The following is a 144,179-nucleotide window of genomic DNA, read 5'->3' as shown; positions in this document are numbered from 1 at the left end:
AAAGGTGGCATTTTAGGAATTTTCAAGGTGTAATCAAGCCTTGAAAATGAAATTTAAAATTTTACTCATTCCTAAGGTGATTAGGATGTGCCAACCACACTTGAGGAATTTTCTAGGGTCAATCTAATTGGCACATAGTGATCTAAAAATCTTTAGTATATGATTTTAGATCTATTACACTTAGGAATATAGAATTTATGGCAAAATGATCAAAATTATCAAAAATGACAACTAAAGCTAGAATTAGGTATTTTCTATACCTTTATATGTTATTTGCTATATATTGTTTGCCATATGTCATGTCATGACATCATATCTAATTTACTATCATTTGAAATGTCATGATAATGCTTAGGTTAGTTATATGTCATGCCTTATTTAAGTTTCATACTTTATGTTATGATATCATGACATTGGCACATATTTCTACTTATGATATTATTTTATGTCATGTCATCATCTCTTGCATTTATGATCAATTAAATTGATTTAAGGATAAAAACTCAATTTGATATGGAAATCAAATTGTTGTCTAGAAAATGCATGAGAACTTAGCTTAAAATAACCTAAACCCATATCTCACATCAAAATTGACTTGGATGTGTTTGATACACCTTAGATGTGTGTGAGATATTAGGATTATGAGTTAGGATCAAGGTGCATAGCTCTTGTACCTAGATGAGCCTAATTCTAAATTGAGGATCATAGGGAAAGCTTGTGTACAAGTCATGTACATTTAGCCCTAAGATTGTGATCCTAAATTGAATGGTTTAAAATCATTTCAAAATTGATTTGAAAAATCTTGATGAAGCTTTTCTAGTGATAGCATTCATCATTGAGCAAGTTGATACAAAGATGGATTAACCTTGAACTATTTCAAAGTCTTTCGAACTTTGTATCAAGATTTAAAAATGGAAGTTATTTTCATAGAAAACTATTTTTTCATGATAATATATGTTATGAGGAATGTATCCTCAAAGTTTTACAATTTTTGGAATTTTTTGTGATTTTTTAAGGGTTTCTGAATTTCGGGAGAAAAATCAGAAATTCCTATCAGAGCTTTGTGGACCGATCAGAGGGGATGCTGATCGGTCCAGGGAGGTCTGGATCGGTCACTGGACCGATCCAGGGAAGTGTGGATCGGTCTGGTGACCGATCCAGTAAAGGGATGAGCATGCCAAAATGCTGATTTTCGACTGATTGTCTGAAATTTCAGCTGGAAGTTGGTATTTTAGATTTCTAAAGGATTGAAACTCTCTAAGACATTGTTGGTGCAATGGTCAAGGGGGAGTTGACCTTTAGGGGGAGTTTTACCTATTGGTCAAGCGGGAGTTGACTTTTAGGGGGAGTTTTTACTCGTTAAGATTAGTGATATGGGGATTATCACTATGTTGATTGTTGTATTTAGTATCAAGGGGGAAATTAAGGGTTTCAATGAAAGGTATGTGACTTTCATTAGGAAGAAACTCTTGACCTTGATTCACTCTTTTTGATGTGTGTCAAAAAGGGGGAGAATGTCTAGAGAATGTTCAAGGAAGAACATTGGAATTTGGGGAAAATGCTCAAGGAAGAGCATTGGAGAACTATTGGAAAACCTAAGTTAGGTTATTGGGTTAACCTAACTTGATTATGGTTTTTGTCAAACATCAAAAAGGGGGAAATTGTTGGTGCAATCTTAGGTCAAGGTTGACCTGGTTGACCCGACTCGAGTTGACCTGACTCGAGTTGTATTTTGATGTTTGACGAGAATAGAAAAGTTGTATCTTGATGTTTGACAAGAATACAAACTTGGGAGATTGTGAGTGCAACCTTCGGTCAAGGTTGACCTGGTTGACCCGACTTGAGTTGACTTGATACGGGAAAAGTCCAAGTATGGAGACTTAGCACGGAAAAGTTCAAGCAGGGAGCTTGGCACGGGAAAAGTCCAAGTATGGAGACTTGGCATGGAAAAGTCCAAGCAGAGAGCTTGGCACGGGAAAAGTCCAAGTATGGAGACTTGGCACGGAAAAGTCCAAGCAGGGAGCTTGGCATGGGAGAAGTCCAAGTATGGAAGCTTGACATGGGGAGTCAGAGAGGGCTCGGCAGCTCGTTCTCTGGACTAGGTCAGAGAGGGCTCGGGAGCTCGTTCTCTGGACCGGATGAAGTCGGAGAGGGCTCGGTAGCTTGTTCTCCGGACTAGGTCAGAGAGGGCTCGGTAGCTCGTTCTCTGGACCGGATGAAGTCGGAGAGGGCTCGGTAGCTCGCTCTCCGGACTAGGTCAGAGAGGGCTCGGTAGCTCGTTCTCTGGAGCAGATGAAGTCGGAGAGGGCTCGGTAGCTCGTTCTCCAGACTAGGTCAAAGATGGCTCGGTAGCTCGTTCTCTAGACCGGACGTGGAAGTCGGAGAGGGCTCGGTAGCTCGTTCTCTGGACTATGTCAGAGAGGGCTCGGTAGCTCGTTCTCTGGACCGGACATGGAAGTCGGAGAGGGCTCGGTAGCTCATTTCTCCGGACTAGGTCAGAGAGGGCTCGGTAGCTCGTTCTCTAGACCGGGAAGGCTTTAGGATTTAGGGCTGGGAAGCTCTAAGGCATTGGATCGGTCTGGTGACCGATCCAGTGATACTCAGGTTTATCTGATCGGTCTGGTGACCGATCAGTAACCAAACAGTGGTTCGCTGTAGGTTATCTGATCGGTCCACAAACCGATCAGAAAATGATCAGGAAGCTACTGATCGTTGCCTGATCGGTCCACAGATCGATCAGGCATTTAAAGCCAACTCTCACAGAGATGGCTGACTGGTCTGGGGACCGATCAGATGGCTCCCAGACCGATCAGGGTGGAGCCTGATCGGTCCAGGCCTAGCCGTTGCGACACAACGGCTAGATTTCTGTGTTGTTCTTTGTCTTCTTCACAGGTGCAGCAGGTGCAAGATATATATCGAGGTCGAGGGCCTCTATAGTAACAGTTCTTGCTCTTCCTCCTTACTACGATTTGAGCTTTGCTGAGCTCCTCTTTGCTGAAGCTTCGTGTGAGCTTCCCTCGACTGGTTGATCAGCTGCTGTTGGCATCATCCGTGAAGTTGCTGCTTCATCAACGGACTCCAGCCGACGAGAAGAAGGCAAGCAAACTTGGTAGAGTGTATTTACATTCATATTATCCATTGTTTCTTGCTTTATTTCTTGTACTCCTTTATTGCTGTTGCAAAAGAGATTGTGGCGAGGTTTCTCCACCCAGAAGGAGTTCATATTAGCCGGTTATCCGGGGTCTCATCCACCGACGGATTGATAGGCTTTGTCCACCTTACGGACACGCCGAGGAGTAGGAGTATCATCTCCGAACCTCGTTACATCATCGTGTTTGAGGTTTGATCCTCTCCACTTTCGTTTCTACATTGTATTTCCGCTGCGCTAACCTAAATTGTAAGAAGAAACGATAATTAGAGGTCGGCTATTCACACCCCCCCTCTCTAGCCGCATCCGAAGATCTTAACAATTTCGCCAGCAGCTGGCGCTTCCAGAAGACGAGCATCAGCCTCTTTGTCCTAAAGCAAGGACCCAAGGAAGCGTTCCGAGCGTATATCCAGCAGTTCAACCAAGTCGCCATGGACATCCCCTTGGTCTCATCCGAGACCATGATGGACGCCTTCACCCAAGGGCTCGTCGAGGGAGATTTGTTCCGATCGTTCATCAGGAAGCCGCCCAGGGACTTCGACCATATGCTCAAGAAAGCCAACGAGTATATAAACGTGGAAGAAGCCCAAGCGGCCAGAAGGAAAGAGGCACCGACCAAATACTCGGCGCTGATTGAGCACCGACTATTGAGCAGCCATCAGCCGCCCAAGGGGCCAAGGGCCGAAGGAGCGCTGCCGCACCAGGAGATCAAGACACATGCTGTGTAGCATGTGGCTTCCGGTTGACCGAAGGCGTTAAAGGGTAAGGTATGGATGTCGATTTTTTATTCTTTCCACCAGTCGATGACGCATAATACGCGAGATTGCCGCGGCTTGACACCAATCATTAATCGACTGACTCCAAGAGGATATTGTTGCTGATCTCCTTCTCCCGATCGACGACAGAGACATCGATCGACCGAACGGCGAGAGGGAGAAAGAAGGGTGCCCGAGCAGCACCACCAACATCAGCGGAGGGATGCCACTAATCCCTCCCGAGTCCCCGCCGAGAGAAATAGGTCATCCGCTCAGGAAAAAGAAAATAGGAACAACACTTCCCGAGGAGAGATAAGCATGATCGCCGGAGGGCCGACCGTCGACAACCCCAATCGAGCTAGGAAGTTGTACGCTCGACGGTTGAAGATCAACGTCGTGGGATACAACAAAGAGAAGGTCGAAGGACCTTAGATCAGCTTCGGCCCCAGGGACTTGGAGGGAGTGGAGATCTCTCATGATAACGCGTTGATCATCCGAGCGGTAATCACTAACTACACAATTCACTGAACTTTTGTTGATACAAGGAGTTCGGTGAACATTATTTTCAAGAAGGCATTCGATCAGTTGCAAATTGATCAAAGTGAGCTGCCGCCCATGACGACCCCACTGTACGACTTTAAGTGGAACGAAGTACTACCACTCGGACAAGCTCACCTGACCATCTCGCTCGGAGAAGAGCCACTGAGGAGAACCAGGACCACCAACTTCATCATGGTGGACGCGCCGTCGGCCTACAATGTCATATTGGGCTAACCAGATCTCAACGAGTTCCGGGCGATAGTATCTACTTACTGCTAGAAAATCAAGTTCCCGGTGGACGACTGGACGGGAGAAGTCAAGGGTGATCAGCTGGCCACTCGGCAATACGTGGAGATGGTCAAGTCCGAGACTAGGAGCGCTCGGAAGACCCCGCAATTGGAGGTAAACATGATCACTAAAAAACCCCTACCTTAGTATACGAACAAATGGAGGTGGTCCAAATCCACCCCAACCGAGCGGAGGCAACAACCTTCATCACCGCCGACCTAGAGGAGGAGAAGAAGGCAGAATTGGTCTCCCGCCTTAAACAGAATCACGATGTGTTTGCTTGGTCAACACACGAGCTTCCCGACATCTCCCCGAGCGTGGCTCAGCACGAGCTTCATGTCCGACCGGACGCTCGATCGACCGGACGCTCGATCGACCGATGAAGCAGAGAAAAAGGGACTTCAGCGCGGAGCAGAATGTGATCATCTGGGCGGAGATAGAGAACCTACTGGAGGCCGACCATATCAGGGAAGTCCAATTCCCGAGCTGACTAGTCAATGTTGTGTTAGTCTCCAAGCCGGGCAACAAATGACAGGTCTGCATCGACTTTCACGATCTGAACAAGGCATGCCCAAAGAACTTCTATCTGCTGCCTAGGGTAGACCAAATGGTGGACTCGACGGTGGGTCGCGAGCTGATCTGCATGCTCGACGCGTACCAAGGATACCACCAAGTGCCGCTCACCCGAGAAGACCAGGAGAAGGCTAGCTTCATTACGGCCGACAGAACCTACTGCTACAATGTCATGCCATTCGGACTCAAGAATGCCAGAGCCACTTACTATAGGCTGATGAACAAGGTGTTTCGAAGGCAGATCGACCGTAATATGGAGGTATACGTCGACGACATATTAATTAAATCCCTCCGAGCTGCTGATCTATGCACAAATATCAATGAGACTTGCCAGACGCTGAGGACTTATGGGATAAAACTGAACTCCGACAAGTATCTGTTCAGCGCGAAGAGTGGCCGCTTCCTGGGCTACATAGTCACCGAGCAGGGCATTAAAGCCAATCCGAGCAAGGTCAAAGTTTTGCAAGACATGTCTCCGCCTCGAAACTTGAAGGAAGCGCAAAGGCTGATTGGTCGGATCATAGCGCTGTTTAGATTCATATCTAAGTCATCCGACTAGAGCCTGTCGTTCTTTAAGGTGCTACATCGAGCCATAAAATTTCAATGAGACGCCGAGTGTGATCGGGCGCTGGAAGAGCTAAAGGAATATCTGAACTCACTGCTTGTATTAGCCATCAATTATTGGTGAGCCACTTTGGATTTACCTATCATCCAATGAACATGCCGTTGGATTGACTCTGGTTAAGCAGAACGACCAAGAGTAGCAGCCTGTATATTTTTTGAGTCATATATTGAAGGATGTTGAGTCTCACTACACCTGTCTCGAAAAACTAGCGTATGTTTTGATTCTTGTCGTTCGGAGGCTTTGTCCGTACTTCCTAGCATACACAATCATCGTGCTAGCTAATAGTGCCCTGGGACAAGTCCTTCTCAACCTGGAAGCGTCAGTAAAGCTAATTAAATGGATGACTGAGCTAAGTGAATTTGACATTCAATATCAACCCCGAGCGACAATCAAGGCTCAAGTCTTGGCGGATTTCATTATAGAAGTCCAGAGTGACGAGCCAGCGGCAACATGGAAGATATATGTGGACGGCTCATCCACTCGGTAAGGCAACAGGATCGAAATATTGCTTATTTCACCTCGTGAGGACCGGATGAAGCTGTCCGTTCGGCTGGACTACCGAGCCACTAAAAACGAAGTTGAGTATGAAGCATTGATAGTCGGCCTGCAAGCGACTCAGCATGTAGGAGCAGTTAAAGTCATCATCCACTCGAACTCCCAACTTGCAACCCAGTAGCTATCTGGGACATTCGAGATATGCAATGCTCGACTAAGGCTCTATGCGGAGGCTTTCGAGAAGTTGAAGGCCAACTTCAAGGAGGTTATTATACAGAAGATCTCCCGATTGGAGAATCAGGTGGCGGATGAGTTAGCGAAACTAGCCAGTTCGTTGACGCCGATCGTCATAGGTTAGTTGATCGAACAAGTCTCGTTGGTGGCGCATATCGACCGAATGGAAGGAATAACCTTACCGAACGACTGGAGGACAACTCTGGCAGAGTTTCTTCGTTCGAGAGCTACACCTGCCGATCCGAAAGAAGCCCACTTGTTGAAGAAGATGGTCGGGCGGTTCACCTTGATCGGGGACTAGCATTACAAGAGAGCCTTCTCTAGGCCCCTCCTCAAGTGCGTCGGATCGAAAGACGTCGAGTACATTCTGAAGGAGGTGCACGAAGGCTCTTGCGGAGGTCATCCGGGCGGTCGTGCATTAACCCGAAAGATACTCCTGGTCGGATATTTTTGGCCGACCCTCTAGGAGGATGCTGCTCGGACAGTAACCACCTACTTGTCCTACCAGAAGTATCACAGCATGCCACACCGACCGACCGAGGAAATGAAAGTGTATACGGTATCATGCCTGTTCAACCAATAGGGCATAGATATCATTGGGCATTTCCCCATAACGACTGATCAACGAAAATTTTTGCTCGTTGTGGTCAACTACTTCTCTAAGTGGGTGGAAGTTGAGCCGCTGGCAAGAATCACTGAGCAGACGGTCATTAAATTCATTTGGCAGAATATCATTTGCCGGTTCGGCATCCCATATCTGACAATGGAAGACAGTTTGTCGATCAAAGGCTCAGAGAGTGGTGCAAGGGCTATGACATCCAACAAGCTTTCACCTCTGTAGCCTACCCACAGGGCAACGGGAAGCCAAAGTCTCCAATCGGGAGATCCTCAGAGTCTTACGCTCTCGGCTTGACCACGTTGGAGGCAGTTGGGTCGATAAGCTCCCTAGCATGTTATGGGTCCTCCGCACGACCCCGAAGGAGGCGACCAGCGTGACCCCCTTCCATTTAGTATACGGTGGCGAGGCAATCGTCCTCATGGAGGTCGAAGTAGAATCTGATCGGGTGTAGCACTATGATGAGGGAAACGCCGAACGGAGGCTTATAGAACTTGACTTGGTCGACAAAACACGGGCGAAAATAGCGGTTCGACTAACAACGTACCGGCAGCGGATGAAACATAACTACAACCGAAGGGTGATCCCGAGATCCTTCCATGTCGGTGATCTCATCTGGAAGAAAGTGAAGTCGGTCGGCAACGCCATCAAGCTCGAGGCCCCATGGGCAGGGTCTTTCAAGGTCGTGCAGAAGCTCTGTTCGGACGCTTACTATCTGGAGGATGAAGAGGGAAGGTAGCTCGAGAGACCGTGGAGCGCGAATCATCTTCAACCCTACAGGGCTGGATGAGAGGTGCGTGAGTGAATGCTGTATTTTTTGTATTTCTTGTATGTCTCCCGAACGCAGGGTAAAATATGAATAAAAAGCAAATGCCTCTTGAAGTGCATCTCCCTCAACGGTCGAGTGGCGACCTTAAATCTAAGTTTACTCAACGATCGAGTGGCGACCTTAAACGCTTGTCTTTATCAGCGGTCGAGTGACGACCTTAAACGCGTATCTCCACTAATAGTCGAGCGGCGACCTTAAATGCATGTCTCCATCGACGGTCGAGCGACGACCTTAAACCCTTGTCTCCATCGACGGTCGAGCTATGACTTTAAACCCTTGTCTCCATCGACGGTCGAGCGGCGACCTTAAACCCTTGTCTCCATCGACGGTCGAGCGACGACCTTAAACTCGAGTCTTCACATGTGCTTCATCAACTGTCGGGCGACGACCTAAAACCCGGGTCTTCATCAACAGTCGAGCGGCAACTATAAACTCTTGAGTTAGAGACTCTCGGCCTGATCAACCAGATTTTGAGTTATATCATAGCCATGAGCTCTAGAAGTCGAGCGAGCTTCACTGGTCTTGGGCCAACACATCGGATTTCAATCTCCCCCATTTAGGGTCGAATGAGCTTCATTGGTCTTGGACCAACATATCGGATTTCAAATCTCCCCCGTTCGGGGTCGAGCAGTCTTCAAAAGCTCAGTAAGCGGGCAAGCGTCGATGAATAGCTGACCATAAACCTGAGTTACTCAAAAGCTCAAAGTCTTCAGAATATAGTAACCGTTCGACACTATTCTTCAAAATACTCCGAGGGTCGAGCGGGGGATCGCGGAATCATGAACTCTGAATACGAGAGGGATCAGTCGACTAATAGAATAATCATGGGCGATGCCACACGCTCTTGCAATACTCAAAAGGAGTTGAAAAACATATGAAGAGGTAAAGCTTGTCCAAACGGACGAGCATGCATTTAAACTTCAAAAATTTTACACGAATTTTACAGGGACTCTCGACCTCACTCGAGATAGTGTTGGAGTGTATACTAAAAGTCTAGCTTTTGTAAACATTTATTTTTGAAATAAAAGAATCACATTGGTCAATATCTACATTTATTTGTTAAATGTAATTGTTCAATTAATTTATATAAGTAGATAACATGGTGTGTGGTGTCACACTCAGAAGATTATGTTGTCGGTTCTTTATAAATTATAAACAGTTGCTCATGACTAAGATGGAAAGGAACAAACCATCGAAATAGTCGTAGTGTAATTAAGTATTAGTTTATCTTGATTAATAAATTATACTGGTACACTCTAAGTGTATTGAGTAGGACCATTTAGGTAAGTTCTTTTTGTACTGACTTAATAAAAGAACTAGACCTTAGTTATTATGGAAGTGTGTGCTCTTAATCCTAATATAATAACTGTTAGAGTGTATACTGAAAACCTAAGCTTTTGTAGACATTTATTTTGGATAAAGAATCACATTTGGTCAAATTATCTACATTTGTTTGTAGTTGTTCAATTAATTTATATTGTAGATAACATAATATGTGGTGTCACATACAAACGATAATGTTATTAGTACCTTATAAATTATAAACAGTAGCTCACGACCAAGATGGAAAGGAACAAACCATTGGAAGGTCGTAGTGTAATTAGGAATTAGTTTATCTTAACTATATAATTACACTAGTACACTAAAAGTGTATTGAGTAGGATCATTAGAGGTTATTTTTTTTATACTGACTTTATAAAGGAACAAAGACCTCAGTTATTATGGAAGTGTGTGCTCTTAATCCTAATATAATAACAAGCACATATATTTGATATTTATTTCTTTAATTTATCAATGGGTGAGATTTAGTTCGATGAATCAATAAGCCCGATAAGTTGGGAAATGATATCACTTATAGTGTGTTTTGTTGATTATAGAAGGAAACTGTGTCCTAGTGATCTAGGTTGATAATGTCCCCAAGAGGAGCTCATAAGGATTGTCATGTTAAACCCTGCAGGTGGACTTAGTCCGACATGATGAAAAGGTTGAGTGGTACTACTCTTGGACTAAGATATTAATTAAATGAGTTGTCAATAACTCACTTAATTAGTGGACATTCGACATCTTAAACACAGGGAGACTAACACACTCATAATAAGAAGGAGCCCAAAAAATGTAATTTGGGATTAGTGTGGTAGTTCAATAATAGTTCTCTAGTGGAATGAATTATTATTGATAAAATTAAGTTGTGTGTTCGGGGCGAACACGGGATGCTTAATTTTATCGAGAGACCAAAACTAATTCCTCCTCTCGGTCCCTATCGTAGCCTCTTATTTATAGAGTACTATACTCACCTATACCCACCTTCATACCCATGTTATTGGGGTCGACCAAGCTAGCTTGGGGACCAAGCTAGAGCCGACCAAGCCTTGGTCCATGGGTGGCCGGCCTTAGCTTGAACCCAAGTCTAGGTGGCCGACCATTATAAATACAAAAGGAATTTTAATTTTAAATTTTTTCTTATGTGGAATACATGATTTAAAAGAGAGTTTAAAAATTAAAATATTTCCTTTTATAAGATTCTACAAAAGATTAAGAGAAGAGTTAAAACTCTTTCCTTATTTGTAGATTAAAAGGTTGATTTTAATTTTGGTAAAAACTTTACTTATTTATCATCCACATGTTGAAAAGTTAAATTTTAAAATTATAGAAATTTCCTTTTATAGCATCAATCATGAAGGGATTATTAAAGAGAAATTTTATTTTAAAATTTCTCCGGAAGCAAATTAGGAAGCTTTAATTTTTCTAGCGAAAAATTTCCTTGTTTGCTTATTTGTTGTGGTCGGTCATATAAACTAAGAAAAGGAATTTAATTTTAATTTATTAAATTTTCCTTTTCAATGGCAATAGAGTTAAGGAAGTTTTTATTAAATTTTCCTTATTTGCCAAAGCTAAAGGATTATAAAAGAGGGGGTTTGGGTGCCTTTGTAACAACAACCTCTATTATTTTTCTCCCTCTTTTCTTCCTTGGTGTGGCCAACCCCTTCAAGTTCTCTCCTCTCCTTGGTGTGGCCGAACCTCTCATCCTCCTTGGAGATCAAGTGGTGGCCGGATTTTAGCTTGGAGAAGAAGGAGAGAAAACTTGCATCCCTTGGAGCTTGGTTGGTGGAAAAAGATCTTCATCCTTTGGAAGCTTTGTGCTTGGCCGAATTGAAGGAAGGAGAAGAAGGTCCTAGGTGGTCCTCGTCTCGGAAGATCGTTGCCCACACAACGTCCGAGATTAGAAGAAGAATACGGTAGAAGATCAAGAGGTCATTATCTACTAAGAAAGGTATAACTAATATTGTTTTCCGCATCATGTTAGTTTTATCTCCATGTAAGAATACCAAATACAAGAGGCATGCGATTCTAGTTTTTTTTTTCAAATTAGTTTTTGAAATTGTGTTCTTTTGTTTTTTCTTTTCCTTGTGATTTGATTGTTCTTAGAGGTTAACCTAGGGTTACTATGGGAAGGTTAAATATTTAATTTCCTTAAAAGGCTTTGTCTAGTCGGTGGTGGTTGCTCCCATATCCAAGAAGGTCATGTACCTCGCCATGCAGTACTGGAAGCTGATTTTGGAAATAGATATTTAATTGTCTTCATGACCTAGGTGATTTGGATCGAACGTGTTAAGTTCCGCAGGAGATCCAAGTCTAAACCTAAAAGAATAAATAAATTAAACTTAGGATCAAACGTGTTAAGTTCCGCAGGCGATCGAAGTTTAATTTAAAAGAACAAATAGTAGCTAGGAAAAGGTTTAGACCTTTGTACAAAATTTTTGTACAGTGGAACCATTAGGTTTTCCGAGTAGCAACCAACAATAACAAGCACATATATTTAATATTTATTTCTTTGACTTATCAAAGGGTGAGGTTTAGCTCGATAAATCAATATGCACGATAAGTTGAGAAATGATATTACTTATAGTGTGTGTTGTTGATTATAGAAGGAATATGTGTCCTAGTTATCTAGGTTGAGAATGCCCCCAAGAGGAGCTCATAAGGATTGTCATGTTAAGCCCTGCAGGTGGACTTAGTCCGACATGACAATGAGGTTGAGTGGTACTACTCTTGGAGCTAGATATTAATTAAGTGAGTTGTCAATAACTTACTTAATTAGTGGACATTCGTTATCTTAAACACAGGAAGACTAACACACTCATGATATGAAGGAGCCCATAATGTAATTTGGGATTGGTGCGGTAGTGCAATAATAACTCTCTAGTGGAATGAGTTATTATCGATGAACTTGAGTTGTGTGTTCGGGGCGAACACGGGATACTCAAGCTCATCGGAAGGTCAAAACCAATTTCTCCTCTAGGTCCCTATCGTAGCCTCATTATAACCTCAAGTCCATCCAAATATAAGCCCATCTTGGTATCCAATAAGGGGGCCGGTCCAATGCTCGATGACCAAGCAAGAGCCGGCCACATCCTCTTCTATAGGGGCCGACCCTTTGCTTGGTACCCAAGGATGTAGGGGCTGACCACAATAATTCAAACAAGGAGGGGTGTTTTAAATTTTTAAAATCTTCTCTTTGTAGAAAACTATAAGTTTTGAAAGAGAGATTTTAAATTTTTAAAACTTTCCTTATTTGAATTAGACCATATGTTTTAAAAGAAAGTTTAAAAGGGTTTAAAACTTTCCATTTTTAACCATCCTCATGGTTTAATAAAAAAGGAAAAATAAGTTTTAAAATTTAAATTTTCTATCACCATGTTAAAAAAGAAAATTTTATAAAAGAAGTTTTAAATTTTAAAACATGGTTTTAATTTTTAGAACTTTCCTTTTTTAACTCCTACTTTAGGAAATTAGAAGAGAGCTTGTAAAATTTTATAAGAGGATTTCTTCTTGTAAAATTTTATAAAAAATTATATTTCTTTCCTCTTATGAGGGCCGGCCAACCTTGCTTGGTGCCCAAGCAAGGTGGCCGGCCAAAAAGAAAATAAAAATAAAATCATCATCCAAATTGATTTGGTGATTGATTCAATCAAAAGGAAAGAAAAGGAAAATAAAAAGGGAAAAGGAAAAACTAGAGGAAGATTTTAATTTTTGTAAAAATTCTTCCCTTATTTGCCTTGGGCAAGTATTATAAAAGAAGGGGTGAAGAGGCTTCATGTGACACAATTCTTATTCTCTTGCTTGGAGATCTTGGCGTGGCCAACCCCTTCTCCTTCTCCCTTTCCCTTTGCTCTCTTCTCCTTGGTGGTGGTGGTTACCGGATTTTAGAGGAAGAGGAAGAAAGCTTTTGGGTGGTGTAATCTTGGAGGATCGTCACCCACACGACTGTTGGTGCGGGAAGCATCCGACGATCGAACCCGAGTTTTGATAATGACAAAGGATTCAAAGTTAAGGTGCGTTGTGATCTGACAGCTTTTGCTGAGTGTTTCAGGAAAGTCCTAGATGCGGTTAGGCAAGGGAAAACCCTAGGAGGCGGTAATCCTAGGTCATAGGGGGTGGTAACCCTATGCGGAAAATCGTGGCAGGTCGATGGCTTCAGGCAAAAGTCTTAGGGGGTGATAACCCTAGGTGGAAAGTCCTGGTGTCGCGAACCAGGTGAAAGACTGGACTAGCCGGGAAGCGGATGTCCAGCAGGAAGTCCGGAAGCGTCGAGTGCTGAGCAAAAGTCCAGTCAATCTGGAGGATCGACTGGCAAAAGGTAAATCTCCTGAGTGGAGTAGGTGAGGACGCGTTCCCCGTAGAGGGAACAATAGGCGTCGGGTCGACCTAGGGTTTCCGGTTGGAAATCCGAAGTCAGACTCGGACAGTTCGAAGACTGTCAGTTAGAATATCAGTTTCTAACGTTGTCTTGCAGGGTATGCAATTGCTCGGACTAACCTTGTTTTGCAGGAGAAGGAACTGCTGGAAAAAGGTGGTCCGGGCGCCCGGAACAGGTCCGGGCGCCTGGGACCAAACTTTATCCCTGCCGCGACTTCGCCACGTGGAGCATCCTGGTTGGTTGGCCACGTCACACTCCAGGCGCCCGGAAGGGATCCAGGCGCCCAAAATATCATATATAAAGAGGGTCAAGGGAGCAGCTAAAATACAACGAATACAACAATCTTCTAAGCAATCTCCCTTCGACAAGCTGCTAACGACTCGATCCAGAAAGTGTTGCAACGACACCCCGACAACCCGGAGCCTTAGATTTAGTCTTTTGTTGTCGGTATAATCTGTTCACTACTTTGAATTGTACTTAGTCTGTAATATCTTTATCGTGCTTATAGTTGTTGCCCACGGAAAGCGATCAAGGATCGCGGGCCTTCGAGTAGGAGTCGCCTTAGGCTCCGAACGAAGTAAATCTCCTTGTCTCTCTGTGTTTATTATTTCTTTATTCCGCTGCGTTTTTACTCGTGTGTTTTACGAATCGAAAGAAATAGCCACGCACGCTATTCACCCCCCTCTAGCGTGATCTCGATCCAACAATTGGTATCAGAGCGGGGTTGTTTTGAATTGGTGCAACCACCTTTCAAAACAAATTTTTCTTTCGATTTTATATTTTTCGGAGTCAATTAGAATCTAGCTTTATTCTAATTATTTTATCGAATCGGCTTTTGCCCGAAGTTGGTGCAACACCACTCGAGCTCGTAATTATTACTATTCTTTATTCCCGCACTACTAATCCAAGACTTAGTCTTGGAACATATATTTTTGTTGTTTTTGTTGCATATTACAAATGACTCAACAAGAGGGGTTCAGTACTGTTCGTCCTCCACTATTCTCCGGAGATGATTTCGGCTACTGGAAGGGAAGAATGGAGACGTATCTGAAGATCCAGTTCGAAACATGGATGATCATTAAGACGGGACTTCAGCTACCTTCCGATGACGACGGCAAACCAACCCCCTGCGAGAAGTGGGACGCCTCTCTAATCAAAAAGGTGGAAGCCGACGCCAAAGCTACCTGCACCCTCCAGTGCGGCCTTACCAAAGAAGAACTCAACAGGGTCGGCCCGTTCTCTTCCGCAAAGGAGCTCTGGGAAAAGCTAGTCGAACTCCACGAAGGCACTAACGACACCAAGGTAAGTAAAAGAGATCTTTTACTTAATAAATTATATAATCTAAAGATGCAGGAAGGCAAGACGGTGAGTTCTCTACATGCGAGAATCCAAGACATCCTCAATTCTCTTCACGGAATCGGACAGAAGATAGAGAATCGGGACGTCATAAGGTATGTTTTAAACTCGTTTCCAAGGAACACATTGTGGGCATCAATGGTAGATGCCTACAAAGTTTCCAAGGACTTGTCTTCAATAAAATTAGACGAATTATTTTGTGAGTTTGAACTTCATGAGCAGACTAATGCACAGCCAACCGAGAAAGGTATTGCGTTGGTTGCAGGTACAAGTCGAACACGGAGAAGATCGCGAGGTGCAGGTCAAGTCGAACCGGAACCAGACTCAGACGATGAAGACATTGAAATTACAACCGAGCTGGTAAACCTCGTAAAGAAGCTCTACAAGATGAAGGGCTTCAACAAAAGAGATCTAAAAAAGGCAGTGAAAACGAAGGAAGGTTCATAGAACTCAAAAATGAAGTTTGAAGTGACATGCTACGGGTGCAACCAAAAAGGGCACATCAAATCCAACTGCCCTAACCTGAAGGAGGTTAAAAAGCAAAGAAGGAAAAAGGTCCTTAAGGCAACATGGGACGAATCTTCATCGGAGGACGACGACGACGAGCTCGAACAGATGAGTCTACTCGCATTAATGGCCCGGGACCAAATCGTCGAATCCGGAAGCGAGAGCGAGTCTGAGGCGGAGTCCGAGCAAAGCCACGGATCCGTATCCGTTTCCGAAGGACCAGACCCCGCTGTAAGTATCTCCCGGTTAAACATTTTAGTTAGTTACTTATTGCGCAAATTAGCTAAGTCAAACCTGAAAGTTAAGTCACTTCTAAAGGAAGTAACTGTCCTTAAAGAAGGGGCTGACACTAAACCCTTACCTGACCAGAGTCAGACTGAATTTCCAACTCAAGTTCAAAAACTTGAGGAAGAAAATTCAAGTCTAAAAAATCAGGTTAAAGATTTAAAAACTACCTTAGAACGGTTTTCTTTGGGCTCCAAGAACTTGGACTTAATTCTTGGGACACAAAGGGACATTTACAATAAAACTGGGCTGAGATATAAAAGTAAATATAAATCTTACTTATCCTTAATAAACAAACAAAGTAGTAACTCAGTCCAAGCATGGGTCCCCAAGTCCAAATTGATCAATCAAGTTGGACTTGGTCAATACTAGGTCCCGAAGGATCAAATACACTACCTCGATAGACCATATCGAGGCCGTGATCCAGGGGGAGCAAAAAGAAAAACGATATTAAAAATATAAATAAAAAATTCAAAATTAACCTATAAATTCAAAATTCGAAATTAAATTATAAAATTAAATTCAAAATTCGAAATTAAATTATAAATTCAAATTCAAAATTCGAAATTAAATTATAAATTCGAAAATTAAATTCAAAATTCGAAATTAAATTATAAATTCAAAAATTAAATTCAAAATTCGAAATTAAATTATAAAATTAAATTCAAAATTCGAAATTAAATTATAAATTCAAATTCAAAATTCGAAATTAAATTATAAATTCAAAAATTAAATTCAAAATTCGAAATTAAATTATAAATTCAAAAATTAAATTCAAAATTCGAAATTAAATTATAAATTCAAAATTCGAAATTAAATTATAAATTCAAAAATGAAATTCAAAATTTGAAATTAAAATATCGAAATTAAAGTTAAATTCGAATTTAATTAAATCAAATTAAAATCCAAAGGGAGACTCCAGATTATCTGGCACCTCCAAACTTAATCAACCCGATAAGGGTAACCAAGAGTAGACTACCCGGCAGGGTAATTAAGGTTAGATAAAATAGGGCTAGGTTTAACTTGACCCAAGGTACTGGTGAAGTTTTTTGGATGATAGTACGTTAGAGAAGCTTGGGCATCGCATGTCTAGGAAGATATGACTTCGACCTGGTGCATTTGGCCAAGTAGAACTGACCGAAGCTACCCTTAAATGGATCCTAACTAGTTAGACCAAGGTTTAGTATTAAGCTCAATGGGTAGGACTATTTGGAAAACCTCGAAGGCATGGTTACTTTAATGAGTTCCTTGTGACTCACCATAGCCCAGAAGTTTATCCAAAGAATGCTTACTTGTTAAACCCAAAGCTAAACCTGAATCTAACACAAAGTTAAACCAATTCCTTAAACTGAACCTCAATTCATCTCACAACAATTATAGGGTTCCCTGATTGAAAATTTAGATCGGGTGAGATGACTAAATTAAAATTGACTTAAATCAAGTTAATTCAACAAAATTATTTCAAAATTATTTTAAACCCAATTTCAAAATTATTTTAAACCCAATTTCAAAATTATTTTAAAACTCATCTTTCAAAAATCTTTTAAATTAAACTTTAAAACACTTTTCAAAACAATTATAACAATATTATTGTTAACTTAGCCTGGGTAAGATAAAATTCTAAGGAGTCTACTTCAGTCAAACTATCTTTCATCCATTAACAAGAAACCAATTCATTCACTTTATGTGTAGGAGTTGGATCAATGGATGTTGGATAGTGGATGTTCCAGACATATGACTGGAGATAAATTGAAGTTTTCAAAGCTCAAACTAAAAAATTTAGGATCAGTTGCATTCGGCAACAATGGTCAACTTAAGGTAATCGGAAGAGGTAATATCGAACTCAACTCCGATTTTATTATTAGAAAAGTTTTGTTAGTTGAAAATTTCAATTTCAACTTACTAAGTATAAGCCAATTGTGTGATAGCGGATACTTAGTCACTTTTGACAAAGCTAGGTGTTTAGTCAAAAATATTGAAAATCCTGAAATCACACTTAAGGGACTTAGGAAAAACAATATGTACTCAATTAATCTACCCACATCCTCAATAAAGTGTTTTATAACACAGGAAGAGGAAACTGACTTGTGAAGACTGGGTCACACTCACACTAGACTCATTTCAAAAATGAGTCATAATGGTCTAGTTAGAGGTTTGCCCAAACTAAAATTCATTGAAAACTCAATCTGTAATGCTTGTCAACAAGGAAAACAAACTAAGTCAACACACAAATCAACAAATCTAGAAAGAACCAACTCGTTACTTGAGCTCCTTCACCTTGACCTATTTGATTCACATGGAGCCAAGTCACTAAGCAAGAACCAGTATTGCTTAGTAATAATTGATGACTACTCTAGGTTTACATGGGTAAGATTCCTAAAAACAAAAGATGAAACCTATGAAATATTTAGTAATTTTTGCAAATTAATAGAAAATGAAAAAGATACTAAAATTAAAAGAATAAGAAGTGATCACGGGGGAGAATTTGAAAATCATAGATTTACTCAATTTTGTAAAATAAATGGATACCTACATGAATTTTCATGTCCTAGAACCCCTCAGCAAAATGGTCTAGTGGAACGTAAAACTAGAACACTACAAGAAGCCGCTAGAACTATGTTAAATGAATATAATTTAAATCACCAATTTTGGGCTGAAGCAATAAATACTACAAATCATATTCAAAACAGAATTTTAATCAACAAATTTCACAAGAAAACCCCTTATGAACTATATTATCATAAAATTCCTAACTTAAATTATTTAAAAATATTTGGGTGTAAAGTTCACATTTTAAACACTAAAGATTATTTAGGAAAATTCACACCCAAATCTAACCCAGGAATATTTTTAGGATACTCCCCAATTAGTAGAGCCTATAGAGTCTACAATCAAAACAGTCTAAAAGTTGAAGAAACAACTAATATAATATTTGATGAAGAAAATAATCTACCAAATATAAATGAGAATCTTGATCCAAGAAATATAGAAGATGATGAAATTCAACCAAATCTTAATAAACAAGAGGAACCAGCCCCTGACCCGATTATAAGACCAACTAGGGCCAGTACTTCTCACCCACTTGACCAAATTTTGGGTGATCCAAACCTAGGAGTCAGAACTAGATCTTCCTATAGAATTCATAGTCAGATTGCCCTAATTTCTAAAATCGAACCTAAAACAATAGAAGAAGCACTACCTGACCCGGACTGGATCATGCAGGAGGAATTAGCCCAATTTGAGAGAAACCAAGTCTGGGACCTTGTACCTAAACCCATAGATAAATCAATAATAGACACCAAATGGGTTTTTAGAAATAAGTTGGATGATCAGGGTGATATCATAAGAAACAAAGCCAGACTAGCAGCCAAAGGGTTTAGTCAAGTTGAAGGATTAGACTATGATGAAACCTATGCACCAGTAGCTAGACTCGAATCCATTCGAATGTTATTAGCTTATGCAGCAAATAAAGGGTTTAAATTATACCAAATGGATGTTAAGTCAGCCTTTTTAAATGGTTTCATCAAAGAAGAGGTCTATGTAAGCCAACCCCCAGGATTTGAAGACTTAAACAATCCTAATCATGTATTTAAGTTAAAAAAGGCCTTGTATGGACTTAAACAAGCCCCTAGGGCATGGTATGAACGGTTATCCAATCACTTAATATCCAAAGGCTTCAACCAAGGTCAAATAGATCCAACTCTATTTGTAAAAACTGTAGAAAAAGACATCTTCATAGCCCAAATCTATGTTGATGATATAATTTTTGGATCCACTAACTCTAAATTTCTAAAAGAATTTGTTAGATTAATGGAAAATGAATTTGAAATGAGTATGGTTGGTGAACTTAATTTTTTCTTAGGCTTACAAATAAAACAAACTAAAGATGGAATTTACATTTATCAAACTAAATATGCTAAGGAATTAATTAAAAAATTCTGCATGGAAAATTCAAAAATAATAAATACTCTAATGGCAACCAACATCAATATTGACTCTGACCCAGTAGGAAAACCAGTAGACCCAAAATATTATAGAAGTGTAATAGGTAGTTTACTGTACCTAACTGCAAGCCGACCTGATATATTGTTTGCTGTAGGTATGTGCGCAAGATACCAATCCTGTGCAAAAGAGTCACACTTAACCCATGTTAAAAGAATACTTAGGTACATTAAAGGTACTCTAAATATAGGACTCTGGTACCCTAGAACTTGTACCCTTGACCTTCTTGGCTATTCTGACTCAAATTACGCTCGATGCAAGTTAGATAGAAAAAGCACAAGTGGCAGTTGTCAATTTCTAGGGCAATGTCTTGTAAGTTGGTCAAGTAGAAAGCAACATTGTGTTGCTTTATCTACCACTGAAGCTGAATATATAGCCTTAGGTGAATGCGCATCTCAATTGCTATGGATGATGCACACTCTTAAAGACTATCAACTAGAATATAATAAAACAAAAATTTCAATTGATAATATAAGTTCAATAAATCTAACAAAAAACCCAATTCATCACTCAAGGACTAAACATATAGAGGTGAAGCATCATTTTGTAAGGGATCATGTAGCTAAGGGTGATATTATACTCAACTATGTTGAGTCAAAATCAAACCTAGCTGACATTTTCACAAAACCCTTACCTGAACTTGAGTTCAGCTCACTAAGAAGACAAATAGGTATGTGTTGGGTAGAATAGATACTATAACTTTATATTCTTACTTATTTTTTTATAACTTCAAGGAAAAACTGATTTTCCAAAATCCCCACTTTGCTAGACTTTCGAAAGATGGATGTAGCCTAGGATTTCCCCCTAGAAATCATGTTCCCCCATGACTCAGCCAGAGCATCTCACAAACACCTAGGTTTTACCTTGATTGTATTTGTAAAACATAGAACGGTGTGAGATGCATAGGGTACAGCCTGGACTCAAGAATGCTTATTTCTGTGCATCAATATGAGTCTGGGCGTTAAATACATGATTAACAGTAATCAAATCAAGTCTTCCAGCCTAAATACAATCTAACTGGATCAATTGACTTGACTTGACTAACCAAGTGAACACTGTTGCCCTCTAGGCAATCAGCAAGTAGCTAAACGGTTAGACAGTTGATGGAGGAAATAATAAGTTTAAGCATGTCTGTACTTAAGGGATCTGATACCTGATCAAAACAAATCTTTACTCATGCTTGGACTGTAGGGCTCTGATACATTATTTAAGCTGAAACCTCTTCGAAATTTGAAAATTTCGAAATTTGGAAATTTGAGCTTAAAAACCTGAATATCTTCTTTCAAGAATTTTTTTTTAAATTGAAAATTCTGCTTGAAAATCTTTAAAGTTGAAAATTTTATTAGAAAATTTTTGAAGTTAAAATTTTTAAAAAATTTCTGAAGTTGAAAATCTTGTTAGCAAACATTTGACGTTGAAAAGTTTTAAAATTTCTGAAGTTAAAAAAAATTTCTTTTTACAAATTTCTAAAAACTCTGTTAACAAATTTCTAAAGTTGAAAATTAGGTTTTTCAAAACTGGCTCATTTTTGATGTATGACAAAGGGGGAGAGTAGAGAAATTCAAAGAAAGAAATAAATTCAAAGAAAATATTTTAAAGGGAGCTATGTTTATGCCTATTTTTGCTATCATGCTTATCTTGTTTCTTGTGCTGCATAATTTTAACTTAACTTTGAATTACGTGTTGCCATAATCAAAAAGGGGGAGATTGTTGGTGCGGGAAGCATCCGACGATCGAACCCGAGTTTTGATAATGACAAAGGATTCAAAGTTAAGGTGCGTTGTGATCTGACAGCTTTTGCTGAGTGTTTCAGGAAAGTCCTAGCTGCGGTTAGGCAAGGGAAAACCCTAGGGGGCGGTAATCCTAGGTCATAGGGGGTGGTAACCCTATGCGGAAAGTCTTGGCAGGTCGATGGCTTCAGGCAAAAGTCCTAGGGGGTGATAACCCTAGGTGGAAAGTCCTGGTGTCGCGAACCAGGTGAAAGACTGGACTAGCCGGGAAGCGGATGTCCAGCAGGAAGTCCGGAAGCGTCGAGTGCTGAGCAAAAGTCCAGTCAATCTGGAGGATCGACTGGCAAAAGGTAAATCTCCTGAGTAGAGTAGGTGAGGACGCGTTCCCCGTAGAGGGAACAGTAGGCGTCGGGTCGGCCTAGGGTTTCCGGTTGGAAATCCGAAGTCAGACTCGGACAGTTCGAAGACTGTCAGCTTTTTTTAGTATGGAATATCAGTTTATAACGTTGTCTTGCAGGGTATGCAATTGCTCGGACTAACCTTGTTTTGCAGGAGAAGGAACTGCTGGAAAAAGGTGGTCCGGGCGCCCGAGATGGATCCGGGCGCCCGGAACAGGTCCGGGCCCCCGGAGGTCCGGGCGCCCGGGACCAAACTTTATCCCTGCCGCGACTTCGCCACGTGGAGCATCCTGGTTGGTTGGCCACGTCACACTCCAGGCGCCCGGAATATCATATATAAAGAGGGCCAAGGGAGCAGCTAAAATACAACGAATACAACAATCTTCTAAGCAATCTCCCTGCGACAAGCTGCTAACGACTCGATCCAGAAAGTGCTGCAACGACACCCCGACAACCCGGAGCCTTAGATTTAGTCTTTTGTTGTCGGTATAATCTGTTCACTACTTTGAATTGTACTTAGTCTGTAATATCTTTATCGTGCTTATAGTTGTTGCCCACGGAAAGCGATCAAGGATCGCGGGCCTTCGAGTAGGAGTCGCCTTAGCCTCTGAACGAAGTAAATCTCCTTGTCTCTCTGTGTTTATTATTTCTTTATTCCGCTGCGTTTTTACTCGTGTGTTTTACGAATCGAAAGAAATAGCCACGCACGCTATTCACCCCCCCCTCTAGCGTGATCTCGATCCAACAATGACGTCCAAGGCGAGGCGAGGAATACGGCAGAAGATCTCGAGGTCATTAGTTTACAAAGAGAATGTATAATTAGCAATTGTTTTCCGCATCATGCTAGTTATTTCTTTTTGTAAGAATTCCAAACACAAGAAGCATTAGATCTAGTATTTTGAATTAGTTTTTTGAATTTGTGTTTTCTTTGTTTTCGAATTTGTGATTTGATTGTTCTTTTTGGTTAACCTAAAGTTATTTAAGGAAATTAAATATTAGCTTTCCTTAAAAGGCTTTGTCTAGGCGATGGTGGTTGCTCCCATATCCAAGAAGGTCATGTGCCTCGTCATGCAGTCCTGGAAGCCAATTTTGAAAATTAATATTTAATGAAATTAATAACATAGGTGGATTTGAATCAATAGTGTTAAGTTCCGCTTGCGATTCAAATCTAAACCATTAAGAACAGATAAGTTAAATTTGGAATCAATGATGTTAAGTTCCATCTGCGGTTCCTAATTTAACTTCTAAAGAACACAATAGGTTATTTAAGGAAAGGTTCGACACTTGTACAAAATTTTTGTACAGTGGAATCGGTACATTTTCCTAGGACTAACCAATAGATAGTCCAAGACATCATCAGGCAGCGCGACAGTGAGCTTATCCTGTCTGATGACGTTGCTAGTCAGAGCAGCCGCCAGGTGGCCTCCCTCGCGAAGCTGGTCGATCACCCCATCGATGGCCAGATCGAAGAGGCGTAGAGCCCGATCGGCGACCTTCTCATTAAAAGCATCTGAGCGGAGGTAATTTTTCTTCATGGCCTCAAAACGGCTGTACTCAACATCTTGGTAGGTCTTCAAGGCCGCTCGGGAGGCCTCCAGCTCATCTTGGCAGTGGCCAACGCAGTGTCCTTGGAGGCGAGCTGGCCGCGCAAGGCCATTTCTTCGGTCGACCAGCTTATCCGCTCGGCGACTAGGAAATCCTCAGCTTCCTTGAGTTTTTGGGCGAAGGCCCGGGCTTATTTATTCTTCTCCTTAAGGTCTGTGATGGCTCGGTTCTTCTACACGTTGGCCGACTTGATCTTATTGTCAAAAGTGGCGACTTGCTTATTTAACCACTCCAGCATCATGGTCTGCCCGGTGCTCTTTGCCCATTCGACCTCGAGCAGTTTGTTGCTCTTATCCAGAGCGGCTCAAAGTTTGGTCACCTCGGTGTCTCTTTGTTCTTGAGCGGCAGAGGATTGGCCGCTCGACACCCTCAGTTGCTTTACTTCCTCCTCCAAAAAAGCGAGCCTTTAGCACATGGCCAGACTCTCCACCCAGTACTGCAAACAAAGCAGAGATGAGCACCGATCGGAAGTGAACTATGCAAATGAAGGTAAAACTTACCCCAGTGGACATCTGGGTGTGGCTATCTGCGAGTGCCCCAGGAGGTATCACTGCCGCACGGGCTCGAGCATCCTCCCATATCTTGGCGAGCGACTCTTGTATGATGATCTAGTGCTCCGGAGCTCGGGACTCGACGCTAGTTTCGCGCCACTCCTCGGTCGAGAGATGCAAAATCACCGTAATATGGCATTGACCGCTCGGGGGCTAACTATGCAGAAGTCGCCTGCCCGGACGACCGAGATGAAGAAGCCAGCCGGATGCCTGACTTCTTGGTCTTCGATTTGGGTGGCAGGAAGACCATCGGTGGTGCGCAGACCGTCCCCTGAGGTAGATCGGATAGGGAGGGCGTCCGATCTCACGATTCAAAGGCAATGGGCTCCTGGACAGAAGCGGGGGTCGACGTTTCCACCTGTTCGACGGAACATACCCCGTAAGTGGCGGAGCGCGATGAAGGTTTGACCCGACGCCTCTTGTGAGCTGACCGATTGTAGACCTCGGCTCCCCAGTTCTTCGATTGCGGCCGAGTTGATTGCGACGTCTGCGAGCTTCGCCTTGTTGGCCAGACGTACGCGCAACATGACTTTGGTTGCAAAAGAGGAAGAGAAATCAGTTAGAACTAAAAGAAAGGATTAAAAGAAGTGATATACTTTGGCTGGTTGGCAGCCGGGTGCGGATCAGACTCAGGCCGAAGATATACAGGACACCCTCCAGCAGCAGCTTGTAGATGTCGTATTTCTGACCGACCTACATTGTGGTTGCATTGAGGTAGTCCGATCGGCTCTTATACTTTTTCAGAGGAAACTGAGGTGCCACTTCGAGCTGTCAGTGAGTCGGGAAGTCTGGCCGCTCGGGAAGGCGTATAAAAAATAAATATTCTCTCCAATGCTTATTGAAGGATGACATTTTGTCAAAGAAAACCAAGGCCACTCGGGCTTGGAAAAGGAAAGTCTCCGGCTCGGACAACTTTGGATAGTAAAAATAGTGGAAGACCCAAAGAGTAAGGGGAATGCCGTGCAAGCGAAAGAGAACCACCACCCCGCACAACAACCAAAAGGAGTTTGACACTAGTTGGTGGAGGGAGATGCGGAAATATTTACAAACAACAGGGAAGAAGGGATGGAAAGGGAATCCTAGACCGACTGTAAAGTGATATCGAAAGAAGATGATATAGCCGGGCGACGGAGAATTCGATCGATCAAAAGGAGAAGGAAGGATGATTTCATATTCGGGAGGAAGCTCAAAAGCGGCTTTTACACTCTCTGTTTCGCCGGCGTCAAACCGGGACACAGTAGAGGTGTACCAAGGACCCGAGATGCCAGTAAGAGACTGCAAAGAACTTGCCATTACAAAACATAGGTGGATATTTGAAGAAAACCTACTGGCGGGGCTATCGTCGGAACACAAACGCTTAGAGAATGGGAAGGAACAAGGCTGGAAGACGAAAAAGCTCGGAGGTCAGTGCGATAGGGAAGAAGCTTACGAGCAAAGGTTGACGGAGAAAGACTGCTGGGGGGAGGTCGCCAGAGAAGCAGTATGGGGATGTCACCGGAGCACGAAGCAGGTAGCACCAAAGAGCACGGAGGCGAAATGAGCAAAGGCGGTGACATGCACAGGCTTATAAGCCTGGGGGCCTGCCAATTCGAGCCGTCCGATCTAGGTCACAAATGTTGGTGCAACATCCCTCAGGTCAAGGTTGACCTGGGTGACCAAGCTGAGTCTTGGTTTGAGTTTAGATGTTTGACAATAAGAAATTGATTGAAGCTAGGTGAAAGTCCTGGTGAGTGAAGCCAGGCAGAAGGAAAATCCTAGTGAGTGAAGCTAGGTGAAAGTCCTGGTGAGTGAAGCCAGGCAGAAGGAAAACCCTAGTGAGTGAAGCTAGGTGAAAGTCCTGGTGAGTGAAGCCAGGTGAAAGCCCTAGTGAGTGAAGCTAGGCAGATGGAAAACCCTAGTGAGTGAAGCTAGGTGAAAGTCCTGGTGAGTGAAGCCAGGCAAGGGAAAATCCAGATGGATCAAGGATGATCGGACATCTGGTGTTGGGAAGTCCAAGTAGGTCAAAGGATTGACTGGATACTTGGCACGAGGAAATCTGATGGAAGTCCAAGTAGGTCAAGAGAGTGACCAGATACTTGGCATGAATAGAAAAGTCTAAGTGGGTCAAAGGGATTGACCAGACACTTGGTGGGAAGTCCTAGCAGGTCAAAGGAGTGACCAGATGCTAGGCATGATGTACCAACAGGTCAAGGTTGACCGGATGTTGGTTTGAGAGGCTTGGAACTTGGTTTTGGGCAAAAACCAAGTGTTGGATCGATTAGTGGATCGATCCAGGAGCTGGATCGATCAGTAGATCGATCCAGGCTTCTCCTAAGCGAACAGAGAGCCTCTGGATCGATCCGTGGATCGATCCAGGCGCTTTTCCAGAGCACAGAGGCTCTCTGGATCGATCCGTGGATCGATCCAAAGCCTCCCGATCGATTGGGAACATTCGAATCGATCGGGATCCGACCGTTGGCGTCGATAAAGGCCGCATGCGTTCATTTCCTTCGGCAGACCTCTTCTCCGATTCACTCCAGATTTCTCGCCAGCTCCTCCACAGCACTCACAAAGCTCAGATCGCCAGTTCTTGAAGGATCTTGGAAGTTTTCCAAGTCAAGAGGCGGATCAAAGCCAAGAAGAGAAGCTAGGGTTAGGGTTTATACTCATTGTAAGCTTGTAAGCTTGTATTTCTTGTATCCTTTCCCTCTCTTCTTGTATTGAGTCTTGTAGGGCTTCTCCGCCCTTGGTAGTTACCATAAAGGAGAGTTTTATTTAGTGGAGGGTGTGTGTGTTGGTGTGGATCATTGGATTAGTCACCTCTTGTGAGGTGGATACCAAGTAAACCAACCGTGTTAGCGTTGTGTGATTGTTTCTGTATTTTCCGCTGCACATCTTTGAAGGAACAAGCAACGCCGAGCAACGAGCGAACGCGACGAGCAATTCACCCCCCCTCTAGCTACTTTTGGTCCTACAATTGGTATCAGAGCCCGGATTGCCAGAAGGTTTAACCGCCGACTGTGCACAAGAGCTATGGTCTGATTGAACTATGTGAGTACAATATTGACCTCGAACAAAGAAATTGGGGGCTCCTATGTTTGGATCAAGAGGACCAGACACCAGGCAGGAAGTCCTAGTAGGTCGGGTGGACCGAGGGGCAGGAAGTCCTAGTTGCGGCTAGGCAAGGAAGTCCTAGTAGGTCGGGTGGACCGAGGGGCAGGAAGTCCTAGTTGCGGCTTGGCAAGGAAGTCCTAGTAGGTCCGGTAGACCGAGGGGCAGGAAGTCCTAGTAGGTCGGGTAGACCGAGGGGCAGGAAGACCTGGTGGGTCAAGGATCGGACGTGGGAAGCCCATGGTCCTTTGTTTGAGGGGGGATTGTTGGGGTTGCAAGGTTGCAAACATAGTCCCATATTGAAAACACATGGAAAAGATCATGGGTTTATAAGAGAAAGATATCTCCATTGGCATGAGGCCTTTTGGGGAGAGCCCAAGAGCAAAGCCATGAGGGTCTAGGCCCAAAGTGGACAATATCATGCTATTGTGGAGATATCTAAATTCTTTTCGATCCTACAAGTGGTATCAGAGCGAGGCCGCTCTTCACCGGAATCATCGCCGGAAGGGTCAAACATAACAAGAAAAGCTAGAGGGGTGAAGAAGTTGGAGCAAATTCTTCAAGTTCAAGATTTAATCAAGCTCAACTTCAAGATGCAATTCCAAGATGGACTTGGATTTGACACAAGGGTGGCTCCACCATATTCATCTACAAGCTTCGATTCTTGGAAATTAAGAATCGAAAATTTTCTTATGATGGAGATAGAGCAATGGTTTGCTCTCATGGAAGGTTTTGAAGCTCCCACTAATTCCAAGGGCAAAGCACTCAAAAGGAGCAAGTGGAGCAAAGACCAAATCCAAAGATGTGAGGCCAATGACAAAGTGACCAAGCTTTTGGTCAATTTATTGCCAAGCAACATCTTGGAACAAATTGGAGAGTTTGAAGATGCCAAGGAGCTTTGGAGCAAATTGGCAAGAATTCATGAGATCCCCTCCACTGTACCAAATCAAGGAAAATCCAAAGAGGGCGACTCATTGGATCAAGACCAAGAGGAGGACTCCGAGGTTGAGAGATTCTCAACCTCCGAAGAAGAAGTTCAAGAAGAAGCTTCATCTTCAAGGGAATGCAACGAAGGGAACAAGGAGGGAGCATACTCCTTGTTTCATATTCAAGATGATGAAGCCTCCACCTCTAGGATTGAGGGGGAGCAATCCTTGGTGACACCGGATCAAGAAGAAGGAGAAGCTTCTACATCCGGGTCAAGAGATGAAGAGATTGAAGAAGCTTCTACCTCCACGAGTCAAGAAAAATCAAATGGAGGAGAATCAAGATCGGATCAAGAGGAAGCTTCTACCTCCGGATCCAAAGGGAAAGATGCCACCCCTACAAGCAAAGGTATAAATATTTCAATTAAAAATAAAAATCATATTATATGCTTTGAGTGTAGGGAACATGGGCACTACAAGAGCAAGTGCCCTAAATTGGCCAAGAAGAAGGGCCAAGTGGCACAAAAGGGCAAGGCGAAGCCCAAGGAGATCATCCCCAACACAAAGAAGAGCAAGGAGCATATTATATGCTTCTCTTGCAATCAAAAGGGGTATTACCGAAGTCAATGCCCCAAGGGGAAGAAGATGGTCAAGGCTCAAGGAGGCATTCGTCAAGGGGGAGCCTCCAAGGTAAAGAAGAAGGTAACATTTATTGAGCCTACCCCTTTACATTATGGTAAAAAGCATGATAGTTCTAACTTATATTATTTTAATGCAATTTACCATAAGAATAGAAAGCATGAGGGCTTTAAGGAAAAACATGTGGCCCTACATGCCAAAACTACCCAACCTAAGGTTAGGAAGGTAGATAGACACTTAGGCAATAACTCTAAAGATTTTAGATACAAGCCCAAAAACAAATATGCTCATGAATCAAATGAAAAATCTAAAACTAAGGACTTAGTGATAGAAAATCAAGTCTTGAGGTCAAGACTTGATAAAATGGAAAAGACCCTAAAAAGGATGGAAAATATCCTATTAGGGCAAAATGAGCATAACCTAGGTCTAGGAGCACAAAGGTCATCCAATGGCCATAGAGGTTTGGGATACAAACCAAAGGCTAAGAAGGATGTGCCCTCTTACCATAGAGTTCCATATAGTTATGGAACAAACCCTAGGTCTAGTGGTCAAGCCAAGAATACTAGGGAAGTCATCCCTAAGAGTATTTTTGCAATAAATGTGACTAAGACTTCTAAAAAGTCTAAGAAAGTCACAAAGAAGGTCACAAGGGAGGCTATCCCTAGAGTTGACCTAGAAAGTGTGACCAAGGCTTCTAAGAAGCCCAACAAGGTCACTAGGAAGGTATCTAGGGAAGTTATCCCTAGTGAGTACCTAGAGCATCCAAGGAGCACCAATAGGTGTTGGGTTCCTAGGAGCATCTTCTCTACCCCATAGATGGGTTAGAGAGTGTCAACTCCGATTAGAAGGGTAGTTAACCTGACTTTGAGGAAATTGACACTCAAGGAGCATTTTCAAGGTTTTTGTTAACCTTTGAAAATGAAGTGGATCTTTGATTACTCCTTAAAAGAGTAAAATGTGTCTAATGGTGAAAAATTGATTTTATCTTAAAATGGCACAAATTGGGAAAACCTTGAGAAATACCAAGTTGGGATTTTGGTATTCTCTTGGAAATTTAAGGCAATCCGGGCCTTGATTTATGTAATCACTCTTGAGGAAAAATGGAATATGCCAACATTTGAGGACATGTTTATTTTCAATTGGCATACATTAAATCAAGGAAATTAGAAATGCCAATTTAGGCTTTGGCATTCTCTTGTAGCACTTTAGGGCAATCTAGGTTTAAGGTGTAAGTTTAGCTAAGACTTTAAGGATACTTAGATAGTTAATCTAGGTATATTTTATTTATGCTAAATCTTGCCATGATTGTTTGCCCATCATATGCCATGACATCATGTCTAGTTTTGCATTCATGTTTTATTATGAAAAATCCAAAAATACCATGTCATGACATTCATACATCATGTAGTAATAGGATATTTTCTTTTGAAAATTATTTTCTTTTGATGTATGCCATAACATAATCATGCATTAAGTTTAATTCCTTGTAATTAAGGACAAATGGCATTTAACAACACTTATTGACAAGTGACATCCTAGGTGGATGTCTAATATTTCTAAAATGCCTAGATAGATATGCATGATCCCTAGATTAGGGCAAAAACCAAAATCTACATCTCACAAAGACTATAAGGTGACTTGTATGTGATTAGTGCACATTAGATACAAGTGAGATGTTAGGATGATGAACAAAGCTCAAGATGTTGATTTAGTGCATTCTTTTGAGTTTTAAGTTCATCAAAACACATAGTTATGTGTTTTCCCATCATTGGGAAAGCTAATGTACAAGTCATGTGCATTATGCCCAAGGAACATGATGGGATATTGGTTTTAAAAATGTTTTAAAATGTTTTTGGAAAACCTTGGTGAAGGCTATCTTTTGATAGTAATCACCATTGAATAGTTAGACACAAACTTGAAGAAAAACACTAAAGTTTTTGCAAGTTTTCAAGTTTGTGTCAATCTTTGAAAATATGATGTATTTTCATAGAAAGCTATTTTTCCATGATTAAGTATGCCCTAAATAATGTCTACACGAAATTTCATGATTTTTGGATTTTTGTAGAATTTTCTAGGGTTTCGTTGATCGAAATGGAATTTCAGCAACTATCGAGCTCGATCGATCCATGGATCGATTGAGGTGCCGAATCGATCCGTGGATCGATTCGGAGGTCTCCCGGAGAGAAGCTCTGGATCGATCAGCCGATCGATCCAGGTAGTCTGAATCGATCGGGATCGATTCGTAAAGGTTCAATCGATTGGAACCCAACTCCAATCGATCCAAGTTGATTTTGGTGGGAAGGCTTGATTTCAGCATCTCTGAACCTCTTTGAGTCTAGGTAACCATTCCAAACCCCTAAAATACATTTGTATACATACAAAGGGTGTTTTCATGTGAAAACAAGGATGGATTGGTTAAGGAAGGCTTCATTGAAGTTTAGGTTGAGGTTTGTTTCAAATTTTGAGTATTTGAACCTCAAAACTTCTAAATTTGGATTTCCTAAAGGTTTAGGGATTCCAAGTCATTGTTGGTGCAATGACAGAAGTCACCACCATGTCTTTAGGGGGAGGGACTCTTTAAAGACATGAAAAATTACTTTTCATGAACCTTGGAAGGTGGTTAACCTTCTGTAAAGAAAATGCTCATGTATGAGCTTTTGAACTTGAAATGGGGAGTGGATATTCTCATTATTTCAAGTGGGAACTTAAGTGGTTAGATAATGCTCAAGGTTGGGTATTTGTCTACATTGAGGGAGAAGTTAAGGATAAATGAAGGGTATGGGACCTTCATTATCGTGTTGATCACAACGAGTGATGTTGTGAACAATGATGAGTAACTCTTCAGGGGGAGAGTCGTCAACAAATGGATTTGTTGATGTGTACCCGAAATTGGGGCATGGGTTGATGTATGCCCAAAGATGGGTTGATGTGTGCCAATAGGGGGAGAATGAAAGAACCTATGAATGGGTGTAAGTTAGGCTTTCATTACCTAGAGGGAGTGTGCCCTCGTAGGGGGAGAATGAAGAGCTTAATTTATATGTTCATTACCTAGTGGCATGAAGATTGAGGCTATAGGATTAGCCTAACTTACATGTGGTATTGTAAGTGTTATTGTGGTATTGTCAAACATCAAAAAGGGGGAGATTGTTGGTGCAACATCCCTCAGGTCAAGGTTGACCTGGGTGACCAAGCTGAGTCTTGGTTTGAGTTTAGATGTTTGACAATAAGAAATTGATTGAAGCTAGGTGAAAGTCCTGGTGAGTGAAGTCAGACAGAAGGAAAACCCTAGTGAGTGAAGCTAGGTGAAAGTCCTGGTGAGTGAAGCCAGGTGAAAGCCCTAGTGAGTGAAGCTAGGCAGATGGAAAACCCTAGTGAGTGAAGCTAGGTGAAAGTCCTGGTGAGTGAAGCCAGGCAAGGGAAAATCCAGATGGATCAAGGATGATCGGACATCTGGTGTTGGGAAGTCCAAGTAGGTCAAAGGATTGACTGGATACTTGGCACGAGGAAATCTGATGGAAGTCCAAGTAGGTCAAGGGAGTGACCAGATACTTGGCATGAATAGAAAAGTCTAAGTGGGTCAAAGGAATTGACCAGACACTTGGTGGGAAGTCCTAGCAGGTCAAAGGAGTGACCAGATGCTAGGCATGATGTACCAACAGGTCAAGGTTGACCGGATGTTGGTTTGAGAGGCTTGGAACTTGGTTTTGGGCAAAAATCAAGTGTTGGATCGATCAGTGGATCGATCCAGGAGCTGGATCGATCAGTGGATCGATCCAGGCTTCTCCTAAGCGAACAGAGAGCCTCTGGATCGATCCGTGGATCGATCCAGATGTTCCAATCGATCAGTGGATCGATTGGGACGCGGCTGCTTCGCGCGATAAGCGCTGGATCGATCCGTGGATCGATCCAGAGCACAGAGGCGCTCTGGATCGATCCGTGGATCGATCCAAAGCCTCCCCGATCGATTGGGAACATTCGAATCGATCGGGATCCGACCGTTGGCGTCGATAAAGGCCGCAGGCGTTCATTTCCTTCGGCATCTCTTCTCCGATTCACTCCAGATCTTCGCCAGCTCCTCCACAGCACTCACAAAGCTCAGATCGCCAGTTCTTGAAGGATCTTGGAAGTTTTCCAAGTCAAGAGGCGGATCAAAGCCAAGAAGAGAAGCTAGGGTTAGGGTTTATACTCATTGTAAGCTTGCAAGCTTGTATTTCTTGTATCCTTTCCCTCTCTTCTTGTATTGAGTCTTGTAGGGCTTCTCCGCCCTTGGTAGTTACCATAAAGGAGAGTTTTATTTAGTGGAGGGTGTGTGTGTTGGTGTGGATCCTTGGATTAGTCACCTCTTGTGAGGTGGATACCAAGTAAACCAACCGTGTTAGCGTTGTGTGATTATTTCTGTATTTTCCGCTGCACATCTTTGAAGGAACAAGCAACGCCGAGCAACGAGCGAACGCGACGAGCTATTCACCCCCCCTCTACCTACTTTTGGTCCTAACAACAAAAACCCAGGCAAATATTGGACCGTTGAATTCAAATCTTCAAACATCACATCAACACCCTGTCACGTCAAGCGTGCGACGACAGTGAGTGTAACACGTGACGCATCGCCATGGGTCGACATTTAATGAGGGTATGAGAGCATGCTCAGCCTTAATGCGCGGAGATTTGCACGATTTCCCAGAAATCCAGGCAACGTCAGCCTGGCTCGTGCTCACCCAAAAAAACCCAAGGAAAGATTTCACAAGTGCAAACCTTCGTCGTGCCGATCGGATCGAGGGAGCATACCTACACTCGAACGATAAGCTTCAACAGGCCGATCGGCGAGGATCGGTCTTATCCCGATCAGAAATCACACAGTGTCGGAGGCTGATCGGGAGGAAACCTACTCAGAACATTGTCCAATCAGTTAGACTTACAACCTCCTTAATCTAGACTTGAGGGGTAGGCTTGTGATGCGGTGATGATGAAGGGCCCCACCCCCTGCCACGGTGGAGGTCAAAGTTAAGGCAGAGAGGACATCGGCTGGTCAGGCAAAGTATGCCCCGACCGGGGAAGAAGGCTCCGACCTGCCGTCGCCTTCAGCATGGGAAGCAATCAAACAACCAATGCTCAAGGCAAGATGTAGAAGCTCGGTCGAGCGGCTACCCCGCTCGGCCTGGTAGCAGGTTTCGACCGAGCGGCTACCCTGCTCGGTCAAACAACAGAGATTGATGTGCAGAATTCAACTTTGGCCGAGCGGCTATCCCACTCGGCTTGGCAACAAACTTCGGTTGAGCAGCTACGTCGCTCGGCCTGGCATCAGGCTTCGGCAGTAGCAAAGTGTACCTTCGGTCGAGCAAACACACACTAAGGAACAACAAGGTTTCGACCGACCAGACGGGGCACCAGGGCGACGGAGTTCAGGTCGAGCGCCCATCCTGCTCAGCCAAGTAGTACACTCCTGACGATATACAGTGATATCCTTTTGAGAGTTGGTGTCGCCGACACCGGGCATGGGCTGCTAGAAGATCGTACGACGGAAGCTTCCACTGTCACTTCAGAGATATGTTCGACCTGTTAAGGTACTGTGTCAGGGACACTTTACTGACAAATCTTTTCAGGGAAAGCTTTGAGAAGCGTGCTTACCTTAGGAAGCGTGCACATGTGTTGTCATAGCTCTATATAAGGGGGGAGGGTCCAAGTATCAGCGGAGGTATACGATATTCATTGTTTGTGCTACAGTTCTTGTTGCCCCGCTTCATTCCTCATCACCGGTGACTGATTTGAGCGTCGGAGGATCAATGCTGGGACCTCTACCCTGGCTCGGCACTAACGTAGTCTATGTTGCAAGTCCGTATGGAGTCCACAGGAGATCAACGTGAATATCATATTTTCAACTTTTTATTTTTTCGATTTTCGGAGAGGATCATGTATGTATAGTAAAATCTATTCTTTAGTGAAAATCTACCCGGATTTTTTCAATCAATCCAATATCAGTAATAAACAATTAATTTTTTAATTTATTTTCAATATACCAACAAATCTGTATGTTTATGGGTCATTAGAAAAAAAAAATGATAGAATTAAAAGATATGTTTTCCTTTCTAAAAATGAAAAAATATGCTAATGAAAAAAATATATATAAAATTAAAGTTATTTTTAAATTTAACATTAAAATATATAAAATGAATGGGAAAAAGCAAATAAGTCTACCATTAGACCATACTAAAAAAAAAATTATAAAATAAACTTCTTTTCTTCACAAACCATTATTCACTGTATATATATATTTCCTTATTCTATCCAATCCCTATTAATAACTTTCCAAAATTTTCCTAATATTTATTTATAAAACTTGACGAAATTAAAAGATCGTCATCTAAATAAAAATATGGTGTTTAAGTTTCCCATAATAAAAGGATTGCTAAATAAAAACATTTATTTATTATTTTAACTGCATTTATTTTATTAATTACAATTACAATACCACAAGAGTGTAAAAGGTAATATAGATATACAATCTAAAACAGACGCAGTCTATATCTACCCGAGAATTTACCAGTCATTAGAGTGCAGGGTCCCACTGGAACTCGCCTATACCGCGTCTCTTCTCCCTCTTCCCTTCCGCTAACGGCTGATTTCCTTCGCCCAGCGACTTCCATTAATCGCCCCTTCCGCTTCGATCCGTTCCTCGTCTTCGGCTACAAATTACTCATTAATCGCCGGTTGATTTGCTTCCAATAACCTCCATTTCGTTTCTCCCCTTCGTCGCCCTCTAAAACTGCCTCCAAAAAGGAATCTCTTTCAAGTATAATCTCTACTGCTTACCTCTTCCCAATCACTGGCCGGTCCTTTCATCCTTCGCAAGCTGATCACATCCTTTATTAATCCATTGTTTGCAGATCTTGGCACTGTTTTGGCACTCTTCTGTTAGCATCCAGTTTTGTATTTTAGTACTTCTGGAGTTCGTGGGCGGCTGCTGATCTTAGAAATCTGGTAGTTTTGGGGATTCGGCGTAGAGGAAAAATCGTTTTTTTTATCAGGATGATCGGGAAAAAGAGCGTGGGCAAGACGTCTCTATTGTTCTTGCTGCTGCTAGGGTTCGGGGTTTTCATCGCTACCTATAACCTCGTCACGATGGTGCTTCACAACCAGCGGCGGGAGTCGAGGCTCGGGGTTCCTGGTGCGGATCCGGTCACTGGGATGCCAACTGATAGGAGGAGATTGGGCCGGCAGACGCGGCCGTTTCACGTGGCGGTCACTGCGACCTCCGCAGCGTACAGTAGGTGGCAGTGTCGTGTGATGTACTACTGGTACAAGAAGATGAAGGACGTTGAGGGGTCAGAGATGGGAGGGTTCACGAGGGTGCTGCACTCCGGGGAGCCGGACAATCTAATGGATGAGATCCCGACCTTTGTTGTGGATCCCCTCCCTGCCGGTGCGGATCGGGTGAGAGTTCTTCTCTGAGGTCCTTTTTCACATGCATCAATCTAGAATGAGGATTATAATTTGGTTTGCCTCCATAACCTGAATACGTTGAAAATTTGTTGAAAGTGAATGAAGTTATAATTTGGTCTGTCTCCATAACCTGCTTTTCTTTTTCTTTGACGAATCTGCAATTTAGTGGTTTTTCCAGTGAAGCAAAAGTTACATCTGGTCTTATGCAAAATTTGTCACTCATTAAATTATCATATTCAAGGTATAAATGATCTACCGATTTTCTCACAAATTCACTTACTATTTATCTTAAAGAGATGCGTTTTAAGGAATGAAATTCTTAATAAATGCTGCAAACATGTGGTTGTTGCGAGTTATAAATAATTTGGATTTTCCTTATGGATTGTATACCCTAAATATAGGTTATTTTGGGATCACCTTAACTTATCCAGTTGGTGATCATGTACGTAGTTATTTTATTCACCATAAGAATGCTTCTGTTCTAATAATATCAGATGAATTCCTGCAACTTCTTCTCTGCATAACTCATTTATTGCTCTGTGGTTGTTATGATGACTGAGTGCTTGCTTGATGATGTAACAAATCCTTAATCAGTGACAAGAATATCATTTCTATTTAATAGATGAGGAAAATAATTTTTTTGAACTGCTTCCTTGATGTGGTTTCAGGGGTACATTGTCCTAAACAGACCTTGGGCCTTTGTTCAATGGCTGGAGAAAGCAACTATTCCAGAGGAGTAAGCTTAGTTCCATTTGACTTTACTTCAATTGCTATTTGCGAAAAAACAGTATTTGTTGAATGGGAAAAACTGCAGGTATATATTAATGGCCGAACCCGATCATGTTTTTATCAAACCATTGCCAAACTTGGCTAGTGACAATCATCCTGCAGGCTTCCATTTCTTCTATATTAAACCAACAGAACATGTACAGATAGTAAGGAAGTTTTTTCCAGAAAAGAAGGGTCCTTTGACTAATATTGATCCCACTGGCAATTCCCCTGTGATAATTAAAAAGGTACATATTTATTATTTGTTTAATAAAATTTTGCAACATGTGTTTACATTCAACAATGCCACATATGCTTTTTTTGAATGCAATACGCTCGGAAGATTTTCTAAACTTGTATCCTTGGCACACTCTTTCTACACAATGCTCTCGGTACTATATGGCCAATGCTCTATTTTCACTTGTCTCACTGAAGTCTGAGCTTGAGAAGATTGCTCCCACTTGGATGAATGTTTCTTTGAGTATGAAAGAGGATCCAGAGACTGACAAAGCTTTTGGATGGGTGTTGGAAATGTGAGATCTGATTTGTTCTACTTCACATTTTGAATTGATGAAGATACTAATGCTTTTTAAGTTGTGATATAGGTATGCTTACGCTATTGCAAGTGCCTTACATGGTGTGCAACATATTCTTCGTAAAGATTTCATGATACAAGTATTCTTTCAATTCTTTTTGTGTCTGTGGGTGTTTCACTACTGCACTATATCTTAATTACACTCTCTAAATTTTTTTATTACAGCCCCCTTGGGACTTGAAGTTAGGAAACGCTCACATTATTCATTTCACATATGGATGTGACTATTCCTTGAAGGTAACTTCCCTGGCCAATTTATATCTACATTTTGCACAGCAATAATTTTTAGCTAACCTTTTCTTATCACAGACACAAACACTAAGATCAGCCTTTGCCATTGTTTTTTTTGTCTACATACTCTGTGTTTACCTCTGAATATTGTTTCATCTCAGGGCGAACTAACTTATGGTAAAATTGGAGAATGGCGCTTTGACAAAAGAACCTATCTTCGTGGTCCACCACCAAGGAACCTAAGTTTACCCCCTCCAGGAGTACCTGAAAGTGTGGTATGTAACTACTCAATACCTTGAATGTTCTTAAACATAATCAAGCCATTTTTTTTTGTCTTATGTCCTATCTCTTCACTGTTTCCGTTTGGTAAATGCAAGTGTTGCTTGACTTGATGTTTCTTTACTTTAAAATTTTAAAACTTTATGTTCAGTATGTATAATTTAGAAGAAAGATTTTCAACTGTAAACTTTGCCAGGTTTATAGTTTAAATGTCACATTCCTTATCTGAGGTTTTCATTATATCATCAAACGAAGCTACTATTACTTCAAGTTATGATTGTAGTTGGGACACTTAAGATACTAACTCAATCATCTCGTTTGCTTACTATTAATGTATTGAAGCTTTAATGAGTTGTGAAATGTATTTGGGGTAAAAAACAGGCAATCATTCTGCAGACCTCACAAGCATCCTGTCACTGCTGTTTTGAATGAAAGTGAATCTTTTAGTTTGCAAATTATTATCAAAGTTTCTAGTGGTCATATGATCCGAAGAAGGTAGGAGGATATACTTTGGGGGAATTCTTGTTGAAGATTGAAGGTACTAGTTAGCTAATAAAAGCCTTGGATATTGTTATCCAAGATATTGGGACTGAACATTTTCATTAGTTGGCTTTGTGGGAAAAAAATAAAAATTTAAAAAGCAATTCATGTAACATGTTGCAATGCGAGAGATAGAAGGTTAATGCATCAGATATGTTTTCTTGGCAATTTGAGATATTAGTGGATGATATTTGGATCTTAGGAGGAACTGAATGCTGCAACCATATCCATTCTTAGCAGTATAAGTTTCTCAATCATATCAATCCATGGATTAGTATTTCTATGTTACTTGGGTTTATCCTGGTGAACACAGTTTTCTTCACGGTTTGAAATGTCGTTTCGTGCCGCCCGGCACGGATGGTTTTTACCGTTCCGCCGGGCGGTCGAAACCAGCACGGGAGGCGTCCCCGTCTCGACGGTGCCGGAGGAGACGCGGGACGCCTCCGTCGGCACCGGAGGAGACGCGGGACGCCTCCGGCGGCATCCCGCGACGCCTTCGGCACAGAAGGCGTCGTGTGCGACGCCTTCTGCAACGCCTAAGGCGTCGAGCGTGACGCCTTCTGCGGCGCCGAAAGCGTCCGACAGGGTTGCCGGACGCTTCCGGTGACCCTTCCGACGCCGCTGGAGGCGTCCGGCGACGCTTCCAGCGCCGCCAGACGCCCCCCGTGGGATCGCCCGCGATCGTCGCAGGCGCGATCTCGCTTACGCGTACGCGATTTTTTTTTCGGTTTTTAATAATTATTTATTTTATTTAATTAATTTAAACAATTCCCAAGGATATGTGAAAGATGTGTGTATTTCGAAGAGGTTTTTATAAACCCTAATTAAATTATCCTAATAAAATATATAAAAAATATATTTAAAATTAAAATAAATTAAATAAATTTTATTAATTAATATTCTGAAAAAATAATATTTTAAATTTCATTTAAAAATTTTAAAAAATATATAATAATTCTTATTTATATTCTAATATATTTTTTATTATTTTAAATTTCATTTAATTTTTTTAAAAATTTTAAAAATATTTTAAAAAAATTATAATAAATTATATTTATATTCTGATAATTTTTTTACTTTTAAAAATTTTTTTACTTGATATTTTTTACTATTTAAAATATATATCATTTAATTAATAATTAATTAAATAAATAAATAGTTAATTTATATAATTATTATTAATATAAAGTAATATCTTGTATTAATTTATATACTTATTATTATTATTATTATAGATACTTCCATTTTAATTTGAATTATTGATATATCAATTCTATTTAAATAAAATTATTTTTAATTATTTTTTCTAACAATATTAAATTATTCAATAATTGAGTACTTATAATAAATCAATATATAACTTATTTTTATATACACAATAAATATATTGATCTTATAATTACTATAGATAAATAAAAAATACCGAAACTGTATCGGCACTGCACGATACGATACCGAAACCGTATTGTTCCGATCTGAGACCGAAAGCTCGGCACGGGTCGAAATTTTAAACCTTGGTTTTCTTTGTTTCTTTTGGAGTTATATACATATATATAACTGGAAATATTGGAGTTGAAACCTTGGATTTTAGTAGGAAATGCCTTGTGCTCAAAAGTGCCCAGATCAATATTCAGTTTTTTTTTGGATTATATTGCTCTGTAAAAATACCCATTGGTCTCAGGAAAATTTAGCTGAGGCAGTTGGACAGCTGATAAGAATAGGTTTCCATATGCTTTACTGCATAGAAATGAAGAGCTATGGTTTCCCTAGTGTTACTCTCCTGGAACCTGTTGGATATGAGTGTGAACTGCAGACAATAGAGCGGATAATGGTATCGCAATAAGAACTTTGAAATTTAGCTAGATAGTCTGATGCAGCTAATAACAATTGGAGAGACATTTGTGAGTCTACTGGGATCATGGATATGCTCAGGGAAAGGCGCTTCTGACATGGAGCTTTTGTTTTCTTTATTTTTTGAACCTTTGAGTGTTAACAAGTGTGCATTTGTGAATATGCGCACGATAATATGATACCCCTCAATAGTTTTGAGCTACTCAAAGGAGAATTTAGAAGATCATAATGACATGCGCTATGCAACTAAAAACAATATGGTAGAAGGTGAAATCTTGTCTCACCTAGGAACAGGACACATATCTTCTCATCTTTGATAGCGGTTAGGTGTACTATCACGATCCTCTTAGATGAGATAATTGACTTATCAACCACTTAGTCAAAATGCTCAAGGCCAAGCTAATAGTAGCTCACTTAGTTAAGCTTGTAGAACTTCTTTATTAGCCAACAACTAAATTGGGGTACCGCATTTTTTCCTGCTCAAGATTGAGTTGTACAACAGGTAAATAAGCTCAATAGCGTAAGTTGGGGGATAGTATTCCTTTCATTAAGAGAGTAGGCATCATGCATATAAGATGTACTATGCTAAAGGTACTAAGATGATGGTTGATATTCTGATTTAGAGTGAAAAAATAAGATGAGACTCTACTTTCTTTCAGATGTATACTACAAGAAGCAAATAATCTCTTTGCCTCGTTAGATTTTTTTATTTTATTTTATTGCTCTGTTGTTCATATTTGTGCCACCTTAAGCAACAACAGGAATAAAGATTAACAATATCCAAGGGATTGGTTGGATTGGTAAACATATTTACCTGTATGACCCAATATTTCTTGAGCTAAAAGAGGATATTTGAGAAACAAAATCCTCATTCGGGTTGTCTAAGTTTAAAATATTCACTCTCCAGAAAAATTGTCTGGAAAACATGCCAAATTTCAAGCAGTCTGCTGCTTTACCTGGACTCTTGCATGTGAATTTAGAATGCTAAAACTCTTCGTATATTAATCAAACAATGATCTGTCTCATCAACTTTCCAGCTACATAATACTATTGGGTTCTTGATGATGCAGGTAACACTAGTAAAGATGGTCAACGAAGCCTCAGCTAACATCCCTGGGTGGGATGATGGAAGGTAGCTGAATTTTGAAAGCCTCACAGCTGAAGGAAATTAGTTCTAGTTTTGACGAGTACAGAAAGGAAAGCATAAACACGTAGGACTCACAAGAGATGAAACTTTGAAGGCAGAAGCATGATAGATCAATACCTCGAGGGTTCCAAACAATGTATTCTTACAATGATGTTGATCCCGCAGCTGATTGTTGGTGCATTCTTTTTCTTCCTCGAAGACACTTGATTATTTCCCAAAAACTATAAATGTAATGACTGGAATATCTCCTGCGCTAGATAAGTCATAAACCATTTTGATACATTGTACCTGTTTGAATTACACCCAATTTGAGGAGATACATAAAAGAGAACTTTTGATGACTTTGTTGATGCATTCTATGCAAGAGATGGCATTGAGAGATGTCGAATGAAGTGGAAATATGCAAGAGGTTGATAATTGTTTGAGAAGGTGTCCTTGTTTGCTGTTTTCATTGTTGGATTACTTGGGTTGCAGAAGTGGAAGCTCAAGTTGTGGCTCACATGTTTGCAGTGGAAGGTTAAACTTCACAGCTGATGCAGATTGTCTGCTCCACACCAAACCATTCCATTTGTCCAAAACTCATAACCATCCACCAACCTCTTCATCTCTTTTTAGCCTATAAATTGCCTCGAGGCTCCCTTCCTTGATCTCCATCACAGCACATTGAATCACTCGCCAATGGCTAACTCCATAGCTCTCTTGTTTCTCTCCCTCGCTCTTTGCTTTCTCCTCCCTAGCCCCTCTCTCGCCCAATTCAGCTTTGGCCAGCAGGGCTTCGGCCAGCCGTTGTTGAGCCAACGTCGTCTTGGCTACCGGAGCCAATGCCAGCTCGAGCGCCTCGCCGCCCTCGAACCCACGCGTCGCGTGCCGTCGGAGGCTGGCTTCACCGAGTACTTTGACCAATTGAATGAGCAGTTGCAGTGTGCCGGCGTAGTCGCCTACCGCCGCACCATTCAGCCGAGAGGCCTCGTCTTGCCTTACTACTCCAATGCCCCTAAACTCGTCTACATAGTCCAAGGTATTCTAGCTTCTTAATTATTTACATTCAGTATTATTATGACATTCAATTGTCGTCCAAAATGTGCAGGTAGGGGTATCTCTGGAACCGTGATTCCTGGTTGCCCAGAGTCATTCCAATCTCTACGACAAGGTTTTGAGCAACAATGGGAAGAGGAATCGGAAAGCCAGAGCCAGCGTTTCAGGGACGAGCACCAAAAGGTTCAATTCTTCCGCGAGGGCGATGTTCTCGCATATCCTGCCGGCGTCGCTAATTGGGTCTACAATAACGGTGAAGTTCCTATTATAGCAATCGCTGTCGCCGACACAAGCAGCAATGCCAACCAACTCGATCGCCAACACAGAGTCGGTTCAAACTAGCAATTCAGTAATTTATCATAAAACATTAACACTCATATGATTCTAATTAATTTATATATATGTGCGTTCAGCAATTTCTATTGGCGGGCAGAGAGAGGCAATCCCAAGAGCAAATCGCACAGGTAGAAGAGAGATTCCAGCAACAGAAGGGGAATAACCTCCTGAGCGGCTTCGAACTCGAACTACTGGCTGAGGCTCTGGGAGTCGACAAGGAAGTCGTGAGGAAGATTCAAAATCTAAACGATAACAGAGGTGACATTGTTCGCGTGGAGAAGGGGCTACAGATGTTGGAGCCACAGAGACGTGCTGAGCAGGAAGCTCAAGAGCAAGAGAGAGAGGAAAGAGAAGAGACACAGGAGAGGAGGGGATCGTCATGCGAACGTAATGGATTGGAGGAAACCTACTGCACCCTCAAGAACAGACAGAACATAGCCAATCCCACTCTTGCCGACTACTACAATCCACGCGCTGGAAGACTGACTAGCCTCAACGTCCAAAAGCTTCCCATCCTTCGGTTCATCCAACTCAGTGCCGAAAGAGGAGTCCTTCGACGGGTATATATATAGCTAGTTCATTCAGTACATCCATCGTTTACTCAAAGTATATATAAACATTTAAATATTGACATTTTGTCTTCTCTTTTCTCGTGCGCATGCAGAATGCAATTCAACCACCTCACTGGAATATCAATGCTCACAGTATCATGTATGTGGTAAGGGGAAGTGGTCGCTTGCAGGTGGTTGGCCACCGAGGTCGAACCGTGTTCGACGGTGAGCTCCGTCAAGGACAACTGTTGGTGATCCCACAACAGCACATAGTGATCAAGAAGGCACAGAGCGAGCAATTCGAGTGGATCTCATTTAAGACCCATGAGAATGCGTTTGCGGGCCATATTGTGGGTAAAACATCTGTTCTTCGAGGGATTCCAGTGGAGGTGCTGATGAACTCCTACCGCGTCTCGAGGGAGGAGGCTCGGAGACTCAAGTTCAACAGAGGAAACGAGATCGCAATCTTTAGCCCCCGACAGGAGAAGGAAGATCGAGCTACTGCGTAACATATTGGAGAGTGTCGTCACAGAATAAATAATCAAGGCTCTAATGGAATAATAATAATAAGGCTGTATATCTAGGATCAAATAAAGCCTTGATTGTAGTTTTGACTCCCAATATCAAATAAAAATAAATATAATCATATAGCTCTGACTTTGCCTATCTTATGCAACTCAACATCCACACATATCTCATCCATCATTGATAGAATTTAGTCAATTTCCGCAACATAGTTTACAGCCTAACATTGACTTCAACCCAAGATGCTCAAATACAAATGCAAACAATAGACTTAATTATGTGAATCTTATAAATTCTTAACTAGGCCGCAATGACAGTACCATGAATTTTTTATTTTTGTATTACTTGAATTTCTTATGAAACTTAAGCTAGTTAGTTCATTGTTATGCCCAACTCTTATATTATTTATTGTAACTAGCATTGTTAATGAGTCAATTCTAATTTAATTGGCTCGAACATGTCCTCTTCAATGTGCCAGAATATGGGCCATAATGTGCCAATAAATTGTAATAAAACGTCACAAATATACTCGCACATCAGATCATGAGATGCTTCAATGTCTAAATCTCGTTTCAAGATGAAAATCTTCTCTACTACTCGTTAGTTTAGTCATCCCCAATGCATGAATTACAAGGCACGATTAACAATTAGCATAATAAACCAAATGAAAACTTTGCTTATCTTGAAATTGGGATGCAATGTGGTCTTTAAAGTGAATGATCATATCGACATAATATAGATTATGGTGTTCTTGTAGGATAAAATTGACATATTCAAACCAAACAAAAAAACAAAGCTCTAATTTTTGAATTTTTATTGACTTTTGGGGTTACTTTAAATTGATTTTTTATATGAAGTTTGAAAAAACTAACTCAAAGAGATGGATATTTATTTATTACATAATACATATAAATACATTATTATTACTAGCGTAGTGGGACAATACTCTAATATTTTTATAATTTTATATAACTCTATAATTTTATATAACTCTAGGGGCAACTATTCTACCAAAGCTATACGTGGTCCCTTATAAAAAAATAATTTAATATCATTGATCCTGTCTGGAAGCTGAGAAAACGAACCTACCGGTGTGACGTGTCTGGAAGGTTGACCGCATCCTCTTGACCCGGTCGATGAGCTGTCCTCTACGTTGACCAGATCGTCAGAAGTCCTCCTCCGGTCAACTGTACCTGTATCCAGCGACCGGGTCGCCCCGGCCTCTGGTACCTCGGTGCTCGAGGCGAATCCCACAGATATATGAGCAATCGAATACTAACGACAAAATAATTAACTAAATGCAGAAAAGGTACGAGAACGTACCCTGGCCCAGGGGGGGCGCCCTCGGATGGATGGATGAGCTGGTCGAACTACTGATCAAGTCGTCGTGGCCCTGGATCCGGAAAGCGGCATGTAGGCCGAGACATAATGGCTCGTAGGCCGATACGCGGCACGCAGGCCGGATAACACAGATAGCTCGTAATCATAAGAGAGATGCACAAAGTAAAACCCAACGACTCGATGGCCGGAACAACCTCGGCTCGATGGCCGAACCCAATCTCGGCGCGATGGCTGGAATAAACAAACCTGAGTCCGCCGAATGACGGTTGTCCAGTGGGTGACGATGCTACCCGGAGATGTCTCCGGCAGTAGCTGCCGGAGGTGACGGCGCTAGACGCCGGAGGCGTCGGTTGCCAGAGGCGGCTGTGGTCGGAGGCAGATCCCACTGTAGGGTGATGTCGGGGGCTGCCGGACGAAGCCCGCGCCGGAGGAGATTTCCGGCAAGAAGAGGAGCAATGCTCCTGTTCCGGTAGGTGACTACTGACAAAGGAGGACATGAGGTGTCTTCCTCGCGATGGCCTCTCGTGCCAAGGTCGTGACTGCCGACAAGAGGAGAGGGAGAGGAGAAGACCGACGGCGGCAGCAACAACAACGAACCTAGCGAGCCCCCCCTATTCCCTCCTCATGGCGGCGGCGCTGGAATGAGAAGGCCGGAGTAATGGAGGGTAGAGGAGAGGAAGAAGGGAGCGCTGGCGGCTTCGTCGGCGCTAACGGAGAGCTTGAGAAGGAGAGAGCCTCTCCCTGGTGGCTGGCGGCGGAAAGGATCACAAAACCACCCCCCCCCCCTTGCTGTGAACGGCGCTTCCCAAAAAAACCCCTCAGCCCTAGCAATCCTCAATCCCGAAAATGCCCCTGACCACTTCTCTATTTACTTCTCATGCCCTCATTTACCTCCGGATCACAAGCCTCCCCTTCAAGTCTAGTCGAAGGAGGCATGAGTCCGACTGACTGGATAGTCTATTGCAAAGAATTGAACCGCTCTCGATGTCAAAGCTAAATCGCTGAACCAATAATATAATGTCGCTCGAGCGGTCGCTATAATAGTGGCGTCGTAGGAGATGGTAACGGTACCGAGCGGACCAAGTCTGTAATCGGACCAATGCCGAGTGCGCAGCCGTGAAGATACCGACCGGACGATCGAAGTGCTGTCGATCGGATGGATAGATGCTAGAGGGAAGCTGTCGTGCGTGCAACCGGAATGATGGCGATCGATCGGATAAATGCCGGGCGGACGATACCGCGCGTGCGACCGGAATGATGTCGATCGGACGGATAGATGCGTGGCGGGCAATGCCGCGCGTGCGACCGGAATGATGTCGATCGGTCGGATAAATGTCGGGCGGACGATACCGCGCGTGCGACCGGAATGACGTTGATCGGTCGGATAACTGCCGGGCGGACGATACCGCGCGTGCGACCGGAATGATGTCGATCGGTCGGATAAATGCCGGGCGAACGATACCGCGCGTGTGACCGAAATGACGTCGATGGGTCGGATAACTGCCGGGCAGACGATACCGCGCGTGCGACCGGAAAGGATCACAAACCCCCCCCCCCCTTGCTGTGAACGGCGCTTCCCAAAAAAACCCCTCAGCCCTAGCAATCCTCAATCCCGAAAATGCCCCTGACCACTTCTCTATTTACTTCTCATGCCCTCATTTACCTCCGGATCACAAGCCTCCCCTTCAAGTCTAGTCGAAGGAGGCATGAGTCCGACTTACTGGATAGTCTATTGCAAAGAATTGAACCGCTCTCGATGTCAAAGCTAAATCGCTGAACCAATAATATAATGTCGCTCGAGCGGTCGCTATAATAGTGGCGTCGTAGGAGATGGTAACGGTACCGAGTGGACCAAGTCTATAATCGGACCAATGCCGAGTGCGCAGCCGCGAAGATACCGACCGGACGATCGAAGTGCTGTCGATCGGATGGATAGATGCTAGAGGGAAGCTGTCATGCGTGCAACCGGAATGATGGCGATCGATCGGATAAATGCCGGGCGGACGATACCGCGCGTGCGACCGGAATGATGTCGATCGGACGGATAGATGCGTGGCGGGCAATGCCGCGCGTGCGACCGGAATGATGTCGATCGGTCGGATAAATGTCGGGCGGACGATACCGCGCGTGCGACCGGAATGACGTTGATCGGTCGGATAACTGCCGGGCGGACGATACCGCGCGTGCGACCGGAATGATGTCGATCGGTCGGATAAATGCCGGGCGGACGATACCGCGCGTGTGACCGAAATGACGTCGATGGGTCGGATAACTGCCGGGCGGACGATACCGCGCGTGCGACCGGAATGATGTCGATCGGTCGGATAAATGCCGGGCGGACGATACCACGCGTGCGACCGGAATGATGTCGATCGGTCAGATAAATGTCGGGCGGACGATACCGCGCGTGCGACCGGAATGACGTCGATCGATCGGATAAATGCCGGGCGGACGATGCCACGCGTGCGATCGGAATGATGTCGATCGGTCAGATAAATGTCGGGCGGACGATACCGCGCATGCGACCGGAATGACGTCGATCGGTAGGATAACTGCCGGGCGGACGATACCGCGCGTGCGACCGGAATGACGTCGATCGGTCGGATAAATGCTGGGCGGACGATGCCACGCGTGTGACCGGAATGATGTCGATCGGTCAGATAAATGTCGAGCGGACGATACCGCGCGTGCGACCGGAATGACGTCGATCGGTCGGATAACTGCCGGGCGGACGATACCGCGCGTGCGACCGGAATGATGTCGATCGGTCAGATAAATGCCGGGCGGACGATACCGCGCGTGTGACCGGAATGACGTCGATCGGAAGAATAGATACCTGGCCGCGACGACTGCTCGACCCCGAACGGGGGAGATAGATGATCATGAATCTGGTCCGTGACCAGTGAAGGCTGCTCAACCCCGAACGGGGGATATAGACATATGATGTGATGGTCCGCTGAACTGGTCCAAAACCGATGATGATCGCTTGAATATAATCCTCCCGGCCGATCGGCTCGGGGGTCTTCGCCATCGAGCCCCTGGCCCGTATATAATCCTCTCGGCCGAACGGCTCGGGGGTCTTCGCCATCGAGCCCCTGGCTCGTATATAATCCTCCCGGCTGCTCGGCTCGGGGGTCTTCGCCATCGAGCCCCTGGCTCGTATATAATCCTCCCGGCCGATCGGCTCGGGGGTCTTCGCCATCGAGCCCCTGGCTCGTATATAATCCTCCCGGCTGCTCGGCTCGGGGGTCTTCGCCATCGAGCCCCTGGCTCGTATATAATCCTCCCGGCCGAACGGCTCGGGGGTCTTCACCATCGAGCCCCTGGCTCGGATATAAACCTCCCGGCCGATCGGCACGGGGGCCCCCTGGCTCGTATATAATCCTCCCGGCTGCTCGGCTCGGGGGTCTTCGCCATCGAGCCCCTGGCTCGTATATAAACCTCCCGGCCGCTCGGCTCGGGGGTCTTCGCCATCGAGCCCCTGGCTCGTATATAATCCTCCCGGCTGCTCGGCTCGGGGGTCTTCGCCATCGAGCCTCTGGCTCGTACATCAACCTCCCGGCCAAACGGCTCGGGGGCCTTCGTCTTCGAGCCTGTGGCTCGGATATAAACCTCCCGGCCGAACGGCTCGGGGGCCTTCGTCTTCGAGCCTCTGGCTCGTATATCAACCTCCCGGTCGAACGGCTCGGGGGCCTTCGTCTTCGAGCCTGTGGCTCAGATATAAACCTCCCGGCCGAACGGCTCGGGGGCCTTCGTCTTCGAGCCTCTGGCTCGTATATCAACCTCCCGGCCGAACGGCTCGGGGGCCTTCGTCTTCGAGCCTGTGGCTCGGATATAAACCTCCCGGCCGAACGGCTCGGGGGCCTTCGTCTTCGAGCCTCTGGCTCGTATATCAACCTCCCGGCCGAACGGCTCGGGGGCCTTCGTCTTCGAGCCTGTGGCTCGGATATAAACCTCCCGGCCGAACGGCTCGGGGGCCTTCGTCTTCGAGCCTGACTCGGATATAAACCTCCCGGCCGAACGGCTCGGGGGCCATCGTCTTCGAGCCTCTGGCTGGCTCGTATATCAACCTCCCGGCCGAACGGCTCGGGGGCCTTCGTCTTCGAGCCTGTGGCTCGGATATAAACCTCCCGGCCGAACGGCTCGGGGGCCTTCGTCTTCGAGCCTGTGGCTCGGATATAAACCTCCCGGCCGAACGGCTCGGGGGCCTTCGTCTTCGAGCCTGTGGCTCGGATATAAACCTCCCGGCCGAACGGCTCGGGGGCCTTCGTCTTCGAGCCTCTGGCTCGTATATCAACCTCCCGGCCGAACGGCTCGGGGGCCTTCGTCTTCGAGCCTGTGGCTCGGATATAAACCTCCCGGCCGAACGGCTCGGGGGCCTTCGTCTTCGAGCCTGTGACTCGGATATAAACCTGCCGGCCGAACGGCTCGGGGGCCTTGGCTCGAAGAACTACTACAAATCACATAACTAACCGAGAACAGATAACGGAAAGACTGACCTAGGTCATGAGGATAGCAGAACTCTCCGACGTCGTCCATCTTCACGTTCCAGATCAGGCGCGTTCCCACAGACGGCGCCAAATTGATCCTGTCTGGAAGCTGAGAAAACGAACCTACCGGTGTGACGTGTCTGGAAGGTTGACCGCATCCTCTTGACCCGGTCGATGAGCTATCCTCTATGTTGACCAGATCGTCAGAAGTCCTCCTCCGGTCAACTGTACCTGTATCCAGCGACCGGGTCGCCCCGGCCTCTGGTACCTCGGTGCTCGAGGCGAATCCCACAGATATATGAGCAATCTAATACTAACGACAAAATAATTAACTAAATGCAGAAAAGGTACGAGAACGTACCCTGGCCCAGGGGGCGCCCTCGGATGGATGGATGAGCTGGTCGAACTACTGATCAAGTCGTCATGGCCCTGGATCCGGAAAGCGGCATGTAGGCCGAGACATAATGGCTCGTAGGCCGATACGCGGCACGCAGGCCGGATAACACAGATAGCTCGTAATCATAAGAGAGATGCACAAAGTAAAACCCAACGACTCGATGGCCGGAACAACCTCGGCTCGATGGCCGAACCCAATCTCGGCGCGATGGCCGGAATAAACAAACCTGAGTCCGCCGAATGACGGTTGTCCAGTGGGTGACGATGCTACCCGGAGATGTCTCCGGCAGTAGCTGCCGGAGGTGACGGCGCTAGACGCCGGAGGCGTCGGTTGCCAGAGGCGGCTGTGGTCGGAGGCAGATCCCACTGTAGGGTGATGTCGGGGGCTGCCGGACGAAGCCCGCGCCGGAGGAGATTTCCGGCAAGAAGAGGAGCAATGCTCCTGTTCCGGTAGGTGACTACTGACAAAGGAGGACATGAGGTGTCTTCCTCGTGATGGCCTCTCGTGCCAAGGTCGTGACTGCCGACAAGAGGAGAGGGAGAGGAGAAGACCGACGGCGGCAGCAACAACAACGAACCTAGCGAGCCCCCCCTATTCCCTCCTCATGGCGGCGGCGCTGGAATGAGAAGGCCGGAGTAATGGAGGGTAGAGGAGAGGAAGAAGGGAGCGCTGGCGGCTTCATCGGCGCTAACGGAGAGCTTGAGAAGGAGAGAGCCTCTCCCTGGTGGCTGGCGGCGGAAAGGATCACAAAACCCCCCCCCCCCAAAACGCGAGCAAGCCCCCCCCCCCCCCTTGCTGTGAACGGCACTTCCCAAAAAAACCCCTCAGCCCTAGCAATCCTCAATCCCGAAAATGCCCCTGACCACTTCTCTATTTACTTCTCATGCCCTCATTTACCTCTGGATCAATCATATTTGATTTTAGCCAAAAAGTATACTTTCTAAAATCATTGGCCCAAGATATTCATAGAAACTTTCCTGTTCGCAGTGTTTACAATTTTAAAATGTGAGATTAAAGAAAACTCTAGATTTCTAATTGATAAATGAGAAAAATTCTTAATAATATACCACAGTTGAATCTCGAACTTTAGATCCCTGATTAATTAATGAGAAAAATTCTTAATAATACGTTACAGCTGAGTCTCGAACTCTAGATCATTGATTGATGTATTTGTGAAAATTACTAATAAATCTTAGAATTATTTTCGGTGTGAATAAAAAAAAATGATATTAACGTAATTTCATTTTGAGCTTACCAAAATTAATTAGTAAAGGGGACAAATTTTTATGCTAAATAGTTATTGCTTAGAAAATGTGAAAGAAATCAAAAGAACATATGGCACCTTACTTTTTCTTGATAGTGTAGGATTTGTCTTAAAAAAAAATTTTATGCAAAAAGATTACGTTCTTGGGTTAGAACCATAGCTTAGAGTTAGTTATTTAGCAGTCACTATCGTAGAAATCTTAATTCTGCTAGTGGTTGTACTTGCTCTATGATTTGTTTGTGCATACAGCAATGACCACATGGTGGCTCACAAACTTGCTATGCGTCACCAATGTTAGCAAATCTATCTCATTGATGTCCTACTTCGCGGTCAATTGTCCAAAATTTCAAATCGATGCCCCTAACGTTATGGGGTCAATTCTTAACATTAGACCTGGCTAAGGCATAAGCCTTTTAGGGCCCAAGGCCAATTATTTTTATAAAATTTCTGAAATTGATGAGCCATCATTATGTTTTTACAAAATCTCTAATTAGTGAGCCTTATTAATTGCATTCCCCAATTTTATATGAAATTTTATTATACCCCATTTTCGAAGACCCAATTTTATTTTATTCTTTCCATCACATTTTTTGCAATTAGACAACTCTCACCGTCAAGATTCTAGATGAGTAGCTTATCTAGTGAATTATACTTGTGGAGCTAGTCAACTAGACCCTGGTCTTCACTAAGATTTACTATTCTCCCATGCATTTCCTTATATATATTATTAATGAATAATTAATATTTATTTGGGCCGACTTTAAACAATTAATTTCTCATTCACCTTTAATTGGTTTTGAACAAATTAATAGTCTAAATTTATCTACTCGAAATCGAAATGTAGATTTCAATTTTGAAGTCAATTACGACTTTTATCTATTGATGGCATTCCAATTTTTCCACAAAACCGTATTGGTCCATTAAGGCCCCAATATCCAACAATCCCCCACATGAATGGAAATTAATGCAATGCGTGTATGCATGCTGACACTTTACAAGAGTCTAATCGATAAGTTACTGCATCGGGAGAGGTAGCTTGTGGCTTTGAACCTTCCGTAGTGGAATACTATCAAGTATACTAGGCTGCGCAGTGAACGTGATGTTTTGAACTGCTCAGCTGTTGGTGTATACTAAGACAATAACACCCACACAAAAACCTATCTCACCTACTTTAGGTTCTCATGGTTGGTTCCATTTCGGCCATGGATATCATCTTGGATTCATGAGTGTTTCATTGAAGCGGCCTGTCTTCACACTCATATAGGTGACACTTCTATCAAGAGTATCCTACCATACTCCACCTTATAAAGTATAGAAGTCACTAAAAGCATAAGCTTTACCTCACTACATGAGGTAGGACAGCACAAATTCATCCTAGGATTGGGATAGAGATAAAATATCTCATGTGTTGTAACACAACTTCTGTAACTTCGTTGCCCCATTGAACCAAGATCTTGGGATCTCCAGTCAACAAGGTTGGGTTACCGCTATAGTCATTTTTTTTAGTTGAAGATTTTTAATCCCATTCCTCTTGATGAGCAGTATACTTGATCTCGACTCAACCCTTTCGTAAGAAGATCTGCCAAATTATCTTTGGACTTAACATAGTCGATTGCAATCACTTCATTCAAGATCAACTGCCTAATAGTATTATGTCTATGACATATGTGTCGTGACTTTCCATTGTACATATTACTTTGTGTTATTCCAATTGTCGATTGACTATCACAGTGGATAAGTACGGCAGACACAGGTTTCGTCCAACTCGGAATATCTTCCAAGAAATTCTGCAGTCATTCAGCTTCCTCAGCTACTTTGTCTAGTGCTATAAACTCGGATTCCATAGTTAATCGAACAATGCACGTCTGCTTAGTGGATTTTCAAGATACTACTCCTCCACCGATCGTGAAAACATATCCACTAGTGGATTTGGAGTCTTTTGTATCTGATATCCAATTAGCATCACAATATCCCTCCAGCACAGCGGGATATTTTCCATAATGTAATCCATAGTTCATAGTATATTTCAAATATCTAAGAGCTCACATCAATGCTATCCAATGGGTGTCGTTTGGATCACTCGTAAAACGACTCAGCTTGTTGACCGCATAGGCAATATCCGGACGTGTGCAGTTTGTGAGATACATCAAACTGCCTATTATCCGAGAATATTCCAACTGCGATAAGGTCTCACCATGATTTTTCACTAAGTGTTGACTTAGATCCATAGATGTTTTTACTGTAGAGAGATCGTACGCATTGAATCTTTTCAATACTGACTCTACATAATGGGATTGTGTCAGAACTATCCCTTCTGATGTTCTGAGATTTTTAATTCCCAATATAACATCTGCTTGACCCATATCTTTCATATCGAAATTTTTGGTCAACATTTTATTTGTAGTCATGATTATATCATGATTACTGCCCATTATTAGCATGTCGTCTACGTATAGACAGATGATTACATAACCTTTATGTGTGTCTTTGACATAAATGCATTTGTCACATTCATTTATTTTGAATTTGTTTGATAGCATTACTTTGTCAAATTTTTCGTGTCATTATTTAGGCGCTTGCTTAAGTCCGTATAATGACTTAACAAGTCGACACACCTTTTTCTCATTTCCTGGAGCCACGAACCCCTCGGGTTGCTCCATATAAATATCTTCTTCCAACTCACCATTTAAGAACGCAGTCTTAATATCCATTTGATGTATTTCAAGGTCATACAGTGCTGCAATAGCTATTAGCACTCATATGGACGTAATCCTTGTCACCGGTGAGTAGGTATCGAAGTAATCAAGGCATTTCTCTTGCTTGTACCCCTTGGCTACAAGTCTGACCTTATACTTGTCAATTGATCCATCAGCTTTATACTTGCGTTTTAGTATTCACTTACAACCTAATGGTTTATTACCAGAAGGAAGGTCTACTAATTCCCAAGTATGATTATTCATGATGGATTCGATTTCACTGTTGACAGCTTCTTTCCACATTAGAGCATCGGGACTAGAGAGAGCTTCACTTAATGTTCTTGGGTCCATTTCCGATATGAAAATCATGAAATCTAGCCAGAATGATTTCTCAGCTCTAGCCCGTTTGCTACGACGTGACCCTTCGCTTTGATCGTCAATAGTCCTTTTATAACAGCTAAGTTCGGTAACGTTATTTTCGTTTGAACTTCTGTTGTTATCATTTTCAATGTTTTCCTTCTTATTTGGGAATTCGTTTTCAAAGAATATCGCATTCCGAGATTCTATGGTTGTTCCCACATGGATATCAGGAATGTCTGATTTGTGAACTAGGAAACGATATGCACTACTATTATGGGCATATCCGACAAATACATCATCACATGTTTTAGGTCCGATCTGTACTTGCTTTGGTTTAGGTACTTCGACCTTTGCCAAGCACCCCCACACTTTCAGGTATTTGTACGATGGCTTGCGGCCTTTCCATAGTTTGAATGGAGTTTTATCACTTTTCTTATGAGGAATTTTGTTGAGAATGTGATTTGCCGATAATATTGCTTCCCCCACAAGTTTTGAGGTAAGCCTGAATTTATCAACAAGACATTCATCATCTCTTTTAGTGTCCGATTTTTACGTTCAGCAATACCATTCGATTGAGGTGAGTAAGACGTCGTTGTTTGATGAATAATGCCAGAATCTGAACAAAATTCATCAAACGGTATATCATATTCTCCACCTCTATTGCTACGAATTATCTTAATTCGTTTGTCAAGTTGATTTTCAACTTCTGTTTTATAGGTTCTGAATGTCTCTAAGGCTTCGTCTTTACTTCTTAAAAGAAAGACATAACAGAACCTCGTGCAGTCATTGATAAAAGTAATGAAATACTTTTTACCTCCTCTAGTTTGCACAAATTTCAAGTCACATAGATCACTATGTATTAACTCTAGAGGAGTCGTTGACCTTTCCACCGAATGAAAAGGTAGTTTCGTCATTTTATCTTCTACACACACTTCACATTTGTGTGTTTCGTCAACATTGACGTTCGGTAATAAATTTAGTTTGACGAGACGTTTCAGAGTATTATTATGCACATGTCTGAGTCGATCATGCCACAAATTGAAACACTCAACCACATAGCTGGAAGCAATTATTTTATTACCATCAAATTTTCGGAGTACAGTCATTACAACCATTTTGAATAGACTTTGTTCTAAGTACCCCTTTCCTACGAAGACACCATTCTTCGTAAGGACAAAGTTGTTGGGCTGGAACACTAGTCTGAACCCGACCTTAACAGGTGTCGATCCAGAAATTAGGTTCTTTCTGATGTTGGGAACATGGAACACATCAATCAGAGTTAGCTCCTTTCTAGACGTCATCTTCAGAACAACTTTTTCGAGTCCGACGATCGGAGATGTCGTGGAATTGCCCATATAGAGCTTCCTTCCATTTATCGGAGTATACTTGAAGAACATCACCTTATCTGAACAGATATGACGAGTTGCTCCAGTATCGATCCACCACTGCTTCGGGTTATCCTCCACTGTATTGGATTCAAACATGACCGCAGTGAGATCCAAGTCCTCAAGAGAGGTTGCGACATGATTTGCAGCATCTTTTGGCCCCTTGGTTGGCTTCTTCGGGTGTCTGCAGTCCTTTGACATGTGTCCTGACTTTCCACAGTTGTAGCAAGAGCCCTTGAACTTCTTTACTTGAGCCTTCTTCTTGAACTGCTTCGACTTTTTGGAGTTTGGCTCGACCAGGTTTGACATTTCGTCAATGTTGGTGCAATATCCCTCAGGTCAAGGTTGACCTGGGTAACCAAGCTGAGTCTTGGTTTGGGTTTAGATGTTTGACAATAAGATATTGATTGAAGAAGAGTCAAGTAGGTCAAGGTTGACTGGATACTTGACTGGGAAGTCCTAACTGGGATGTTAGGCAAAATGAAAGTCCTGGTGAGTGAAGCTAGGCAGATGGAAAAGTCCTGGTGAGCGAAGCCAGGCAGAAGAAAAGTCCTGGTGAGTGAAGCCAGGCAGAAGGAAGTCCTAGTGAGTGAAGCTAGGCAGATGGAAATCCTGGTGAGTGAAGCCAGGTGAAAGTCCTAGTGAGTGAAGCTAGGCAGATGGAAAACCCTAGTGAGTGAAGCTAGGTGAAAGCCCTGGTGAGTGAAGCCAGGCAAGGGAAAATCCAGATGGATCAAGGATGATCGGACATCTGGTGCTGGGAAGTCCAAGTAGGTCAAAGGATTGACTGGATACTTGGCATGAAAGAAAAGTCCAAGTAGGTCAAAGGGATTGACCGGATACTTGGCACAGAGAAAAGTCCAAGTGGGTCAAAGGGATTGACCGGACACTTGGTAAGGAAGTCCTAGCAGGTCGAGGGAGTGACTAGATGCTAGGCATGACATACCAACAGGTCAAGGTTGACCGGATGTTGGTTTGGGAGGTTTAGGACTTGGTTTTGGACAAAAACCAAGTGCTGGATCGATCAGTGGATCGATCCAGGCTCTGGATCGATCAGTGGATCGATCCAGATCTGTCCCAGCGAACAGAGAGCTTCTGGATCGATCCGTGGATCGATCCAGAGGTCCCAATCGATCAGTGGATCGATTGGGACGCGGCTGCTTCGCGCGATAAGCGCTGGATCGATCCGTGGATCGATCCAGGCGCGTTTCCAGAGCACAAAGGCGCTCTGGATCGATCCGTGGATCGATCCAAAGCCTCCCCGATCGATTGGGAACATTCGAATCGATCGGGATCCGACCGTTGGCGTCGTTTATAGCTGCAGGCGTTCGATGGCTGCGGTATTGCTTCACGTATTCACCCCAGAGCTCTTGCCAACTCCTCCACAGCGCTCACAAAGCTCAGATCGCCAGTTCTTGAAGGATCTTGGAAGCCCTCCAAGTCAAGAGGCGGATCAAAGCCAAGAAGAGAAGCTAGGGTTAGGGTTTTGTACTCATTGTAAGCTTGTAAGCTTGTATTTCTTGTATCCTTTCCCTCTCTTCTTGTATTGAGTCTTGTAGGGCTTCTCCGCCCTTGGTAGTTACCATAAAGGAGAGTTTTATTTAGTGGAGGGTGTGTGTGTTGGTGTGGATCCTTGGATTAGTCACCTCTTGTGAGGTGGATACCAAGTAAAACCAACCGTGTTAGCGTTGTGTGTTTGTTTCTGTATTTTCCGCTGCACATCTTTGAAGGAACAAGCAACGCCGAGCACCGAGCGAAGCGCGACGAGCTATTCACCCCCCCTCTAGCTACTTTTGGTCCTAACAAGTGGTATCAGAGCAAGGTTGCTCTTCACCGGAATCATCGCCGGAAGGGTCAAGTATAACAAGAAAAGCTAGAGGGTGAAGAAGTTGGAGCAAATTCTTCAAGTTCAAGATTCTATCAAGCTCAACTTCAAGATGCAATTCCAAGATGGACTTGGATTTGACACAAGGGTGGCTCCACCATACACATCGGCAAGCTTCGATTCTTGGAGATCAAGAATCGAAAACTTTCTTATGATGGAGATAGAGCAATGGTTTGCTCTAATGGAAGGCTTCAAAGCTCCAACGAACTCCAAGGGCAAGCTTCTAAAGAAAAGCAGATGGAGCTCAGAGCAAATTCAAAGGGGCGAGGCAAATGACAAAGTGACCAAGCTTCTGGTCAACTTATTGCCTAGCCACATCTTGGCTCGAGTTGGAGAATTCGAAGATGCCAAGGAGCTTTGGAGCAAATTGGCCAAGCTTCATGAAGAGATCCCCTCCACTGTACAAGATCATGAAGAATCCAAAGAGGGTGACTCTTTGGAGCAAGACCAAAAGGAGGATTCCGAGGTTGAGAGATGCTCAACCTCCGAAGAGGAAATACAAGATGCTTCATCCTCAAGGGAATGCAACGAAGGGAACAAGGAGGGAGCATACTCCTTGTTTCATATTCAAGATGATGAAGCCTCCACCTCTAGGATTGAGGGGGAGCAATCCTTGGTGACACCGGATCAAGAAGAAGGAGAAGCTTCTACATCCGGGTCAAGTGAAGAAGAAGAAGATGGTGCCACCTCCGAAATTCAAGAAATATCAAATGGAGGAGCAAGTGCCATCCCTATACAAGAAGGTATAAATATTTCAATTAATAATAAAAATCATATAATATGTTTTGAGTGTAGGGAACATGGGCACTATAAGAGCAAGTGTCCCAACTTGGCCAAGAAGAAGGGCCAAGTGGCACAAAAGGACAAGGAGGAGACCACCCCGGGACAAAGAAGAGCAAGGAGCACATTGTGTGCTTCTTGTGTCAACAAAAGGGCATTACGAAGTCAATGCCCCAAGGGAAGAAGATGGTCAAGGCTCAAGGAGGCACTAGTCAAGGGGGAGCCTCCAAGGTAAAGAAGAAGGTAACTTTCGTTGAGCCTACCTCTGTAAATTATGGTAAAAAGCATGCTAGGTCAAACTTTTATCATTTTAATGCGATTTACCATAAGAATAGGAAGCATGAGGGCTTTAAGGAAAAGCATGTGGCCCTACATGCCAAAACTACTATCCCTAAGGCTAGGAATGTAGGTAAAAACCTAGGCAAAAACTCTAAGGATTTTAGATACAAGCCTAGAAACAAAAATGCTCATGGGTCAAATACTAAGGACTTAGTGAGAGAAAATCAAGTCTTGAGGTCAAGACTTGATAAAATGGAAAAGACCCTAAAAAGGATGGAAAATATCCTATTAGGGCAAAATGAGCATAACCTAGGTCTAGGAGCACAAAGGTCATCTAATGGCCATAGAGGTTTGGGATACAAACCAAAGGCTAAGAAGGATGTGCCCTCTTACCATAGAGTTCCATATAGTTATGGAACAAACCCTAGGTCTAGTGGTCAAGCCAAAAATACTAGGGAAGTCATCCCTAAGAGTATTTTTGCAATAAATGTGACTAAGACTTCTAAGAAGTCTAAGAAAGTCACAAACAAGGTCACAAGGGAGGTTATCCCTAGAGTTGACCTAGAAAATGTGACCAAGGCTTCTAAGAAGCCCAACAAGGTCACTAGGAAGGTATCTAGGGAAGTTATCCCTAGTGAGTACCTAGAGCATCCAAGGAGCACCAATAGGTGTTGGGTTCCTAGGAGCATCTTTTCTACCCCATAGATGGGTTAGAGAGTGTCAACTCCGATTAGAAGGGTAGTTAACCCAACTTTGAGGAAATTGACACTCAAGGAGCATTTTCAAGGTGTTAGTTAACCTTTGAAAATGAAATGGACCTATTGATTACTCCTTGAAAGAGTAAAATGTGCCTAATGGTGGAAGAATTGATTTTAATCTTAAATGGCACAAATTTGAGAAAACACAAGAACTACCAAGTTGGGATTTTGGTATGTTCTTAGGAAATTAAAGGCAAACTAAGCCTTAATTTAAAAGTGCTACTCTTGAGGAAAAATGGAATATGCCAACATTTGAGGACATGTTTACTTTCAATTGGCATACATTAAATCAAGGAAATTAGAAATGTCAATTTAGGTTTTGGCACTCTCTTGAAGCACTTTAGGGCAATCTAGGTTTAAGTTGTAAGTTTAGCTAAGACTTTAAGGATACTTAGATAGTTAATCTAGGTATATTTTATTTATGCTAAACCTTGCCATGATTGTTTGCCCATCATATGCCATGACATCATGTCTATTTTGCATTCATGTTTTATTATGAAAAATCCAAAAATACCATGTCATGACATTCATACATCATGTAGTAATAGGATATTTTCTTTTGAAAATTATTTTCTTTTGATGTATGCCATAACATAATCATGCATTAAGTTTAATTCATTGTAATTAAGGACGAATGACATTTAACGACACTTATTAACAAGTGACATCCTGGGTGGATGTCTAATATCTCTAAAATGCCTAGATAGATATGCATGATCCCTAGAATAGGGCAAAACCAAATTTTACATCTCACAAAGACCTCTAAGGTGACTTGTATGTGTTTTAGTGCATATTATATACAAGTGAGATGTTAGGATGATGAACAAAGCTCAAGATGTTGATTTAGTGCATTCCTTTGAGTTTTAAATTCATCAAAACACATAGTTATGTGTTTTCCCATCATTGGGAAAGCTAATGTACAAGTCATGTGCATTATGCCCAAGGAACATGATGGGATATTGGTTTTGAAAATGTTTTTAAAATGTTTTTGGAAAACCTTGGTGAAGGCTATCTTTTGATAGTAATCACCATTGAATAGTTAGACACAAACTTGAAGAAAAACACTAAAGTTTTTGCAGGTTTTCAAGTTTGTGTCAATCTTTGAAAATATGATGTATTTTCATAGAAAGCTATTTTTCCATGATTAAGTATGCCCTAAATAATGTCTACACGAAATTTCATAATTTTTGGATTTTTGTAGAATTTTCTAGGGGTTTCTGAAGTTGACTGAAATGGAATTTCAGCAACTATCAGAGCTCCGATCGATCCATGGATCGATTGGAGTTCCATGAATCGATCCATGGATCGATTCAAACGGCAATTCCCGCGAGCAGAAGCTCGCTGGATCGATCAGCCGATCGATCCAGGGAGTCTGAATCGATCCGTGGATCGATTCAGAAAGGTTCAATCGATTGGAACCCAACTCCAATCGATCCAAGTTGCTGATTTTGGCTGGGAAGGCCTGATTTCAGCATCTTTGAACCTCTTTGAGTCTAGGTAACCATTCCAAACCCCTTAAATACATTTGTATACATACAAAGGGTGTTTTCATGTTGAAAACAAGGATGGATTGGTTAACGAAGACTAAGTAGAAGTTTAGGTTGAGGTTGTTTCAAATTTTGAATATTTGAACCTCAAAATTTCTAAATTTGGGTTTCCTAATGGTTTAGGGATTCCAAGTCATTGTTGGTGCAATGACAGAAGTTACCACCATGTCTTTAGGGGGAGGGACTCTTTAAAGACATGAAAATTATTTTTCATAAACCTTGGAAGGTGGTTAACCTTCTGTTGTGAACTTGCTCAAGGTTGAGCATTTAAACTTGAAATGGGGAGAAATGGGGAGTGGATATCCTCATTATTTCAAGTGGACACTCAAGTGGTAGATAATGCTCAAGGTTGGGTAGTTGTCTACATTGAGGGAGAAGTTAAGGATAAATGAAGGGTATGAGACCTTCATTATCGTGTTGATCACAACGAGTGATGTTGTGAACAACGATGAGCAACTCTTCAGGGGGAGAGTCTTCAACAAATGGATTTGTTGAAGTGTGCCCAGAATTGGAGCATAGGTTGATGTGTGTCCAACGATGGGTTGATGTGTGCCAATAGAGGGAGAATGTATGGTTAAGCTTAGTCCTTCATTACCTATGGGAAGGTCATAGGGGGAGAATGAAAGGACTCATGAAAGGGAGTAAGTTAGGCTTTCATTACCTAGAGGGAGTTTGCCCTCTTAGGGGGAGAATGAAGAGCTTAATTTATGCTTTCATTACCTAGTGGCATGAAGAAGGAGGCTATGGGATTAGCCTAACTTACATATGGGATTGTAAGTGTTATTGTGGTATTGTCAAACATCAAAAAGGGGGAGATTGTTGGTGCAATATCCCTCAGGTCAAGGTTGACCTGGGTAACCAAGCGAGTCTTGGTTTGGGTTTAGATGTTTGACAATAAGATATTGATTGAAGAAGAGTCAAGTAGGTCAAGGTTGTTGGATACTTGATCGGGAAGTCCTAACTGGATGTTAGGCAAAATGAAAGTCTGGTGAGTGAAGCTAGGCGGATGGAAAAGTCTGAGTGAAGCAGGCAGAAGAAAAGTCCCGTGAGTGAAGCCGAAGGAAGTCCTAGTGAGTGAAGCTAGGCGGATGGAAATCGGTGAGTGAAGCCGGGTGAAAGTCCTAGTGGTGAAGCTAGGCGGATGGAAAACCCTAGTGAGTGAAGCTAGGTGAAAGCCACGGTGAGTGAAGCCGAGCAGGAAAATCCAGATGGATCAAGGATGATCGGACATCTCGGTGGGAAGTCCAAGTAGGTCAAAGGATTGTTGGATACTTGCATGAAAGAAAAGTCCAAGTAGGTCAAAGGATTGACCGGATACTTGGCAGAGAAAAGTCCAAGTGGGTCAAAGGGATTGACCGGACACTTGGTAAGGGAGTCCTAGCAGGTCAAGGGAGTGACTAGATGCTAGGCATGACATACCAACAGGTCAAGGTTGACCGGATGTTGGTTTGGGAGGTTTAGGACTTGGTTTTGGACAAAATCCAAGTGCTGGATCGATCGATGGATCGATCCAGGCTCTGGATCGATCGGTGGATCGATCCGCGACAAGCTTGATCGATTCGTGGATCGATTCGAGGTCCCAATCGATCAGTGGATCGATTGGGACGCGGCTGCTTCGCGCGATAAGCGCTGGATCGATCCGTGGATCGATCCAGGCGCGTTTCCAGAGCACAGAGGCGCTCTGGATCGATCCGTGGATCGATCCAAAGCCTCCCCGATCGATTGGGAACATTCGAATCGATCGGGATCCGACCGTTGGCGTCGTTTATAGCTGCAGGCGTTCGATGGCTGCAGCATTGCTTCACGTATTCACCCCAGAGCTCTCGCCAACTCCTCCACAGCGCTCACAAAGCTCAGATCGCCAGTTCTTGAAGGATCTTGGAAGCCCTCCAAGTCAAGAGGCGGATCAAAGCCAAGAAGAGAAGCTAGGGTTAGGGTTTTGTACTCATTGTAAGCTTGTAAGCTTGTATTTCTTGTATCCTTTCCCTCTCTTCTTGTATTGAGTCTTGTAGGGCTTCTCCGCCCTTGGTAGTTACCATAAAGGAGAGTTTTATTTAGTGGAGGGTGTGTGTGTTGGTGTGGATCCTTGGATTAGTCACCTCTTGTGAGGTGGATACCAAGTAAAACCAACCGTGTTAGCGTTGTGTGTTTGTTTCTGTATTTTCCGCTGCACATCTTTGAAGGAACAAGCAACGCCGAGCACCGAGCGAAGCGCGACGAGCTATTCACCCCCCCCCCCCCCCTCTAGCTACTTTTGGTCCTAACAGTCAATAGTCCGCTTGGTTCCTCTAGAGTCGGATAATTTTCGATTATCCTCCTCTATTCGTAGCCTCAGGATCAGGTCTTCTAGTCTCATCTCCTTTTGCTTGTGCTTGAGGTAGTTCTTGAAGTCCTTCCATGACTGAGGGAGCTTCTCAATTACCGCAGCTATTGCGAATGACTCGTTCAGCTTCATGCCTTCGGCGTCCAGATCATGCAGTATTAATTGCATATCTTGGACTTGAGCTGAGACGCTCTAAGAGTCCACCATCTTGAAATCTAGAAACCGGCCGACTATGAATTTCTTCAATCCGACATTTTCGGTCTTGTATTTCTTCTCAAGTGATTCCCACATAGATTTCGCTGTCTCCAATGAACAATACACGTTATGCAGCGTATTGTCCAAGGCGTTGAGAATATAGTTGCGGCACAGGAAATCTCTGTGTGACCACTCATCGCAAGCAGCCTTACTACCTTCCGTAGCGGCTGACGGGTTTTCCTGCAAAAACCGTACAAGGTTTAGTGTCGTTAGATAAAACAACACTTTCTGCTACCATCTTTTGAAGTCGGCTCCGCTGAATTTCTCCGGCTTTTCTCCGTGCGGAATGGCGGTCGGAACGTCGTTAGAAGTAGCCATATCAGTTTGTAGAATATCGTTTACGACTGTTGTTCCCGGTATCTCCCGGAGTGCGCAAACTGATACTGATCATCGAGGCTAGTGTTCAACACTATCTCCGTAAACGATATTGCTCCGCTACGGTGCTAACGGATAGCAGCAATTCGTTCCCAAGATACAACGACGAACATCTCGGTATTGTAGCACTCCGAATTTCGAGACCAACGAACCTTCTCGTAGGCTTTTTGGACTCTTAAATGCACAAGATGAGATGAATGCTAAAGAGAGAGTAGAATAGATGAATTCGATGATTCGATTGATATTTCCAGCATCTGGAAGGTTCTATTTATACCAAATGAAGAGGTTGAATGTCTTTTAGGGGTGAGAGGATGTGTTCTTTGGGCTGGATCCAGTCATCTCTTCTTGCCCACGTGGATGCCACATAGGCATTGCCATGTCAGATACGAGCCTGATACGTCACCCGAGTGCCACGTGGCGGGTGGCGGGAGCTCGCCTCTGAAAAGAGAGCACCTGGTTTTTTTCTGAGTTAACTCCATTAACACAGCATTATTAATAAGCAAAGAATGCACATCGAAAATTTCCGATGTGAGACTATTCTTCCATGCATTTACTTATATATATCATTAATGAATAATTAATGTTTATTTGGGCCGACTTTAAACAATTAATTTCTCATTCACCTTTAATCGGTTTTGAGCAAATTAATAGTCTAAATTTATCTACTCGAAACGTAGATTTCAATTTTGAAGTCAATTACGACTTTTATCTATTGATGACATTCCGATTTTTCCATAAAATTGTATTGGTCCATTAAGACCCCAATATCCAACACATTTTACATGAGAGATAGCATGAGAGAGAAGATGTTGAATGAAGTGAAAATATGCAAGAGGGTTGATAATTGGTTGAGAATGTGTTCTTGTTTGTTGTTTCACTATTGGATTACCTGGGTTTGTTGCCGGGGTTGAAGCTTTAGTTGTGCTCACATGTTGTTTGCAGGGGAGGCTGAGCTTCTCAACTGAAGCACATTGTCTCCTTCTCACCAAACCATTCCATTTGTCCAGAACTTATAACCATCCACCAACCTCATTGCTACGCTCGCGTCGTCTAATTAAACGAATTTCATCATCTTTTCTTTTTTAGCCTATAAATATCTCCAAGACTGCCTTCCTTGATCTCCATCACAGCACATTGAATCACTCGCCAATGGCTAACTCCATAGCTCTCTTGTTTCTCTCCCTCGCTCTTTGCTTTCTCCTCCCTAGCCCCTCTCTCGCCCAATTCAGCTTTGGCCAGCAGGGCTTCGGCCAGCCGTTGTTGAGCCAACGTCGTCTTGGCTACCGGAGCCAATGCCAGCTCGAGCGCCTCGCCGCCCTCGAACCCACGCGTCGCGTGCCGTCGGAGGCTGGCTTCACCGAGTACTTTGACCAATTGAATGAGCAGTTGCAGTGTGCCGGCGTAGTCGCCTACCGCCGCACCATTCAGCCGAGAGGCCTCGTCTTGCCTTACTACTCCAATGCCCCTAAACTCGTCTACATAGTCCAAGGTATTCTAGCTTCTTAATTATTTACATTCAGTATTATTATGACATTCAATTGTCGTCCAAAATGTGCAGGTAGGGGTATCTCTGGAACCGTGATTCCTGGTTGCCCAGAGTCATTCCAATCTCTACGACAAGGTTTTGAGCAACAATGGGAAGAGGAATCGGAAAGCCAGAGCCAGCGTTTCAGGGACGAGCACCAAAAGGTTCAATTCTTCCGCGAGGGCGATGTTCTCGCATATCCTGCCGGCGTCGCTAATTGGGTCTACAATAACGGTGAAGTTCCTATTATAGCAATCGCTGTCGCCGACACAAGCAGCAATGCCAACCAACTCGATCGCCAACACAGAGTCGGTTCAAACTAGCAATTCAGTAATTTATCATAAAACATTAACACTCATATGATTCTAATTAATTTATATATATGTGCGTTCAGCAATTTCTATTGGCGGGCAGAGAGAGGCAATCCCAAGAGCAAATCGCACAGGTAGAAGAGAGATTCCAGCAACAGAAGGGGAATAACCTCCTGAGCGGCTTCGAACTCGAACTACTGGCTGAGGCTCTGGGAGTCGACAAGGAAGTCGTGAGGAAGATTCAAAATCTAAACGATAACAGAGGTGACATTGTTCGCGTGGAGAAGGGGCTACAGATGTTGGAGCCACAGAGACGTGCTGAGCAGGAAGCTCAAGAGCAAGAGAGAGAGGAAAGAGAAGAGACACAGGAGAGGAGGGGATCGTCATGCGAACGTAATGGATTGGAGGAAACCTACTGCACCCTCAAGAACAGACAGAACATAGCCAATCCCACTCTTGCCGACTACTACAATCCACGCGCTGGAAGACTGACTAGCCTCAACGTCCAAAAGCTTCCCATCCTTCGGTTCATCCAACTCAGTGCCGAAAGAGGAGTCCTTCGACGGGTATATATATAGCTAGTTCATTCAGTACATCCATCGTTTACTCAAAGTATATATAAACATTTAAATATTGACATTTTGTCTTCTCTTTTCTCGTGCGCATGCAGAATGCAATTCAACCACCTCACTGGAATATCAATGCTCACAGTATCATGTATGTGGTAAGGGGAAGTGGTCGCTTGCAGGTGGTTGGCCACCGAGGTCGAACCGTGTTCGACGGTGAGCTCCGTCAAGGACAACTGTTGGTGATCCCACAACAGCACATAGTGATCAAGAAGGCACAGAGCGAGCAATTCGAGTGGATCTCATTTAAGACCCATGAGAATGCGTTTGCGGGCCATATTGTGGGTAAAACATCTGTTCTTCGAGGGATTCCAGTGGAGGTGCTGATGAACTCCTACCGCGTCTCGAGGGAGGAGGCTCGGAGACTCAAGTTCAACAGAGGAAACGAGATCGCAATCTTTAGCCCCCGACAGGAGAAGGAAGATCGAGCTACTGCGTAACATATTGGAGAGTGTCGTCACAGAATAAATAATCAAGGCTCTAATGGAATAATAATAATAAGGCTGTATATCTAGGATCAAATAAAGCCTTGATTGTAGTTTTGACTCCCAAAATCAAATAAATAAAGCTATGGCTGACTTTACCAACGTCTTATGCATCATTTTGTTTTTTCCCTTTTTTCCTTTTTGCTCGAATGCTCAACTAATTCTTTAGACATTACTCTTTTCTGTTCTGTCGTCTAGCTTTAACTGCAGGCTTTGCTACTCTGTTCTACTCACTTAGATATGTCTGTCAGATCTCTCAGGCTCATCTGTTTCCACAAGTCCCATTTTGGAATATCAATCATTAAAGAGATCAATCTAACTTCTTCTCTTGCAACATTTTCTGCAAATTTTATAGCTGTACACATCAACTTGGCTCTTCTTAATCTTCAGCTTCTTCAGTCTGTAGAACAGTTTACATTTCTGCAGCCCCACTCCATCCCTTTAAATATTAGTCCTTCTCACCAGACTCCCATGAACTCTTTGAACCTTTTGAAAAAGCTTTTCTAACACTACTTTGCATGATCTCTTTCAAGTGATCATATAAAAAAAGTTGCACCTCTTCACATTATCTCCTTTTGTTGTAAAATAGTAAAGCAATATAAGCAGTATTATATTCGCACGCCGACCGTCCTTAGAGAATAATCAAAATTTATATTCGCACGCTGACAGATAAATAAAAGAGCAGAGTTTAGAATATAGTTATCCGGTTGAAGCGTCGACACGCCGACTGTCCTTAGAGAATTTATTGTCGCCTCACAGTGCGAAGGCTCTCCGGCAAAATTCCCCCTCGTCCGTAGGTGCACTCCAAAACGGACGCTACACTCGGACCCAACCTCAGATCGCCTTAGGACAAGAAAGACGAGAAGAAAGGAAAGCAGAAAGAATCGCACAGGGAGAAAGCTCGAGTCTGGAGTGAAGAATAGAGGTGCTGCAAGTCCCCTTTTATTCACTCTGAGAAGGTACGAAGCCTCAGTGTCGCGTCCGCGTTCTTCCTCACGCGCGAACCAAACTGGTTTGGTTCAGACTGAACCAAACCAGCAAAAACAAACTGACCCACCCGTGAGCGCAAGGCCCACGGGCTGGGGATTTGCACCCCCCTGCGCGCGTTAATCGCGCACGTGACACCCGGTTTATGAATTTCCGGCTCGAACCCTCCAAATCCACTCGATTTGGACTTGGCCCGCGTATGTGTGTAGGTCCTCTTATAATTGCTAAGCAAGGATGGAAGAGCTTCCTATATAAGCCCTTCTAAGCTTCTCCACTTAGCAATGTGGGACTAAAAACACTATAAAAAATGTTTTGAATTTAAAACAAAATTCAACACATTTCTCATCTTTTGCCAACTCACAACATCCACTTCCATTCACAACAAGCAGTTAAAGCTCAAGTGTTCACCAGACTGGCTGGTTTAGTCGAAGAACAGAACCGGTTTAGCAAGACGATATACTGTAAGGTTGATGTTTGTGAATAAATTTCATGTTCGAGTTGGTAAGAGTTTATTTATGTTCACTCAATATATACTAGATCAATTAAATAAATAAATTTGAACAACTCGTCATACTAAAAAAATAAGTTTGAACATATATGTTCAGCTCGTTAATGTCCATGAATAATATTTGTGAATAATATTCATGAATAATATCTACAAATCATATTTATTAATAAACTCTTATTTACATGTAAAAAAATTAAAAAAAAATTAAAATGAAAAAAATAAATTATCAAGTTTCAAACAATTAAAGAAACTCGAATTGAGAACTCGATAATATCTAAACGAATCAAGTTTAAGCTAAATTTAAAATAAACTCAAGCTCATAAAAAAAAATCAAATCAAACTTAAAAATTATTTCAATGATTTAATTTGGCTCGACTTGAATACTTTGTCAAATAAATTTAAATATCTCAAAACTTGACCGAGCTGAACATATTTACCGCCCTAACAGCAAGAAAAGTCTTTCTCTCGGTGTAGTCCAGATCTCAGCTTGGGGAGACAGATGCCATGTTACTTTCCTCTCCTCTTTGTTCTTCACATGATGCATCTTGAAGGAGTAATTAAATTATTAGGGAAATCAATTATATTATATTTGTTTGCAGTCATGGCAGATGGAGACTGAGAATAATAATCGAAGATTAATGAGAGGAGTGAATTGATTAGTATTATAGTAAGAATAGAGATGCTTAGTTCGCATGAAATTTGTGGAGCATTTTGAAAAATAACATTTATATTAATACGGGAGCATTTTGAAAAATACCCTTAATTTTAGTCAAATTAAACCTTTTTTTATTTTTTATTTTTTATTTTTTATTTGGTGCAGCAAGAACGCCAACGAAGTATTTAGCCAACGAGAAGAGAAGAGCCAAAATTCTGTTGCCTCCCTGCTGGTTCCTTCAAAAATCTCCATCTTCGCCTGTTGCTCGATCGAACACCGGCGATCTTTTTCCTTTTTTACCTTCTTCGCTAGATTTTCCGCTCCAAAAAAGCCATCTTTAGCTCTTTTCTTTTTCTGCCTTAATCTTGATTTAGGCCCCGGTTCCGAGGAAAGCGCGCCAAGAGCCAAGGGGTCGCGTCTAGACTCCTAGGAGCCGTGATCCACCCCGCGCCCGTCTCCCCCGCTGCAATTTTGCTCAATTGTTTCCTTGCTTTTGAGCCTCTTTCTCGGTTTCTGGTTTCGGCGACAGGTTGGAGGAGGACCAGCTTCCATGGCGCTGGGCTTGGTAACGCAACACCTCGCCCGCCTCGGCACACTGTCAGCGACGTCGGACCATGCTTCCGTCGTGTCCATCAACATCTTCGTCGCGCTGCTTTGCGGATGCATCGTCATCGGGCACCTTCTGGAGGAGAGCCGATGGATAAACGAGTCGATCACCGCCCTTGTGATCGTGAGTTCCCTTCCCCATTTGTAGTCTCTCTGTCAAATAAAGTTTTCATCTTTTTCGATCCGGCTTCTGAAGAATAGGGTTCCTTAGTCCCCTCTTCGTTGTTTCTTCTGCTGGTCCAGGGAGTTTGCACGGGAGCCGTCATTCTGCTGACGACCAAAGGGAAGAGCTCGCACATCTTCGTGTTTAGCGAAGATCTCTTCTTCATCTACCTTCTCCCTCCCATTATATTCAATGCCGGGTATTTTTCACTCTCATTCATTTATTCTAAATAGGAAGAAGAGGACATATTCCTTTAATGTTCTTTGAACGGTTACCATTTTGGTTATGCGTTAGATTGCAAAACCGAGGATTTTAGCTACTGTATATAACATAACTTGTTGTTTGGATCTTCCTTTTAATCCTGTTCTTGACATATTGATAAGGCCCAATTGAGTTATTTTTCATCTTGCGCATGATTCATAGGGCATGGTATTGAGTAAGATTTGCTGATTGGTTCTTGAGTGATTACTTGATGTTTGCTACATATATACGACGAGGAACACATTGTTACTAAGTGGATTGATCTTCCACTTACTATGGCTAAATATTGAATAGAGATTATGGAATAAAATATGTTTTACAAAGTGAGCCAATGTAAAATAATAGTTTTTTGTGGTGTTTTTATGCTGCTTCTGCTAACATCTTAAGTGTTTTTCACAGTTGAGCTGATATGTAACATTCTTAACATGTTTCCATTCTAAAACCACCAACAGTGTATCATTTATCGTTTGACATCTGATACTGTGTTCTCCTTGTGGCCAGAAAATATCTTCTGTAACTGATAGATTGAGACTGACTTGTTGAATTTTTCTTGATTTCCAGGTTCCAAGTAAAAAAGAAACAATTCTTCCGCAACTTCATGACAATCATGTTGTTCGGTGCAATTGGGACATTAATATCATTTTTCACAATTTCCCTTGGTAAGTTCTTAGAGTCATGTCACAAGATGCCTACTATGTGAATCCTAAGTTTCCAGAACATCATTTGCCAGTGTATTCTTTTGTTTCAGAGTTGGAATGTGCAAAGCTCTTCTTTTAACAAAAGTGTATTGCCTTGTGAAAAAGAGATCTTGGAGATTTCTTTCCAAGTGCATGACACTGGGTAGCAATGTTAATCATGCCTAATATATTTTTTCTTCCTTTGGTGGTAAACACAGGAGCAGTTGCATTGTTCCGGAAAATGGATATTGGCTCATTGGATATTGGAGACTTTCTTGGTATTTTTCTTTTTCTTTATAACGCATATCTTTGCCTTCCCTATATCCTAGTGATCTACCATAATTTCTCATTCTGATTTATTCCTTTTCTTTTGTTCATGCAGCCATAGGTGCCATATTTTCTGCCACGGATTCTGTCTGCACCTTGCAGGTAATGAAGGCTTATGTATTCATTAGTTCTAGCTGAACAAGGAAAATACTTAACACACAAAATGATTTCTCTGAAACAGATTCTTAATCAAGATGAAACACCTCTATTATATAGCTTGGTATTTGGTGAAGGAGTTGTTAATGATGCTACATCCGTTGTGCTCTTCAATGCAATTCAGAACTTTGATCTTGTTCACATCGATGCCATAATCATATTGAAATTTTTGGCAAACTTTGGATACCTGTTTCTCACCAGCACCCTCCTTGGAGCTTTTGTATGATATTACTTCATGCATTTTACTACTAGTTCTATATTTTTAAAGATATATATCATCTTGTATGATCTAAAAATATTTAATCTATTAATTTCAGGGCGGACTGCTAAGTGCTTACATAATCAAGAAATTGTACATCGGAAGGTTAGTTGATGAAATTACCCCTGTACGCATACTTTTGTTAATAGTTCCGCTCTAAACTGAAATTTTAAGAATTGAAATAATCTTTATTCATTTTCCTTCCCAGACATTCTACTGATAGAGAAGTTGCTCTTATGATGCTCATGGCGTACTTGACATATATGTTGGCAGAAGTGAGATGCATCTTTAATCGCATGAAACAAGTTCTTAACATCTCAAGTAGATAGTTTGTAGAGTTGTTTATGTTCTTAGGCTTTGTATTATGTTGCAGTTGTTGGATCTAAGCGGCATCCTCACAGTATTCTTCTGTGGGATAGTCATGTCACACTATACCTGGCATAATGTCACAGAGGGCTCCAGAATTACTACCAAGTGTGTTACAAATGATCTCAATGCCTTTATTTTGTCTTTGTTAATTAACTCAGTTTCGAAGCATCCCACTGATCAAATAGAGTCCACTAATTATTCTCCATTTCTCTTTGCTTTCCTTTCTTGCAACTCTAGGCACGCATTTGCCACATTATCCTTCATTGCAGAAACCTTTTTATTTCTTTATGTTGGAATGGATGCGTTGGACATCGAAAAATGGAGGTTTGTTAGTAGCAGGTATGGTTTGGAAAAAGGAAGTATTGCATTGTATGTGTCTTGATATGAAACACTTGCATGAAGTTTGTAGGACTCATGATAAAACCATGAACACCTACAAGTACTAATAATACTGGGCACCTAATACCTAATTACATTTCTGATTCTCCTTCCTCTAACTATTATTGATTCTAAAGAAACATTCATGTGTTTTTTTTTGCAGCCCTGGGAAATCAGTTCAGATCAGCTTGATCTTGTTAGGGCTAGTTTTGGTTGGTCGAGCTGCTTTTGTATTTCCACTCTCATTTTTATCCAACCTAACAAAGAAATCTCCAGACGATAGGATCGTTCTCAAACAGCAAGTAAGTGCATACAAAATCATTCTCACTAAGTTCATTAGATTGATTCAGTAATAAATTCACACAAATTTAGACAGGTTACAATATGGTGGGCAGGTCTCATGAGAGGTGCAGTGTCCATAGCACTTGCTTATAATCAGGTATAAAATTTGCAGGTTTTTTTTTTTGTTTTTGTGTTTTTTCACGATAGATTTATTAATATCAAATAAGGAGGCATAGATGCTTCCCCTGATTTATTATCTGTCCAGTTTAGTCAAAATACTAATGTTTCTTGATAATACATTTCTCGGCATTCAACTAATGTTTAGCATGATTTTTTTTTTTGTTATCCTGTAGTTCTTTTGATAATCTAATTCAGATAGATGATTTGAAGGACGAATGTATTTCCAATTTTCATTCAATTTAACAAATTCTAATAGTATATATCTATTGAACTTACAGTTTGCAAGATCTGGACACACGCAACTGCGAGGAAATGCAATTATGATCACTAGCACTATCTCTGTTGTGCTCTTCAGCACTGTGGTAAGTTTTTGTGTTGGGGGAAGTACAAAATAGATTCATGTTATGTTTACCACCTTTTGAATTCGAATTTTTTGCAATATTCAATCTAACTAAATAATCAACCTAGTGATTATCAAATGCATAAGTAGTTCTTTTTTTTTATTTTTTGGAATGAAATTTTTAATTGTTTTACTACCTTATGATGCCTCCTAGGTTTTTGGATTGATGACGAAGCCGCTCTTGAGTTTCTTATTGCCACATAACGCAAAGCACTTTAGCAGCATGTCCTCTGATCCATCAACCCCCAAATCTCTCCTATTGCCGCTCATGGAGAATGGACAGGCCTCGGAAGATGAAATAGGGGAACATGTAGCTCGGCCATCCAATCTTAGACTGCTCCTGACAAAACCAACTCATACGGTTCATCACCATTGGCGGAAGTTTGATAATGCATTCATGCGTCCGGTTTTTGGTGGGAGAGGTTTTGTTCCATTTGTTCCTGGCTCCTCTAGTGCGCAGAGCCTCCATGGCTGGAATTAAATTAAAAAAGGATCCTCGGGTGAGACTTAAGACGACGGTAAATAGGAGAATATAGAATAAAGACAACCTGGGAATTCTTTGCTCAACCTAACATGTCTTTGTTTTATTGTACAATCTCAACTGTTGGTGCCTGATGATACGAAAAATCAGCTGATCTTGTGTAATTATCAGATAATCACATAATCAAAATTATAAATAATAACTTAAATCCAACGTACCTTAGTTGAGATATTAGATGCCTACAAATGAACTTACTCTTTTGTAAAAACAGAGGCAATAAATCACAATTTGAAGAACAATAAGCAGCAGCAGGTCATTTTTTGCAAGATTGAACAATAAACAGAAATAACAGGAGTCATGCGGGTATAAGTGCATGCATGAGAGTAGATAAACAATTCCCATTTTCTTAGAGAGTTCATGTTTCTAATGAATTCCCTAGGAGGATGAACAAACAAGAGTTTCACTGATATTCTTCTTATTAATGGTGTATATTTTTGTGAAAAACAAGAGCACTAGGCGATATATGCCAAATTAATGAGTGGATATTTTGAGTTTTGGGTTTTGATATAAAAAAAAGTAAAGTCCAACGGTTGACTTTTTATTTATTAGACTAAGTGCCAGAACTACAAGGATGGCTTTATTATTGAACCATATAGCTTTATTAGGCCATAAAAACTCCGGTGATCAACTCCTTAACACTGTCGAGTACGCTACCCTGCTGTTCTCTTTCTTGCCGGGGGCTAAAGATTGCGATCTCGTTTCCTCTGTTGAACTTGAGTCTCCGAGCCTCCTCCCTCGAGACGCGGTAGGAGTTCATCAGCACCTCTACTGGAATCCCTCGAAGAACAGATGTTTTACCCACAATATGGCTCACAAACGCATTCTCATTGGTCTTAAATGAGATCCACTCGAATTGCTCGCTCTGTGCCTTCTTGATCACTATGTGCTGTTGTGGGATCACCAACAGTTGTCCTTGACGGAGCTCACCGTCGAACACGGTTCGACCTCGGTGGCCAACCACCTGCAAGCGACCACTTCCCCTTACCACATACATGATACTGTGAGCATTGATATTCCAGTGAGGTGGTTGAATTGCATTCTGCATGCGCACGAGAAATGAGAAGACAAAATGTCAATATTTAAATGTTTATATATACTTTGAGTAAACGATGGATGTACTGAATGAACTAGCTATATATATACCCGTCGAAGGACTCCTCTTTCGGCACTGAGTTGGATGAACCGAAGGATGGGAAGCTTTTGGACGTTGAGGCTAGTCAGTCTTCCAGCGCGTGGATTGTAGTAGTCGGCAAGAGTGGGATTGGCTATGTTCTGTCTGTTCTTGAGGGTGCAGTAGGTTTCCTCCAATCCATTACCTTCGCATGATGATCCCCTCCTCTCCTGTGTCTCTTCTCTTTCCTCTCTCTCTTGCTCTTGAGCTTCCTGCTCAGCACGTCTCTGTGGCTCCAACATCTGTAGCCCCTTCTCCACGCGAACAATGTCACCTCTGTTATCGTTTAGATTTTGAATCTTCCTCACGACTTCCTTGTCGACTCCCAGAGCCTCAGCCAGTAGTTCGAGTTCGAAGCCGCTCAGGAGGTTATTCCCCTTCTGTTGCTGGAATCTCTCTTCTACCTGTGCGATTTGCTCTTGGGATTGCCTCTCTCTGCCCGCCAATAGAAATTGCTGAACGCACATATATATAAATTAATTAGAATCATATGAGTGTTAATGTTTTATGATAAATTACTGAATTGCTAGTTTGAACCGACTCTGTGTTGGCGATCGAGTTGGTTGGCATTGCTGCTTGTGTCGGCGACAGCGATTGCTATAATAGGAACTTCACCGTTATTGTAGACCCAATTAGCGACGCCGGCAGGATATGCGAGAACATCGCCCTCGCGGAAGAATTGAACCTTTTGGTGCTCGTCCCTGAAACGCTGGCTCTGGCTTTCCGATTCCTCTTCCCATTGTTGCTCAAAACCTTGTCGTAGAGATTGGAATGACTCTGGGCAACCAGGAATCACGGTTCCAGAGATACCCCTACCTGCACATTTTGGACGACAATTGAATGTCATAATAATACTGAATGTAAATAATTAAGAAGCTAGATAATGAATGCCGCATACCTTGGACTATGTAGACGAGTTTAGGGGCATTGGAGTAGTAAGGCAAGACGAGTCCTCTCGGCTGAATGGTGCGGCGGTAGGCGACTACGCCGGCACACTGCAACTGCTCATTCAATTGGTCAAAGTACTCGGTGAAGCCAGCCTCCGACGGCACGCGACGCGTGGGTTCGAGGGCGGCGAGGCGCTCGAGCTGGCATTGGCTCCGGTAGCCAAGACGACGTTGGCTCAACAACGGCTGGCCGAAGCCCTGCTGGCCAAAGCTGAATTGGGCGAGAGAGGGGCTAGGGAGGAGAAAGCAAAGAGCGAGGGAGAGAAACAAGAGAGTTATGGAGTTAGCCATTGGCGAGTGATTCAATGTGCTGTGATGGAGATCAAGGAAGGCAGTCTTGGAGATATTTATAGGCTAAAAAAGAAAAGATGATGAAATTCGTTTAATTAGACGACGCGAGCGTAGCAATGAGGTTGGTGGATGGTTATAAGTTCTGGACAAATGGAATGGTTTGGTGAGAAGGAGGCAATGTGCATCAGTTGAGAAGCTCAGCCTCCCCTGCAAACAACATGTGAGCACAACTAAAGCTTCGACCCCGGCAACAAATTCCAGGTAATCCAATAGTGAAACGACTTTGGCCATGTTTGGAATACGCAGCTCCAATGAGGCAAGATCGATCTTGATCAGCCTGGTGCTTGTTCATGACTTTGGTCAACATTTATCCTGCGGAAGACGTCTTTCATAATCATGAAAGGTTTCTTCTATGAACAGTACGAAGGTGCCTTCACTGTTCGAAGGCGCCTTCGGACACTGTTCATCCGAAGATAATTTTCTTCCTTTTGTCCTGCAAAATAATATTAGTCCAAAATACCCTACAAAATAAGTATTAGGATAATTTAATAAAAATAAAGAGTAGTATATATTAATTAGTTTCTGTCCTTCCAGAACCAGAAATTAGTCAAGGTCTCAGCTTAGGGATCCCAAATGGACCTAAACTGTACCAATGTCTACTGTCCCTTCAACCAGGACGCGTTCTCACTTGGTCACTTTCCTCTAGTGACTTACCTTAATTTACCAGTTTGCCAGATATCGAGTCAGCCCGTTGAGCTGTTTGGACTTCGTGCTAACTATTGGGTTGACCCGTCGACCTAGTTGGTCTTCGTATCAGCTATCCGGTCGGCTCGCCGACCTAACTGGATTTCATACCAGCTATCCAGTTAGCCCGTCGACCTAGCTGGATTTCATACCAGCTATTCGGTCGACCCATCGACCTAGCTGGATTTCGTACTAGCTATCCGGTCGGCTCATCGACCTAACTGGATTTCCTGCATACTCAATCAAGTGGTTAGATCATGACGAAACCTAACTTAACTTACTTGTCATTCATCAAAACTCGAGTTAGACCGTTAGTGCGAATTACACCAACGGTAACAAAAACTCCATATGAGTTGTGGACAAGTAGAGCGCCTAGTCTAAGGCATTTACATGTCTGGGATTTTCAAACTGAAATTAGGCCCTATAAGCCTAACGAAAGGAAATTGGACTCAAGAATCGTTAGTTGTCATTTTGTAGGATATTCTGAAAACTCAAGAGGTTACCCCTTGAGTAGATTCTTTTTCGAGATGGGTAATGCCAAATTCATTGATAATGTTGGGAGTGACAAAGTTAGGAAAATATCATTTGAGGAGAACATTAGTAATCTTAATATGGTAACTACTAATGCAGCTGATAGTGAAATGATTACCGTTCCACATACAGTTGAAGCTGCACAATTATAAGGGGTAGTCGGCCATGATATTTCCATGTCACCTCCAATTCATATGAAAGGTACATCATCTCAAATAGAGGTATTCACTCCTATGGTTAAGAATGACTCTCAACCACCTCAAGATCAAGTGTCACTAAGAAGATCCATTAGAGATAAGAGATCTATGATGTCTCATGATTATGTATATCTCCAAGAGCATGAATTTGACATTGGATTAGAAGATGATCCCACATCATTCCAAGAAGTCAAACAATGTCCTCATTCAAAAAATGGATCAATGTCATGAAGGAAGAGATGAAGTCCATGGCAGAAATAGCATTAGGGAACTTATAGAATTGCCTGAAAGTATGAAACTCATTGGTTGCCAATGGATATTTAAAATCAAATGGGATTCATGATAACTAGCATTTTTGTGCATTATTTTGGCTCTTGTACTTAGTATATTTACCTTCTCACATGCTTAGTTTTATGGTTATATTACATTTTGTGAGGAGAATCTATTTTGGACTTAATTGTAATTTTTCTACCAATTGTGAAATTTAATTTCATATTTTTTATGTGATTTTGTAGGAAATTCAAAGAGCCATGGATTAGGATTGAGCCGGATCAAATTTGGCTTTATTTGGTAATCAAACGGAGAATATCAAGCTGAATCAGTGTGAACCGTTGATCCAGATTAGGAGAAATCTTGTCCCTTTAGTCAAATCAAGTGATCCAGCCTTCCATCCTGATTTAAGGAGATCTAGATCGTCCATAGAGATCATCCTCATCCAAGTCCAATTCATCTCCAATTTGGATCAAGAGAAGAGCCCAATTTGAGCCAACAATTCAACTCTTAAAGCCCACTCTTCAAGTCCAATTCCAAAAATCCAATTTCAATTTCTTATTGGATTTGGATCTAAGCTCTAATGGATACTCTTTCCTTAACCCAACCCTGATCCACTAAGAAACCTAACCCTCCCCTTCATCACTCACGCGACGACACAGTACAAGGCCAGTTCATCTCCATCTCTGTTCGCGATTTCTCCTCGTGTCGACAGCTAGGGCACGTGACTTTCCCACCGGCGCTCTTCTTCCTTCCTTCTCTCCAGCCGGCGGCCTCTCTTCTTCTCTTTATTGCCGCCGACCGGCCATCCACAGCCACCCTTCTCCTTGCGATTTCCAGCGGCGACAGCAGCTAGCATAAGTGGCAGGAGCGGCGAGCTTGGCAACGATTTCTGATCATCCACCTCACCGGAGGGGTTCTCCGATGAGATCCTTCACCTTCTGGCACTTTTCCAAGGCTTCACCGTTTGGGGTTCAAGCGGTAGCGGCAGCGGCAGAGAAGTGTGCGGCAGTCCAGATTTTCCAGCAACTTCCAGCGAAGGGGTTCTTCGTTGGAAGATTCGTTCACCATCATTGTGTCGAAGCAAGCAACGCCCGTCAGTAGTGTTGGGACCTTGACATTCGCTAGAGGAGGGAGGTAAATAGCGTCTCACCCAAATCGTCACTTCCTGCACTTGTTAGTATGCAACGGAAAATAAAATACAAACTAACAAGAAGAAAGCTAAACCCTATAAGCAATAAGGAAAGATAATAAACCAAAAAAATCGTAAGACAAGGCGTTTACGTGGTTCGGAGATTATGGCTCCTACTCCACGGTTGTCCGTAAGGTGGACGATCCCAATCCGTCGGTGGATGACTCCCCGGAAACCTCCGATTAGCTAAAACCTCCTTCTCAGTGGAGAAACCTCACCACAACCTTGATCCAAACACTCTTAGATCACAAGAAGAGCTTAAAGGCTTTAGAAGACTACTAATAGAGGCTAATTTGCTTATGAAAATCAACTTAACTAACTAACAAAAGAAAATGATAAATTTAATGAACAATTAAAATTAAACTCAACAACTAAATCAATTCAAACTGAAATCCCAACTCAAGTTGAAAACTTGAGGAGGATAATTTCATATTGAAAGATGAAATAGTTAAACTAAAGGAATTACTTGAAAAATTCACAACTAGATCCAAATATCATGACATGATACTTGAATCACAAAGAGCTGTGTACAACAAGTCCGGACTATGAAATAAGCTCAGCTCAACCAACAAATCCTTTATATCTTTAGTTAACCAAAATAAAAATAAAAGTAAAGCTTGGGTTCCGAAAGCGTGTCTAACCACGCAAGTAGGACTCAATCAATATTACATACCTAAAGATAAAATTTATTATATAAATCATAATAAACCATCTCCCTTAAACTCTAAAGTCAAATCTTCAAAAATAAATACAAAACAAAAGAAAAACCCTAAGTTATTTAAATCTAACTTAAATATAAACAAAGATTATAGTCAAGTATACTATAATTATACTATTTCGGAGTATTATAGCTAATCTTAAAAGAAGTGAACTATATAGGCAGAGATATTAAGATAAGATTCACAAGGATACTTTTAGACATGTCTAACTTTAATGTCTTAAGCCTTGTAACTAAGTTGGACATCTCCATGATGTACTCTCTAATATTACCCTTCCCTATGTACCACATGGACACTAACTTCGTGAGAAGTGTAGTAGTCTCGACCTTTTCGTTTGAGGTGAATCAGTTCACTAATTCCTTAAAGAAGGTTTTATCATCCTCCTCAATTATCGAGCCCCTAAGTGATTCTGAAATTTACATTCTCATGATTATTAGACTCATATAATTAGATCGTTTTCACTTGTCAAAGTTTACCTTTTGATCTGCAGTGAAATCATTAGTTAAAGGTGCAAGACAATCATACCTAAATGCAAAGTTTAAATTCATGCATCCCAATAAAACTGTAATATACTCTTCCCATTATCCAAATTTTATGCCAATAAGTATGGGGATGTTGTTCAAATTAACAGACATTGAGAGTACTACATAAATAAAAGCAAAGAACATATCTCAATTTAACAAATGAGACATGTATCTTTATAGTTGTGCAATAACAAAATATACAACTATATGAGCATTAACAGAAATATCTAGTGCAATATTACATTAAGTGTTTGGACTAAATTATAACTTGCTATCAGTGCTCTCTAAATAACTTATGATTATCTTCATCTGCCACATAATTCGCCTTCCTTTGGGTCGACGCATTATGTGCAAGATACTTTATTTATGAGTTTCCTTAGTTAGCTTATGTTTTCTAGCATCACTCACAATGCTTCTATCGGCCATATTATGCCCCTTCCTTTGAGTCAACACACCATGTGCATGATAAGGAAGTTTAACTTAATTTGTGAGCTTCCTTAAACATATATCCTGCATAATAATGATTTTTCTTTAGGCCAATCACCCTGATCATGGATAGACATCCCTCTACACTAATACTCCTTGCCTCTCTAATATTTCTCGCTTTTGGCGATAGTATAGGTTTTGACTAAGTAGCAAGAGTGAAGAAGAATCCAGGAAGAAACTACTGAAAATTGAGCTAAATTCAGTTATTAATCGATTGGTATTAGATATCGATCGATTGACACCATTATATATCGATCAAGTATGGATGTGGATTGTCCCCCATGCCTGTAGTAGTCACCCGTGAATTACCTCCTCTATGTTAGCCTAGGGACGGGTTGACGAGGGTCATGGGGGTGAGCGAATCGCCTTTTGCCATAAGAATAGATGTGAATTGATTCACACGCATGCCAATCGATTGTTCTATTGATTAAACACACATAAATTGATCCATTGATTAATCCAGAAGGCCTCTATTCACATGTTCATCCATCCCAATCGATCAGTTGATCGATTGGCGAATGCTAATTGATTCGTCAATCGATTCAGAAACTCTCTCTGGACTTCCTTACGAATGCCAATCGATTAGCTGATCGATTGGTGAACCCTAATTGATTCAGAAACTCTCTATTGACTTCCTTACAAACTTCAATTGATTGACTAATCGATTGGTTAACACCAATTGCTCAGCCGATTGATTCAAAAGCCCTCTATCAGTTTCAATAATTCCAAAAATCGATTGGCTACTCATGGTGATCAATTGACGAACTCGAATCGATCACCCAATCGATTTGGGACTTTCATCGCGATCGGACAATCTCAATCGATTGACTCCTCATGCTGATCGATTTACTCCTCATGTTGATTAATTGGTAAACACCAATCGATCAACTGATCAATTCTGAACCCCTCTATTCGTGAACCAGGGCATCCTAATTGATTCAACCTTACGCTAATAGATTGGTAAACACTAATTGATCAACTGATCGATTTGAGAACCCTCTGTTTGCAAATTCATGATTTCCAATCATTTGGGATTGAGATTAGAAGAATCTAATTTCTAAACATGATTTTCAGACCTAAACTTGTGTTGTCAATCGCGTTATTCATGGATAATGTGAAAAACTTGATTCATAGGTTAAATTCTAATCTATCCATGCTACATTCAATGAATATACATCAATTTTGCTCATTCATATGGATTCAAATGCAAAAATTGATATATATGTGCCAAATGTTGAAAAATAATCTTTACACCTTAAAAACTAATAATAAGTTAATCCTATGCTCTGATACCAATTGTAAGAGTTGCAATATATCATGAATGAACTAAATGATGCATCTACAACAGGATCTAGCTATTATCAATCTCTCAAGCACAATAGAAAACTGAAATAATAGTTAGCACAAGCTAACCTGAATCCATCACAAAGCTATCACTTCTTACTTGTCATCGGAAATCCCACTAACGTATCAGATGTCTTCCACAGGACTGAGTCGGTGAGCACCATATTCCTTCTCAATTGAATCAATCTCTTACTTTATATACTTGGCCCAACCTATGGAGACTATCCACTATTAAAGCTCATCCCTCATTGACAGCCCATCAATATTAATGAACTGGGTTGTTGGTGTTAGGATGTATACTAAAAGCCTAGCTTTTGGTATAAACATTTATCTAGAAATAAGAATCACATTGGTCAAATGTCTACATTTATGATAAATGTAGTTGTTCAATTAATTTATATTGTAGATAACATGGTGTGTGGTGTCACACACAGAAGATCATGTTATCAGTACCTTATAAATTATAAACAGTAGCTCACGACCAAAATGGAAAGGAACAAACCATTAGAAGGTCGTAGTGTAATTAGGTATTAGTTTATCTTAACTATATAATTACACTAGTACACTTAGAGTGTATTGAGTAGGACCATTAGAGGTCGTTTCTTTTATACTGACTTTATAAAGGAACAAAGACCTCAGTTATTATAGAAGTGTGTGCTCTTAATCATAATATAATAACAAGCACATATATTTGATATTTATTTCTTTAATTTATCAATGGGTGAGATATAGTTCGATAAATCAATAAGCCCGATAAGTTGGGAAATGATATCACTTATAGTGTGCGTTGCTGATTATAGAAGGAAACTGTGTCCTAGTAATCTAGGTTGAGAATATCCCCAAGAGGAGCTCATAAGGATTGTCATGTTAAACCCTGTAGGTGGACTTAGTCCGATATGACGATAAGGTTGAGTGGTACTACTTTTGGAGCTAGATATTAATTAAGTGAGTTGTTAGTAACTTACTTAATTAGTGGACATTTGTTATCTTAAACACAGGGAGACTAACACACTCATAATAAGAAGGAGCCCAAAATGTAATTTGGGATTAGTGCGGTAGTTCAATAATAGTTCTTTAGTGGAATGAATTATTATTGATGAAATTAAGTTGTGTGTTCGGGGCGAACACGGGATGCTTAATTTCATCGGGAGACCAAAACCAATTCCTCCTCTCGGTCCCTATCGTAGCCTCTTGTATATAGAGATTTATACCCACCTTCTTACCCATCCAATGGGGCCGGCCAAGCTAGCTTGGAACCCAAGCTAGGGCCGGCCAAGACCAAGTGGATGAGCCAAGTTGGTGGCTGGCCAAAGCTTGGGTCCCAAGCTTAGGTGGCCGACCACTAAAATATTAAAAAGGATTTTTATTAAAATTATTTCTTATGTGGATACCATGGTTTTAAAAGAAAGTTTAAAAATTAAAAATTTCCTTTTATAGCTTTCTACAGAAGATTAAGAGAAGAGATTAATCTCTTTCTTTATTTGTAGATTAAAAGGATGATTTTAATTTTTGGTAAAAACTTTCCTTATTTGTAAATCATCTACATGTTTAAAAGAGAGTTTAAAATTTGAAATCTTTCCTTATTTGTTGATTAAAAGGTGGATTTTAAATTTTAAGAAAACTTTCCTTTTTAACCATGTTCATGTTTTAAAAGAGAGTTTAAAAATTAAATATTCTCTTTTATAAGTTTCTACAAGAGATTAAGAAAAGATTTGATATCTTTCCTTATTTGTAGATTAAAAGAGATTTTAATTTTTAGAGATAACTTTCTTTTTATCCACATGTTTAAAAGAACGATTTTAATTTATAAAATTTCCTTTTTATTAACCAATCATGAAGGGATTAAAATTATTGGAGAAATTTTTATAAATTTCTGGAGACAAATTAGGAAGTTTTAATTAATTAAAACTCTCCTTGTTTATAGCTTGTGATGGCCGGCCATATGAATTGAGAAAATAAAATTGTTTTTTAATTAATTAAATTTTCCTTTTCATGGCAAAAGAATTAAGGAAGTTTTTATTAAAATTTCCTTATTTGCCAAGACCAAGGATTATAAAAGAGGGGGTAGAGGTGCCTTCATGAAAGAACGACTCTATTCTATTTTCTCCCTCTTTTCTTCCTTGGTGTGGCCGGCCCTTCTCCTTTTCTCTCTTCCTCTTGTGTGGACGAAATCCTTTATCTCTTGGAGCTTGGAGGAGGTGGCCGGATCTAGCTTGAGGAAGAAGGAGAGGAAGCTTGCATCCCTTGGAACTTGGTTGGTGAAAAAAGTTCTTCATCCTTTAGAAGATATGCTTGGCCAAAACTTGAAGGAAGGAAGAAGAAGGTGCCTTGGTGGTTCTCGTCTCGGAAGATCGTTGCCCACACAATGTCCGGGATTAGAAGAGGAATACGGTAGAAGATCAAGAAGTCATTATCTACTAAGTAAGGTATAACTAATATAGTTTTCCGCGTCATATTAGTTTTATCTCCATGTAAAAATACCAAATACAAGAGGCATGCGATTCTAGTATTTCGAATTAGTTTTCGATGTTGTGTTCTTTTATTTTTCTTTTCCTTGTGATTTGATTATTCCTTTTGGTTAACCTAAAGTTATTTAAGGAAATTAAATATTAGCTTTCCTTAAAAGGCTTTGTCTAGGCGGTGGTGGTTGTTCCCATATCCAAGAAGGCCATGTGTCTCGCCATGCAGTACTGGAAGCCAATTTTAGAAATTAATATTTAATGGAATTAATAACCTAGATGATTTGGATCGAACGTGTTAAGTTCCGCAAGAGATCCAAGTCTAAACCTAAAAGAACAAATAAATTAAACTTAGGATCAAACGTGTTAAGTTCCGCAGGCGATCCGAGTTTAATTTAAAAGAACACATGGTAGCTAGGAAAAGGTTCAGACCTTTGTACAAAATTTTTGTACAGTGGAACAATTAGGTTTTCCGAATAGTAACCAATAGTTGGATCTACATATTAAATCCACGTCTATTTAATCCAAACCCTCTTTATATATATTGAAGCATTAGATCACTTAATTAGGTTTAGTTACTTTAATGATAATTAGGTGTGTGTGTGTGTGTTAATCAAGTGTAAACTTACTTTATGGAGATTAAGTCCACCTATGTGGACTCAATTCGATTTAGTCCACCCATGTGGACTTAATCCTACAGATACTCCATATAAAATTTAGTGGAGGTACACTCCTTCAACCACAAGTTGCCAGTAATCAATTTATTTCCATCTTCCAGTTGAACATATGAGTATACGAGAAGTCTGATGTCTAATTAACTAGACAGTGACAGATTTATTATAATGGGATAAGGAATTAATTTTTGGTAGGCTCATGTCCTCGGAAAAAATCCTCTCAACCCCTAGCCAACTTGGTAGTCGGCTATAAGCTGACCCCATGATTTACATTCCTTCATATAACATGGAACAAGCTGTAAAGGGCGCTTGAGATAAATGTAATCACCCTTAATGTGAGTATACGAGAAGAACCATCATCTGTTGAGGGGGGACCGATAAAATCTTCAAATAGTTGGATGAACCCGATCGGTCGATCCTCAATAGATGATGGTTCTTCTCGTATACTCACATTGGGGATGATTACATTCATCTCAGGCGCTCTTTACAGCTTGTTCACATTGGAAGTGACTATCGAATCCATTGATTCATGCATAAATACCAAAAGTGACCTTCTAATCTTTGTTGATTTGTGCAAGAATACCAAGAAAAAGAAAAACACCACGTTTCAAGAAGGAGACAACGACTGAAAATAATATTAATCAAAACTGTCTCAAAATATGAAACATGATTCCTATATAGACTCCAACTCTAAATATGCAAAGGAAAAAAAAATATTGACAGAAATAAAAAAAAATTAAACATACTAAAAATATAAAATATTCTAAATACCAAACTCGATAAAATTAAAATAATAAAGATATTAAAATTACTCTCTCGATTTGATGTTCTATCTGTATCATTTAGGAACCCATTGGTTGATGTTGGTTTGTGAATATTATTGTCCTAGGTCTTATAATGAACTTATGATAAATTTTATCAAGACTTTCTGTTGGGAATATAATAAAAGTCCCATATTGAAAAAAAAAATGGAAAAGATCATCGATTTAAAAGAGATGAATATCTCCATTAATATGAGGTCTTTTGGGTAGAGCCCAAAAATAAAACTATGAAGGCTTAAGTCTAAAGTTGATAATATCATAGCATTGAGGAGATATGTGAATTTTTTTGGTCCCAACAAATGGTATTAGAGACATAGTCCAAACCGAATGTCACGTGAAGTAACCTTGAATGCAGTTGAGAGGAGGCTTGGCCTGTAGCAGGTCAAAAGTGACCTGATGCTTATAGGGAGACCTATAACAGGTCAAGGGTGATCAGATATTTACAGGGAGATCCGAAGTATGTCAAAAGTGATCAGATGCTTACGGAGAGGCTCAAACTATAAGAGTAATTGTGATCCTTCGTTTAAGGGAAAGATGTTGGGAATACAATCAAAGTTCCACATTGAAAAGCATGGAAAAGATCATGGATTTAAAAGGGATGAAGATATCTCCATTGCTATGAGGCTTTTTGGGTAGAGCCAAAAAAAAAGCATAAGGGTTTAAGCCTAAAGTGAATAATATCATGTCATTATGTAGATATATGGATTCTTTTGGTTCCAATAAATGTTATCAGAGTTATGGTCCAGATTGGAATATGTTATATGGGGTAGCCTTGAACGAAGTTGAGAGGAATACCCGGAGTAGGTCAAGAGTGACCGGATACTTACGGGGAGGCTAGAAGCATGTTAAGAGTGATCAGATGTTTAAGGAGAGGTCCGGAACATGTCAAGAGTGACCAAATGTTTATGGAAAAGTCTGGAGTAAGTTAAAAGTGACCAAATATTTGTGGGGAGACCCAGAGTAGGTTAAGAGTGACTGGATGCTTGTGGAGAGGCCCAGAGCAAGTCAAGAGTGACCAGATACTTGCAGAGAAACCTAGAGTAAGTCAAGAGTGACCGAATATTTGCAGAGAGACCCGGACCATGAGGGTACTGGTGGTCTTTTGTTTGAGGGGAAGATTGTTGCGAATACAATCAAAATCTCATATTGAACAAAAATGGAAAAGATCATGGATTTAAAAGGGATAAAAATATGTCCATTGATATGAGATCTTTTGGGTAGAGGTCAAAAATAAAACTATGATGACTTAGTCCCAAAGTGAGCAATATCATACCATTATGGAGATATGTAATTCTTTTAGTCCTAACACTTTTCATTGCTCTCAATTTACACTATTGAATTCAAATATTAAGGCATAAAATACTATAAGGAGGTTTTCGAGAATATTTTGATTTTAGTTTAAAATAATTTAAAGATAGATCTAATAAGAAAGAGGGGTATTTCAATAATATGATACATGATTTGGGTAATATCGAACTTTACTTATGTTGTTAAGTGTCTTAGCTTCTTTAATAACTATTTAGTATATAATAATAATGTATCTATATGTATTATGTAATAATTAAATATCCAACTCTTTGAGTTAGTTTTTTCAAATTTCATATAAAAACTAAAAAAAAATCAATCCAAAGTAACCCAAAAGTCAATAAAAATTCAAAATTTAGAGCTGATTTTTAATTTGCGTTGAAATTTTATCCTACAAGAACACCATAATATATGTACTATATCGATATGAGCATTCACTTTAAAGGCCACATCTCAGTTTTAAGAGTGGATGTGCAGAGTTTTCATTTGGTTTATTATGCTAATGGTTAATAGTGCCTCATAATTCATGCATTGGAGACGACTAATCTAACAAGTAGTAGAGAAGATTTTTATGTTTCCATATATTGACATAGTTGGTATTTACAAAAGGTCACGAGGTCGATCTCACTCAACCCTCCGTGATTTACCTCCCTTTGAGATTATGTGCGACCTTCTCGAAGGGGCTCGAGAAGATTTTCTTCTTGAAAAGAGATTTAGACATTGGAGCTTCTAGGTGATGTATAGAGTATCTTTGCAACCATTTTCTTACCATTTATTGGCACATTATGGCCTATATTATGGCACATTGAAGAGGACATATTCGAGCCAATTACAATAGGATTGACTCATATGACAATGTTAATCACAATAAATAACATAAGAGTTGAGCATAACAATGAACTAGCTTAAGTTTTAGTTAACAATTCAAGTAATAGAAAAATAAAAAATTCATGGTACTGTCATTGTGTTTTAGTTAACAATTTATGAGATTCACATAAGTCTTTAATTTGTTTGCATTTGTATTTGAGCATCTCGGGTTGAAGTTAATGAGATATTAAATATATTCGCATTAGTTAGGCTGTAAATTAAAATATGCTGTGGAAATTGACTTATTTCTATCAATGATGGATATGTGTGGATGTTGAGTTGCATCAGAAAAAAAGGGATAAAAAAGATGCATAAGATTTTGGTAAAGTCAGACATAGCTTTATTTATTTGATTTGGGAGCCAACACTACAATCAAGGCTTTATTTGATCCTAGATATACAGCCTTATTATTATTATTCCATTAGAGCCTTGATTATTTATTTTGTGACGACACTCTCCAATATGTTACGCAGTAGCTCGATCTTCCTTCTCCTGTCGGGGGCTAAAGATTGCAATCTCGTTTCCTCTGTTGAACTTGAGTCTCCGAGCCTCCTCCCTCGAGACGCGGTAGGAGTTCATCAGCACCTCCACTGGAATTCCTCGAAGAACAGATGTTTTACCCACAATATGGCTCACGAACGCATTCTCATTGGTCTTAAATGAGATCCACTCGAATTGCTCGCTCTGTGCCTTCTTGATCACTATGTGCTGTTGTGGGATCACCAACAGTTGTCCTTGACGGAGCTCACCGTCGAACACGGTACGACCTCGGTGGCCAACCACCTGCAAGCGACCACTTCCCCTTACCACATACATGATACTGTGAGCATTGATATTCCAGTGAGGTGGTTGAATTGCATTCTGCATGCGCACGATAAAAGAGAAGACAAAATATCAATATTTAAATGTTTATACTTTGAGTAAACGATGGATGTACTGAATGAACTAGCTATATATATACCCGTCGAAGGACTCCTCTTTCGGCACTGAGTTGGATGAACCGAAGGATGGGAAGCTTTTGGACGTTGAGGCTAGTCAGTCTTCCAGCGCGTGGATTGTAGTAGTCGGCAAGAGTGGGATTGGCTACGTTCTGTCTGTTCTTGAGGGTGCAGTAGGTTTCCTCCAATCCATTACGTTCGCATGATGATCCCCTCCTCTCCTGTGTCTCTTCTCTTTCCTCTCTCTCTTGCTCTTGAGCTTCCTGCTCAGCACGTCTCTGTGGCTCCAACATCTGTAGCCCCTTCTCCACGCGAACAATGTCACCTCTGTTATCGTTTACATTTTGAATCTTCCTCACGACTGCCTTGTCGACTCCCAGAGCCTCAGCCAGTAGTTCGAGTTCGAAGCCGCTGAGGAGGTTATTCCCCTTCTGTTGCTGGAATCTCTCTTCCACCTGTGCGATTTGCTCTTGGGATTGCCTCTCTCTGCCCGCCAATAGAAATTGCTGAACGCACATATATATAATTAATTAGAATCATATAAGTGTTAATGTCTTATGATAAATTACTGAATTGCTAGTTTGAACCGACTCTGTGTTGGCGATCGAGTTGGTTGGCATTGCTGCTTGTGTCAGCGACAGCGATTGCTATAATAGGAACTTCACCGTTATTGTAGACCCAATTAGCGACGCCGGCAGGATATGCGAGAACATCGCCCTCGCGGAAGAATTGAACCTTTTGGTGCTCGTCCCTGAAACGCTGGCTCTGGCTTTCCGATTCCTCTTCCCATTGTTGCTCAAAACCTTGTCGTAGAGATTGGAATGACTCTGGGCAACCAGGAATCACGGTTCCAGAGATACCCCTACCTGCACATTTTGGACGACAATTGAATGTCATAATAATACGTGTAAATAATTAAGAAGCTAGATAATGAATGCCGCATACCTTGGACTATGTAGACGAGTTTAGGGGCATTGGAGTAGTAAGGCAAGACGAGGCCTCTCGGCTGAATGGTGCGACGGTAGGCGACTACGCCAGCACACTGCAACTGCTCATTCAATTGGTCAAAGTACTCGGTGAAGCCAGCCTCCGACGGCACGCGACGCGTGGGTTCGAGGGCGGCGAGGCGCTCGAGCTGGCATTGGCTCCGGTAGCCAAGACGACGTTGGCTCAACAACGGCTGGCCGAAGCCCTGCTGGCCAAAGCTGAATTGGGCGAGAGAGGTGCTAGGGAGGAGAAAGCAAAGAGCGAGGGAGAGAAACAAGAGAGTTATGGAGTTAGCCATTGGCGAGTGATTCAATGTGCTGTGATGGAGATCAAGGAAGGCAGTCTTGGAGATATTTATAGGCTAAAAAAGAAAAGATGATGAAATTCGTTTAATTAGACGACGCGAGCGTAGCAATGAGGTTGGTGGATGGTTATAAGTTCTGGACAAATGGAATGGTTTGGTGAGAAGGAGACAATGTGCATCAGTTGAGAAGCTCAGCCTCCCCTGCAAACAACATGTGAGCACAACTAAAGCTTCAACTTCTGCAACAAACCCAAGTAATCCGATAATGAAAACAACATCATTTCACTGAACCTCAATATTATCCATTTCACCAGCCCAATTTTCATAATTTCAAAAACACCTATCACATTCTCATTATATCCCTCTCTTTTTTAACTATTATCAAAAGTTTCTATCTTTTCTAAATTTTTACTTATTTAAAAATTCATCGCTCTCAATTTACATCGTCGACTTCAAATATGAGGGCATAGATAAATTAAAAAGGTTTTCAAATGTATATTAATTTTAATTTGAAGTGATTTAGAAATTTTTTAGATTCATCCCGTTTTAAATTTTAAAAGACTTCATAAAATTTATCACAAATTTATTATAAGGCTTCAAGTAATGATATTCACTAATCAACACTATTAGGGAGTCTTTGGTTTGGGGTTAGTTTGGATAACATTGATTATCCATTCAAGATTATCAACAAAAATTCTATTTGATTTAGATAATTAATGATTCCCGAGTAATGTTCTATCAGCAGGGCCGTCTCAAGGTTCTATGAGGCCCTAGGCCAAAAAAAAATATTTAGTCCTTTAATATTTTTTTTTAAAAAAATTTTCCCTCACCCTTTTTCATTCGGACTTGGGACCGACAATGGTGGGTTTAAATTTTTTTTTTAAAAAATAAACTATTAATTTAAAATAAACTATTAATTTAAAATAATTTTTTATGTAAAATTTAGTTTTCTAACTTTTTGAGATGCAAAATTAGTAATTAAATCTTTATATTCGAGTTTTGATAATATTTTTTTTTCAATTGATAAAATTGCTAGATTATTTAATTTTTCTTGAGACATTGTTGAACGTAAATAAGACTTTATTAATTTTAATTTTGAAAAACTTCTTTCTGCCGAAGCTACACTAACAGGTATAGTTAATAATATTCTATAAGCTATCCATGCATTTGGAAAAGAATTTAATTTTTTTATAAAGTTCAATACCTCAAGTGCGGTTTTTAATTCTGGATTTATTATTTCTCTTAAAACTTTTAATTCTAAAAATAAATCTAAACCAAATATCAGATAACATGTCATGTTTTAAAAAGTTTTCAAGATTTAAACACTTTATTTTTAAAAATTCATCATCAAGTAATTTTAACTTTTCTACATCATATAAAAAATTAAAATTATCTTCATATATTTTAAATTGTTCAAATCTACTTTGAAGTGAAGAAATGGCATGGTCAATAATATAATGAAAGTAATTAATTTTAAAAGATTCTTCGGGTGAAAGCTTCACTTCATTAATTTTATTCTCATCAAATCGTTTATTTCTTCTAATTACACGTTTTTCACGAAATTTTGGTTCTATATTCATTTCATTTGCAATCTCTTTAGCAGAAATCATAGCAGATATAAATCCATTTTCTCTATAATCATTAAAAAAAGAAACAAGACCTTTTAACTGATCTAATACAATAGCAATGTTCATATCTTTATATTGTAAAAATTTACTAACAGTGTTAACTGCAAATAATATATCATACCAAATAGCCATACCTAATAGAAATTCAAAATTTTCAAACTCATATGTTGCTAAAGAATTTGCTTCACTTTTTGTTTTAGGATCATCACTAGTTTCTGCAAGTTTATATAAAGCTTCTTTTATCTGTGAAGCTTGATATTTTATTGCTTTAACGCTTTCAAGATGACTTTCCCAACGTGTTTGTGATAATGGTTTAAGAGTTAAATTAGATACATGGTCTTGTAAAATTTTTCATCTTTTTGTAGAAGAAGAAAATAATGAGTAAATACGTTGTATCACACCAAAAAATGTTATAGCACTAGGACAAGAATTAGCCATATCACATAGTACTAAATTAAGACTATGACAACCACATGGTGTATAAAAAGCCCTAGAATTTATATCTAACAATCTCTTTTGTACACCTTGTTGTTTACCTTTCATATTAGCTCCATTATCATATCCTTGTCCTCTTATGTCATTCACATCCAGTTCAATTTTCTTTATTATATTAATAAGCGTATCAAAAAGACCTTTTCCTGATGTATCATCTACTTTTAAAAATTCTATAAAATATTCTTCTATTTTGATTGGACTTGTTGAAATATCTACACATCTTAATATAAGAGACATTTGTTCTTGATGACTTACATCAGGAGTACAATCAAGTATAACTGAAAAGTATTTTACTTCTTTTATTTTTTTAATTATAATATTATTTACTTCTTTTCCTAATATATTTATTAACTCATTTTGTATATTATGACCAAGATAATGATTATGAATTTTACCATTTTGAATACGTTTAAGGTGTTCTTGTATTATAGGATCAAATTCTGCTATCATTTCAATTAAACCTAAAAAATTTCCATTGTTATCTTGATAAATTTTCTCATTTGTGCCACGGAATGCCAAATTATTTTTTGCAAGATTTTTAACTATAGCAATAATTCTTATTAATACATTTTTCCAATGTTCTTTTTCCTTATTTATTTTTTCTTGTAAATTTTGATCAATGGTTTTATTTTTAAGCAATCTCATTTCAATATCAAACCAAATATTCATATTTATAATATGTTCACTGCTTGTTTCATGACTTTTAAGCTTGGCACTAAGATTTTTCCAATCACAACACCCTTCGTTTGCTAATTGAATTGTAATTGATTTTTGACTAAATAATTTACAACAAAAACAAAATACTTTATCTAATTCTTTTGAATATATTAACCATTTTCTATCATGTTTTTCTCCATTGGGTAATTTTCGAATGTAATGAATCATAGAAAAATGTCTAGAATTTTCATCATTTGGAAAAGAAATATTACTTTCTCTAATTGGACCCTTTTCAACTAATAAATCTATTAAATTTGTATTTATATTTTTCCATTGTGCTGGATCATATATATTTTGAATAATAGTTTCATCAATATTATTAAAAAAAATTATTTTCATGATTTATTAAGTCGTCTTTTTCTTCTTCTAAATTATAATTATTTTCTTCATTAATATTAATATTTGATGAATTTGTTGTATGATCATTAGAAAGTTCTTGATAGATTTCTTTTTGTCCTAAAGTATTATCTTCCGGTAAAAATTCAATTAGTTTTTCATTTAAATTTTCAATTATATTATTTTCTGAGTTTTGATTTTGATTATTAATAATAAATCTATCGAGTGCGCTTGAATAAATTCTTCTATTTTTCTTTTTTTTCATACGTTTCATATATCCAGAATCATATTTTTTCATAGACATATTGATATTAAAATAATATTAGAAAAGAAAATATAAATCTCTATTATTTTATCAAAATAAAATTACTTAGAATTAAATGAACAATAAAATCTGATTTACGCCGTGTAGTTTTAATACCTGCACAAATATAATAAAAAATAAAAAATATTAAATTTGATTTGAATCGGTTAATTTAAGCAGTTTATATTTTATAATAAATTATACTTAACAAATATATAATAAATGAGATAAGTGCATAAATAGTAATTTGTTTGCGAGAGAAGAAAAATTTTCATACAACTACTAATAATCTATTTTTCCAACCATATTTCATATTTGGATCTATTTCATCAAGACATCAATAATTTATTATTCATACAGAACAATAAAAAATATTTCAAGAATGAAGAACAAATTAAAAAAATATTACCTGACGATTACAGAATGCGAAGGGTGTTTTGTTGTATTCAGGAATCAGTATCGAATCACCGTCGAGATGATAAGAGACAGAAAATACAGATTAGAGAGGATAAAATTTAAAGGATGAAAATATGAACAAGATGAGACTTGAGAGTACGAGTTTTAAAAGCGTTCTGTAGTGGACAAGTGGTTTTATATAGATTATAGAATTATATGAGAAGGCCGAAGTTAGGTGGCTGCATGCTGAAAAGTTTAGATAATTAATTAGGTGGCTGCAGGCTGAAAAGTTTAGATAATTAATTGAAGTTTGAAATTTGAATAGGTGGCTGCAGGTTGTACAGTGGATATTGCATGGAAATCGAAGCGGCTTTGCAATGTGCACAGCAAAAAAATAGATGCGGCGGCAGTACATTAAAGATTACTGTGCACGCCTGCACAGAAATCGAAGCGCCGAAGCAGTTTGAAATGAAACGCTCACTTTTAATTAAAATTAAATTGTAATTATTAAATATATTTTTAAAAAATCTAATATTAATGGACCCCAATTATATTGAGGCCCTAGGCATAGGCCTTATTGGCCTATGCCTTCAGCCGGGCCTAGTTCTATGCCCGACACGTCAGCAAAAGGGCATGCAACTAGAAATCGGAAAACTAAGATTTTTCTTGATTCCGGGATTAACGAATTTTTTTTACCCAAAATACCCTCGGATAAGATAAAAATATGACAAAAAAAGAAAAGCATAAAGAAAAAACAGAAAAAATATAAAAATTAAAATTAAAAAATTTAAAAGAACATTAAAAAAATAAAAAATCATAAAAAATAATTAAAAAATAATAAATTGTAAAAAAAACTTAAAAAATAGAAAAACATTAAAAAATAGGAAAAACATTAAAAAAATAGAAAAAAAATATTAAAAAAGTAAAAACATAAAAAATTTAAAAAGTAAAAAATAATAAAAAATTGTTAAAATTAAAAAAATTTAAAAACCATAAAAAAAATAAAAAATTAAAAAAAACTTAAAAAATAAAAAAATTTAAAAAACATAAAAAAATTTTAAAAACAAAAAAGGTAAAAAAATAAAAAAACTTAAAAAAATAAAAAAAGAAAAAAAACTTAAAAAAATAATAAATGAAAAAGATAAAAAAAAATCAAAAAATCAAACAAAATAAAAAAAAATAATATATATATATATATATAAATAAAGAAAAATATACAAATGAAAAAGTAAAAAACGTAGAGTTAAGTATAGTTGGTTTTGTAACTGAGGGTAATATAATAAAATATTAAATTAGGTTATTCATTAAAACCTTCAAACAAATAAGTTTTTGTTGCATTACCTAAATTGAACCAAACAATATTTGGTTATGTTTTATTCCCCATAACCTCACATAACCAAGGTTATACATGATAACTTGAATCAAACGCACCCTTAATATATTCTTATTACTTCTTTGTTCGAAAAATATCAAACTTTTAAATTTTAAAATGATGCAAGTCTTATCAACTCGTTTCAGACGAAATTGACTGATTAGCCTAAAAATTTTTGAATCACTTCAAACAAAAATCGATGTACTGCTAAAAACCTTCTTAATATATTTATATTCTCATACCTGAATTCAGTAACATAAATTGAGAACAATGAATTTTTAAACTTAGGCTTAACAAAATTTATCACAAACTCATTATAAGGTCTAAGACAACGATACTTACTAACTAACACCATCAATGACTTTCTAGGACTCCCTTGGTTCGAAGAATATTAAACTTTTGAATTGTTTGAATTACTTTAAATCAAAATTAATGTATTCTTGTAAATTTTTTTAATATATCCATGCTCTCAAATCTAAATTCAACAGCGTAAATTGAGAGTAGTAAATTTTTAAACCGATTAAAAAAAAATTTAAACGTTGAACGAAAAAATTTGAAGAAGAAAAGAAGGGACTCCATGTCTAGCCTTCACATTCATTAGATCATAAATATCCGAATAAATTAACTGCAATGTTGATTCAGATCGAATAGCCTTACCAAATGGTTTCCTAGTTGTTTTTCCAGCGAGACAATGCTCACATATAAACAATTGAATCTTAGCCTGAGTGCCCAATAGACCCTCTCTAGCCAACCGATTCATACGTTCTTGTCCTATATGTCCTAATCTAGCATGTCAACCCTCATCAGTTATATCTGCATCACTAGTTAAAGCAATGTTTGAAAAACAACCATCAATAGAATAATTGACATCTAGTTCTATATCAAGAATCATAAAACCATTTGTTAAAAAACCATGTCCGATTGACACTGAGTCAATCTTAAGTTCAACACACCGACTGTAAAAATTAATACAATACCCTAAATCAATAAGACACGTAATGGAAACAAGATTCCGTCTAATTTCAGGAGCATACAAAGTATCATGTAGAAACAAAATTTACCACCACGGAGGTTGAGTTTGCAAGTGCTAATTCCTTTGACTTCAACTCTTGCATTGTTTCCCACATAGATCCACTTGTTGCCAGTTGATATCCGACGGTACTCTACAAATATAACTTGCTCTCGAGCTACATGGTTGGTTACTCCCGAATCTATAATCCACAAAGAATAAAAATCAGCTAACAACACTAGGCAAGCAACAAAATGCTTAGAAAAAGAAAACATACTTGGATTTACCTTTTTCGGCTCAGTACACTCCCGAGCGAAGTGACCCTTCTTGCCGTAGTTAAAACAAGTCAACTTGTTTTTAGGTTTCTTTCCAGTCTTCTTTAGTATCTTCTTGATTGGGCCCTGTCCCACAGCAACAGCTTCCCTCTTCTTTCCCTTCCCTTTCTTGAACCATTTATTTTTCATGGATCCAGATGATCCAGCAGAACCTACAACCACATAGGCCTGTCCAAAAATCCTTGCGGATTCAACTCTCTCCGCCTTCAATTCTACATGGCGTGAGACGTCAGTGAAAGTCTTGATACTCTCACTGTGAGTTAGGGTCTGCTTCATAGTCTCCCAAGAATCTAGAAGTGAACGAATAACTGCTTGAACCTGTTGTTCATCGGTCAACTCATGACCAGCAGTTTTAAGCTCCCTTATCATGTTCGACATCTCCTTGAGCTGTTGAACTATTGATATATTCAGACGCTTCTTATAGCTGTCAAACTTGATTGTCAGCTGTTGAAGCTTGCTCAGACTTACTCCACTGTATTTTTCTTTAAGAGCTACCCAGACTGCATGAGCCGAAAGATACGACTCGTACTCAAAAGCTAAGTCGTCTACCATTGAACTAATCAATATGCCCTTCATAGTGGAGTCCTTTTTCTTCCATGCCTTATAAGCATCAAGATCTCGTCTATGTTGTGCAGTGGGACCATCTACAAGTTCTATCATAACCTGATTTACAGCCTCCAGAACTTCTTGTTCCTCAAGTACATATTGTATCCTAAGGTGTCAGATCTTATAGTTATCCCCATTAAGTTTTTCACCTTTGTTGAGTTCAGCTATAATATTTTTTATTGTCATAATCTATCATAAATAAACACATTATTTAGTATTCAGTATAATTCATATGCATGCAATTTATGATTGACTCAATATTAATTTGAGTTGGTTTACAAAATCAAGTGACAACAATATTTTCACTTATCATTCGTATGACCAATCAAATCAATATTGATCAATTTCATTACATACATCTCAACTAATGAACTAATCATTTATAAAATCATAATTTCTTTAATTAAATGAACTGATCATTTAATAAATCATGATTTCTTTAATTAAATGAACTAATCCTTTAATATATCATGAACTAATCATGCATCATGTAAAGTAAACAACATAAATAAATGATCATATCATTAATATAAAATTATGCTACATATTGTTAACATATAACTAACTGATATGAACGAAATTGACTAAAATTGCTCACACATAATGAAAATAACAATAACAGAACTCTAGTAAACTAGATAGGCTACTACCACTCCCACTAGGACAGACACTAGTACAGTGGCTAACATTATCCCTTTCAACCTAAACTCATTAGGGGTAATCTCAGGCAGGACAGCTTCAGGATTCTCTATAGGATCCTCAATTGGATCCTCTTCTAGATCCTCCTCAATCATTTCCGGGTCCTTTTCGAACTCTTCCGGATCCTCTTCAGTTATATGGTGAAACAGTTCGTCACATAATACTGAATATGTGACGCGTCCTTGATGACACCCCCAAATATAGTCTGCTATCATCCTATGATTTTCTGGCAATGAACACATCAAAGCTCAAATCCTATAACTATCCAGGATTGGAAACTCTTCTCGTTCAAGTTTCCAAAATAGATCATCAAGTCGTCCAATGTGTCCGTCGACTCCATAAATAGAGTTATACGCTATCTCCTGAATTTTCTCCCTGAGCTGATTTCGTCGCATTTCGCGATAGGTCAATGTGGTAATCTTCTGTGTCATCTGTAAAATTGAAATTAAATAAGTCAGTACAAAACCGACTAACCAGTACAAAACTGGCTTAATTCAATTTATACAGGCATAGTACCAACAACATAATTAATCAAGAAAAATAAATCTTCTTGATTTGCAGGAGTCTAAGTCGACTGAGGCCCCATTGGATCAGTTGATTAGGAATCCAGATCCTAAGCTTGGTCCATTATCCCTAATTAGAACTGATCTAATTGGACAGGGATTTATGTATCTATGCTCTGTTACTGTTTGATCTAATTCCATTTCTTTCAATTTCAGACTTATTGATCAAACTCAGATACGTTTGATCAAACCAATGACCATTGGTTTAAGTCTGACCAATTAGAATAAATCTAATTAATTGATCAAATCTAACCCAATAGAACAAATCTGGGCATTTGATTATATTTGATCCATGCCTAATTAATTAACCCAAAATGATTCGGGTTTGGATAAATTAGTTTGATTAAACCATTAATGATTTAGACCTGAACCAGATCTAAGTGGACGAAAACTGATCTAGTCCATTTATCATAAATAATAAATTAATTGAACTTATTTCTAATTAATTACCGCATGAACACAAACTAAAAGTAATGCTACAGAAGGCTTATATTAGCATGGTATAGTAGGCATGCATTAGCATATTTCGACGATGCACAATTTTTTTTATTATTATTATGCTTTAACAAGTCAGAGTTTAATGCAAAGAAAAAAACTTTTTAAAAAATTTCTACCGAAACCTTCTAGCCAAAACCTAGCTTTCTCCACGTTTTATGTCGCTGCCCCAAATTTGTCGTTTTTCTTCGCACGATCCTCATGTCGCACGCCATCTCAACCACAACGGCCAGTCACCGGTGGCCATGAGCATGCAGCCGGCCAACAAATGGAGACAAACTCCGTGGGTGTTCACTCGAGGCCTTATTACAGCCTCTGATTGCGGCTTCTGTCAGCGTCTGCAATTGTGGCAGATCACGACATGGACATGATATTGCTTGGCTACGGCAAAACAAAATCGGAGACAAACTCCGTTGGGGTAACAATTTTGCCCAGCAAACAAAACGAACAGAGCCAAGCCAAAACATGGATTTTACGGAGAGGTAAGTTATGTTCTACTAATAATAACATCTCATGGTTCATCATGCTTTAGAATACATGAGGTCTGATACCATTGAAGCAATTCTATAGCATGATATATATTGTTAGAAGCTTTTAAAAACTTACAGCGATCTTCCGCAGATCTACAATTGATGACGGCAAGACTCGCTGTTGGAAGAACGATCACAGGATCGAAAAGCTCTCCGCAATTCCACGAACCAAATCTCACCGCCTCAGATATTCTCTTTCTCTCTTTCTTATCCTTTTTCTTACGCTGCCGAATAATCCTTGGACACACCCTTTATAAAGGGAAATAACTCAGGGGTATAATGGACTTTTCCTTTAAGAGTAGTGCGGAACGTGGGAATGTTCCCACGTTCCCACTTTCCCCATTTCCTACAAAACTACTCATGAATCGATTGAGTTGCATTTAGTTAAAGACAAGAATAAAAATTGTAGCAATAACATGATAATCCTCATCCCGGAGAACCTCTAAGACTGTGTGATGCATTTCACACATGTTGGACAGGGATGTCTTAAGGTTCCTTGAGGGACTAGGGAAAAATAAAATTAGGCCTTTAATATTTTTTATTTTTTAAAAAATCTTTCCTTGTCCATTTTCATTTGAATTGGGACCAATAATAATGGATTTTATTTTTTTAAAAATAAAATATTAATTTTAAAAATAGATTTTTATATAAAATTGAGTTTTCTAACTTTTTGAGATGTAAAAATATTAATTAAAATTTTATATTCAAGTTTTAATAATACTTTTTTCAATTGATAAAATTGTCAAATTATTTAATCTTTCTTGAGAAATAAGATTTTATTAATTTTAATTTTAAAAAACTTCTTTGTTTTGAAGTTATAAGTATAATCAATAGTATTCTATAAGCTATCCATGTATTAAAAAATAATTTAATTTTTTTTATAAAGTTTAATATCTCAAGTGCGGCTTTTAATTCTAAAAATAAATCTAAACTATCAATATGAGATAATATGTCATGTGTTAATTTTTGTTAAGATTTAAATATTTTATTTTTAAAAAGTCATCATAAATCAATTTTTTATTTTCTATGTCATATAAAAATTAAAATTATCTTTGTATATTTTAAATTGTTCAAACCTACTTTGAAGTGAAAAAATAATATGATTGATCCTGCTTAAGATCCTCAAAGTTGATTCATCAGTTTGCTTGTAAGAAAGTTGATCATTGTTGAAAAGATTACCGTCAGAGACAAGTTCAAAATTAATTTAGGAAGAAGGACCATGTACCCCTTTTCTTTCCTTAGCGCTATCCTTTTATACCTCTTTGGTGGACTTTTCTTTTTCCCCTATTTAATGATGTTGCATTAATAATAGAGGATCTTTATTTTTTTCTTCCTCTATGTATCATAACTAATGAGTGAGGCTACTATTTTGCTCCTTCTAACTATTCTCCATTTCCATGCACTAAGCGACTAATAATAGGTATTTAATGTAAACGACATTAATTCATCGAGACATAAATAGTATCAGAACAACTTTTTCCCCCCATTAAAGAGGGTATAAGTTCCCCAATCGATGACTCAGTTGCAAGAGATGTTAAAACAGGATAGGATATCGATCATACCATCACCTGAAGGATATACCTTGTCCACTTGGGAACATGGAGTGCCATGTCCATGCCTAATCGGAAGGCACAACTACCAATCGGCTATAACAAGGTTTGTATCGACTGTGACCCTAACTACCACATTATTCTTTATGTTGACTTCTTGATGCCACATGGCAACCTCCTTGAACTGCCACATCACAAGCCTCTCCCTCTAGTCCAATCGAAGGAGACGTAAATCCAACTGACTAGAGACATTGACTTAACAAGAATAATTGATTCTATTTCAAGTAGAGAAGGAAAGAGAGAGAGGAAATCTTCCATATTTTTTTGAAGCACATACCGAGGGATTGCACATTTATGAGTCACATGGAGCTTATTAATGAAGTGTGCCACTCTCGTAATTGATTTGTGACGTCAGAACCTCGTTGGGCCAATAACCTTACAAGGAATGTGTACTTTATTGAGATCACACCAAGTGATATAACAGTCTGAGGTTTATTTGTAGATAAGAATAATGATTTAGGGAAGGTTCTCCGACAACCATGCCTGATCAGAAGGATCCAAATCGATTCTACGCACCTTTGACCACTAATCCTATGGTTACCATCAAAGAACCAAAAGTATACTAGATTTTTATGGCATTCTCTCCTCCCCTACTGCTTCTTCCTATGCTAGTCTTCAGAGGTGACTTTAGCGATCTTTTCCTTTCTGTCTTCCTCATTCTTGTCTTTAACCCTCCATGTAAGTTCTCCCTTTCCTCTTCTTGATTCAATAGCTTTAATCACTTAGACTTCGTTTAACACTTGTAACCTTCCAAATTCCCAATGTCCTTTGTTCCGTGGTATGAATCCACCCGTTCGTCTATAACTCCATGCCTCCGCCAAGATTCACCACCTTCCTCCACAACAGAATTGAAAGTGGACTTCGATTTCCAGTTCTTGAATTTTTTTTTTTTTCAGGATGTTTCTACATATTTTGGCATCTTCTTGCACCAGGTAGCCCCAAATGTCATTAGGATTTTGTAAAGTGTTGCTGTAGCTTTCCGATTGTATGATATTTTTTTAACTCTTACTTTTTCCCATTACTTTTTTCACCCAAAAAGGGTAGAATTAGGAGCCTTTCACTTTATGTCTAGTGCATGATGCAAGTTCTTAGACAAAAACCCGTCCTCACATAAAGGTTGGAAAAATATATTCTTTTATCTAAAATCTCTAACCCCCTTCACTTTCTTGATCGGCTGGTGAAGAGAGCTCCCTGATTCGCCACTGCTCGGGAAATATAAAAAAGACCCATAATATTTAAGGACTATGGAGACATTGATTGGTTTGTGCTTCAATTGGACTACCATCATCCAAAATGAAGGTCTACTCTATTGAACTCGCTTAAGCCCCAATGCAGCCGACCTGGAGAAGTCGCTCGGTAAGTCTTCCCTCTCACTCATTTTTTGTGAGAACTAACTCAAGTTTCTTGTTTGCTTGTAGAGGAGACCATGTTGAGTGCCTCAATGAACAAACTATTAAAGACGGAGCGAGCATCATTTCGGGCATTAGCGACACCAAAGGTTACTGCTAGCGAAGTGATGTAGAAATATAGTCTGAAATTCTTAAAATGAGTGAATGAAGTTTGTTGGGAGTTGCGAAAACTACCTTTGTGCTGGTGCTGAGAGCATAGTAAGAAATACCCTACACTTTACCCCATCTGAATATTGATGCAGCAGTGACATATTCTCAAACTTACAGAGATGGTCTGCGAGATCTGTAGAACTACTGTAGTCTCCTGTAGTTGGTGGTCGATAATGGCGCGGCAATGGATCTTCTAGAATATTAGGGCTGAAAGGAGAAATGACCAAATTCACCGATTGGCCTTTTGTTGATGTTTGTGCTCGAGCGAAATCGTGCGGGGGAGTATTTCCAGCGAATGACTCCACTGATTGAGCACCCTAGGATGCCTGATCAAATACAATTCCACGCTGCCAATTTTCCTTGATGTCGGTTGGGACAAGTGGGGTAGTTCTGTCTGCGCTAGAGGCACTAGTCTGGGCGAAGGGAGGTTTACTCACTCCTACGGCCCTGCTGCCTGCTGCTGTTGCACTTGGTTCACTTGCTACTGTAGTAGTGCATCTTTTACAATGTCATCTATAATCTGAGTCAACTCTGCCTGAGTTAGAGTAATATTCCCGGTGTCATCCATGAGTATCTGGTTCAGGGGTAAAGTTTCCACAAACAACACTAATTTGATCTTGCTCCAAGATTCACAAAGTTGACTCGCCGGTCTACTTGTATGAATTTTGACTGCTGTTGAAAAGATTATCATCAAAGATAAGTCCAAAATTGATTTAGGAAGAAGGATGATGCCCCCTTTTTCTTTCCCTAGCACTATCCTTTTATACCTCTTTGGTAGACTCTTCTTCCTCCCCTATTTAATGATGTTGCATTAATTATAGAGGATCTTGTTTTTTCTTCCTATATATATTTAATGTAATTAATGAGGGAGACTACTGTTTTGCTCCTTCTATCTGTTTCCCTTTCCCATGCACTGAGGGACTAATAATAGGTATTTATTATAAGCGGCATTAATTCACCGAGACATAAATAGTGCCATAACAACATTTTCTCCCATTAAAGAGGGTTTAAGTTCCTCGATCAATGACTCAGTTGTAAGAGATGTTAAAATGGGATAGGAGATTTGTAACGACCCGGCCCCTTGGCCCCTCGACCCCTTGGGCGGCCACACTAGCGGCCCAACTGGCGGCCCAACCTTGGTCCCATGGGCTGCCACAATGGCGGCCCAATTGGCGACCCCTTATGTCGTCGTCACTCACTTGGATACCAGGATTCATCAACTCTAGAATTTAACCTGGAGATCTAGAGTTCGAATCCTGGGGAAGGCAAAAATCCACTAGCCAGGGGTGGGAAGTCCTTGTGAGTAACGACACGGCCGAGGGTCGTCAGATGACGATATAAGGGGTCGCCAGTTGGGCCGCCATTGTGGCCGCCCAAGGGACCATCAGGGGCCGCCAGTTGGGCCGCTAGTGTGCCCGCCCAAGGGGCCGAGAGGCGGGGTCGTTACAAGATTGGTCATACCAGTACCTCAAGGATATACCTTGTCCACTTGGGCACATGCGAGTGTTATGTCCATGCCCGATCAACTTGATTAATGCCCGATCTGGAGGCACAATTATCGATCAGCTAGAACAAGGTTTGTATCGATCGCGACCTTAATCGCCACATCATTCCTTATGTTGACTTGTTGATGCCACGTGGTGCACTCTTTGAACCGCCACATCAATGATCAATAATATAATTAAAGTAATTAATTTTAAAAGATTCTTCATATGAAAGTTTCACCTCATTAATTTTATTTTTATCAAATCATTTATTTCTTCTAATTATACATTTTCATGAAATTTAATTCTATATTCATTTCATTTGTAATTTCTTTAGCAGAATTTGTTGGAGCAATTTAGGTGCCCTAGGTTTTGATGTTTGAGAAAAGGTTTAAGTTAAGTTTATTATTGTATTTGATATGCATTGTGAGTATGCATGATACAGGTACAATAAGAAAAGCTCAAGTGTGATATTGGCAAAGGAGAAAAGTTTAAGAGGAGTCTTGGCGGTGTATGCCCAAGTATGTAGTCTTGGCAATGTAAGTCCAAGTGTGATTTGGCAATGGTTGAAGTCCTGGAGGTGAGGAGTCTCTTGACAAAGGAAGACCCGACAACTAGGACAATGCTAAAGGAAACTCCAGAAGGCAAAGCATGAAGGATGGGGAGATATCCGAGGGACGCGAAGATGATGGAGGAGGCTAGAAAGTTAGATCTAAGTTAGTAGGGCAATGATGAGTGTTGAGTGGGTACTAGATGCATGCGAACAATAATTGTGAATATTCTGAAACACGTGGTACTAGATGAATAGTGATGCTAGGTAAGATAGTGAATATACTACAGACTAACGAGAAGGAAGATTTGAGAAACAGACAAGCTAAAAATAACAAAGAGAAATTCATCATTCTCTAGGTTTTATCAAAAAAAAAAAAACTTTATTAAGAATAGAGGATGACTCCTCAAATAGTTAAAAAGGTATTTATATACACTTTACACCTTAAAATCAAATAAAAGATAGAAATCTTGATGTATAATTCTTAGCATGTAAAGTAAGGAAAAAAATTTTAAAGGAAAAAAATATTAACAAACTAACAACTCAAAATATAAAAATATATAAAAAAAGATAGAAATTACTAAAAATACCTAAAATACCTTCGATATAAAAAAAGTAAACTATATGAAAAATAATCATAAAAATCTACGGATCCTCTTGCATTAGCCACACCGGATTAAAAGAATTCGTCTTAGAATTTAGAGTAGTGATAGACTAGGAGGAGAAAGACCATCTGATATGAAATCGATAAAATCTACTTAGTAGCTTTTAGACTTTGAGAACCTCTGCAATCTAGATGCAATTTTATTTCCAAACTTGAGACGCTAAAAATCAATTTCACACACACATCAATTCCATTAGCATACTGTATTTCAACCAAATTGTTTGCTTCATCAGCTTCAATCTTCTAATCGTTCGTGTCAACAACCTATGTGACATCATCCATATGGGACTCCTCCAAACATGCCATGTGATTACCATTTCTCCAGTTCCAAAAGTATATCTGAGTATTGCTTCCACCAGTAAATAGGTTGCTGCTTGATCCTCCAAAGCAAAAGCTAAATAATTCTTGAGAGTTTTCCGATGATATAATTCTTCTTTGAGCATCTGCCATGAATGGATGAGTTGCATGATCGTCGAGCTTTTGACTACAGATTTCTACCATATTAGCGTCAAAATGCTTGTCCAATATCCCCTTATCGTGGAGCTTTAGGACCTTGTACTCCGAATTCTCCCTGTCCTTGTCCACATATGATTTTCTTGCATGAGCAGGCTGTAGATTCAACTCTTTGGACCTAGATTCAGTCATCATGACTTTCTCAGGTGTCGATGGGCATACCTCGAACCAATTGTCATCTTATCCTTAGACATGACGTTTTTTGCCTTACAACTGAGCATCTCCCTGTGTATGCCAAAAGAGCCATAAGCACCAAAATATTTCTCATTTATATTTCAGATCTCCTTGGCAGCGATATTAGCAAAAGACTCCCTTAATTGCTCATCTTTATGGTTCTGATCACATGGTTTAAGAATAATGTCAATATGTCATCGGTAGCTTTCTTTCTAAATTATTATCCATGATATGTACACATTCTGCTTTATCTTCAGTTTCTGTGAAGACGTAGGAGACTGAAGCATCACCATTCAAAACATTGTAACCACCATTACAAAGTTTGGATAATTTTTCAACTCTCTCATTATTTCCTCTTTATTTATTGTCATAGGATCATCTTCCTTCGAGTCATCTCATAATCATCACAATAATATGTACCCCATCAACTTCATCATTGTCATAAATTGGTTTGCAAATCTCTTCGCTCTTACTTTCTAAGTATTCCTCAGATGATCTAAAAAAGTTGCTTGATATAATTGGATAAAAGATTTAGAATTAGAATATGAATCCGGAACAAAAAAACAAAAAAAAGATCATCATCAAACACTTCATCTGCTCCATATTCTTTTTGGAAATGTCCGATGTGGTGCATGCTAAAACATATTTTGTAAACATGCGTAGTGAAAATAAAAACAATAATAATTCCTAATTATTACATCACAGACATCACGCGCATACAAGGATACAACACGACTAGACATGATTGCATAATTAAAATTTTACGAAAAGTAAATTTATGCAAGATGTACCTGAAGGTTTGTGATCGAACCTTGTAGATAGCGTTTGCTAATCTCGCAAGGCAAACCTCCTTCGGAATCAACGAGCAAGTGATCGTTGGAATCAACCAAGTGACACTCGAAAGTCTCACCTCTATTTGTATCCATGTCGAGTTGTCGTTGAGACGACTTCACGAAGCCACGAGTCTTCGTCTCCGATCAGTACTAGCTAAAAGTGAAGGCGAAGCAATCTAAGAGAACTCCCACGGCACAATTTGGAGAGAGGCGCGACACCGAAATCATTGGCATTAAGTTCGTTGCCACCAAATTCGTCGACACCGAATTCATCAACATCGAATTTGTCAGCACTGAATTTGTCAGCACCAAATTCGTTGGCTGGAGATGGCCGGTAATAACTCTTGGACGACAAGAGCTTGGGCGACGGCTAGATAGAGGGAGAAGAGGATGAGAAGAAACCCTAATCAAATTAGAGTTTTTTCTTAAAAATAAAATCAATACTCTCTTCTTCTCATAAAGGGTATTTATATACTTCTACATAACTTAGGGAGCAAGTCATCTCCTAAATCCAATAAGCAAAGTCAACCTGATCCATTACCATTAAGATTAAATTTGATTCAAAATCAAACCATCTTGATTCATAATTAAACCAAACTCTTTTGATTTATTATTAAACCAAGTTGTTTCATAACTAAACCAAACCTTTTTTGGTTTATTATCAAACCATAATGAATCTATAACTTCTACAATAGTCATGATCTATCCGCGCTTCCTTTTCGATAAATATCTTTCCATATTTGTCCTTTTGATTTGGTCCAACCAAATTGTATCTCTCTCTTGATTTGAGAATTCAATTCTCAAACTCGTTTTATGTCTCTAAGATAAATTTGTAGTGTGTGTGACATTATAGGTTCCCGATTATATTGGTTGTCCATGATTAATTATTAATTATGGAACGATCATGAGTAACACCTAGTAGTATATCATGGTCCCCAATTAACTAGAAAATTACAGTTGATTCCAGAACCACTTCTGAACCCTTCATCAGCTACAATAAGTCGTGCATCGTTCCTTTCATTGGTCTTATACCCACTTGATTTAGGACATGGTTTATGTGTCAACCCCCACTAGGTTGACTATGTCACACCTAGCCCAAGTAATACTCCTTATCTTGCATATTCAAATTACTCGTACATGTATCTAAGAGTTTTGTACTCTTAACATGTGATATTTTGGCTAAAGACTTTGAGTAACAATCCTGACAAATGGTCATAGGGTATACATCTCTTTGTAAGGAGTGGTGAATCCTTTATTGGCTATACAAACACCTTCAGACATTTCAACTTATACTCAATCATCTCAGGTCCACACATCTACGGAGATGTTTGATTAAGATGTTAAAGTATAAGTCTTCATGATCAAGGTGATTTGAATACCTCAAGTTGAAGGAAACTTACACTCAAGCTGCAATGAGATCTTCATTAACATATCTATATATATATAAGAACCATATAAAGTCTCATAGCAGGTCACTCCAATGAACTAGTTATCTTAACTAGCATCCATGTCTAAATCTCAATATCCTAATGTCTCGAGCCAGTGAGGAACAGTTGCTTGGTTAGATCAAGGAGTATAACCCGTGCTAGTCTCACAAAATTGATGGTATTCGAACTCATCAATTCATCGACTATGGATTATTTCAATACATTCATAATTACACATATAGAGATGCTCATAAGTTGTGATCCAATCATAAGTTCTCTCATGCTATAAATCGTATTGCGGACATTCAGTAAATGAGTTTAAGATCCAATTATATATATAAGGAATGTGCACTCAAATAGTGAATTTTATTTATCAAAATAAATGATATAATATCTAAGGTGATTGTCTTATGATACCTCTCAAATATAATATATTTGTCATATACCAGCTCGCTAATCACCACGATCTCATCTCCAATTTTAGATCGAGATTCTTCTTCAATTTCTTCTGGGTCAAATTCCTCCTCTAAATCATCTTCAAATCCGTGTAGGTTATCTCAGGTATCGAAGCTATCGTCTTCCATGGCGAAACCTAATCATTCCTAGAATGAAGTTTGAGTATAATCAAATGGAAGAAAGTGACATTTCATCTTCTCTCAATCTTTGAGCTTGGTTTTGACCTGTCTGTCTCGTGAGCACTGCAAGTGCTCCCACCATGCTGATGCTCAACCCTTGAGTATGATGGCAATCAACTTCACCTTCATAGGATCTGAAACTTGTTTATAGTCGAAGAATCACTCCACTTTGTTGATCCAATCAACAAAATTCTTTGTATGTGACGTACTAGAAAATTCAAGTAGATTAGCTTGAAATCCGAGGTCTCCATGTCAATCCTCTCAACAACGTACCTCACAATCTTCATGATTTCGCGTCGCTAGACACTGGGTTAAATCTATGACTTTGTAGTGTGCTCATGGACTCCCGACAGCTCGGATCACAGCACGATCTCACGTGCGCGCCTCTACGGTATCCACACTAACAAGCGTTCGTTTGTCTCACAAACTCACAAAAAGGAGAAATGTTGTGCTAGCAACCTTGAAAGTGGATTTCGGCCAAGAGGAGAGGAGCAAGAAGAATGAAGAGAGTTCATCCCAAAAATAAAGAGCAAAAAGCTTAAGTATTTTCATCGAATGAAAATACTTAATTAGCATTAATAGCCTTAATGAGCATTTACACTCCATTAAGGACCAAACTTGTAACTCCTCATTTCAAATGAGTGTAACTCTTCATTTCAAATTCAATTTCTAAAATTGAATGAAATGAATAATTGAATTTCGAAATTCAATAATTATGTTCATTAAATCTCATTTGATTCTAACTCAAGTCTCCTTACTTAAGTCTAACTCAAGTCTAATTCACTTGAGTCTAATTCACTTGAGCCTAACTCAAGTCTAATTCAATCGAGTCTTACTCAATTAATCCTCATGAAATTCAAATTCAATGAATCACTATTTCATTAATTCAAATTGACTCCTCGAGTCTAATTTGTATTGGACTTAATCCAACAATTAGATCCAATTGAGTCCAACTCAATAAGTCCAATTCGGATTAGACTTAATCCAATGATTCATCATATGAACCCATCTCCAAATCTACTTATTTTTTGTGTGTGACCCAATAAGTTCTCATAACATTGGCAATGTACTCAAATCAACATTTAGATACATAAGCAATGAGTGACATCTAGCAAGGCATTATTGCTACCCAAGTGACGAGAAGGTCAAGATCCGACCTAATTTGTCCGTGACTATTATCTTGTATGACTTTGTCCCTCTATCCTTGATATATAGGTTGATCAATGAGGCATAGACTGTGTCATCCTCTTATCTGTAGGATCGAAAAGAATTTAGATATCTCCATAATGGCATGATATTGTCCACTTTGGGCCTAAGCCCTCATGGTTTTGCTCTTGGGCTCTCCCCAAAAGGCCTCATGCCAATGCAGATATCTTTTCTCTTATAAACCCATGATCTTTCTCATGTGTTTCCAACATGGGACTATATTTGCAACCTTGTAACCCCAACAATCCCCCCCCCCTCAAACAAAGGACCATAGGCTTTCCACGTTCGATCCTCGACCCACCAGGTCTTCCTGTCCCTCGGTCCACCCGACCTATTAGGACTTCCTTGCCTAATCGCAACTAGGACTTCCTGCCTGGTATCTGGTCCTCTTGATCCGAACATAGGAGCCCCCACTTTCTTTGTTCGAGGTCAATGTTGTACCCACATGGCTCAATCAGACCATAGCTCTTGTGCACAGTCGGCGGTTAAACCTTCTGGCAGTTCGGGCTCTGATACCAATTGTAGGATCGAAAAGAATTTAGATATCTCCACAATGGCATGATATTGTCCACTTTGGGCCTAAGCCCTCATGGTTTTGCTCTTGGGCTCTCCCCAAAAGGCCTCATGCCAATAGAGATATCTTTTCTCTTATAAACTCATGATCTTTCCCATGTGTTTCCAATATGGGACTATGTTTGCAACCTTGCAACCCCAACTTTATCAACCTTTGTGTTTCTTGATCTCTAAGTAGACACACTCAATCAAATAAGCTCAATATCTCATATTGACTCATTTGTGCATGGTCATGCTTTCTTGTGTCCTATAAATCAAGGGACCCACAGATATTGCTTCCATCATATGGAAGGGATAGATCTCATCCACATCACTCACATCTCTCCTCATAATTCATTGCATACCCAGTGATCGACTTTATTGTCCATCTTGTTACAAGCGACGCTTGCTGATACCAAAGTACACAACTCCTTATATAGGGAACCGTAACGACTTCAGGTCTAAGGACTATTCATACCAATAGTCACATGAGAATGTTTATGACACTCATATAATGATCCATGAAACATTCTCATGGCGGGTCATTCACTATATATTCTCTAATATATACTCATGTGTCAACTTGATATCTCATATCCATGACTTGTGAGATCAAGTCATTCGTTAACCTACATGCTAGTCTCAACGCATTAATATTGTCCTTGTATATTAATGCTCGACTAGGAACAGTTAAGAGTAGTGTTCTCTACAATATCTCACTATCAATTCAACCAATTGATATATTGTAGATAAGAACCTACTATCCAAGGATATTATTATACTTATTCAATTGGCACTGAACTGAAATAAATATAATAGTCAACTTTGCCTTTTATTAATAATGATATAAGATACAAAATAAGCCCTTTACCATCATCTCATAATTGATACTAGGGCTAATACTAACAGGTCGGGCAATCATGCCCGACCGGGGGGAGAAGGTCACGGTATAATCCCGCCTTCGACACGGAGAGGTGTCAAATGACCAACGCTCAATGAAGTATTGGACGTCGAATAGAGGAGGAGACGATGTGTAGAAGCCAGGCCGAGTAGCTACCCCACTCGGCTAAGAAGCAGGACTCGACATTGGCCGAGCGGAACTTCGGCCGAGCGGACGTGACACAAACACAGGGGAGTTCCGGCCAAGCTGATGAGACACAAGAAGAGTGGAACTTCGACTGAGCAGACATGACACATGCATAGGGGAGTTCCGACAGAGCGAACGAGACACAAGAATAGCAGAGTTACGGTCGAGCGGACAGGACACAGGATTAGCAAAGTTCCAGCCGAGCGGATGGGACACGGGAGTAGTGAAGTTCCGGTCAAGCGGCTAACTCGCTCGGCCTAGCAGCATACTCCCGCTGTTATCCATCGACATCCTTTTGGGAGTTAGTGCCGCTGACACCGGGCATGGGCAACCAAAAGATCGTACGATGGAAGCTTCCACTGTCACTTCAGAGATATGCTCAGCCTGTTAAGGTACTGTGTCAGGGACACTTTATTGACAATTATTTTCAGGGAAAATTTTGGGAAGTGTGCTAGCCTTGGGGAGTGTGCACACGCGTTACAGGAGCTCTATATAAAGGGAGGTCCAAGTATCAACGGAGATATGCAATAGACACTATTCATGCTACTATTCATTCTTGTTGTTGCTCCACCTTCTACTTCATCGTCGGTGACTGACTTGAGTGTCGGAGGGCCAACGTTAGGGGCCCCTTCCTTGGCTCGGCACTGACGTAATCTGTGTTACAGGTCAAAGCAGAGTCTACAAGTAGTCAGCGGGTGGGCCACATCTCCAGCTTTCCATCTCATCGACTTTTGGACAGGATCATATTTGGTGTCGTCTGTGGGAATTTAACCTGCATCTGAGTTGAGAAGATGGAGGACGCTGGACGACTCACTACCGTGATGCTCACCAAAGAGGAGCTCGACATGCTCGTACAAGCCCGAGCGGCAAAGATGTTCGAGCAGCAGTAATAACTGGCACTAGCCGATCGGCTAGTACAACAGCTGGCGACATCGGCAGCAAGAGGGCGAGCGGGATTGGAAGACCGATCGGAACCAGTTTCCATATGGGGGCAGAATAGAGGTCCGCCGGCATGCAGGAAGTGCCGCACGCGCCCATCCCATTTCATCGTGCCTTGTTTTAAACCCCCTTAGAAATAGCTCAAGCAAACCAGGAAAGGGGGTCATCTTCAGACGACGCTCCCGTTCGGGATGCGCGAAAAGGAAAGGAACCTAGAAGTCACGCTTTGCCCAAGCGGATCAATCTGTAGTTCTCTCAGGTGATCTTGTGTGACCCTCTACCTAGGCACTATACCCCACTGGCGATCGAGGAATACAATGGAATGACCAATCCAGATGATCATCTGGATAAGTTTGATAACGCAACCACGTTGCACCAGTACACAGATGGGGTGAAGTGCCGATTCTTTCTCACTACTCTCTCAGGCTCAGCGCAGCGCTGGTTCCGAAGACTGTCGGACGGATCCATACGCAGCTTCAAGGACTTCTGAGCTGTATTCCAGCACCATTTTGCCTGCAGCCAATGCTATCAGAAGACAAGCGTCAGCCTCTTTGCCCTAAAGCAGGGGCCCAAGGAAGCGCTCCGAGCGTACATCAGGCGCTTTAACCAAGTAGTCATAGATATCCCCTCGGTCTAATCTAAGATTAGAATGAACACCTTCACTCAAGAGCTCGTCGAAGGAGAATTCTTCAGGTCGCTCATCAGGAAGCCGCCCAAGGACTTCGACCACCTGCTCAGGAAGTCCAATGAATGCATAAATGTGGAAGAATCCCAGGCAACAAGGAAGAAGGAAATGTCGGTCGAGCCCGAGCCGGCGACCGTCGAGCAGCCACCAACCGCCTAAAGGGCACAAAGTGGAGGGAGCACGGCCGCACCAGGAGGCTAGGACACATGCCGTGCAGCATGTGGCCTCCAATAGGCAGAAGACGACAAGAGGCAAGATATGGACGCCAATGTTCTGCTCCTTTCACCAGTCGGTGACGCATAACACGCACGATTGCTACGATCTGACTCCGATCGACAACTGATCGACGCTGAGAGGATACTGTCACCGATCTCCAACGCCCGATCGGCGACATAGACAATGATCTACCGAGCGATGAGAGGACGAAAGAAGGGCGCTCGAGCGGTACCTTCAGCACCAACGGAGGGATAACGTTGATCCCTCCCGAGTCTCGGCTGAGCAAAATAGACCCTCCGCTTGGGAAGAAGAAAATAGAAGTAACACCACCAGAGGAGAAATAGGCATAATCTCGATGGGGCGACCGACGACGACTCCAACAAAGTCAAGAAGTCATACGCTCGGCGACTGGAGATCCACGTGGTGAGATGCAGCAGGGAGAAGGTCGAAGGGCCTGAGATCAGCTTCGGCCCCATCGATTTGGAGGGAGTGGAGATCCCTCACGATGACGTGTTGATTATCCGGGTGATAATTGCTAATTATACTATTCACCGAACTTTGTTAATACAGGGAGTTCGATGAACATCATCTTCAAGAAAACGTTCGATCAATTACAAATTGATCGAAATGAGTTGCTGCCCATGACGACCCCTCTTTACGGTTTCACGAGCAATGAAGTACTGTTGCTCGAATAGGCCCGACTGGTCATCTCACTCGAGGACGAGCCACTGAGGAGAACCAGGACCACAAATTTCGTTGTGGTGGACACACCGTCGGCCTACAACGTCATTTTGGGCCGACCGGCCCTCAACGAATTTTGAGCGGTGGTATCTACATACTGCCAAAAGATCAAGTTCCTGGTGGACGACCGGATGGGCGAAGTCAAAGGCGATCAGCTGGCTGCTCGACAATACTACGTCAAGATGGTCAAGTCCAAAGCGAGAGGCGCTCAGAAGAACCCGTGCTTGGGGTGAATGCAATCACTGAAAACCTCCTACATTGTTGTACGAAGAAAAGGAGGAGGTACAGATCCACCCCAGCCGAACGAAAGCAACCACCTTTATCGCCGCCGACCTGGAGGTGGAGAAGAAGGTAGAGTTGGTCGCCTGCCTTAGATAAAATCATGATGTGTTCGCATGGTCGACACACGAGCTTCCCTATATCTCCCCGAGTGTAGCTCAACATGAGCTTCATGTCTGATCAGACGCTCAACCAGTAAAGTAAAGAAAGAGGGACTTCAACGCGGAGTAAAATTTGATCATCTGGATGAAGATAGAGAAGTTGCTAGAGGCCAGCCATATTAGGGAAGTTCAATTCCCGAGCTGGCTAGTCAATGTCGCGTTAGTCTCTAATTCGGGCAATAAATGGCGAGTCTGCATCGACTTCCGTGATTTGAACAAGGCGTGCCCAAAAGACTTCTATCTGCTACCCAGGATAGACCAGATGGTGGACTTAACGGTGAGTTGCAAGTTGATCTGCATGCTCGACGCATACCAAGGGTATCACCAAGTGTTGCTCGCCCGAGAAGACCAGGAGAATGTCAACTTCATTATGATCGACGGAACGTACTGCTACAACGTCATGCGTTTGGACTCAAGAATGTCGGAGCCACTTACCAGAGGCTGATGAACAAGGTGTTCTGATAGCAGATCGGTCGTAATATGGAGGTATACGTCGATGATATTTAATAAAATCCCTCCGAGTTGCTGACTTGTGCATAGATGTCGAGAAGACTTGTCGAATGCTGAGGGCAAGTGTTTGTTCGGCGTGAAGAGTGGCCATTTCCTGGGTTACATCGTCACTGAGCGAGGCATTGAAGCCAATCCAAGCAAAGTCAAAGCATTGCAAGACATGTCGCCACCTCGAAACTTAAAGGAAGCTCAACGACTGACCAGTCGGATCACGGCGCTATCCAGATTCATATCCAAGTCATCTGACCGAAGCCTATCATTCTTCAAAGTGCTTCGCTGAGCTACAAAATTCCAATGGGACGTCGAGTGCGATCGGGCATTGGAAGAGCTTAAGGAATATCTTAACTCCTTGCTTATATTAGCCAAGTCAATTATTGGTGAGCCGCTCTGGATCTATTTATCATCCAATGAGTATGCAGTTGGGTCGGCTCTAGTTAGGCAGAACGACCAAGAGCAATAGCATGTATACTTTTTAAGCCATATATTGAAGGATGCAGAGTCTCGCTACACCGATCTGAAAAAATTAGCTTATGTCTTGATTCTCGCTGCTCGGAGGCTTCGTCCATATTTCCTCTGACACTCAATCATCATGCTGACTAACAACTCCTTGGGATAGGTTCCTCTCAACCCCGAGGCATTAGGAAGACTAATCAAATGGATGACCGAGATAAGCGAATTCGACATACAATATCAACCCCGAGCGGCAATCAAGGTTCAGGCCTTGGCGGATTTCGTCATAGAGGTCCAGAATGTCGATCTGGAGAAAACGTGGAAGATATAAGTTGATGGCTCATCCACTCGGAAAGGTAGCGGAATTGGCATATTGCTCATCTCACCACGGGAAAACCAGATGCAGCTTTCCATTCGGCTGGACTATCACACCACTAATAATGAAGCAGAGTATGAGGCATTGATAGCTTGCCTATAGGCAGCCCGACATATGGGAGTCGTTAAAGTCCTTATCCACTCGAACTCTTAGTTGTCCGCTCGGTAGCTATCCGGGACATTCTAGATAAGCAATGTCTGACTCAGGCTCTATATAGAGGCCTTCGAGAAGTTAAAGACTAACTTTCAGGAGGTCATTATATAAAAAATCTCCCGATTAGAGAACCAGACGGCAAATGAGTTGGCAACATTAGCCAGTTCATTATCACCGATCGTCATAGGGCAGCCGATCGAACAGGTCTCGCTCGTGGCACATATTGACTGAATGGAAGGAATGACCTTCCCAAATGACTGGAGGACGACTCTAACAGAGATTCTGCGGTCGGAAGTCCTCTGCCGATCAGGAAGAAACTCGCTTGCTAAAGAAGAGGGTCAGACGGTCCACTTTGGTCGGGGATCAACTTTATAAGAGAGCCTTCTCCCGACACCTACTCAAATGTGTCGAATCGGAAGATATCGAATACATTCTGCGGGAGGTGCACCAAGGTTCCTGCAGAGGCCATCCGGGCGGTCCTGCGTTAGCTCGTAAGATACTCCTAATCAGATATTTTTGGCCGACCCTCCAAGAAGACGCCACTCAGACGGTAGCTACCTGCTTGTCCTACCAAAAGTTGTTGGTTGCTACTCGGAAAACCTATAGGTTCCACTGTACAAAAATTTTGTACAAAGGTCTGAACCTTTTCCTAGCTACCATGTGTTCTTTTAAATTAAATTTTGGATCGCCTGCGGAACTTAACACGTTTGATCCAAAACTTAATCTATTTGTTCTTTTAGGTTTTGACTTGGATCTCCTGCAGAACTTAACACGTTCGACCCAAGTCTCCTTAAGTTATTAATTCCATTAAATATTAATTTCCATAAAAGGTTCCCAGTACTGACGTGGCGAGGCACATGGCCTTCTTGGATATGGGAGCAACCACCACCGACTAGACAAAACCTTTAATAGAAAGCTAATATTTAATTTCCTAAAATAACTTTAGGTTAACCAAAGAGAACAATCAAATCACAAGGAAAAGAAAGAAACAAAAGAACACAACTTCGAAAAAACATATTCGAAATACTAGAACGTAAGCCTCTTGTATTTGGTATTATTTCCATAAATAACTAGCATGATGCGGAAATAGAAATTACTAGTTATACCTTGTAGAAAAAACCTCTTGATCTTCTACCGTATTCCTCTTCTAACCTCGGACGTTGTGTGAGCAACGATCTTCCAAGATGAGAAACCACCAACCACCTTCTTCTCCTCCAAGCAAGGTTTGGCCACAAAAGAAAAGCTTTACCAAGGAGAAAAACCAAAATACTAACCAAGCTCCAAGAGATGCTAGCTTTCTCCTTCTTCTTCTTCTTCTCCGAGTAGTATCCGGCCACCACAAGAACTCCAAGGGAGAGGGAGAGGTTCGGCCACCACAAGAGGAAGAGAAGGAGATGATGGCCGGCCACACCAAGGAACAAAAGAGGGAGAGGAATAATAGATGTTGTGTCTTGTGAAGGCACCCTCACCCCTTCTTTTATATTCCTTGGCCTAGGTAAATTAGGAAATTTAATTACAATAAATTTTCCTTAATTTCCTTGACATGATTTAATTGAGAAAAATAAAATAATATTTCCCCAATTAAACAATGATGGCCGGCCAAATCAAGAGGAAGCAAATTGGACAAGTTTCAATCAACAATTAAAACTTTCCTTATTTGTTTCCGGAAATTTTAAAAAAATAAAATTTCTCTTTAAAATCTCTTCATGGTTAATAAAAGGAAATATCTATAATTTTAATTTTATTAACATGTGAATAATTTTAAAGAGAAAATAAAACATCTCTCCAATCTATAAATAAGGAAAGAGATCTAATCTCTTTCTTTTGTAAATCTTTTACAAGAGAGATATTTTAATTTTAATTCTCTTTTAAATTAAATCTTCCACATAATAATAAACATTAAAATTAAATTTTCTTTTTAATTAATTATGGCCGGCCCTACTAGCTTGGGTTCAAGCTAGGGCCGACCACCTTAAACCCAAGCTTAGGCCGGCCCTAGCTTGGTTCCCAAGCTAGCTTGGCCGGCCCCCTTTAGGTGGGTATAGAAGGTGGGTATATGTGGGTATAGTACTCTATAAATAAGAGGCTACGATAGGGACCGAGAGGAGGAATTGGTTTTGGTCTCCTGATAAAATTAAGCATCCCATGTTCGCCCCGAACACACAACTTAATTTTATCAATGATAATTCATTCCACTAGAGAACTATCATTGAACTACCGCACCAATCCCAAATTACATTTTTGGGCTCCTTCTTATTATGAGTGTGTTAGTCTCCCTGTGTTTAAGATATCGAATGTCCACTAATTAAGTGAGTTACTGACAACTCATTTAATTAATATCTAAGTCCAAGAGTAGTACCACTCAACCTTATTATCATGTCGGACTAAGTCCACCTGCAGGGTTTAACATGACAATCTTTATGAGCTCCTCTTGAGGACATTATCAACCTAGTATCACTAGGACACAGTTTCCTTCTATAATCAACAACACACTATGAGTGATACCATTTCCCAATTTATCGGGTTTATTGATTCATCGAACTAAATCTCACCCATTGATAAATTAAAGAAATAAATATCAAACATATGTGCTTGTTATTATATTAGGATTAAGAGCACACACTTCCATAATAACTGAGGTCTTTGTTCCTTTATAAAGTCAGTATAAAAGGAACGACCTCAAATGGTCCTACTCAATACACTCTGAGTGTACTAGTGTAATTATATAGTCAAGATAAACTAATACCTAATTACACTACGACCTTCTAATGGTTTGTTCCTTTCCATTCTGGTCGTGAGCTACTGTTTATAATTTATAAGGTACTGATAACATCATCTTCTGTATGTGACACCACATACTATGTTATCTACAATATAAATTAAATGAACAACTACAAACAAATGTAGATAATTAGACCAAATGTGATTCTTTATTCATAATGAATGTTTACAAAGCTTAGGCTTTCAATATACACTCCAACAATCTCCCACTTATACTAATGACTAAGCTGCCATATCTTCTACCATACATCCGATTCTCATTCCTCCACATGCCGATCGAAAGCTTTGAAGGGCCTTAGTGAAAGGATCGCCAGGTTATCCACTGATGCAATCTTGGCGATGACAACTTCTCCTCGCTTACGATATCTCGTATCAGGTGGTACTTGCGCTCTATATGTTTACTCGCCTTATGAGCTCGTGGTTCCTTCGAGTTTGCAACTGCACCGCTATTATCACAATAAATTGTGATGATCTTGGGCAAACCAGAATCACATCTAAGTCCATTAGAAAGTTCCCGAGCCATACTGCTTCTTTAGCGCCTCAGAGGTGCTACATACTCAGCTTCCATGGTTGAATCAAACGCATTTCTGCTTAACATTCCTCCATACAATGGCTCCACCTCCTAAAGTAAACACATAGCCTGATGTAGACTTACTATTGTCCCTATCTGATTGGAAGTTGAAATCTGTGTAATCCACAGGGAGCAAATCATCTGCTTGGTAAACTAGCATATAATCTCTAGTCCTTCTCAGGTACTTTAATATATGCTTTACAGCAGTCCAATGTCCTTGTCCAGGGTTACTTTGATATCTGCTAACCATGCCCACGGTAAAACAGATATTCGGTCTCGTGTACAACATAGCATACATTAGGCTTCCGACAGCCGAAGCATAAGGAACTGCCTTTATGTTCTCTATCTCTTTTGATGTCTTCGGAGACATCTCTTTAGATAAAGCTACTCCATGTCTAAAAGGTAAGAAACCTTTCTTGGAGTCTTGCATGCTAAAATGAGCAAGGATTGTATCTATATATGAAGCTTGGGATAGACACAACATTCTTTTCTTGCGATCCCTTATAACTTTGATCCCAAGAATGTGTGCACATTCTCCTAAGTCCTTCATATCAAATTGTTTGGACAACCATACCCTTACGTCTGATAATACCTTGATATTGTTGCCAATTAACAAAATATCATCTACGTATAGTACAAGAAATACCACCACGCTTACACTTCTTATATACACAAGACTCATCCGGACTTTGAATAAATCCATATGATGGATTACTTCATTAAACCGGATGTTCCAAGACCTTGAAGCTTGCTTCACCATAAATGGACCGATTGAGCTTGCATACTAGATGCTCTTTGCCTTTTCAATAAATCCTTCCGTTGCTTCATATGGATGTTCTCTTCAAGACTTCCATTAAGGAAAGTCGTCTTGACATCCATTTGCCAAATCTCATAATCCATATGAGCAAAGAATGGATAAGAGTATCCGGATAGACTTAAGCATGGCTACCGGTGAAAAGGTTTCCTCATAATCGATTCCCTCTTTCTGAGTGTACCCTTTCGCAACAAGCCTAGCTTTGAAGGTTTCTACCTTCCCGTCTGTCCCTCTTTTCCTTTTGTAGATCCACTTGCATCCAACGGCTTTTACACCATCAGGTGGTTCTACAAGCTCCCAGACCTTATTAGAGTACATAGACTCTATTTCAGAATTCATTGCCTTTTGCCAAGATGCTGCATCTATATCTTGGAGTGCTTCGTTATATGACTGGGGATCAGGTTCATGTTTTCCCGGGATCAAGTCCGAAGACTCTACCAAAAACATGAATCTTTCAGGCTGCCTTACAACCCTCCCACTACGACGAGGCACTGTCTGTGGTTGTGTATCATGTGTGACACGTGTTGCAGTCTCTTGTGGTACTTCATCTTGTACTGTTGGTACTGAAGTAGACATGTCCTCTCTAAGTTCTTCCAAAATAATTTTGCTACTGGGCTTGTGATCCATTATATAGTCTTCTTCTAAAAACTGGGCATTGGTGCTAACAATGACCTTCTGGTCTTTAGGACTATAAAATAAACCACCTTTCGTTCCTTTGGGATATCCTACAAACACGCGAACTTCTGTACGAGATTCTAACTTATCAGCATCTGGTTTCAGCACATGTGCTGGACTACCCCAAATCCGAATATGTCTTAGACTGGGTTTTCGCCCATTCCACAATTCTATGGGAGTAGAAGAAACTGATTTAGAAGGTACTAAGTTCAGAACGTATACTGCTGTTTCCAGAGCATATCCCCAAAACGAATTTGGTAATTCTGAATAACTCATCATCGATCTAACCATTTCCATAAGAGTTCTATTCCTTCGTTCTGCTACACCATTCTGTTGGGGTGTTCCAGGTGCTGACAATTGGGATTGAATCCCAGCCTCTGATAAGTAATTCCTAAACTCTCCTAAGAGGTATTCGCCACCACGATCAGATCGTAGTGTCTTGATACTTTTACCTAATCGTTTCTCCACATCAGCCTTGTATTCTTTGAACTTGTCAAAGCACTCGGACTTGCGCATTAGGTAAATGTATCCATATCTTGAATAATCGTCATGAAAGAGACGAAATATTCAAAACCTCCTCTTGCCTGGACAGACATAGGACCACACAAATCAGAGTGAACCAACTCTAACACTTCTTTGGCTCTATACCCCTTGGCCTTGAACGGCCTCTTGGTCATTTTACCTTCCAAGCAAGATTCACAAGTTGGAAAATTTTCCAACTCAAATGAACTCAAAAGTCCATCGGCTATAAGCCTCTGAATCCTACTTAAGTTAATATGTCCAAGCCTTAGATGCCAAAGATATGCTTGGTTCATTTGCGAAGGTTCTTTTCTCTTATTAGAATTAGAAGATGAGTTATAAATTTCCATGTTTTGCTTTGTGGAAGAAATTGGATTTAAAGTATACAAATTGCCAACTAATGTACCAGAACAGATAATCACTTTATTTCTTTTAATAACTACATCGTTACTGAAAGAAACTGAATATCCATCTAAAAACAGTTTAGAAACTGAAATTAAATTCTTTCTAAACTTGGGTACATAAAGACAATTTCTTAAAACCAAATTTTTATTTCTACTAAAAGATAAGTAGACGTCTCCCACTGCAACAGCTGCCACCTTAGTAGCATTGCCCATGTAGACGGTAATTTCTCCTTCAGATAGTCGTCGGGTTTCCTGGAACCCCTGCAAGGAATTGCAGACATGATCAGTGGCTCCCGTATCTACACACCAGGTGCTGGTAGATAACACCGCTAAACATGTTTCAACAACTAGAGTATGAGATATACCTTTGTTTTGATTCCTACGAGGACAGTCCGCCTTCCAATGTCCTGCTGCTTGCAGATGAAGCACTTGCCTTTCGGCTTTAATTCCCATACTCCGAGATTTATTCACTTTCTTTCTTGAACCACTTGTTTCTTCTTCTTCTTCTTTCCTTTCGGTTTAGAAGTAGAACCATTTTCAACATAGTGAATTTGAGCATTGTGACGAAATAATCCTTCTGCTGCTTGAAGTTCTGTCAGTAGTTCCGCTAATGAATAAACCCTCTTATTCATATTATAGTTCAGAAACCGCTCAAAACTTCTAGGTAGCGTTTGGAGGATCATATCGATCTGGGTTTCCCCATCAATTTCTCCTCCAAGGATCTGTATCTCGTTCGGATAAGCCATCATCTTTAGGATATGATCCTCACAGAGTACCCTCTTGCATGGTGGTCATTATCTTTCTCATGGCTTCTTGCCTAGAAGCCCTATCCGATGACCAAAGAGTTCCTTGAGATTGTTCATAATATCATAGGTCGTTGGTAAATCTTGATCTGATGTTGCAATACATTTGACATTGAAGCCAAAATGTAACACCGCGCCATCTCATCCGCTTTTACCCATTTCCTATGATATTCAATCTCCTCTTGGGTAGATTCACCAAGAGGGTGCATCGTGGCACCGCTCGATCGACATATTTATAGCTTTCGAAGAAGAACAATGTCCGTGTTTCTTTTCCAATCTATGTAGTTTGGTCCAATAAGTCTATTCTGTTGAAGTATGATGGACGAGGGTTGAAAGACATCCTAAGAATCACAAATAACTTTTGGTCGAACTCTAAATTTAGAATAATATTGATTCCTCAAACAATACTATTTTAAATTAACCAACACCTCATCACACCGTGAATTTTGTATGCCACGTTAGTGTGGACGTATACAAATTCAACATTTGTAAAAGGAGGGTTTTAACCCATTAATTTTATTATCTTGTCAACCTAACTTTTTGACAAATAAAATTAATAGTTGGTATTATTTGGTCACACAAATAATAATAGTGACTCCGTTGGGGAGGATACTATTAGATGTGTCTAAGTGTATACCATTACTTGACACTAAGTCCATTAATAAGATTATGCCCCTTCCGTTGGGGAAGATCACACGCTCTTAATTAATTTCCTATAGTCATCCAAAAATGGAAGTCTGTTCTAGTGATCCACAAACAAGCTCATCCGTTATGGAGGAAGGCACTCAGAGCCAACGCGCAAGCTTGTTTGTATCACTTACAAACCAGTAATGGAGACCATGGGATTTATTTAAAATCCCTCTCCCACTTAGTTATTTATAAATGAGGAATTTTAACTATGCTAGCCTACTAAACTTGTAAACTAACATGCACACACAGCATAATATAAAAGCAATAAATAGAAAATCTAATTTTCAACTATTATGGCTTTTATCTTTAATTGTCCTTCGTGTGTTGTCATCCGAAGCTGCTGCCATATTTGGCCACCGCCACCGGGTCTAACTGTCGCATCCATCTTGCTCCGAGTTCCGCTGCGCCTCTGGTCCTTAGAAGGTTCCACGCTTTGCAAGATTCGATCCACGACATAAATAGAATTTTACATTTTGATCCTATATTCCATAAAAGGAATGTACATGTATCTAGATCAAAATAAAATCCTAATAAAACTAAATACAGCTCCTGCTGTATTTTAATACAATCATGCACACACATATAAATTGCCCTTGACATGTCCAAGGGTCCAATCACACACATAATTAACTAAAAGCCATAATAGTTGGATCCTGCATCCACAAAGTTAGCACATCCTACTATTATCCTGCCTAAATTATGTATGACATGTGCATAATTAAACTAAATACCAAATACACAGAGGCAAAACCCTAGCTCTGATACCAATTGTTGGTTGCTACTCGGAAAACCTATAGGTTCCACTGTACAAAAATTTTGTACAAAGGTCTGAACCTTTTCCTAGCTACCATGTGTTCTTTTAAATTAAATTTTGGATCGCCTTGAACTTAACACGCTTGATCCAAAACTTAATCTATTTGTTCTTTAGGTTTTGACTTGGATCTCCTGCGGAACTTAACACGTTCGACCCAAGTCTCCTTAGTTATTAATTCCATTAAATATTAATTTCCATAAAGGTTCCCAGTTTCGACGTGGCGAGGCACATGGCCTTCTTGGATATGGGAGCAACCACCACCGACTAGACAAAACCTTTAATAGAAAGCTAATATTTAATTTCCTAAAATAACTTTAGGTTAACCAAAGAGAACAATCAAATCACAAGGAAAAGAAAGAAACAAAAGAACACAACTTCGAAAAAACATATTCGAAATACTAGAACGTAAGCCTCTTGTATTTGGTATTATTTCCATAAATAACTAGCATGATGCGGAAATAGAAATTACTAGTTATACCTTGTAGAAAAACCTCTTGATCTTCTACCGTATTCCTCTTCTAACCTCGGACGTTGTGTGGGCAATGATCTTCCAAGATGAGAAACCACCAACCACCTTCTTCTCCTCCAAGCAAGGTTTGGCCACAAAAGAAAAGCTTTACCAAGGAGAAAAACCAAAATACTAACCAAGCTCCAAGAGATGCTAGCTTTCTCCTTCTTCTTCTTCTTCTCCGAGTAGTATCCGGCCACCACAAGAACTCCAAGGAGAGGGAGGTTCGGCCACCACAAGAGGAAGAGAAGGAGATGATGGCCGCCACACCAAGGAACAAAAGAGGAGAGGAATAATAGATGTTGTGTCTTGTGAAGGCACCTCACCCCTTCTTTTATATTCCTTGGCCTAGGTAAATTAGGAAATTTAATTACAATAAATTTTCCTTAATTTCCTTGACATGATTTAATTGAGAAAATAAAATAATATTTCCCCAATTAAACAATGATGGCCGGCCAAATCAATAGGAAGCAAATTGGACAAGTTTCAATCAACAATTAAAACTTTCCTTATTTGTTTCCGGAAATTTTAAAAATAAAATTTCTCTTTAAAATCTCTTCATGGTTAATAAAAGGAATATCTATAATTTTAATTTTATTAACATGTGAATAATTTTAAAGAGAAAATAAAACATCTCTCCAATCTACAAATAAGGAAAGAGATCTAATCTCTTTCTTTAATCTTTGTAAATCTTTTACAAGAGAGATATTTTAATTTTAATTCTCTTTTAAATTAAATCTTCCACATAATAATAAACATTAAAATTAAATTTTCTTTTAATTAATTATGGCCGGCCCTACTAGCTTGGGTTCAAGCTAGGGCCGGCCACCTTAAACCATGCTTAGGCCGGCCCTAGCTTGGTTCCCAAGCTAGCTTGGCCGGCCCCTTTAGGTGGGTATAGAAGGTGGGTATATGTGGTATAGTACTCTATAAATAAGAGGCTACGATAGGGACCGAGAGGAGGAATTGGTTTTGGTCTCCGATAAAATTAAGCATCTCGTCCCCAACACACAACTTAATTTTATCAATGATAATTCATTCCACTAGAGAACTATCATTGAACTACCGCACCAATCCCAAATTACATTTTGGGCTCCTTCTTATTATGAGTGTGTTAGTCTCCCCGTGTTTAAGATATCGAATGTCCACTAATTAAGTGAGTTCTGACAACTCATTTAATTAATATCTAAGTCCAAGAGTAGTACCACTCAACCTTATTATCATGTCGGACTAAGTCCACCTGCAGGGTTTAACATGACAATCTTTATGAGCTCCTCTTGAGGACATTATCAACCTAGTATCACTAGGACACAGTTTCCTTCTATAATCAACAACACACACTATTAGTGATACCATTTCCCAATTTATCGGGTTTATTGATTCATCGAACTAAATCTCACCCATTGATAAATTAAAGAAATAAATATCAAACATATGTGCTTGTTATTATATTAGGATTAAGAGCACACACTTCCATAATAACTGAGGTCTTTGTTCCTTTATAAAGTCAGTATAAAAGGAACGACCTCAAATGGTCCTACTCAATACACTCTGAGTGTACTAGTGTAATTATATAGTCAAGATAAACTAATACCTAATTACACTACGACCTTCTAATGGTTTGTTCCTTTCCATTCTGGTCGTGAGCTACTGTTTATAATTTATAAGGTACTGATAACATCATCTTCTGTATGTGACACCACATACTATGTTATCTACAATATAAATTAAATGAACAACTACAAACAAATGTAGATAATTAGACCAAATGTGATTCTTTATTCATAATGAATGTTTAGAAAGCTTAGGCTTTCAGTATACACTCCAACAAAAGTATCATGACCTTCCGCACCGACCGACAGATAAAATGAAGGCGCCCACAATATCTTACCCGTTCGACCAATGGGACATGGATATCGTTGGGTCGTTCCCTATAGTGACAGTTCAGAAGAGATTTCTGCTCATCACGGTGGGCTACTTCTCGAAGTGGGTGGAAGTCGATCCGCTTGCAAGAATAACCAAGCATATGATCATTAAGTTCATTTGGCAGAACATCATATGTCGATTTGGCATACCATGCAAGCTCGTATCAGACAATTGGAGAAAAGTTCACCGGTCAAGGGCTCAGAGAGTGGTACGAGGGCTATGGTATCCAATAGGCCTTCACCTCTGTGGCCTGCCCCTAGGGCAATGGATAAGTTGAAGTCTTCAATCAGGAAATCCTCAGAGTTCTACGTGCTCGGCTCGACCATGCAGGAGGCAACTGGGCCGACGAGCTCCCTAGTGTGTTGTGGGCCCTTCTCATGACCCCGAAGGAGGGGACCGACGAAACCCCATTCCACTTGGTATACGACAGTGAAGCAGTCGCCCCCGTAGAGGTCAGGGTAAAATCCGATCAGGTGCAGTACTACGATGAAGGAAACGCCGAATGGAGTCTCATGGAGCCCAACTTGGTGGATGAAGCACGGGCGAAAGCAGCTGTTTAGCTAACGGCGTAGAGGCAACGGATGAAGCAGAACTACAATCGGAGGATGATCCTGAGGTCCTTCCAGGTCGGTGATCTCATATAGAAGAAAGTGAAGTCGGTCAGCGATGTCACCAAACTTGAAGTCCCATGGGCGGGACCTTTCAAGGTCATGCAAAAACTCTGTTCAGGTGCCTACAACTTGGAGGATGAGGGGGGAAGGCAACTCGAGAGACTGTGGACTGCGAATCATCTCCAACCCTACAAGGTCGGATGAGAGGTGTGTGAGTGAATACATGTATTTTTGTATGTTTCCTGAACGCAGGACAAATATGAATAAAAGCGAAGAATGCCACTCTTGAGATGCGTCTTCTCCAATGGTCGAACGGTGACTTTAAACCCTGATCTACATCAACGGTCGAGCGGCGACCTTAACCCCTGGTCTATATCAACGATCGAGTGGCGACCTTAAATCTTGGTCTACATCAACGATCGAGCGGCGACCTTCAACCTTGGTCTACATCAACGGTCGAGCGACAACCTTAAACCCTGGTCTACATCAACGGTTGAGCGGCGACCTTAAACCCTAGTCTACATCAATGGTCGATCAATGACCTTAGACCCTGGTTTACATCAACGGTCGAGTGGCGACCTTAAACCTTAGTCTACATCGACAGTCGAGCGGCGACCTTAAACCCTGGTCTACATTGATTGCCGATCAGCGACCTTAAACCCTGGTCTACATCAAAGGTCGAGCAGCGACCTTAAACCCTGGTCTACATCAATGGTCGAGCGACAACCTTAAACTCTGGTCTACATCAATAGTCAAGCGGCGACCTTAAACCCTGGTCTACATCAACAGTCGAGCGGCAACCTTAAATCCTGGTCTACATCAACGGTCGATCAGTGACCTTAAACCTTGGTCTACATCAACTGTCGAGTGGCGACCTTAAACCCTGGTCAACATCAACAGTTGAGCGGTGACTTCAAATCCTAGGCTTACCCAATGGTCGAGCAATGGCCTTAAAACCTAGTCTTCGCCATGGTCGAGCGACGACCTTAAACCCTTGGCTCGATGAGTGGTCAAGCAATGATCTTATAACTCAAGAATGATGAACGACCGACCATGAACACAAACCACTCAAAAGTTCCAAGTCTACAAAATACAGTGACCGTGTGGGACTATTCTTCAAAATACTTCCATCACCAATCAGAAGGTCGTAAAATCATAATGAGCAACTCTAAAAAACAAAACGGATCGATCGACTGGATAGACTAGCCGTTGTCGATCGAAGGAGTCACGAGGTCACGAGTTTATGCAATGTTTGAAAGATGAGTTGAAAAAACAAATACCAGAAGAAGATAAAGCTTAGTCGAACGGGCGAGCATTCATTGAAACTTCAAAATTTTACAAAGGTGGAACTCTCAACCTCACTCAAGGTAATCTAAGGCATCATTGGGCAGCGATTCAGTCAGCTTGTCCCGACTAATGACCTTACTCGATAAAGCAGCAGAGATGTAGTCGCTTGCCTGGAGTTGGTCTAATGGCCCTTCGATTGTCAGGTCGAACAAGCTAAGTGTCCAATCAGCGACCTTGTCGTTGAAAGTATTTGAGAGGATGTAGTTCCTCTTCATAGCCTTAAACCGACTAGGCTCGGCATCTTGATAAGTTTTCAAGATCGCTCGAGTGGCCTCCAGTTTGTCCTTCACAGTGGCCAGCTCAGCATTTTTTGCAGAGAGTTGGCCTCAAAGGGTAGTTTCTTCAACTGATCGGCTTTTCTGTTCGGCAACCAAAAAATCTTCGACTTCTTTGAGTTTCTTAGCTAGGTCCTAGGCCTCTTTATTCTTCAAGTCCAGGTCTTTGATAGCCCGGAGTTTCCTCGCATTGGCTGATTCAATCTTGGCGTCAAAGGTGGTGACTTGCTTACTAAGCCGAGCCAGCAAAGAGGCCTACTCTACGCTCTTTCCCCGCTCGGCCTCGAGCAGCACGGTACTCTTCGCCAGATTGGCCCTCTACTTAGCCACCTCAGCATTCGTCTGCTCCTGAGAGGCGGATGGTTGGCCGCTCGATGCCTTCAACTTCTTGACTTCCTCCTCCAAAAATATGAACCTTTGGCACATGGCCAAGCTCTCTACCCAATACTGTGAATAACCAGGAAAGTATAAGTGTTGATCGGGGATAAATTGAGAAAATATAATAAAACATAACACTTACCTAAGCGGACATCTGAGTGTGGTTGTCCGCAAGAGCCCCCAGAGGCATCATCGCTGCACGGGCTCGAGCGTCAGCCCATATCTGTGTGAGTGGTCCCTGGATAATTATTTGGTACTCGAGGGCTCGAGATTTAGCGCTAGCCGACTTACACCATTCTTCGATTGGCAGATGGAGAACCGTCGTTATATGGCGCTGACCGCTTGGGGCTGACTGGGTCGAGGTCACTTGTCCAGATGGCCGAGACGTGGACGCCGGACGGATGCCAAATTTTTTGACCTTTGATGGTGGTGGCATGAAGGCAGCTGGCAGTGCGCAGAGAGTCCCTTGCAGCAGACCAGATAACAAGGGCATTCGGTTAGACGATGTGGGGGTCGTAGTTTCTTGAATTGGAGCGGGGGTCGAAGTTTCAACTCTCTCGGCAGATCGCACCACCGATGAATCAGAGCGTGATGAAGGCTCCGCCCAGCGCCTTTTATGCCTGATCAACGGCTCTCCTGAGGAGGCTGAGCCCGACGCCCCCTCAACTTGAACGACCGGATACCGTTCGGAGGGAGGTTGTGATTGACCAGCTGCTCCACCACTAGGCGTCCGGCTGGCTACCCCATTGATCGAGGCTCTCCAACTCCTCCACAGCCGTCGCATTGATCGAGGCATCCGCAAGTTTAGCCTTGTCGGCCAGACGTGCACGTAGCATGACTTTAGTTGCAAAAGATAAAGAAAAATCAATTACAATCAAAGGAATGAGTAAAGAAATTGCATACCTAGGTTGGACGGAAGTCGGGTGCGAATCAGACTTAAGCTGAAAATGTAGAGGACACCCTCCAACAGCAACTTGTGAATGTCATATTTCTGACATGCTAACATTGAAGCTGCATTGAGGTAGTCTGATCGTCTCTTGTACTATTTCAAAGGAGGCTAACTCGCCACTTCGAGCTACTAGTGGGTCGGAAAGTCTAACCGCTTGAGAAGGCGTATAAAAAAGAAGTATTCCCTCTAATGCTTGTTGGAGGTCGGTATTTTGTCAAAGAAAACTAAGCTCATTTGGGCTTAGAAAAGAAAAGTCCCCGGCTCGGATAATTTTGGATAATAAAAATAGTGAAAAATCCGAGGAGTGAGAGGAATGTCGTGTAGGCGGAACAGAACAACTACCCCGCACAGCAGCCGAAAGGAGTTCGACACTAATTAATGAAGCGAGATGCGAAAGTATTTACAAATGGTAGGAAAGAAGGGGTGAATACGAAACCACAGACCGGCGGTAAACTGATCCCTAAAGAAGCAAAGGCAGCTAGGCAGCGGAGAGTTTGGCTGATCGGAAGGAGAAGGAAGAACAACTTTATAGCCAGAATGAAACTCAAAGGCGGCTGTCAGACTCTCATCGTCGTCGGCATCAAACCTAGACTCAGTAGAGATGTACCAAGGTCCAGGGATGCTAGCGAGAGGCTGTGAAGAACTCACCATCGCAAAAATAAAGGAGAGTAAAAAGATGCGAGGGGAAGGAAGTCTACTGGAAGAATATCGCCAAAACATAGACAAAAAAACACTGAAAACCTCGAAGACGGGTGTGATTGGAAGGAAGCTTATTATTTTATAACCATGATTTGGCTATATTATTTTGATTCATAATGCATATTTTTGATGGTTTATTCATAGCCTAATCTCACATTTACATTACATTTCATAAATTGCATATGATCTTGGACTTAATTGCAAATTAGCTTATTTTCATGGTATTTGATGCTAATATTTTATTTTTATTTTGTAGGCATCAAAAGGGTCATGGACCCAATCAGATTAGGTCACACTTGGGCTCGAATCTAGGGTTAAACGATGCGATCAAGTTTTGGATCGATTTGGACCGTTCGTTGAAGATCGGAGAGATCTGAGCCATCCGTTGAGAATCTGGTCCATCTGACCTAATGAGAAGCAGATCACATCCGTAGATGAAGATCCAGGAAGTTTGATCCAGATCAGAGATGATCCAACCGTTGATCAAGCCCAAATCAATCTGGACCGTCCGATCAATTTTGAGGAGGTTTAAAAACCCCGAGAAGCTACAGTACCCAATGGACTCGGCGTTCGTGATTTCTCTACAGTAGCTCCTTCTTCCTCGCGGTGCCGCAGTTCCCATTCCAATTTCCCGATCCGGTGGCTTCTTCTTCTTCAACGACTGCGATCCCGAGCTGCCGGCGTTCATCTTCCGAGGGCAGAGAACGATCGAGGAGGTTTCCAGATTGCATTTTGGGGTCTGTTCCATCGCCGTGTACCCTATTGAAGGGAGGTCTCCCGATCGGCGTTTTTCGCGTCCACCAGAGCTTCAGGGAGGTTTCTCGGGAGCTATTGATTTCTTTCCGACTGTCATTCCGCAGCAAGGTTAAGTAGATCTGATCAATTTACTTAGCTTTGCAAATCACAGAACCTTTGCTCTGTTTCTTCAGATTGTGAGGTTACCAGCTGGATGTGAGTTGAAAGGAGGTTTCCTGGAGCTGTGAACATTCTTTGGTAATAGCTGGAAGCTTGGGAATTGTTTGTTGGGTGCTTGAAAGGAGCTTTCCAAGAGCACTTCTGTTTTGGAGGTTTCCTGGCAGATTGAAGAAGATTGCTACGGGATTTGGATGTGGAATGCTTTAGGGTTTAGATTTCTTTGTTTTAGTATTTGAATTGTGTTTGAATTGCTCAGATCATCAGATCTGATAGTTTCCTTACCATTTCTTCTTTGTTTCAGTTTACTGCAATTCCATTTCTATTTTTCTTGCTGCAATCCTAGTCCTATTTTAACCTCTAACTGAGTTTGCAATCTGACTTTTGATTTGAATTTGGTATTTCTGTGTTTAGTTTTTAGTCTTCAATTCAGAAAATCTTTGTTCTATGTTTGGATTTGTTGTGATAGTGATTGAGTTAAAATGATGAAAGAACCACTTAGTCTTAACATTGTTACCTCTATTAACGTTCTTGATTGAGGTTGTGAATTGAAGTTTTGCTAATTAATGGATTAGTTTCAATGATGCAAATTTGAGGAGTGAATGAATTATTGATCTATGAGTGTGATTCACAATTGAATGTTAGCTCGATTCATGCAAGAATTGCTTGGTTTCAAGCTTTAAATGTTGATTTCTTATTTCAGTTATTGTATCTTAAGTTCTGTGATTGTTAATTGGATATATAGTGATTGATTCATTTGACTAAATGATGCGTAAATCTGAATTTAATTGTGGCCTATTTGATGAGGAGGAAATGGATCATGTTTAGATGAGAATGAATTTTCTTTGATGCTATTCTTGACCTAGTTGGAATTAGATTTTGATTAGAACCAATTCTAGAATTCATACACACTTACTAGTGCTCTTTGGAAAAATACGACTTGGGACTCCTTACTACGACGCGAATCAATTAGGTTGACCTATTCCGGCTTTGACCTCCATCTAGTGAGAGTATTGACTTTTCCAACTTATGTGGTGGCTTCCAATATTCCCCGTATCAGCCGTTTTATAAAATTTTCCGTTAAGTTTTAGAGGTACTTTACAATCGTAGAGAACACCTAACGCTCTCTTCTATTTCAATCATTCCGCTTATATTCTGACGACAGACAAGATATCGATTATCCTGCAGGTTGTATTGATTATGTTGTGATCCGGTAGTAAGAATAAGGGACCCCGCCCTGTGGAGTCAACGCCACGTGGAAGTCAGAGTGGCAGTTGTCCATCTGGAGAGGGCCAGGTCGAACGTCCGGAGAGGGATGGGTCCGATCGGCTGGCCGACCGGACCATGTTCGGCTGATGGTTAAAGGCGCCCTGTCGAAATCAGGGTTCCGGCGCTCAGTGGAAAATGTCGCAGGGCCGAGCGGACTGCACGCTCGGCCAAAGTCATAAGATAACATACTGCTATTAGTCTCCACAAAGTACGTGATGGAGAATCTCCCCAGGTAAACCACCGCATATGTCCGGCCGGATGTTGAGGGATCTATCCGCTCAGACGCCAGATATGGAGCAAAGGGGAAAAGGAAAAGGGACGTCTTTTTCTGACAGCAGGTATGTTTCACGTGTAGGCCATGCTCCAAATCTTGTGACAGGGGATCTCGCTGTCCCATCGAGGACATGCTGAGACTGTAGCAGTATGGGTTAGGGAAGCTCACTGACAAGCCCTTACTGGGGTATGGGCCATGGACACGTGTACATCTCGGTAGCTGTACACTCACTTCTTCGTTGCCCTATATAAAGGCCCTCATTCTTCGCCGGAGGTACGCTTTCTACGAGTTTTGGAGCCACTTTTTCTCTCTTGAGCTTCGCCTGACTTGAGCGTCGGAGGGTCGCCGCCGGGAACCCCTTCCCGGCCCGACTTCTGTGCAGGTTCGCCGGAGCTTCGTGCTACCAGTCGAAGATCCACGTCAGCAGTCGAAAATCGCCCCGTGCCCAGCGTCCGTTGATTCAGCATACGGACAGGATCAATTTGGCGCCGTCTGTGGGAACGCTCCTGCATCCGAGCGGAAACAATGGACGAGGCTGGACGACAACACGCGGTGACGCTTTCGACGGAGGAACTCGACGCTCTGATCGAGATAAGGGCCGCCAAGCTTGTGGAGCACAAACAGAAATCAGCGGCCGAGCGGCCGGAACAGCAAGCAACGTCTGCTTCTGGTGGCCGAGTGGAAGCACCTCAAGCCACCGTTGCATTTCATCGAGCCATATTCCGCACTCCCGAAGCCGTAGCAGCTCCTAGAGATCGGGGATCTTCTTCAGACGAAATGCCTAGACGAGATGACAGAAAAGGGAAAGCCCCCCGAGCGGACGCATCACCCGAGAGGATTAATCGTCAATTTTCAGAGGCTATTCTACGAGATCCTCTGCCGAAGCACTACGTGCCTCCGACGATCGGCGAGTATAATGGGACAACCGACCCAGATGATCATCTGGGTAAGTTTGATAACACGGCAACCCTGCATCAATACACAGATGGGGTGAAGTGTCGGGTTTTCCTCACCACCCTCTCTGGGTCGGCTCAACGGTGGTTTCGGAGGCTGTCGGACAGATCCATCACGAGCTTCAAAGAGTTCCGAACGGCCTTCCTCCACCATTTTGCGAGCAGTCGACGCTACCAGAAAACAAGCGTGAGCCTGTTCGCCATCAAGCAAGAAGCCCGAGAATCGCTCCGAGCTTACATCCAGCGGTTCAACAAAGTGGCGATGGACATTCCAACGGCCACCTCAGAAACCATGATGAATGCCTTCACACAAGGCCTAGTGGATGGGGATTTCTTCCGATCGCTCATCCGAAAGCCGCCCCGAGACTATGATCACATGCTACACCGGGCGAACGAATACATCAACGTGGAAGAAGCGCAAGCGGCTAGGAAAAAAGAAACTCCAACCGAGCGGGCTCCTCCGGCCGAGCGGAAACAACACGCCACTCATCAGCCGCCCCGAGGACCAAGGGCCGAAGCAATCCGATCCCCCCATGTCAGGTCCCACGTGCAAGAGGTAGCCGCCGCCCGACCCAAGCCAAAGAAGAAATGGACCCCGATGTTCTGCTCCTTCCACCGGACGGATACGCACAACACAAGGGATTGCCGCAGTCTTCCCTTCGTGGCTCATCCTGTGCCCCGGAGTGGCGGCCGACGGTCTCCCTCAGTCGACAGGCGGCAGAGAACACATGAAGCCGATCGGACGCGAACCGATAGGCGACAGCAACAGACTCTCGATCGGCATCGCTCTCCAAGGCAGGAGAATCGCTGAGCGTCCAGAGAACGGTCTCGACCGTCCGCTCGGGAAGAGGAAAATAGAAGCAATACTTCCCGAGGCGAGATCAACGTTATTGCTAGCGGGCCAACCGGAGGAGACTCCAACCATGCAAGAAAGGCGAGCGTCCGACAGCTCCAAATCCATACAGTCGGCTGCAGCCAAGAGCAGGCGAACGGACCGGAAATCAGTTTCGGGCCAGGGGACTTGGAAGGAGTTGAAGTACCTCACGACGATGCCCTACTCATCAAAGCGGTAATAGCCAATTATACTATTCACCGCGTATTTGTTGACACAGAGAGCTCAGTCAACATCATATTCAAGAAGGCGTTCGATCAGTTGCAAATTGATCGAGCCGAGCTGTTACCCATGATAACTCCGCTCTACGGGTTTACGGGTAACGAAGTTCAGCCGGTCGGACAGATCCGGATGGCTATCTCGCTGGGAGAAGAGCCGCTCAGGAGGACAAGGACAGCAAACTGTTGGTCGACCTCCCTCGTCCTACAACGTCATTTTGGGACGACCGGCCAAATGAATTCCGAGCGGTCGTCTCAACCTTCCATCAAGATCAAGTTCCTGTGGAGGACAGAGGGAGAAATACGGGAGATCAGCAGCCACGATGCTACATCGAGATGGTCCGAGCAGAAGCCAATTCCGCGCGGAAGGCGCCCCGGATCGAGGTAAACGCCATCACTGAAAAGCCACCCTCTTTAATTTATGAAGAAAAAGAGGAAGTGCAGATACACCTGACCCGATCGGAGGCCACGACCTTCATCGCATCTGATCTGGAGGTGAAGCAGAAAGTGGAGCTGATCCAATGCCTCAGAAGAAACCATGATGTCTTCGTCTGGTCGACACATGAGCTGCCTGGAATTTCACCAAGTATAGCGCAGCATGAGTTACACGTCCGACCGGACGCACGGCCAGTCAAGCAAAGAAAAAGGGACTTCAGCGTCGAGCAGAATTCCATCATCCGAGCGGAGGTGGAAAAACTCTTGGAGGCCAGCCACATTCGCGAGGTGCAGTTCCCGAGTTGGCTGGCTAACGTGGTATTAGTCTCCAAGCCGGGTAACAAGTGGAGAGTATGCATAGATTTTCGGGACCTCAACAAAGCTTGCCCGAAAGACTTTTATCCTCTGCCCCGGATAGATCAGTTGGTGGACTCTACGGCCGGCTGCGAATTAATATGTATGCTCGATGCTTACCAAGGCTATCATCAAGTGCCGCTCGCCCGTGAAGATCAAGAAAAAGTCAGCTTCATGACGGCCGACGACACATATTGCTATAATGTGATGCCGTTCGGATTGAAGAACGCGGGAGCCACCTATCAGCGCTTGATGAATAAAGTATTCAGAGAACAGATCGGGCGAAATCTGGAAGTGTATGTGGACGACATTCTCATCAAAACCGTCCGAGCGGCCGATCTCTTCAAAGACATGGAGGAAACCTTCCGAACGCTGCGCAGATACGGAGTCAAGCTAAATCCCCAGAAGTGCCTGTTCGGAGCAAAAGGAGGGCGTTTTCTGGGATATATAGTGACCGAGCGGGGAATCGAAGCAAATCCCAGTAAGGTGAAAGCTCTACAAGACATGCCGCCTCCAAAAAATACAAGGGAGGTGCAACGTCTGACCGGTCGGATAACCGCTCTGTCCAGATTCATCTCCAAAACCGCCGACCGGAGCCTTCCTTTTTTCAAGATCTTACGCAAGGCTACAAAATTTCACTGGGACGAAGAATGCGACCGGGCGTTCGAAGATTTAAAGGCATATCTGAATTTGCTCTCGGTATTAGCCAAGCCGACTATTGGTGAGCCACTTTATATTTATCTATCCTCGACCGAGCAGGCAATCGGCTCGGCACTGGTGAGGGCGAGCGGAGAGGAGCCTGTGTATTTCCTTAGTCACATTTTAAAAGATGTTGAATCTCGATACACTGGGCTCGAAAAGCTAGCTTGCCTCGTCTCGCTGCCGCGCCGTCATATTTCTGGCGATACCATCATTATCAAAACCAATAGCCCGCTCGGGCGAATCCAGAAGCGTCCGGCGGCTCATCAAGTGGACGACGGAGTTAAGTGAATTTGACATCCAATACCAGCCGCCGCAATCAAAGCGCAGCCTTGGCGATTTTGTGACAAGTTCGAATCTGAGCCTAGCTATGTGGAGAATATTTGTGGACGGATCATCCACTCAGATTGGAATACTGTTGTTCTCCCCTCAAGAAGAAAAGATGCACCTATCCGTCCGGCTGGATTATAAAGCTACAAACAACGAAGCAGAATATGAGGCCCTCATAGCCGGCTTACAGGCCGCCCGGCATGTAGGTGCCGGACGGGTAACACTCTATTCAGACTCCCAATTGGCCGCTCAGCAGCTGACAGGCACCTTTGAAATCAACAACACTCGGCTCAAGCTTTACACTCAGGCCTTCGAGAAGCTCAAAATTGACTTCAGAGAAGTTATCATCCAAAAGATACCCCGAGCGGAGAACCAAGCGGCTGATGAGTTAGCCAAACTTGCAAGTTCAATGACGTCGATCGCCATCCAGCAGCCAATTGAACAAGTATCTTTGGTGGCGCATGTCGATCGGATGGAGGGCCTCACATTTCCGAGAGACTGGAGGACACCCATCATGGAGTTTCTGCGCTCGGGCGCCACACCGTCCGATCAGAATGAAGCTCAGCTGCTAAGAAGGAGAGTCGGTCGGTTCACACTCATCGGCGATCAGCTTTACAAGAAATCTTTCTCGCGACCGCTGTTAAAGTGCGTGAGCTCAGAGGACTCGGCTTACATCCTCCAGGAAGTACATCAAGGGTCCTGCGGAGGACATCCGGGCGGGCGATCGCTGGCTAGGAAGATCCTGTTGGCCGGGTACTTCTGGCCGACCTTACAAGCAGACGCAGCTCGGACCGTGTCGACATGCCTTTCGTGCCAAAAATACCACAACTTCTATCACCGACCGGCAGAGGAAATGAAGGCATCAACCGTTTCATGTCCGTTCGATCAATGGGGAATGGATATTGTTGGTCCATTTCCGATGGCGACCGGGCAGAGGAAATTTTTGCTAGTGGCGGTCGATTATTTTTCTAAGTGGGTGGAGGCTGAGCCGCTAGCAAAGATCACCGAACAGATGGTCAAAAAATTCATCTGGCAACACATCATCTGTCGGTTCGGCATCCCCCGTCGACTTATCTCCGATAATGGGCGGCAATTCTCGGGAAAGTTGCTCGAAGATTGGTGCAAAAGCTATGGCATCGAGAAACACTTCACGTCCGTAGCATACCCCCAAAGCAATGGTCAAGCTGAAATAGCTAATAGGGAAATTCTTCGTATTCTGCGCGCTCGGCTCGACCACTTGGGAGGAAGTTGGCCGGATGAAGTGCCGAGCGTCTTATGGGCCATCCGAACGACTCCGAAGGAAGGGACGGGCGTCACGCCGTTCCATTTGGTGTATGGCGGCGAGGCGGTCATTCCGGTTGAAGTCGGCGTTGAGTCCGTCCGGATCCAGAGCTATGATGATGGCAACGCCGAACGGAGGAACATGGAGCTGGATTTGGTCGACGAGGAGCGAGGCAAGGCGTCCATTCGGCTGATGGCATACCGGCAGCGGATGAAGCAAAACTACAACCGCCGCGTAATCCCCAGATCATTCCAGGTCGGCGATCTTGTCTGGAAGAAAGTCAAGCCGGTCGGCGACGTTGGCAAGCTAGAGGCACCGTGGGCGGGACCCTTCAAGGTTATTGAAAAGCTCCGCTCGGGCGCTTACTATCTGGAAGATGAGGACGGACGGCAGCTGGATCGGCCATGGAGTGCGAATCATCTCCAGCCTTATCGTGCCGGATGAAAGGTGCACTGGTGTAACTCATATTTGTGTATATTCTAGTCGCCCATGTCCTTGTAATGCAGGAAGCAAAAATAAATTAAAAGGATGGCTAGCATTCTTGTCGAGCGGTTGTGTTAAAGATTAGCCATTAAGGCCGTCGAGCTCCGACGTTAAATATCGAGAGACGAGCCGGCGTCTATAAACCCTCCGAGCGGAAGACCGTCGAGCTCCGACGTTAAATATCGAGAGACGAGCCGGCGTCTATAAACCCTCCGAGCGGAATACCGTCGAGCTCCGACGTTAAATATCGAGAGACGAGCCAGCGTCTATAAACCCTCCGAGCGGAAGACGAACTCCGACGTTAAATATCGAGAGACGAGCCGGCGTCTATAAACCCTCCGAGCGGAAGACCGTCGAGCTCCGACGTTAAATATCGAGAGACGAGCCGGCGTCTATAAACCCTCCGAGCGGAATACCGTCGAGCTCCGACGTTAAATATCGAGAGACGAGCCGGCGTCTATAAACCCTCCGAGCGGAAGACCGTCGAGCTCCGACGTTAAATATCGAGAGACAAGCCGACGTCTATAAACCCTCCGAGCGGAAGACCGTCGAGCTCCGACGTCAAATATCGAGGGACGAGCTGGCGTCTATAAACCCACCGAGTGGATTAAAGCAGCTAATGTCCCGAGGCACGCGATTTCGATGTCGTTCAATCGTCTCTACGATCCGAGTGGCCTAGTATCCAAAACTAGGCATTTGGTAAATGAGCTCTGCCAGCAAAGAACACGGTATATTTCGCCGAGCGGGGATATCACGACGATTACTTTATTAAAATCCCTTTTGTGGGAGCACGAGAAGTAATAATAGGCGAGCGGATAAACACACATGTTGGTTATGAAAGGAGACAACAAATTCAAGGAAAACATTGCATTAAAGGTAAAGCTTTGAGCCGAGCGGCCCAACTACAAAAAAAGATAATATCCTGGCGAATAGCCGAATTACAGAAAACTACTCAATATAATCATAGAGGTCCCTGGGAATGTCATTCAAAAGCGCCATCTGATCTGCGGTCGGGATAACCGCGGACTCGGGAAGATGCCCCTTCGACTTCAGATACTTGGTGGTGGCGGTCATAGCCAGGTCGAAGGTCGTGTACATCCGCTCGCAGACTTTCTCCGAGAATTCAGGCGAGCGGATGTAGCTCTGTCTTAAGGCAGCGATCCGGCTCGGCTCGGCATCTTGGTATTCTTTGAAAGCCGCCTGGGAACCAGTAAGGGCCTCGTTCAGATGCTGAATCTTGTCCGCGTCTGCCGAGCGGCCCGCCTTCTCCTTGTCGAGCTGCTCTGTCAACTCTTTTATCTTCAGCTCCATACCCCGAGCCTCCACGTTCTTCTTCTCCAGATCGGAGATAGCTGTATTTTTTCGAGTGGTGGCCAGGGTTATTTTTGTGTCGAGCGACTTGACTTGTCGCTCGGACTCAGCTAGGGCGTGGGCCTGGTCGGCTGTCTTCTTCTGCTCGGCCGACGGCAGAGTTTGAGCCTGCTTCAGCTCCTTTTGCAGCTCGGAATAGGAAGGGCCCTGAAGGCCGGACGGACCAACTGCGACCTTCAGTTGTCGTAGCTCTTCATCCACCAGGGCTAAGCGGTTGGAAACCGCAATTTCCTCCACCCATCTCTGGCAAGGGAAAATTATAGTTGTTAGCGGCCGATCGGAAAGAATGCATATAAAACTTCGTAGAGCAAACTTACCCCCGTGGCCTCCCGCATGTGGCTATTAGCCAAGTTTCCTAGGGGGATCAGCGCTGTGCGTGCCCGAGCATCGGCCCACATCTCAGCTAGGGGCCCTTTCAAGGTGATGGTGTGCTCGGGCGTGGTTGGGCGGTCGGCCTCTGGCAGCAGCTCTTCAGTCGGGAGATGAAGAGTGACCCGAATGGTACGACCATGGCCGGTGGTCGTCCGACCGGCTGTCGGGAGGGGATCAGAAGCCAGTGCGGAAAACTGTGAATGAATGGTCGAGCGTTGAACTGGTTGGCGAACGGGCGGAAGGGTGCTAACCGAAACAGCTTCGATTGGCGCGGCCGGCTCGTCCCATTCAGAAGGCGTCCGGTCGGACGAAATGGCTTCGACCTCTGGCGCCTTGCCTCGAGCGGTGGCAGTGGCCCGCTCGGATGGTTGGACCGCTGAGGTAGCCGAGCGCAGGGGAGTCTCCACGCGGCGCCTCTTTTGCAGAGGCTGCTCCTCCTCCCGAGCGGAACCTTCCTCGGGGGCAGTCCGTTCTCTTGAGGGGGTGGCGCCGCTAGCCACATTTTGTTGGGAAGCTTGAGCGGCCGACTCAGCCTGAGTCCCGCTCTCTCCTTCATGGGATCCGACCGGCTGGATACCCAGTGCTTCCATTTCTCTGGCGGCCGCGGCTTCTAACGCTGCCACCCTTCTCTTCAAAACGCCGGCCATCACCGAATCCATGACGATGTCCGCTGCAAAAGAAAGAAAGGAAATCAGTTAGCGATCAAAGCAAATGTCCAAGTAAAGTTCTTACCGAAGCTGGCCGGAAGAGGAGTCCGTATAGGACTCAGACCGAAGATGTACATCACTCCTTCATGAAGGAGCTTATTGATGTCGAGTCGCAGACCGGCTAGTATGTTTGCAGCATGGAGGTAGTCCGGTCGGGTCTTGAATTTCTTCAGCTCGGGAGTGGGGAGCAAGTTGACTTGACATTTTGTCGGGAAGGTGGCCTGATCAGGCATACGGATGTAGAAAAAATAATCCTTCCAATGTTTATTGGAAGAAGGAAGTTTGTTGAAAAAGACCAAGCCGGGTCGAGCTTGGAACATGAAAGTGCCCGGCTCGGCTTGCTTGGGGTAATAGAAATAAAAGAAGACCTCCGGTCGGAGGGGGATGTTGTGAATCTTAAACAAAACGACAACACCGTAGAGGAGACGGAAGGTATTGGGTACTAAACTGTCGAGCGGCATACCGAAAAAATTGCAGACATCTATGATGAAAGGATGTACAGGAAAGCTAAGACCGGCGGTAAACTGGTCTCAGAAGACACAGAAAGCTCCGTGCGGCGGCCTGTGAGGCCGAGCGGAAGGACCAGCTAAACGAATTTCAAAATCCTCAGGGATTTCGAAATTGTCTGTCAAAATATCAAAGTCCCGCTGTTCGAATCGGGACTGCATGGTGGTGTACCATGGGCCGAGCGACTGATCTTCGGGATTGGAAGAGCTAGCCATGGGCCGATCGGAAGGAATCAAAAGGCAAAAAGGCAGGAGAAAAACAACAGCAAACGAAAGGAGGTTTCAAGGATCGAAACTGAGAAAGAAATGCGGAGGAAACACCAGAAAGGAGGAAGGAAAGATATAAAACCTTACTGCGGGGAAAGGGATCAAGGAAAAGGCGCCGGAGAGCGCCGGAGAGCATCGGAGAGCCGAAACAGGATCGCCGGAGCTCCAAAGCGCAGGGGGCAATAGTCGAAATCGCGGAGGCAAGTGAGGGAGAGAAGGAAACGAAGAATTTATAGGGTGAAGGCCGGGCGGCCTCCACCGTCGGATCCAGGTCACTGGAATCAAAGCATGCATCGAGCCGTCCATTTCGAATTGCTTCGATCACATCAACACACCATGCCACCGCCGTCGTACGCTGATGGCAGTGCTCCACGTGGCATTCAATCATTCGGAGCATTTAATGAAAGCGTGCTCAACCTTAATATCGGAGATTGGCGCAGAACGCGAGGAGATCCGGTGAATGCTATCGTTGATTCGCTGAAGGCTATCTCTATGGTTGGCCGAGCGGAGGGTACTAGCACGGAGGAGCCGTTCGGCTAGATTCGTAGTCCAGTCAGTCGGACTATTCGCCTCCTTCGACTAGACTTGAAGGGAAGGCAAGTGATCCGGTAGTAAGAATAGGGGACCCCGCCCTGTGGAGTCAATGCTACGTGGAAGTCAGAGTGGCAGTTGTCCATCTGGAGAGGGCCAGGTCAAATGTCCGGAGAGGGATGGGTCCGATCGGCTGGCCGACCGGACCATGTTCGGCTGATGGTTAAAGGCGCCCTGTCGAAATCAGGGTTCCGGCGCTCAGTGGAAAATGTCGCAGGGCCGAGCGGACTGCACGCTCGGCCAAAGTCATAAGATAACATACTGCTATTAGTCTCCACAAAGTACGTGATGGAGAATCTCCCCAGGTAAACCACCGCATATGTCCGGCCGGATGTTGAGGGATCTGTCCGCCCGGACGCCAGATATGGAGCAAAGGGGAAAAGGAAAAGGGACGTCTTTTTCTGACAGCAGGTATGTTTCACGT

General features: G+C 41.7%; 6 protein-coding genes across 9 annotated transcripts; 4 read left to right on the top strand and 2 right to left on the bottom strand.

Moving 5' to 3' along the window:
* Window positions 1-35,480: 35,480 nt before the first annotated feature.
* On the top strand, window positions 35,481-42,079 carry LOC121998160 (hydroxyproline O-arabinosyltransferase 3-like). Of its 2 annotated transcripts, XM_042552931.1 has the most exons (9): window positions 35,481-35,677; window positions 35,772-36,318; window positions 36,996-37,063; window positions 37,142-37,343; window positions 37,531-37,628; window positions 37,701-37,770; window positions 37,856-37,927; window positions 38,083-38,196; window positions 41,662-42,079. In XM_042552931.1, exons 2-9 carry the CDS (start codon window positions 35,914-35,916, stop codon window positions 41,725-41,727), a joined length of 1,095 nt encoding a protein of 364 aa, XP_042408865.1. In that variant the 5' UTR covers window positions 35,481-35,677; window positions 35,772-35,913; the 3' UTR covers window positions 41,728-42,079. The 2 variants fall into 2 exon arrangements, with proteins under 2 accessions (XP_042408865.1, XP_042408866.1); XM_042552932.1 differs by lacking the exon at window positions 35,481-35,677 and having other exon boundaries at window positions 35,684-36,318.
* Window positions 42,080-42,216: 137 nt separating this feature from the next.
* Window positions 42,217-44,274, top strand: LOC121998159 (cocosin 1-like). Its single transcript, XM_042552930.1, has 4 exons — window positions 42,217-42,756; window positions 42,826-43,100; window positions 43,187-43,669; window positions 43,774-44,274. The coding sequence occupies exons 1-4, from the start codon at window positions 42,417-42,419 to the stop codon at window positions 44,167-44,169; spliced, it is 1,494 nt and encodes a 497-aa protein (XP_042408864.1). The 5' UTR covers window positions 42,217-42,416; the 3' UTR covers window positions 44,170-44,274.
* Window positions 44,275-65,459: 21,185 nt separating this feature from the next.
* LOC121994428 (cocosin 1-like) lies at window positions 65,460-67,322 on the top strand. Its single transcript, XM_042548467.1, has 4 exons — window positions 65,460-65,809; window positions 65,879-66,153; window positions 66,240-66,722; window positions 66,827-67,322. The coding sequence occupies exons 1-4, from the start codon at window positions 65,470-65,472 to the stop codon at window positions 67,220-67,222; spliced, it is 1,494 nt and encodes a 497-aa protein (XP_042404401.1). The 5' UTR covers window positions 65,460-65,469; the 3' UTR covers window positions 67,223-67,322.
* Window positions 67,323-69,623: 2,301 nt separating this feature from the next.
* On the top strand, window positions 69,624-74,116 carry LOC121998157 (sodium/hydrogen exchanger 2-like). Of its 3 annotated transcripts, none has more exons than XR_006116441.1 (14): window positions 69,624-70,147; window positions 70,267-70,385; window positions 71,009-71,106; window positions 71,343-71,402; window positions 71,507-71,553; window positions 71,633-71,827; window positions 71,925-71,971; window positions 72,075-72,141; window positions 72,240-72,340; window positions 72,473-72,574; window positions 72,777-72,915; window positions 72,986-73,052; window positions 73,354-73,437; window positions 73,630-73,687. XR_006116441.1 is itself a non-coding variant. In XM_042552928.1 (14 exons), exons 1-14 carry the CDS (start codon window positions 69,968-69,970, stop codon window positions 73,954-73,956), a joined length of 1,629 nt encoding a protein of 542 aa, XP_042408862.1. In that variant the 5' UTR covers window positions 69,624-69,967; the 3' UTR covers window positions 73,957-74,116. The 3 variants fall into 3 exon arrangements, 2 of the variants coding, with proteins under 2 accessions (XP_042408862.1, XP_042408863.1); XM_042552928.1 differs by having other exon boundaries at window positions 72,990-73,052; window positions 73,630-74,116; XM_042552929.1 differs by lacking the exon at window positions 72,473-72,574 and having other exon boundaries at window positions 72,990-73,052; window positions 73,630-74,116.
* Window positions 74,117-74,617: 501 nt separating this feature from the next.
* On the bottom strand, window positions 74,618-76,425 carry LOC121995355 (cocosin 1-like). Its single transcript, XM_042549113.1, has 4 exons — window positions 76,086-76,425; window positions 75,729-76,003; window positions 75,160-75,642; window positions 74,618-75,055 (listed from the first exon to the last, which is right to left on the bottom strand). Exons 1-4 carry the CDS (start codon window positions 76,423-76,425, stop codon window positions 74,618-74,620), a joined length of 1,536 nt encoding a protein of 511 aa, XP_042405047.1.
* Window positions 76,426-89,023: 12,598 nt separating this feature from the next.
* On the bottom strand, window positions 89,024-90,781 carry LOC121995354 (cocosin 1-like). The gene is made up of 4 exons (XM_042549112.1): window positions 90,442-90,781; window positions 90,088-90,362; window positions 89,520-90,002; window positions 89,024-89,419 (listed from the first exon to the last, which is right to left on the bottom strand). Exons 1-4 carry the CDS (start codon window positions 90,779-90,781, stop codon window positions 89,024-89,026), a joined length of 1,494 nt encoding a protein of 497 aa, XP_042405046.1.
* Window positions 90,782-144,179: the final 53,398 nt, after the last annotated feature.

The sequence above is a fragment of the Zingiber officinale genome, chromosome 6A, assembly GCF_018446385.1.
Source record: "Zingiber officinale cultivar Zhangliang chromosome 6A, Zo_v1.1, whole genome shotgun sequence".
Classification (NCBI taxonomy): Eukaryota; Viridiplantae; Streptophyta; class Magnoliopsida; order Zingiberales; family Zingiberaceae; genus Zingiber; species Zingiber officinale.
Note: the sequence above shows the minus strand (reverse complement) of the source record. Positions and strands in the feature narration are given on the sequence as shown.

Coding starts and splice junctions, on each gene's coding strand:
- LOC121998160 (XM_042552931.1), top strand. CDS start 35,914: ATGATCGGGAAAAAGAGCGTGGGCAAGACGTCTCTATTGTTCTTGCTG. Junction 37,064..37,141: donor AAAGCAACTATTCCAGAGGA/GTAAGCTTAGTT, acceptor GAAAAACTGCAG/GTATATATTAATGGCCGAAC. Junction 38,197..41,661: donor CAGGAGTACCTGAAAGTGTG/GTATGTAACTAC, acceptor TTGATGATGCAG/GTAACACTAGTAAAGATGGT.
- LOC121998159 (XM_042552930.1), top strand. CDS start 42,417: ATGGCTAACTCCATAGCTCTCTTGTTTCTCTCCCTCGCTCTTTGCTTT. Junction 43,101..43,186: donor AACTCGATCGCCAACACAGA/GTCGGTTCAAAC, acceptor ATGTGCGTTCAG/CAATTTCTATTGGCGGGCAG. Junction 43,670..43,773: donor AAAGAGGAGTCCTTCGACGG/GTATATATATAG, acceptor GTGCGCATGCAG/AATGCAATTCAACCACCTCA.
- LOC121994428 (XM_042548467.1), top strand. CDS start 65,470: ATGGCTAACTCCATAGCTCTCTTGTTTCTCTCCCTCGCTCTTTGCTTT. Junction 65,810..65,878: donor ACTCGTCTACATAGTCCAAG/GTATTCTAGCTT, acceptor CAAAATGTGCAG/GTAGGGGTATCTCTGGAACC. Junction 66,154..66,239: donor AACTCGATCGCCAACACAGA/GTCGGTTCAAAC, acceptor ATGTGCGTTCAG/CAATTTCTATTGGCGGGCAG.
- LOC121998157 (XM_042552928.1), top strand. CDS start 69,968: ATGGCGCTGGGCTTGGTAACGCAACACCTCGCCCGCCTCGGCACACTG. Junction 71,972..72,074: donor AAGAAATTGTACATCGGAAG/GTTAGTTGATGA, acceptor TTTCCTTCCCAG/ACATTCTACTGATAGAGAAG. Junction 73,053..73,353: donor TAGCACTTGCTTATAATCAG/GTATAAAATTTG, acceptor TTGAACTTACAG/TTTGCAAGATCTGGACACAC.
- LOC121995355 (XM_042549113.1), bottom strand. CDS start 76,425: ATGGCTAACTCCATAACTCTCTTGTTTCTCTCCCTCGCTCTTTGCTTT. Junction 75,643..75,728: donor AACTCGATCGCCAACACAGA/GTCGGTTCAAAC, acceptor ATGTGCGTTCAG/CAATTTCTATTGGCGGGCAG. Junction 75,056..75,159: donor AAAGAGGAGTCCTTCGACGG/GTATATATATAG, acceptor GTGCGCATGCAG/AATGCAATTCAACCACCTCA.
- LOC121995354 (XM_042549112.1), bottom strand. CDS start 90,781: ATGGCTAACTCCATAACTCTCTTGTTTCTCTCCCTCGCTCTTTGCTTT. Junction 90,363..90,441: donor ACTCGTCTACATAGTCCAAG/GTATGCGGCATT, acceptor CAAAATGTGCAG/GTAGGGGTATCTCTGGAACC. Junction 89,420..89,519: donor AAAGAGGAGTCCTTCGACGG/GTATATATATAG, acceptor GTGCGCATGCAG/AATGCAATTCAACCACCTCA.